Source organism: Dendrobium catenatum, unplaced genomic scaffold (genome assembly GCF_001605985.2).
Source record: "Dendrobium catenatum unplaced genomic scaffold, ASM160598v2 fragScaff_scaffold_1056, whole genome shotgun sequence".
Lineage (NCBI taxonomy): Eukaryota > Viridiplantae > Streptophyta > Magnoliopsida > Asparagales > Orchidaceae > Dendrobium > Dendrobium catenatum.
In genome coordinates, this window is record NW_021319518.1 from 610520 (window position 1) to 715295 (window position 104776).

Below are 104776 nucleotides of genomic sequence, written 5' to 3' on the forward strand. Positions count from 1 at the left end.
CGGGAGATAAAGCAGGGAGGCAAAGAGATAGTAAAAAGGATTCTGGAAACACAATAAATCAACATGTGTAGGAGGAAATCAAAGCAGAGGATAATCCATAGAGAAATGGAACCCCCTAAAAACTACGAGGATTTCCATCTCCCTACTTCAACACACACCCTTGTCTTGATAAAAATGTAAAAGATAGCCTTGAATCAGACAAACAGCTACTGCTAACTGCTCCTCGCGATGTGGGAGCTTTCCTTGGCTCTCCTCAGCACGCGTCATCCTGTTTCAAGTAATGAAATGACAGATTACTTCCAGAGATAATTTTGCATGGATAATTAAATGGGCAATAGTTTGTCTTCATTTGGGCTGAGTGAGAGTTCGAGCATGAGAGTCTGCAGGAGTTAAATTTTTTTTTTTTTTTTTCCAATCAACAGGCCACTGCCCCTCCCGCTACACCCCAATAGATTAGACAAGAAATCTTTTCTGTGCAGACCTAAACATAGTTTATCGGTTCGGAGATCAACCAGAATGCAGCCACGGTCAGCATCCCGCTTCAACAGGAGCCGCGATATCACGAACACCGAAGTATGATGTGGCATATTCTGATTGGTCTCTGAAATATGACATTTAGCGTCCGCACAAATAATTTCTCCGCAATAGACAGTGTGCTAAAAGACAATGGTGCATATTAAGTTTACCTGCATATCTGAGGTCCAGAGGGTGAGGTTGTCGCGGAGGAGCTGCATGATGAGCGTGCTGTCCTTGTATGATTCTTCGCCAAGGGTGTCCAGTTCGGCGATGGCTTCATCAAATGCCTAAGCAGTACATTGCAAAGCATCAGCACATACAATTAACCAAGCGCTGTTCCCAGGAAAAGGCCGCTTTTATTAATGAATAAATCTCAGAGCTGTACATAATTGAAACAAACTAGCAAACTTGCAAGAGAACAATTAGATAAATAAATAAAATCAACGAAGAATGAAAGTTTTTGTATCGTTGAAATGAAACAAAGAAAAATTGGCTTGCAAGAGAGCTGAATAAGAGTTTGTTCGGGTAATTAATTCTAAAACAGAGCGACTAATTTCAGAAGCTGACCGCCATTTTCCCCAATTATTAGTTTAAGGCATCGTTTGGTTTTCCCAACCTTTTTTTGTTCTTAAAGGGAGGTATTACAACGGAGAAGCAGAATTTTTTTTTTCTTCTCAGATCGACGAAAATAAGTGTAGCAAAAGGTATTTTGAAAAAATCACATAAACAAACAGTAAAATAATAATTTTTTTTCAACCGATTAAAATCGAAATAAAAACTTACGGCCAACCAAACGAGGCCTAAGACTTCAGCAAATACCATCCATATTAAGCTAAATTGGCACCTCTAAATGTTACTGTGCAATGACCAAAGTGGAATTGAATAGCTATAGGGGTTTAACAAAGGCCAAAAATTATTTTTCCATAAGCTAAAGCTAATGGAGGAGCAACCAATCACTAGTATACTGTAAATTAGTCTTTGCTTTTCAATAATTTGATGTGTAACTAAACCCAATGATGTTATATGTCCTAAAAAAATTATTAAATCAAGAAGTAGCGGAGAACGGGACGAACGATGATAATTTTTCCATCTGTTCATACAATTTAAAACCTAAAATTAAGGTTGATGATGTGAATAAATAGATAATACCAAGATAGTATTGCAACGCCTTCTTCATTAAAGGTAAAAGAGCAGAAGGACAATAGGCAAGTAATATTGTAGTCAAAATTCAAAAAGAGAAAACAAAAAATAAGTTATTTTTTAACATCGTAATTTGCAAATCGTACCTGCTTCGCTAGCGTGCATGCCCGATCAGGGGAATTCAAGATCTCGTAGTAAAACACCGAGAAGTTAAGAGCAAGCCCCAGCCTAATCGGATGAGTAGGCGCCAGTTCCGCCCCGGCAATATCCTGCAGATCAGATCCTAATGAAACCAAAATCGGCAGAGCTAACGATGTAATTCAAATAAAGGGAATATCCACGCACGACAGACTGAATCTAACAAAATATGACCCTGTAGATGTCAAACATCTAATTCTAACAAGTTGCAATACATATCAGATCCGAAAATAACCAGAGGGGAGATAAACAGCAGGGAAGCGGTTGCCGACCTGGGCGGACTTGTACGCCGTAAGGGTGTTCTCGGCGGCTTCCTTGCGTTCAGATCCAGTCTTAAACTCGGCGAGGTAGCGGTGGTAGTCCCCTTTCATCTTGAGGTAAAACACCTTGGAGTCGCTGGCAGAAGCGGAGGGGATGAGGTGTGAGTCGAGTAACCTAAGAATCCCGCTGCATATGGCGTTGAGTTCCGTCTCGATCTTACCCCTGTACTCCTTGATCGTCGCGACGTGGTCCTCGTTCCCGCGGCTTTCCTCCTTCTGCTCGATGGACGATACGATCCTCCACGAGGCTCGGCGGGCGCCGATCACGTTTTTGTAGGCTACGGAAAGTAGGTTTCGCTCCTCCACAGTGAGCTCCTCCTTATCGGCGGCTGCCGCGACCTTTTCCGTGAACTCAACCATTTCTTCGTACCTTTCCGCCTGCTCTGCAAGCTTCGCCAGGTAGACGTACTCTTCCCTGGTTCCCGCCATCGCCGTAGTTGCAACGAAGACGCTTGATGCGTATAAGGAGAAGGAATCGGAGGGGAGAAGCTGCGGCGACGAGAGGAAATGGAAGCGTGAAAAGAGAGGGAGACGGTTTTAAAGGGATTTATTTTGCACAGCGGACCTCGCGGTCGAGGGAGAAGCAGTGGGGATGGAAGACCCGCAACCGTCCACGCCTAGTGCTGGTGCTGAGCTGTAACTGATCCTCAACATCAATCTCTATCGTTACGGTATAAATACTTTTTTTTTAAGGTATAAAAACTAAATACTTAATAATTATGAAAAAAAAACAGAATTACTATAAAGTCAAAAAATTTTATAAAAACCTATATTTTTGTTCGTAAATTTATTTGGGTGTATATTATTTTCGTACGCAAAATAAATATATGAATAAATACGAAAAAATGTATAGAGATTGCCCTACCAAACAATTTATTTTAATCTCGATGCCCTACCACACATTTTTTTCGTACCAAACAATTTTTGATGATGCAAATGATGTATTTAAAATAAATAATAAATAAACAACTATGCAACGAGATTAATGCCCTACCAAACAATTTTTGATGTGTATATCATATTTAATATCTAAAATATATTAAAATTTGTTGTGTGCTGAATATTTACGGTGGTAGAGAGTGATATAGTTTAGTGTCTTAATTTTGTACGAAGATCCAACTCATAAATAGATAATAAAATATGGTTATAACGTTTATAAAAGACTACAAGTTTTACATGAAAACCTCCGAAAAGTGAAAAAAAAAAAATTATAGAGCCCGGTCCAAGTTGAATGGGTCCACTAGTGTTTGAAATTGATTAAAAATGAGACACTTCCTTAAGAGGAAGGCCTTGGCTCAATGCATCAAATATACATTACATGGTAGGAGTTGGAAGAATCAGTGCTGATAGGTTCGTTTGGGCGGTAGGACCATAGTCGGCAAGCGATGTAGGACGGAAGGAACATAATTGGATGATGATGATCGGAAGGACCGTAGTTGGGCAATAGAGCTAAAAAAGAATGTAGTCAGGAGACGCTAATCGGAAGGACCGTATTTGTGCGTGATGGTCAAAAGGATCGTAGTCGGCGGGCGACAAAGGTTAGAAAGGACCATAGTTTGGTGAAGCTGGTCAAAAAGACCGTAGTTGGCGAGCGACAGAGGCTATAAAGGACCGTAATTGACGATGGTGGCCAGAAGGACCGTAATTGGCGTGAGACGGATTGGAAAGACCGTAGTCCATGGTCAACGAACAGGCGGAGGTTCAACGGTGGTCGGAAAGAACTTAGGTGGTGGTCGACAAACATGCGAAAGTCCGACGATGGTTGGGAAGAACTTCTGCGGCGGTTGACGAACGAGCGGAAGTCTGGCAGTGGTCATCAAACAAGCAGAAGTTTGGGCATTGTATGGAAAAACTCTGGTGGTGGTCGACGAACTGGCGGAAGTCCGACAGTGGTCGATGAATAGATGAAAGTATGTCGGTGGTTGGAAAAAACTCCAATGGTTGTCGATGAATGGGCAAAAGTGCAGTGATGGTCGAGAAGAACTTTTGTGATGGTCGACGAACGAGTAGAAGTTTGGTGGTGGTCGACGAACAGGCAGAAGTCTGATGGTTGTCGGGAAAAACTCCGGTGGTCGCCAACGAATGGGCGGAAGTCTAGCAGTGGTCGACGAATGGGCTGAAATCCAGCAATGGCCGACGAACAGACTGAAGTTAGGCACCGATCAACGAACATACAAAAATTTGGCGGTGGTCGGAAAGAACTCTAACGGTGGTTGACAAAGGACCATAAGTTTATTGGTGGCTCTTCCTTCTTTTTTCCTTTACTTTCTCTCTCTCTCTCTCTCTCTCTCTCTCTCTCTCTCTCTCTCTCTCTCTCCCCCCCCCCCCCCCCCCCCCCCCCCCCCCCCAAAAGAATGAGGGCCTATTTATAATTTTTTGATTGTGACTTGCCTTGTAAATATGGGGAGGATCAATGTCAATATGTGAGTGGTTTGAATGGATGATCGATATTGATTACTTTGATCGTGGGTCGTTTATTGATAATTTCAATGCCTTAATGATATCAAAATTCGACAATCTTGGCCTCATTGGATCATCTTGCCAAGTTGCTCGATTTGACTATAAGCATGTCACGTTTGGAATTTGTTTTGTAATCCAAATTATGCTTTGAACCCTCCATATATGCTTTGGATTCTTGATTTGGACTCATTTGGAATTGGATTTGACTGATTTTGGTGTAATTGGGTTTGTCTTTTCAAGAAGTTCAGCTCGACTAAAAGTTTGCTGAAATCGAAGTTTGGAATGCTCAAATTTAATTTTGAAAGCTTTCAACTCAATTTTACCTTAAGATTTGTGCCAGATTAAGATAAATTCTGGATCATATATAAAAAATTATATCAATATTAACTTATATAAAGTAAATTGTTCAATTTTTGCTATATTTGATGTGATTTAGATATTAAGAAATTATCAAAGTAAATATAAAAATTTAAATGCTACATATATAAATAAATAAGAATTTTGTGGTGAGTATGTAAATAAATAAGAATTTGAGTGGTTTATTTAGGGTAGTTTCAAAAAATAATAAATTGGAGTAGGTTCTACTTGACTCATATAGAATTGACCAAATATTTTAATTTTTCATTTTGAGTCTTGCTATATTTACTTTGACTTTACTCACATCCTATAGTGCGACTAAATTTATAATAATTATGAAAAATTAATGAATAAAATTTAAAAATTTTACAATAATTATTAAAGTACTATGGGCTTATAAACTTGATTAAGAATTATGATAAACTGTGCGCAATTACACAAATTACAATATCAATTCAATATTATAAGTTAATGCTTATGCATAACATATCTTCTCAAAAAATTAAATAACAATGCAGATAAAAATTTTAAAAATAAAAAACCCGCTTAAATAATAAAATTCATTGAATAATTATAAATTTTTTTTATTTGAAAGCATAAGCTTATATGCATGTTGCAATTAATGTTGGAAATATTATAAAATGAAATAATCTTCTTCTAATACGTGATCTTATATCAAACCTATCGAGAATAATTTATCATAAGCTTGTCACATGAAAATTTAAAGGAGTTTTCCGCCTTTTATTTGTGAAACAAAGTTTCCAAAGTAAATCAGGTAGTTTTCTATATAGCAGAGGAAATGGAGATGTAACTTAAACTGCAAGAAGGTTGTGATCGGGGTGACCGACAGCCAGCATTAGTTGACAGCAGGGGCGGCGAAGGGTTGCGGTCGTTGGTGGTGGCCAACAGAGGGCAATGGTCAGCAGCGGTGGTGGTCGACGGGGGGTGGCAGCGGAGGCATCTAGCTACAGTGGAGGTAACGAGCTGGGGGTGGCCTGCTGTGACGGGCGAATGTGGCGGCCAGCTAGGACGATGAACGGATGTGCGTTTCCAATGTATTTGAAAATCGCTCAAATCTAAAAAATTTCAAATACACTCAAAATGCACTACATGGATATTTGAAATGCACTCCTTTTACACTCTACATTTACTTCAAATCAAACACCACAATTTCTAAAACTTCTGCATTTATATTACTTTACACCCTAACTGCATGCACTAAACAGCCCCTAAATATTTTATAATTTGTAGGGCATTAAATCACAACTCTTTAAGTAGTTTGGCTTACCAAAAAAATATGATGCGAGTGGCCTCAATTATGTGGTAATATTTGCGTTTAGCCCCCTTGTTTTGTAACGGGGTGTAGTGACACCAAAATTGATGAAGAATGCCATGGTGTTCTTTGTGAGTGATGTAATTATATTTACCACCTCCACCAGTTTATAATGTTTGTATGGTATGAAGTTTCAACTATGTTTCAAAACTTGATAAATTGTCTGATCAGCAGAGTCCTGCATTGGGTACTCATACCCTGGGTGGGTATGGGTACGCCCATGACCTTGTGGGTGGGTATGGATGGGTACTCAACATCGAGGGATAAATCAATTTATATTGTTAATCACCGTATATCTTATATTACTTCAATCCTCATTATGTAATGTGCAACACTTAACCAAGCTATCTGCGACTACGGTAAATTCTAATATGCGGCTTGAAAGTTTGCAATTATAACAAAAGGCAACAAGCCTTAATACCATCAGTTAGTGGTAGATTGCGTTCAACAAACATGGAAAGTGGGTGGGTATAGGTGGGTACAACATCCCGAAAATTACCATGGGTGGATGTGGGTGGGCTAAGCCTGCCTAAGTAAAGCATGGGTACCTAATGGGTATCCAACCAGGACCCCATATAGGACTTTGCTGATCAGTTCAAATTTAGCAAATATTGAAAATATTGAGCAAAAATGAGGATGGTCATCAATAAAAAAATATCTAATACTTGTAAACTTCTATAAAATAACCCTGGGAAAGGGCCCCATATGTTAAAATATATCAATTATAAAGGTTTATATTTATTGGAATGAGTAGTAGAGAAGGGTAGGCCGTGACTTTTTGTTAAAGTTGCAAAAGTTGCATGTGCTAATAAGGGGAATGTGAAGATTATTTTGCTATTTGGCAATAGCTGAGTGGGTGAAGTTGTTGGAATGGCCTAGCTGTCAATGCCATAGGTAGTTGTAAAGAGCTTGTTCTATAGATCTTTTTGTTGTTCCTCTTAGATTTATTTAGAACTTTTATTATTTTCTAGAGTAGTTTTTAGTACTATATTTTTTTGAATTATTAATTTTTATACTATAAAAGTAATATAAAAATTATCTCAAACTACAGCTTCGTTTGTAATAACATTCATATTGTTTCTTAAATCAACTTTTTAGTTCAAAAATTAAAATGTTTGTACTAAAAAATTGCTTTAGAAGCAATAAGAAAATTGTTCCGAATGAAACCACGACTTTTTTAATGTTTCTTAAAATAGAGTTTAGTGAGACGGATTTTTTAATGCTTCTTAAAACAACTTTTTAGTAAAAAATTAAAATTATTATACTAAAAAGCTACTTTAAAAATCAATAAAAAAAATCGTCCCAAATGAAGCCTAAATCTCATTTTTAATGTAAAGAAGGGAGGTTCAGTGCCTCTAGAGGCAATTGCTTCAAAAAAAAAACCACCATATCTTTTCTCACAATCAAGAACGAGAAGCAATTTATCAATAGCGTATTTGTATCTATATAAACCCAAAGATAAGTCAAAATAATAAGTGGAGGTAAAAAATGGGCTCTCACAAATAGCCTCACAAGCTACCTAATTCTAACATATAAACCACTCAAATATAGTTAAAAGAGTCAAATAGCATATAGATGTGATATGCTTAATCATCTTAAATTTATCTCCAAATTTCAAATGTGATTGTTAAAATAGTACATAAACTTTGGAAAATAACAAGATCCAACTAATAAAAAAAGAGAAAAAAATAAGCTAATAAAGTTCATAAAATTAATAACTATAGTACTCTTTAAGAAAAACAAATTTAGGTGATTTAACTAATGGAGTTCATATCTATGAATTAAACGAAAATTCATATATACATATACATAATTAACAACCATATAGCATTCAGGAGAGATGAATGAAAAAGAAATCCACATAATTCCATAAATAAGATTTATCGTCAGGTTTCTAAGAATGCCAAATTATCAAAACACAAAACAAGCAGACATAACAAAGGAAAGATAACGAATCAAAACCATCAGATAAGCATTCAAACTACAAATCAAAAATAAAACAAAGAAAGTACCTCCTAATGTAAATATTGCTCATCCATCAAAATCGTTTAGGCAGAAAGAGACGGCTTTGACGCAGCAGAGAGCTTCGATCTGCGCTTTGCTAAGCTCTCGCTCCTGCGCTCTCTCTGCTCCTTGAGTCTACTAGCAAGAAGCTTCTGGTACTCTGCGGCTTCAGCCTTGGCCTTAACGATTCTCTTCTTCTTCTCAGCAATTCTAGCACGCTTCCTTTGCAGCGTGAGGGGAGTCACAAGTCTTTGGATCTTGGGTGCTTTGCTGCACTTCTTACCTGCAAAGATTAGCACAAAATACAAAAAAAAAATGTCAGGTATGTTTTGTAGGGAGTATGGGTTTGATAAACCAATAATCAATTTCATATTAAACCATAAAGTCTAAAACTATAGAAGAAAGTCAAATCATTTTGTATTTGTGCATTTTCATTATCTAAGATGAGATTAAACGTAATGCTTTCATGTGCATTTGTTGTCGTTCTTCCTGAACCGACCAAACTAGCCCAACCAGGGCCGGTTCACATTTATAGGAGGCGGCGGTCCTTAGAAAGCCGCCCAAGCATGTGGGGCCCCCCTAGGGCAGCAAATAGAGAGAGGGAATGGGGCGGCTAAAGCATAGGGAAGCTATTTTGAATTTGGATTATTCTAGGAAGCTTTTTATTGGCTTTTATTAGGAAGATGCGTATTTAAAGAGGATGAGAGAATAGGATTAGGACATGCTTGATTATTGTGTTCTCTTGGAGTTCTCTTTGGTGTCTTGGGCTCTAGACTCATCATCTAGAGATTTGGAGAGAACGATCCTCCTCTCGAATTGAGGATTAATTGTATCTTGGCTTTGTGCTTGCTTTGTTTAGATTCCTATAATACAATCTACTATTTGTGGATTGTTTTCATTCGAGATCTTGAAGTTTTCTTGTTGTTTTCACCAATTATTGTTAGGGCTGCTCGCGAACTCAAGTATTTCTCATTAGAGTTACTTGAGAACTTACGGGGCAGAAAGATACAGATCAAAACAAATTATTCTCTTGGTCCAGAATTAAAAAAAAAAATTGAAATCAGCATCATGAATTAGAATGTTAGACAGTGTATATATTTTGGGTTTCATCTATTAATCTACCGGAAATCTACTATCAATTATTTTCATTTTTCATTGGAATTAAATTCATTCTGAATCGTGAATATTATATTTGATTCAATGTTACCTTAAATAATATAATATTAATTAGAATGATCTAACAATGTCATTAACTTGTTTTAGTATCATTTATTTTAACCATCAGATAAACTAACAGCTAAATGTGAATAAATTTAGCCAATATCTACATGTCAATACAATAAAATTTAACTGACGTCTACAAAATTACTACTTCGAAATAGGGTTAATTGCACTAATCTACTTATAAACATATATATTTTATCTACAAACAATTAATTTGGCCCACCTGACTTCGTGGTGAAGGTCCTTCTGTAAGTATTGACATACTTGCGGACATCATCTTCCTTGGACAGATTGAAGAGCTTGCGAATCTTAGAGGCCCTCTTTGGTCCTCTCATTCTAGGTTTCTCGATGTCAGTCAGCCCGGGAAGATCATTTTCACCTTTCTTCACAATAACCAGGTTAAGAACAGAAAGGTCGGGACTCACAATACAACCGCGAACAGATTTCCTCCTACGCTCTCCATTGCGCCTGCCATATCCACGGAAACAAGGGGTTCCTGACAAAAATACCAATTTTGAAAACACAGGCATCATAGCAGCAAGAAAGAAGAGTATTGAAAGCCAACTCTTCTTATCTAAAGAAAGTATCACATCGCTAAATGCAGGAAATATAAATGCTAGTTATAGAATAGAGTCCTATATTGGGTACCCATACTCACACCCACCCACGTACCCACTCATACCCAATGGGTATATTGGGTATGGGTGTGTATGGATACGCCCATGACCTTGTGGGTGGGTACTCCATATTGGGGGATAAATCGAATTACATTGCTAATCACCGTATATCTTATATTACTGCAATCCTCGCTACATAGTGTGCAACACTTAACCACGTTGCGACTACGATAAATTTTGATATGCGTCTTGAAAGTTTGCAATTAGAGCAAAGGGTAACAAACCTCAAGGCCATCAATCAATGGAAGGATGCGTTCAAAAAATATGAAAAGTTTGTGGGTATAGGTGGGTATGGATGGTGGGTATATGTGGGTATGGCATCCCGTAAGTCACCATGGGTGGGTATAGGTGGGTATGGATGGTGGGTATAGGTGGGTATGGCATCCCGTAAGTCACCATGGGTGGGTGTGGCTGGGCGAAGCCCGTCCGAGTAAAGCATGAGTACCCAACGAGTAAAGTATGGGTACCCAACTAGGACCCCATGTAGGGCTTTGTTATAGAACGAAAAACAACCACACCTCTACTAAGTAGCAGACGAACACGTCCAGGAGTTAGAACTCCCTGCTTCATGGGAAAGCCCTGCTTGTCGCATCCTCCCATGATCTTAAAAACATAACCCTTGAATTCCTGTAGAGCAGGGAAATTAGGAATAACATTCCCATCAGTCCTTACTGAAAATTGATAGCAATGAGAACTTGGCTTCTATTTAATTCCAAGTGTCATACCTCTCCAAGGGCATCTCCACTGACTTCTTGTGAGATTCTCTTATCATAAAAAGCTCGACTGTATGATTAAAAAACAAAGCACCATATCAGAAGCTTCTTAGCAATAAGCAAACAAAAACTTCCCGAGATAAACCAAATAAGAGAAAGATCCAAATATAAATGCAGTGCTCTCTCAAACTTACAGTAAAAAAGTTACAAGCGAATATCCGTAAGAAAAGAACATCGATTAGAATACTAGCTAAAACTAACGATAGATAGGGTTTTTAAAACTAACGAACATCTATTATAACATCTAAAAATATACAATTTCAATTTTTTCTGTGAAAATTAAATCAACTTGAGGGCTTTTAAGGCATTTGTAGATAAAAACAATTTTGGCTTAAAATGATATTTAACCAAAACCAAAAACAGAATTAAGTAAATTCATCAATTTCCAAAATATGATATTTCTAACTTCAAGCAAACAAATGGACCTTTACATAATATATAACTCATATAAACAGAAAAAAAAATGACCAAGTTACCTCTGGGGAAATCAAGTAGGCATCTTTAAATTTAAAAAACAACAAATTGAACCCCCTAAAGAAAAACTCAAGTTTTATTAAAGACAATGATGGCATCACATGTATGAGATAAGCTGAGGGATGCATAATCGCAAAATACTGAAGAACGTGCTATTAAGTTGATTATGTAATGAAAAACATTAGTAGTGCAGGAATTGAGTTATTGCAACAAAGAGAAATAGGCTAATCAAATAAAAATCAACATCGTCATTCATCCTCCTCGTCCACTTCCTCCTCCTCCTCCTACTTAATACTCAAGATTGGCTTTATAAATCATTAAATAGTAGTGCATGCATATCCCTTAAGCATCTCCAAAAATAATACAAATCAATCTAGATTTAGAATTATAGGAACTCTTTATTCATTGCACTACTACTAATGCAAATCAATGTTCTATTTCACGTCTTTAACAACTTCAATATACCTCTGACAAGAGTTTTTTAGTAAGCACAAATCAATTCTCAAGAAACTTAATCATGCACCTTCTCATAATTTTAAATGAAATAAGGGAGAAGAGAAGAAGAGGAGTGGAGAGGTTGGAGAGGTCGGCCAAGGCTAGGAGAAGAGGCCTCTTTAATTTCAACTTTTGGTTTATGTGGGTGGAGGGGCAATAAATTAAAATCTAAATTTTACAAGGGAAAGGAGGGAATAATTATGAAATTTGAATCTCCTTTAATGGGTGAATAAGTGAGGCGGCCCACCTTGAAGAAAGGGTGTTGATTGATAGCCTTAATAGGGAGAATTAATTAAAAGAGAGGGAATAGAGGGGCCCGCCAAAGGAGGGAAGGAAAGGGTGTCCACATTCGATGTATGTGGATCCTTACATTAATTGTTGATTGGGGAATTAAATCTGAATTAGTTTCATATTTGTGGTAATTGGGAAACTTCCTAAAATATGAAATATTAATTAGGAAAGAATTCAAAATTCAAATTTCTATGAATTCGAAGTAGAATACTTTCCAAATCAATAGTGGGCTAATTTAGGAAAGTGATGATTGTAGAGGAATAAGGGGGGTCGGCGGCTAGGGCTTGAGAAAGAGGGCTTAGGGCCGGCGACTAGGGGTGGAGGAGGAGGGAAAGGAGTTTTGGCCGGTGGCTTTTGGGTGAAGTTTGGCTGGCGGTAATGGGGATTAGGCCGACGAGTTGGGTGGAGGGGAGTAGTGGCTGGTGGTGATGGGAAGAGGGGAAGAAGGCTTGGCCGGCGATTTTGGGTGGGGTTTGCCAACGGTAGGTGAGAAGAAAGGGAAATGGGAAACCGAGAGCTCAGACTCTTCTGGCAGGTGTCGGGTATTGCTTTGGCCCTCTCCTAAAGTTCTCTTCTCTCAAGAGCTCACAAATAAACGAAGAACAAGAGCTAAAATTTCATTCATCAATCATCTTCCAATACAATAGGGAATGCCCTCATATATAGGCCTCAATACAACAAAAGACAAAAACTAAAATGCCCTCTAGACTACACCACAAGCTAATCCCTCTCAGGGGTACAACGTACAATAGTAAAAACTAAAACAAAAATAAACGAAATGCATAAGATGCATAAAAAATAAAGACTCCTAATCGTAGCCGTCGATCTACGATGTCTCCTCTGATAGACACGCCAGAATCTCCTGCTGATGTCCTCATAAATATGAGATTCTAATAAACCCCTATATATTAAATTCTTAGAGAAAGAAATCATGAAAAAAGCTTAAAACAAACAAACAACAATAACATCAAGCCTTTTATCCAACTACGTGGGCTCGATTACATGAATCTTTTTTCTCCATTCCATCCTCTTAAAGAGTTAAATTTTCCTTTAAATCTAATAAAGAAGTGTCATTTCTAATATTTTCTAACCAAATTTTTTTAAATCTACCTCTACCTTTCTTAACATAGGTACTCAAATCTAATATATATATATATATAAGATGGTCATCGAAATGTTGTTGTTTTATGTGACCAACCCATCTAAGGATGACTCTCTCTAATCTTATCTTCCACTAGAGCTACTCCAACCTTAAAACAAACAAATCATAAATATAAAACGCAAATATGAATGGATAATCTCCTTAAAGAAATTAATTCTAGTAGATTAAATGAATAGATAATCTCCTTAAAGAACCGAATTCTGATAGCTTAAATAGTTGTAATGAATTATGCACATTTCAAATTAACTAATTAGACAATTTTAAATTTATGTCGAGACATTTTTATTAATAATTTCTTATTATTGTTACCACAATCTCTCTCCATTTGATTTTTTTTACGGATCAATATATCAATAAACTAAGAACCAGATACAATAAATATAATCTAATCATTCATCATAGAAATAATATCAACAAATAATTCTTTAACACTTTCATTTTCAAATTGCTCAATTTATTTATCAACTGCAATAGATATTATTGATTTAATTTAACATTCAAACATATGTTCATCTATATTAGAAGTTCCATTTCAAACATGATATCATGCCTAATTTTGCTTTTAGGCTCTAATTCTAACACTTAACAAACATGGGCTCAAATTCTTAAGCATGACCTATTGTACATGCAAATTTAGATTCAAAAACACTAGATATAGATTTAGATTGTAATTGCATATCGTAAATATTTTCAAAAGAATATTCAAAAACTAAAATCTCATCAATAAGATCACATACATAATTATTGTGTAGGTGTGTGTAGGTTTAGAGAAGATGGCATAGATTTTAACTTTAGGAACATGAACCACATATATGATTATACTAATAGAACTCTTAAATTCAGAGAATTCGAGTGGGAAAAGACTTCATTTTATTATATGAATCTATCCCTATTTATAGATCTATACAAGGTGTCTAAATAAAGAAATAAATAAAAATATTTTTTTAAATAAGATATTATTTCATATAAGAAACAAATAACAATATAATCATGCATAATTACCTTAATATAGAAGGAGATTGGCATGATCCAGGTGAGCCTCCCACGGATCGTCATGCTAGCCGTGAGATGAAGGACTAAGGGATGGCTCAGATTCAACAATGTAATCCAAGTGAGCCTCCCATGGATACCCATGCTAGCCTTATGATCAAGGGCCAAGGGACGGCTGAGATTTAACACTCCCCTCAAGCTGGGAAATACAGATCTGTCATTCCCAGCTTGGTAAATGGTAATCATTCCCATAAAGGTAAAGTTATCAAGTCCTTTGGTAAGAATGTTTGGTTTCATCCTTTTCCTGCACCCCATGCATCTTAGTTTCACCTTCAATAAACTCTCACTGTTCTTTCTTTAGAAGCAACATCTCTACATCACAATCATACAAAATTTTATTCATTCTTGTACTTTGATCTAAAGAATCAACAATGACATCATAAAACCTCATATCATTTGGCCACAATACTTTTATCTTTGAAATACAATTGCGTCATCCAAGCCTTCCCTATGCTTCCATGGCCCAAAAGTATCTTGTACGACCTCAGCACGCTTCCATGTTGATTTTGTTTCGATGATATCTTTAACATGGTTATGATCTTTAACCAAATCTTTCATTGTAAACTTTTGAGAAGAGGGGAATATCAATTTTTTGTCTGCCTTAGCATGCTTAAGTCTTTTTTGCTTCTTAGTGCCAGCAATTTGCTTATTTTTTGAGAAGCTTACTCTGACTTTTCTTTGAGATCCATTTATACATGCTTCATTTGAAAGCTTTTTGTCAAAATTACTCCAAGCTTTTTTCTTACTATAAACTCCATAATGATCATTACTAATTGACAATTGCAATGAAACATTTCTTCCTCCTTTGCGAGAACTTAGATATGACCTTCTATCAAGCTTTGATATACCTGAATCCAAGCTATGCTCAGTATCAACTCTAGATTTACCATTATGATGCTGAAATTCAATCCTTCTATTTGCAGTGCTATGGAATCACCATTCCCATTCTAAAAAGATCCATTATTCGTCACTAGTTTGATGGATCCGTCTACAACAACATATTTTTCAAGATGAGAAATTTCAACTTCCTGGTGTGCATATCCGTGAGGCGAGTTGTCTGAAATGAAAAGCTAAAATAATTTATGTTCAGCTTCCTGATTTTCACCAGAAGCATTCATTTCATTCTGTATCGAAGTGTCAGGTTTCCCCTGAAATACAACAGTAACAATTTTGTTGTAATCACTTAACAGAGCACCATTGCCATAAAATAATCCAACCAAATAAAGCTTTAGCTTCAAGGAACAGTTAACAAGCACTTTCTCAACAAGCTGTCTAACAGTATCCCAAAATACAAGCACTTCTCAATGTCTAACTTTTGTGGAATCTTCTCAATAACGCGATAAAAACAGTTATATACTGTCTAACAGTAACGGCTAGAAGAAAATATTTTACACTAACAATTTTGTATCCTATGGTGTTTCAGATTCGCGTGTTAATATTAAATTTCAATTCCTTCACCCTATCCTATTCCTTTGAAAAAAAGAACCAGAGCTGCTCCCAAAGAAAATGATGGGGAAAATATTTCTATTTACCCTGCTCTTATAAACTGATAAGGAATAGCAAGTTTCGCACAAATAAAATAAGAAATAACCATTAAACAAGGATACAATAGTTGTGACTCAAAACTTGGCCAACTATAAATAATACAAGCATAGAAAAGATTTTTTTAACCATAACTTAAAAGCCTTAATTTCTATGAATTTCATTTACCTAACTTACAAGCCTTTATTTTTATGAATTCCAAATTCTACTAATTTGATTGAATATAAATGCATCATTGCACCCGACCCCATTCGCATGTGACTCAACTCCATCCCAACAAGTGACCCTTTTGAGTCCATAAAATTAGTTCTTTGCAAGCCCCGCTAGGATTGAGAACAGAAAAGAGTAGTTGGTTATATTTGCACAAATTAATAGGTTACCATCTTGATTTGTTACAGAAATTTATAAGTTTCTCAAGCTAACTTGCGGAAGAAATTCTTCTATTCCAAGCAGTATATTTCCTCAAGGTCAGCCTTTAAAGGATCAGCACTTGTTCCAAAATTTTATTAATTAGTTGCAGCATTTTTAAATGAAATTTACAGAGTAAGCCTGTTATATTAATCGAACTTTGAAGGAAGGAGATTTTATCAGCTAATTTATTGGAGTATCATTCTTCAAATTATACAGCAAAGAAAACAGAAAAAAAATGATTTTCATGCATATTCGTTAACACTAACCAAACTATTCCAAGTTAATAGAATACTAGTTTACCCTGCATTCTTTAAAGGCATGTATTTCAAATGCATACAACCAAAAAAGCCCAAAGAAAAAACTTCATATCGTGAAAAATTTTAATATTTCTGATTTGTGAAATGAAAGAGATTTTTTTTTAAATCAAGTATTGCCTACCCTCAAAAAACCTCAATATAAACTGTTCCTGAAAATTCAAGCTTCACTCCTCAAGACTATTTTAATTTGCACGCCCCCAACACAAATATCATTCCACTTCAAGATGATCTGCAAAATTATCATAGTCCAGGTGGAAAAGAAAAGGTTCCCAAATCTATACAGGAGGCCAATTTCACATTTATTGTTCAACGCTCAAGTCCTTAATTCTTTAGAAATGTTCTAACAAAATAGCCGCTGGGGAACTCACAATTAAAGACATGGGAGCAAGCTAAAATGGCAAACACAAAAAAAAAATTAAGAGACAATGCAGAAATATGCACTGCCTAAGAGGAAAATATCAGCTTGGCATTCGAAGCAAGAGATATATGCTGGCCAAACGGAAGAAACTTAAAACAAAGTGATACAACAAAGAGATTATCACTGTCAACCAGACATTTCAAGAGCTCATATGCGTGAGGCCTTCAAACTTGTCAAGATCTCTGTAAAGACTAAAGGTAAATAACAACAAGATTACATAAAGTGTCACCAGGGAAGAATTTTCCCAATTATTGTCCATAAAAGCATAATTATTCACAGGCAAAGAAATCACAACACAAAATCAACAATATGATAGATTTTAACAATTATTTGGACTACCAATATGCAGAACCATGCAAAAAAATAGTGTTAAAATGAACAAGTAATAAAGCTTTATAATATATGTTTTATAAACATCTATAACTAAGCTCATAAATCTATTATGCATGCATATTATGAACAATGAATACCAAACAATCACTCTCCAAACACTGAATGTACTTGCACTTAAAAGTTAAATCAAAATACATTAAGGTACTACAGGCGAAAATTCCCAAAAAAAAACTATTAAAGAGTTCCCTAAAATTGAAAAAGCTAAAATCAAATGAACAAATTTTTACCATTATTTAGGCTTATATAATACGTGATCAGAAAAAAATTAGTATTGGAATACAAAGGTAATGACATTTTAAGGAAAAAAAATATCAATTATGCTTATTGATCATACAATTCATAAGGAAACATATATTGTTGATATTACACAAGATCAGAACTCCCTTATGTGTATTATGAAAAATTTTGTCAAACAATCACCCACTAAACAACAGAATGAAGCTGCACTTCAAAGTTAGATCAATATCCATCAAGATACCAGTTAAGTGAAAATGCCAAAAATCCGCTTGTTAGTTTCCCCACATATACAAAAAATATGAAATTAGATATCCTCTATAAAAGAGTGAGCTAGAATATGTCAAGGACAATATGACAGTAAGAATATTGGCATTTATCAGACATGTACCGTACTTCAAACAGTAAAGGAAGTATAATAGAAACAGAAATCATAGGATAAATATATGTAGAATCCAGGGATTTAAACAAAGGTACTCTTTCATTCCAATTTGCACCTCAGGATTCTAGTCTGCATTGGTTCCTTGATCAACAAGCCACCCATACCCAGGTTAACAACAAATTGGATATTCTTGTTTCTCTCAGAATAATTGGCCCTTTTTGGTCAGGTCTTAAGATAAGCTAAATGAAAACTTTAAGCTGAGTTAATTTGTTTGACAAAATTTAAGCTACTCTGGGTTGGGATGAGCTAAGAAAATTGTTTAATTGGGTTCTTTGAATTATTAAATGAAAAAGATAATTAGGGAGATTTAAGTTGAGATAAGCTAGGATGAAGGTCGGCTTAGCTTAATCGCGCCTATGTCCAGTGCAAGATAAGCAGCGCTTATCATGCACTATTAACCAAGGATGTCAATTTAGCCGTTTGGCACCTACGCGATCCTTGTAAAAATCGAAATGAAATGCCCTATCGAGCCCTCCTCAAACGAATTGCAGAAATTGCGTTTCTCAGAAGGAAAAAAAAATCCTCAGAAAAGGAAGTGGGAGTTCTAGCTTCAAAAAACAATTCAAGGAAAACGAAAGCAAAAAAAATACGGAAACAGACAAATTAATCAGACGAAGCATCAACAAAAACACAAAACCCACGACCTACAGAGCATAAACCTATTTATAAGTCAAAAAACTTACAGTTTCTGATCGTCATCAATCTCGAGCTTCTTCTGGCAGCCGGTGGTGGGATTCGCAATGTTGAACTGCAACACATAAAACAACAAGGGTTCACAATCTCCACACAGCTCCAAAAATGTCAATGGACAAAATAAAAATACTGAATTCTTTCTGCTTCTTTGTAAATCTCGAATGGGAAACAAAGTACCTTCATATTGGTTCAATAATTCGAAGAATCGGCGCAGCGAGAGTGTGGAACGAGAGGGAACGAAGCAGCCGCCGGTTAGGGTTAGAAGAAAAGTGGAAAACCTATTCTATTTAAAAAGCTTTGCGAGTTATAAATATAAGAGATGGGAGCCGTAGGATTAGAGATTGTGTGAGCTGAGTGATCTCTCTTTGGCAATTGATGGACAAATTTTTAAGTGTGAACGTAATTATTTAAAAAAAAAAAATCTTTATTTTTTATCTCAAGAAAGTCATCCCCCCGTCTCGGCCTTCTGAGATAAATTTATTAGTCTTTTAAATATCAGATGCCTCTTTTTAATAAATTCAAATGTTGAGATTGTAGCCTTCTTACTATTTTTTATTAAGGTAATTTTTTAATATAAAAACTTTTAATTCAATATTTTATATTAAAAAATTATCTTAAAAAATAGTAAAAAATTTATCACAAATAAAGCCTAAGAATAGTGGGCCTGATTACTACCCAAATTTCAAATAATTTGTTTAGCGTTTATCTATTTGTAGTAGTACACATAGGTTTCATTTGGGAAAACTTTTTTGCTACCTTCTAAACCGGCTTTCTAATACAAAATTTCTAATTCATAAATTTTTTGTACTAAAAAGTTATTTTAGAAATCAGCAAAAAAATTGTCTCGAACGAGGCCATAGACTTTGGGAGATGATTTAGATGTAGAACGTTTCTGAAGGTGTTGGAGTTACCACGAAGAGTTTATTAGGGGTCCTCGCAATTTTTCTTTTTATACCATAGAAAACTATGCTAACAAAGGTGGTGGACTTATCAATGTTGGTGTCAAATGCAATAGTCTAATCTTTTTGTGTAAAAATAATAATATTAGTGTCGACAATGGAAATCAACATTGATGGAAACAATAGACATCAATGATGTTGGTCATGGCATGCATCAACATTATTGTGATTGTCGTGCATCAACTTTAATGATGACGACAAATGTCAACTTTGATGGAGAAGGTAATCATTACCTTATTTGAAATTGCAAGCACTAGTGTTGTTGGAGATCAGTAGCATACAAAAAAAAAAATCTGAGAGGACCTAAATTTATTTTGACTAACTTTCTATCAAGTTTTTTATCCGGGTATGAAAAAGTTAATTTTTGCATGTTCCTTTGATTAGAAATAGTGCTTGTTGCTATAGAAGATTTCTCAAATACTCGAATGAGAATCACACACCTTTTTTCAGAAAAATAAATGAAATCTTCTGAAGCTTTGATTCAATCCAAAAATTCGATGCTCACTTCAGTCGAAGTCAGGCTCTTACACACAATGTTAGAAATTTTTAGAGAAATAAGATAAACAAAACAGAAGAAATTATAGTGGAACAAAGGAATCAAAAGTCATTTTTTTTTTTTTACTTCTTCATAAACAAAACTGAATAGTTTTAGACAAAACTGAATAGTTTTAGACAAAACTAAAAAAATGGGCTTGACGGCGTGACTTATCATTAACAGACCTAGAAAAGTCAACCATCATTTTTTCACTTGATATGTCATCGAAAAATTATCTTGATCAAGCTTGAATCTCGAGAAAAAATTCAAGTTGGAAACTTCAAAAATTAATTCTGGGATCATCTGAACTTCGATTTCAACAAACTTACTATCGAACTGATCCTCGCGGAAATACGAATCCAAAGATACCAAATTCGACTCAATCCGAGCCCAAATGGGTCCAAATCAAGGACCCAGAGCGCTGTTGGAAGGTTCGAACCACAATTTGAGTTACCAAACGGTTTCCAAACTTAACATACTTATAGTCGAATTGAGCGGCTCGACGAGATGAATCCAACGAGCCCAAGATCGCGAAATTCCGACATCACTAAGGCCTTCAAATATCTGACGAACGGTTTATGATCAAGGGATTCAATATCAGTCGTCCATTTGAACCACTCCCGATTCGCCCCTGGTCTCTCACCTATTTACGGACCATGTCACTCCAAAAATAGACCCCTCATTTCTCATGAGAGGGGCCCCCAAGCCAAGGCCCAAGCAAGAAGAAGAGAAGAAGAAGAAGAAGAAGAGAAGGATAGGAGAGAAGAAATCCTCCTCGACCACCGCCGTCGAAATTCTCTACCCGACGCCGGAATTCTGCCCGACGCCAGAGTTCTGCCCGACGTTCAAGCAACGACGGAGTTCTGCCCTACGTTCTAGCGACATTGTAGTTTCACCCGAACTCCAAGCGACGACAGAATTTCGCCTGACCTCCAAGTGACGCCGGAATTCAGCCAGACCTCCATATGACGCCAGAATTCCGCCAGACCACCAAGTGACGCCAAATTCTGCCCGACCTCCATCGCCAGACGACTACGATCTTCCTGACTTAGGTCGTCCACCGACTACAGTCCTTCCGACCTTCGTCGCTCACAGACTACGGTCTTTCTAACTGACGTCGCTAACCGACAACAATCCTTCAAACTTACATCGCCCGCCGACTACAGTTCTTCCAATCTCCATCGCCCGCAAACTACGGTCCCCTTGACTTACGTCGCCCGTCGACTACAGTTCTTCCTACCTCCATCGCACGCCAACTACGGTCCCCTTGACTTACGTTGCTCGCCGACTACAGTACTTCCGACCTTCGTCACCCGTAGACTATGGTCCTTCAAACTTACGTCGCCCGTCGACTACAGTCCTTCCGACTTCCATTGCCTGCCGACTACAGTCCTTCTGACTTACATCGCACACCGACTACAGTCCTTCAGAACAAGCAAACACATCAACATTGATGCTTTGTATTCTCACCATGTAATGTACTCTATAAGATGTACATCAAGCTAAGACCTTCCCTTGGGAAGGACCTCATTTGTAATCAACTACAATACTAGTGGATTCATTCGAAATGGGCTAAGCCCCGTGGTTTTCCCCCCTTTTCAAGGGTTTACACGTAAAAATATTGGTGTCTCATAAATACTAGATCATCTCTCTTATCTGATTGCGTGTCAGATTTTCGTATAACGCTAAGACACTAAACTTTATATTTTTCTACCACCGCAATACTCCTGAACGCAACATCACTAATACAACCGATGATATGAATCCATATGATGAATTCATCCTCCTGTAAACCGTCATGAAACTCTGGGATGCCAATCTCTAAACCAGCCTCCCATCTCCAGTTTTCATCGTGGGGAGGAATGGTTGCCATGGCAGCTCCGTTGGTAGTGGTTAGTGGCTAAACATGTTGAAAATGCTTCTGCAAATTTTGCAATTGCTGGATCAGATCAGCTTGAACTTGCTGACGCAATTGCACAAACTCATCACGACGGTAGTGGTGGTGGGGGCCAATGGCGGGTAATTACAATGCCTACGAAAGCAAGTAACCGGCAATTGCAGTGGATGGGGGCTGTGGTGGTAGTCAACTATGGACAATGGTGAACCACGATAGCAGCAATTGGTGGACGGCGGCGACGGGCGGCCTACAGTAGGTGGTGACAAAATTGTTTGGTTGGGTGAGTTTACTTTTACTCAACAATGAACAAAAATACCTTACATTGAATTTTTTTTTATCAATCAAACACTAATAATTCAAAACTCCTACAAAATTATATTTTACACCTATTTTATTTAAAATCAAACCTCAAATAAATTTACTACCGTTAATCATATTGAAATGAAACGCTAATATAAAACTATAATGTAAAATAAAGTTATATTCATCTAAATCCATTCAACCAAGTGTATTCTATTTCTTAAGCTTGCTTAAGCCCGCATAAGGTTCTTCAGAGTTTTTTAAAAACGGCCTAATAAATCTTATTTATAAAATTCATTAAAAAAAAATTGGTGACTATTTGGTAAACATAAGGGTTTTTAGAATATTGATATTTGATTTGAAGCAAAATAAATGTAGGGTAAAATTTTAGTACATTTAAAAATTCACCCTCTAATTCACTTTTTGTGTATTTGAAATTTTTCATATTTATGCAAGTTTGAAATGCCCAAAAAATCATTGCAATTGCCACCGCTCGTCATCGCCTCGTGCCTACTATCGCCCACCGTCGACCACCACCATCGCCCGATGCCGCACCACACTGCCACCCTCCACTTACATCGTATGCCACTACCGGCCACTAATTGTGACGCCTCCAATATAACATTTGGATTGATATGTTCCGACCTGATTGGAAAAAAGTAAATATTTGAACTTTTGCGTTTTAACATATTTACATGTGTTTTGAAGCATTTTAATACTTAAAAAAGATGGTATGTACTCTAAAATAAGTCCTCATAGTCTAAAGTGAATTTTGCCCAAATCTAAAAAAAATCCTACTACTTAAGCGTCTCAATGTTGGGTGTTCGAGCGCCGCGGCGCTGCATCACCACCCACCCCCGCCAACAATCGCTTCCACCATCACCAAACACCACCATCACCAGTAGCCACCAACCACCACCACTGGTCACCGACGACTAAGGGTGTAAACGAGTTGAATCAAGTAGTTGCATTATCGATAAGTTCATTTAGCTCATACTTAGCTAGATCCCGAGCTCGACTTAATTATTCAAGCTTTTTTAAAGAACTCGAAGTCGAGTTGATTGAAAAGCTCGAACTCTTGCTCATTTAGTATACGAGCTCGAGTTTTAAAGAACTCGAAGTCGAGTTGATTGAAAAGCTCGAACTCTTGCTCATTTAGTATACGAGCTCGATTACAAGCTCGAGCTTGAACTGGAAACTCAATAAACTCTACTCTCGAGGTTGTTAGCGAGACGAGTTCACGACAACCAAACTCACTTACACCCCTACCACCCGCCACCACCGCTATCAATATTGGCCACCTACCACCATGCTCTTTGCAATTTATGTTGCATTCATTTTACTTCAAGCCAAACAAAATAATAATTATCACATACATTCATTTTACACTTATTCAAACAACTCCAACCTATTCTATTTACACAACATTTCTTTTTCCAGCCAACAAAATAATCCCTTAATCAAAGCTTGCTCTATTCCAGCCTTTTCTTTTTTGAGAATAATGGATAATCAGCCTTATTCAAACAACTCTAACCTATTAATATGTGCCAACATACCCGTCCTTTTGCTAAAATAGTATCAAAACATCAAATTAAAATTTTAATCAGCATGGATTTCATTGCCATTTAATTCATTTTAAAATAAACACAATATATACGAGTGAAAAATATTGCACTACTTTTAAAACAAATTCAAATATTTTAAAATCATAAAAAAAAATTTATGAGAATATTTGATATGAAATATGTTTAAATGCAATTAATTAAAACCAGTTAAAATTCATTAAATAAATCAGTTTATAGAAGAAAAAAAATTAAAAATTGCCAATAGTATCTTGAAAGTGCAAAATCTAAATTTTGCCAACTTATTCCACATAATATTTAGCTAATGCAGCCGGCAAATTTACCAAAATAAATTGTGGCCAAAATATCTAACTAAATTTTTTGTCAAGATAAATATCATATCACAACTACTCAAATAATTAAAATTTTAATTAATTTTTAATAATTTATACTTATCTCAAAATAAATTCAACAAAGTTTAAAATTCATCAAATTTTCATTATCATATCAACATCCAAAATCTTTTCAAAATCCAAAGTTTCACAAAAAAATATGATAAAAGATGAAGAAAACTAGAGTCTACAGAGATTTATTAGGCAAAGGATTTCGATCAAAGCTTACATCTTTGAAGAAGACCCCAACTCTTCAGTTTCTGGAGGGTATGGCATTTCTGTAGAAGAATGGAGGAAACAACCTGCTATATCTGTTGGCTTCTTTTTCTACAGAAGAATTTCCCTTTACGATCCTCTGTGCGTTTTAATCTGTAGCATGCATTCTAACATGCAATTTTTTTTATGTATTTCGATGGCAAAGCATACCTTAAATGTATTTTGAATTATTTAGATCACACAAAGAATGGAAAATGAAGAGGTATGCACTATAAATTGATGCAGTTCAGAATTTTGAATAACTTAGGCTTCGTTAGGAACAACTTTTTTCTAGCTTTCTAAAACAGTTTTTTAGTACAAAAATTTTTTGAATTAGAAAATTTTATACTTAAAAACTGTTTCTTAAAGAAGCAGTACGAAAGTTGTCCCAAACGAAACCTTAACTTTCATCAAACATTTAGATCATAGATCAGTGTGTTGGTAGTTATTCAAGTCTCCCCACACAGCCTCTTCCACTTCTTCCCAGGATTTGGCCGTTCTCAGTTCCTTCCACAAACTGAAAATGGCTCCAAGGACGTTCTCCTTGTGTAGAATACAATAGCACCTGTACAAGCAGCAACATGAATAAACGCTGAGATAAACTGATAATTTTCTTAACAGGATGAAATAGTCATAGAGAGCTGCACAATCCAGGAAACAAAACTATCCTGAAGCAAGAAATATTCGGAGATAGTATCTCAGACCTAAGTGTTTAATTCAACAAACGAGGAGTGCATTTGAACATTATGGTTTCATTTGGGACGGTTTTTTTTGTTACTTTTTAAAGCAGCTGTTTAGTATAAAATTTTTAATTTTTGTATTAAAAAGTGCTTTAAGAAGCAATAAAAACTGTCCCAAATGAAGCCTATATCAGGTTGCATTGTAACTTACATGGCACGGTACGAAAGCCTTTTGAACTTGTCATTTTCTGCTAGTCCAGAAGAAAGCCCATCATCATTCAGCTTTTTTGGATTTAAAGGAAGATTGTAACTTTCCAAAAGTCTATCCAGAAAGCACATTTCTCCACGGAAAACATCCAAGTATATTGGAATCATATCATACAATGGATCCCCTAACAATATAGAACATGATCAGGATTCTGCATAATGTAACAGCATAACAAGGATAAAAAATATAGAGAAAAAAAAAATAGTGTGCATCTAAGCTTTATGTTCTATAGAATTTTAATTTATTCACATTAACAAAATCTGTCATCCATCATCATTAGGAGTAGCCTAATCCCAATTATTTAGGACCAGCTTTATAAAACCACATTTCCGTTCATTATTTTGTTCAGTAATAGAAGAGGTATTAAACATCCTATAATATCATATGATGAGGACTATCATACTCCAACAGTACAATATACCATTTTCTATTTTGCCAAGTACCATAATAGCAGCTTTATTTCTTGTTTTAGTTTTGATAGTACATTTTTTACTTTTAACCATTATAACCATGGTAGTAAGAGGAGGGGTGATACAAATAGCAGCAGTTCTTTTACAATACAGAAAATTATACTTTGGCTATTGCTCTTTTCTTTGTTGCCTGTTTTCCTATTTTCTATTTTATGCAGCTGCTACATCAAACTTGAATCAGAGCTCGGCTCAGGACATTCATGGGGGAAGGCTGCAAACAACAAGCACCATATGGTGATCGGAGCTTGGGCGCCCTGTGGGCAGCTCAATTAAACATTTCACAGCAACTAGAATGCCTTACTGCTAAGTTCTTTCGAATATCGACTAAGGTACAAAGAGATATCCAAGTCCTGAAAGGAATCGAACACATGAACTCGGGGACGCGAAAAGCGGTCACGGCAACCACACCTTTACCACGAATGGAAAACCGGCATCGAAAACCAACAAGTGCAACTTATGTTTCAAACTCTAGAAGATTACTAACCCCAACAACTCAGTTTATGTTTCAAACTGAAGAGAAGATCAACAACTAAAATTCTATAGAAGGCGACTACCAACACTACTATGACCCACCGCATCACTGTTTTGTCCAGCACAAACCGCAAGGTGAATTTCATGTTAAACTGGACATACCCTACTTCGATGGCCAATTACACATTGAGGGTTCGGGAGGGTTGAAAGGATTTGGGTCGGACCTGAGCCCGACCCATTGACCCATTTTGACACCCCTAATCTTACACATGATTAGTTACCATCATAATATCTCGACATAAATACAATTTACAAAAAATGCTTTGTCACCAAAGTATTGGGGTGACTCGAGTACTTTCTTAGAATTAAGTTTGCCTTTAGTAAAAAGGGAATGTCCCTCTCTCAAAGAAAATATGTTCCTTAGGTGCAAGCCTGCTGATGCACCTATGAATACTAAAAATATAACAAATTATGATTTATGTTTCAATAATCCATCACAATATTGTAGGTTAATTGGTAAATTAGTTTATTTAACTATTACTAGACTTGACATGTCATTCTTCATTGGCGTTGTTGGTGGAATATTATCTTCCTCAACGGACGAGAATATTTTGTGATCAAGCACGACATGAAAAATAATATATTACTCCAAAGGATAAAAATATTATTTCACTATGGACTTAATAACAAAAATTATATTTTTATATTTTAACTAGAGATTTTTATTGCTTGACATATTTGATCAACAGAGTTTATTTTATTATAGGATACTAGTTCTTCATAAGGGCTTGCCCTATGGCTATTTACATCATAAGCATTTATTTCTTAGAAACACTTTTGAATAAAATAATAATTTAATTTATATTATTTTATCAAAACATTGGCTAACAATTTTGCATGATTTGATTTTTAAAAATTATTAACAAAGATTTAATTTTTTGGTAATTTAAAAGGAGATTTGATGAGGATCAAACCTGCAAAAAAGAGAACAAAACAAGCAGCAAGAGATAGAACAATAACACTGTGTTCTGTATAATATTTCGTAAAAACTGTCTTCCTTCTCTACAGTTTGTGTAATATATGCTAGTCCCTCTTCCTATACTCCAAAGAGGACTGAAACTAAAAATGTGTAAAATGGTATTGCATAACTAATTAAAGAAACTATGATAGTGGGCACATGCTTAATAACGGTTAGAAGAAAATTAGCTAATAAGAAATAAGTTACTCCTCAGACTTGTGTTAAGTAACGATGCACCGCATCATTCGCCCCCACCGCGAGAAGAATCGATGCACACCTATTCGAGATTAAGTGAACTATCATCTGGGGGAATATAAGCAAAGATATCAACAACATTAAACGTGTGGGATGTAGTGAATTCTGGAGAAAGATCTACAACGTAAGCATTGTCGTTGATCCTTTTGCTGATAGGAAATGGGTCCCATTTCCTCCTATTGAGTTTGGAGTGATTGCCTGGCGGTAGTCGTTCCTTACGCAAACGAACGAATACCAAGTCTCCTAGATTAAAGATTTGCTCTCTTCTATGTACAACCGCAGCCGTTTTATAATGTTGAGATGATTCCTGAAGCTTGAGTCGTACATTAGATATCAAATTGGTAAACTGATCAGCTAGCATGGAAGCAGCTTTGCTTTGACTTTTGGGAAGAACTGCAATGTCAAGAACAGTGTTAGGCATTTTTGTATAAACAATGTTGAACGAACACATACCCGTGGAACGATTTGTTATGGAATTGAACGCAAATTTAGCTTGACCAAGTATATCATCCCATAATTTAGGATGCTCCTGGACAAGGCAACGAAGTAGATTACCAAGTGTTCAGTTAACTACCTCGGTTTGGCCATCCACTTGAGGGTGATAAGCCAAGCTTAATTGAACTTGTGTATTTAAACATTTCCAAAGCTCTCGCCAAAAATGGCATATGAACTTTACATCCCGATTTGAAGTGAGGTATATGGGAATACCGTGAAGACGTACAACTTCCTTAAAAAAGTTTTGCAATATTGAGAGCATCAAACGTCTTCTAGCACGCGATGAAATGCGTCATTTTTGAAAATCAATCCACCACAACCATAATAGAATCATTATCGCGCTTCGTTCGTGGAAGTCCCAATACGAAATCCAAGCTCAAATCTTTCCCAGATTGAGTCGAGAATAGGCAGTGGTTGATATAGACCAGTATTCTATCTTCCGCCCTTGTAACTTTGGCATATAAAGCATCTCTGTACATATTTGGTAACATCACTTCTCAAGTGAGGCCAAAAGAAACGTTTTTGCAACTGTGCAATGGTGTTATCCCGCCCAACATGTGCTGACAATCCTCCAGCATGAGCCTCTTGTATTATAAGCTGCCTCCAAGACGATTTAGTCACACACAACAACCCGTTTTTGAAGAGAAAACCTTGTCGTATGCAATACCCGGCTACAGGTTCTCTGTTCTTGCACTTAGACCAAATATCATGGAAGTATTCATCTTCAGGATACAAGTCTTAGAGATACTCCAGCCTAGAAAACTCTGTTTGCAGTTGGGTTAGAAGTATTGCCCGCCAGCTCAAAGCATCGATTTTGTGTCCCACTCTTGTGTTTTAATACAAAACTAAATTTTTGTAAGAATATGATCCAGCGAGCATGCATCCTGTTAATGTTCTTTTGTGTATTGATATATTGGAGGGCCTTATGATCGCTACAAAGAACGAAATCTTGATGTAACAAATAGTGTTCCCACTGCTTCAATGCTCGAATAACAACATACAACTCCAGCTCATAAACAGTCCATTTATGCCTGGATGGGCTCAACTTTTCGTTGAAAAAATCCACAGGTTTGTTGTCTTGGGAAAACACTGCACCAATTCCCACCATGGAGGCATCTGTGTCCACTGTGAACGGCTTATCAAAATCAGGTAATGCTAGGACGGGTGCTGTAGATAAGGTAGCTTTAATAGATTCAAAGCTTCTCTTGCTGCTCATCGGATCATGAAAACTGCTGCTGTTTTAAGACATCAGTAATTGGTGACATAACCACACTAAATCCTTTGATAAAACGCCGATAAAAATTCGCCAGCCCATGAAAACTGCGAACATCAAAGAAGCTACGGGGCGTCGGCCATTCCACTATGGCAGCAATTTTTCGTGGATCCACCTTTACTCCTTCCGCCGAGATTAAGAAACCAAGAAAGGATACCTGTGTGGTTGCAAATTCACACTTGATTATGTTTAAATAAAGCTTGTTTTGCTGCAAGGTCTCAAAGATTGCTATTAAGTGTTGTATATGGTCTTTCAATGTTGTACTGAAGACTAATATATCATTGAAATACACAACGCAACATTTATTAAGAAATGGCTTCAATACTTCATTCATCAATCTAATAAATGTTGTTGGTGCATTGCACAAGCCAAATGGCATGACTTTACACTCGTATAATCCTTGGCGAGTTTTAAATGCTGTCTTCCACTCGTCACCAGGTCGAATCCTGATTTGGTGATAGCCGCTCCGCAAGTCTAATTTGGAGAAGATTTGTGCTCCTGACAAATTCCCTAACATATCTTCCATCCTTCGCATTGGAAAACAAAACTTAACTGTAATCTTGTTTATGGAGCGACTGTCTATGCATATCCTCTAGCTACCATCTTTCTTTGGTACCAATAGTGCCGACACGGCATAGGGGCTAAGGCTCTATTGTATTAGTTGCTTATCTAGTAATTCATCAACAATTTGCTGTAGAATCTTGTGCTCATTTGGACTCATCCGATAATGCGACAAATTTGGTAATGAAGCTCCGGGCGTTAATTTGATTTGATGTTGAATTGCTCTAACTGGGGGCAGCTCGGCTGGCAACTCAGGGGGTGTAATATCAGCAAATTGTTGTAGTAACTTACTAATACCAACGTGCAAGGTATCTACCTCTGTTGTGAAATTCTGTTCCTTGATAACTAAGGACATGATGCAAGCGGATTCTTTCCAAGCATTAAGCAGAGCCTCTCGGGTAACAACAAATAAGGCTGTTTTGGCATTCGATGTATTGGCCTCTTGGTCAGGAGAACGGGGCAACAATCTCAATCTCTTACCCTTCCAATCAAAGGTGTAAGTGTTCGCTCTGCAGTCATAAATTGCCCCAACATCGAATAGCCAAGGCCTTCCGAGTATCAAATGGCATACATCCATATCCACAACGTCACATAAAATTTCACTTGCATAGTGACGACCGATTGAAAATGATACTTTGCACATGTCGATCACCGCAATCTTCATCCCCTTTTTAACCCAACTGATTTTATATGGGCTAGGATTATTGGTCGTCTTGAATTGTAATGCCTGAACCACATCGCGAGAAATAACATTCTCAGTGCACCCACTATCAATCAGCAAATCACAGACCTTTCCTTTGATCGTACATTTGGTTTTGAACAGAGCATTACGCTGGGTCTTGGCCGGTCTCCGTAGAGCTAAAATCAATTTTTGTAACACACAAATTAGAGGATCCCCCTCATCTCCAACCACGTCTTCTACTTCTTCTTCAAATTCATTATTGTTGTTGCCCAACTCTTCCTCTTCTTCACCATCCAGCAACTGTATATATGCCCAAGTTGGGCATTCATTCGACTTATGCCCCAGTTGAAAGCATATGAAGCATTTGATGCTTGAAGGCTTGACATAAGGATTTTCCTTCATAGGAGCCTTTCCTTTATGAGTGTCCTTTAGTTCAACTATTTTCTTTCCAACTGCAGCAGGTGAATTAGTAGCTATCGGAGTGAAACTTTCTTGCTATTTGCTGTTGCGGCTTGCGTAGAATTCTTGCTGAAATCTGCTGAATGATCAAATGTTCTCCTACCTTGCCGACTATGGGCCTGTCGTGGAAATTGAGTCTCCACCTTCAGGGCTTAGTTTACTTCTTGCGACAGCGACCATGCAGTATTTAATTCAAGTCGATCTTGAATTGCATCTCTCAAGCCCCCAATATACCTTGCGACCAATTGATTATCATATTCATTGAGATTGTTTCTCGCACTCAGTCGATAAAACTCTTCCGTATACTCGTTTACCGATCTCGAGCCTTGCGAACAGTGTTGGTACTGCATATATAACATTTGTTCAAAATCAGTGGGTAAAAAATGGCCCCTTAATAGTTGCTTCATTCGATGCCAACTCTGCACAGACCCCTTTCCATCCCGCCTCCGAGATTGGATTATTTGGTGCCACCGCGCACTAGCGCCGCCTTTCAGCCTGCAAGCCACATATTTAACTTGCTTCTCCGGCCCAATCTCCATATATTCAAAAAATGTTTCAACAACCCCTCTCCCAATCCAGGTAATCTTCGATATGCAATTTTCCGTCAAAAAAGGGTATATCCAATTTTACACGGAATTCACCTTGATATATGTCCCTAACATTCGTGCGACGTTTACGATTAAACACTTGCTCCTCTTTCGAGTCCGTCAACTCCACTGGTCTGAATTGTTTAAGTTCCTCTTCAGAGTCTGAATCCAATTGCGCCCAAGCATCTTGTTGCCGCTCTCTGCCCGTCACGAGCCCCCGTCTCGCTGCCGGTATAGTCACCGGAGCTACCGTTCGAGCATTTTGATTCCGATCTAGACGAGCGTTAATCAACCTCAATTCTCAACGCATTTCTCCAAAAAATTGGTCCAAACTAGCGGAGATCTCCTGTGTTTGTCTCGCCAACTGGTGGTGCTCTGTCCACAGAGCTTCAAGGCTATGATCCTCTCCAGAAGCCACCCGGTTGCTTGCGTCTCCCATCCTGAGCTCTGATACCAATATGATGAGGATCAAACCTGCAAGAAAGAGATAACAAAACAAACAGCAAGAGATAGAACAGTAACGCTGTGTTATGTATAATATTTCGTAAAAACTATCTTCCTCTACAGTTTCTGTAATATATGCTAGTCCCTCTTCTTATAATCCAAAGAGTACTGAAACTAAAAAGGTGTAAAATGGCACTACATAACTAATTAAAGAAACTATGATAGTGGGCACATGCTTAATAACAGTTAAAAGAAAAGTAGCTAATAAGAGATAAGATACTCCTTAGGCTTGTGTTAAGTAACGATGCATAGCATCAAGATTGGAACAACTTAAAATCAATTTTAGAATGGAAGTTAAAGGAGGAAGAGGTGGGGAGCACTTGATTCTAAGAAACTCATACCTCTCAAACTATACTATGTTGAGCTATATATTTTTAAAATTAGATTTAAATTAAATTTGATCAATTTAATTTAGAGAGTTAGGGCTTACATTCCAACAACACGGGTTGGAAAAAATGTTCAGGAAGGTGATGACTTACAATGTAACTGAAAAGAACATTGGACTCGAACCCAAAATATATGGTGAGAACTACCGATTGGTGGTAACTCCGTATTACAATCCGAGAGCTTTGAAGAACTGTACGAATTGGATTATGTACTGTACACACAAATTTGGTGTTGTACGAACTAATCATAATGTACGAGCTTGATTCTACAATGTTTAAGCTTTCTTAATAGACTTTGTAGAGGTCTTTGGCAATCATAGGGTTGAGGCTTCTATGAGAAAGCGTTAAAGAAAGGGCTTTGAGCAAGGGAGAGAAAGGGTGAGATTGTGAGAGAGAAAGAGGACCATTCTGAGTTTTAAATTAGTGTGAGAGAGAATTCCACATGGTTGCTTCGTCCAACTTGCATCTAAGTTCCTCTATATGTCATTATTCATCTTGAGCAAAGCTTTGGGAAGAAAACCCCTTTGGTGTCAAAAGGCCACCTGCTACTTTGCCGCATCAGAGAAGGTGAAAGTGATTCGAGCTACTCCGCCATACCGAGGAAGGTGAAAATGATTCAGGCTACTCCGCCTCATAAGGAGGGTGAAAGTGATCCAGGCTACTCCACCTCACCAGGAGGGTGAAAGTGATTCTGGTTCTCCGCCGCGTCGGGTTGGTATAAGTATTTTATAAAGGCCTATTTGCCTAGCCGTAGGGGTTGAAGGAGATTCACTAAGAGTTTAGTTCAGTAGTAGAAGAGGATGACTTCGAGGAGTGGACATAGGTCAAGTTGACCAAACCACTATAAAAATCTGATTTCTTTGTTCTTTTTCTTTCCACATTTTATGTTTTGTGCTTTACTTTTTTGCATATTTACTTTACGCGATCTAGTTTGAGTTTGATGATTATTGCAATGTGTGGTTGATTGAGTTTAATATTTTTTTGAAAAAGAAATTAAAAAACAGAAAACAAAAAGAATAAACATATTTATTTTTCAATAAAAATCTGAAAACAAGAATTTAACATTTGTTTTACTATTTGCTTCTGCTATATGATCTGAAATTTGTTTTTGTTTAATTCAAAAATAAAAGTTTTAAAAACACCAATTCACCCCCTCTTGATGTTTCATTGAATAGTTCAATTAGTTTCACAATCATCTATTGAACTTTCACTCTGACCTATATCTAACAAAATGTAAGGGACTTACAAATTTAGAACCCCACCAAGAGATTAGTCAGCCAGACTTTGGACTTACAATCTTACATGGAAAGGACTGTCAACTAATCCACCAAAATATTTTTAAACCAGGAAATATAAACTAACAATGAAATCTGAAACTAAGGCTGAACACAGACTTTATATTGTTCTCCAAATCATGTAAATAGATTTATCACATTCTAAACAGTTTTTTAGCTTGTTAATCACATTTTCTGTTCCCTTATTGTCCATGCAATCAGAATAAAGTAACATTGAGGAAATATAACGAAGAGCGACAAACCTATTGACAGATCACTGAAATCAAGAATGTGAGAAGGGTGCCACCTCAAATTTGTCACTCCATTACAACCATGCAAAGTACTATTAACCATCACAACCGCGTCTTTTCTATCACAAGGATCATTGACTCCATTAATTGTCGAAACTCTGTCAGCTTGACCACAAGCATCATCTGAACCGTTAACTCTCAAACTTGCATGTGAAGAACACTCATCAGAACATTCAGCAGGAGAACACTGCTGCATATGAATATTATCATCCATAATATCTGAATGTATCCAGGTCGGAGAAGAAATGCACTTAAGGGATCCATCAACATCCTATGGCATAAAGGTGGAAGTTTAGACTAAATTTGATCTGTGGTCATAAATTGTTACGTGGAAAGAAAGTAAACTCAGAAACTTACCTTTCTTATGTCAAGCAAACTTGAAAGATCATGCGGTAAATACTTTTCAACTTCATCTATCAAAAATCCTGGAATAGGATTACCCCTGAACAAAAGAGAAATATTATTTTAGTAAATAAAATAATAAGAGTTAAGACACCATTTACTTTCATCATTCAATCTGCAAAAAGCTTTATGGCATTGTGTAGAACAGTATTTAGGGGAAAAAAGCATGTGAAATCTTCCAACGGAGAATCAAAATCCGTTTTATAATGTGGTTGCCGCTTATGGTCACATATGGATGAACTTGCAAATATAACAGCATCAAATTATACAAAATGGACTTAGTTTGAACTGTGCATCACCATAACACAAATGTACTAAAAAGAGTACAAAGACATTGTGCAAACACACCAAAAAAATATAAAAGCACGTAATACAACATGAAAGCACATGTTCAAATGCATCTAAAAAGCATACAAATACACTATGCATATGCAACAAAAACATGTAATTGTGTTGTATAGGCTAATAAAAAAGTATGCAAATGCATCATGAAATGTGTAAGTGCGCTTTATAAATACATTGAAAAGTGTGTGCGACATATTAAATCACCAAGAATAACTTTACTCACGTGTGCTCTAGCAAATGCTTCAACTCCTAAATTGGAGATACAAGAATGAGGCATGTGCTAAAAAAAAAACACTTAAATTTGAATCATCTTGAGAAGTGGGCAAGCACACTACACAAACACACGAAAAATCATGCAAGTGTTCAAGCGTGTCATTTGACTTCACTTAGAAACATGCAAGCATGTCGTGCACATCAAAAACCATGCAGGACCACCAAAATTGAATTATTCATGTGTTGTAGTGAACAAGCTAAACACTCGAACATGACATTTGAGAATACTGCATTGATTCAAAATAAATTAAATTCAAACCTACCTCACTCAGAAAAGCATGCAACCGACTTAAGATAATTGTGCAATCCATCTAAAAAATTTGCAAACCCTCTTTTTCATGACGCTCTCAACCGGGCCCCCCTATCTAAACATAAGATCTTAATCTCATATTTAAAATGATTTCAAAATTATGCTCGTGGTCCAATACAAGACACTCAAATCATTATAGACTGAGAATTAAAGGCTTAGCTACAAGCATCCTTGAAGATATTTTGTTTTATGTTAGCATTAGACATTTAATGCCTTTTAGAAAGAAAATTCATTTAAAATGCAAACCTCTAACGTCGCTCTGCTTATATTGCAACTCATAAAGCTAATTTGTGAACTTGATCCTCTGCTAGCATGAAGACAAAGTGGACAAGATTCAAAGCAACAAAATAAAAATGTACAAAACTCTGATGATAATCTTGTTGATTAAAATTCTCAACCAGGTGAGATCGTGCCAACAAAATTTACCCAAATTCCAAAACTAATATTGTGGGGCCCAAGTACCCCTACAAAAAATATAAAAAAATCTATACAAATCTTCAATTAAAATCTACTACCTAAAAATTTAAAACAAAAAAGTGATCAATCTTCGGCAACAGCTTGACAAGAGTGATGAATTTAAGATTAACCTCAACTCACAAAGAGTCAATGTCATATCAAACGTAACACTATGTTCACTCACAAATGATCTATCGCCAGTAAGGAAGTAACATTTACCATTTAATTGGTGATATTACAACTAAATGGCATCATAAGTAAATGGTTATAACTTGAGCCCCTCACGAAGTAGTTTCATCGCAAAATGACACACTTAAAAAATGGTCACAAGACTCACAACCAAAGTCTATAAATTCTCCAATGGCTTAAAAACCTTCAGTAGTGAATTGTGGAATGCACTTGATAAGACACAAAGTCCTCTATCAACTAATATTAACTTTTTTTATCTAATATTGACTTAAATTCATCACCTTGACAAAAATTCACCCCAAGGCTGTAAGGTCCCCTTGAACGACACAACTCATAGCTACCAACAAGGATCCTTTAGTCAGGCTGGATCGACTACCTCCGCTAACTAAGTAGACCAGGGTCTATGATAACTCAGAACAAGTAAACCATGAGATCTTAATCGAGTTTGTCATCATTCCCTACCATCTACTTTAAGCTATTTACGGTTCACTGTCTATGATAACTTAGGCTACGATTCACAGTCTTTATTTTTTATGCTTTTAGGTATTTTTGCTATTTACGGTTGTACCCTTTCTTTTGAGTTTACTTGAGTTGTAGCACAAGGGGCATTTGAATCATTGTTGTTTGTATTTCTCTAGGCCTATATATTGTGGCTTCTTCTATTGTAAGAGGGATGATGATTTGATGAATAAAATTCTAGCTTATTTTCTTGGTGATCTCTTTGTGAGTTCATGTGAGTGGTGAAGCCTAGGATAGGCCATCGGAGTACCCAACAGCTCGTCAACGGGGGAGCTCTTGGTTCATTATTTTATTTGTATTTTTATTCTTCATCCTCCCTCCTTCCCCCATACCGCCGGCAATCCTTCCCTGTCTCTCAAACCGAGAACATCACCCCTTTTTTCTCTCATTACCCGCCGTCTTCCCCACCCCTCTCAAGCCGCCAACCACTTCCCCATCACGATGGCCTCCCCTCCATTCTTCCTCCCACCGGCCAAAATCCCTTCTTCCAATCCCATCGCCGGCCACCCCTTTTCTTCCCCTCTTAATATTGAATTTAATCACCATTAAGACCTACCTAATTTAACCTACATAATTTTAGAAAATTTTCATCCAATTTCAATTTAAATACTTTCCTAAATTAGCCAAGTCAAATTAGGAAAGTTTTTTCAATTCAAATCTAATTTAATATTAAATTAGATGAGAATTCTTTATCCTTTTCCTAAATGGGATTAATGCATTAAGAAGCATTAATTTCCCTCCCCATCTCCCTCTTCCTCTAAGCATGGCGACGGCCCCCCTTATTTTGAATCCCTCCAATTTCGTTTCTCTCCACATTGACATCACCTAAATTTGGATTTGAAATTCAAATTCATAATTCATAATTACCTCCCACTAATTAACCCCAAAATTTGAATTTAATTTCAGATTTATTCTTTCCTATCTTCCACCCCAAACCTTAACCTCCTCAAGAGCTCACCCACCAAACTGTGCCCCTCTCTCTCCGTGGCCACCCCTCCCACTTATCTCTTTTCCCCTTGGAAACCCTACACTTCTTATGTCTTTATAAGCCAAAAGAAGAAGACAAGATCCTCCCTCCTCCTCATTGGTGTATGGCCGATCTTGAGATTGCCTACAATGCACAGGGAAAAATCGACATCCTCCGTTCTTCTTTCTATGAATCGGATTGGGAGTATGACGACTCGGTGAAAAGCTACGTCAACAGCATCATTTATTGCCTTGCCAAGACAATCGAGATTCAACAACCCATAGCACCTTGGCTTCTCCTTGGAGGATCCACTACTCCACCGCCGGCTACCTTTCCAAAAACAAAGTTCCTAGGTTCCTTCTTCCTAGTGGTGGTCTCTCTTCAAGTGTGGAACATCTTCTTCCACTAATCCCACGAGTGATTGAGTGAGGAGGTCCTCAAGGTGAAATATCTCATTATTAAATTACTAATTTTGTTATTGCGCTCATAACTTATTATTGTCTTTGAAATTTGAATGAATTTTCTTGTTAATCTACGTGCATCTCTTTGCCTAAGCAAGTTGAAAGTTACAAACTCCTAAAATCTTTCCTTGTTGTGAATGATAACTTTATACTGGAAAGCTTTTAACAATTGCTCTTATTAATTTCTCGTAAACTCCTGGTAGTTTCACATCATGAACGTTTTAAATTAAACAAAAAATTGGATTTAGTTTGAAGCATATGTTGTATCTGGGAGAAGAAACCTAGTAAGACAAAAACGTTTGCATCTTATTATATTATAAGCTAGCCGCACAAAGCCATCTTACCAAGGGAAAAAGTTTAAAAAGGTTCTAGACATAAATTAAAAGTTATTTTCCGTCTGTACGGGCATTAAAACATGCATGAGAAAGATGAGACTACATATCAAATCAACATTTCAAGATCAGCAAAATTTTCAAAGGCACGGAGCTTAAAAAAAGAAAGAAAAAGAGATCATTATAAAACATTAAGATGTTAAATAATGTTTACTACCCAGGGAGAGAACGCACCATTGAGCTAATTGATTCTTTATGTTATTCTTCCTTCTATCTAACGCTGCAATCACAGGTTCCCATTTTCGACAAGTATCAAAATCTTTACAATCTACATCTATCAGATCAGCCTCTGCAGGCAACTTGTAACTTCCAACTGAACATTCTTGAAAGTTTCTTACCACAGATATCTCCTTGACATCAGTTTGAATGTTTGGTAATGGTAAAAGGTGAAGATGACGGAGTTGCTCACCTAGAAATGAAGCTAAATGGAATGCTTCATTTTTGGACAACAAATCTCTCCTACAAAAGGAATAAAATGATGAAAATTAGCTTTTTAAGAACTTTTATAGACATATCTAAAGTTAGCAAATTACAAATTAGATTGATCGCAGAAATAAGACTTTGAATTAAAAAGTCTATATTATTTACTATAAAGATAACTACACTCACAAATTAGCAAAAATATCTCCTCTGCATCGTCTACATACTATGAAAGGCCACATCCTGGAGCACATAACAGCTCCACTGTTATGGTTTTCCAACTCAAATTGATTCTTGCTCCATATTCCAAATGGAAATTCCTCTGTAGTGTTATCTCTAATAACAAAACTACTATTAGCAATGATGTCAGGTACTCCTCTTCCATCCCATGAAAATGTTCTATAACCACTACCGTCAGCAACCACAAATCCACTTGCAATGATATCCGGAACATGATTCATCAAAGGTGACTTCTTTTTGGCAAGAAGACTATAGAACTCAAGCTGCAGATATGATAAAAGCACCATTGTAACAAGCGAAGCTCAAAGAAAAGCAAAAAAGAAGGCTTCATTGGAGTTAGAATAAACCTCTGTACCAAGACCAAAGACAGAAGAGGCCAGACCTCCCTCAACAAAAATTTTTATCACATTGTCAGAAACAAGAAATACCTAGACAAATGAACCGCATAAGTTGATAAATCCCAATGATAAAAACTACAAAAAAAAATTTCTTCGCCAAAACTATTGAAGAATGTATACAAGCTGCCATAGCGGCAATCCTCAAATAACAGGGAAAGTGATTGTGATATCAGCATTATTATGCAATGATAAGGGCATTCAAGTATTCAAAAAGCTGTTTTAATTCTCAATATTATCAAAAGCGCGAGGCATCCTAAAAATTTATATAATTTCCCAATACTCATGATGGTAGGCACTCCCCAACCAAAGTGAGGCGATAATTGAAATAGCTAATCCATTCAATAAAACTATTTTAACTATAAGGGATAATTTTAAAGAATTTGAAATGATGATAGAAAATATGTCCGTTAAACAAGTAAATAGAGTTACTATCATAGGATTAAAAAGAAGAAAAGGTAGACTTAAGGCTAAACGTTAGAAATTGTTCAAAATAATTTGCAATCAAGTTTAACACCTTTAAAGCTAATCAACTATCACAAATGAAAAATGAGGACCCATAAAGCTGACCCAAAAAATTGGAATAAGGCAACGATACTGATGATGGCTCATGTTAATTATTTATTCTCAATTTGTCATATGTCCATTAAGGACCCAAACCACTCTCAATATCTACACGATAATTTATAGAGGATGCCATGATTTGACATATTTTATTTTGTTGCTCATGCTCCAAGATGCAACCAAAACATATATGATTCCTCTCATTTTTAAAACCATTCACACCAATTTAAAAGGAAATTTCTTCACGAGTTGTTGATTGAATTACAGAAAAAACGACAACAGGACATCTAAATGATATCAAATCAATAACAGAATCAGTAACAGCTTTTGCACGATAACGCTATGCCAATGACATGAGATATAATATGCTTACAGGATTACTGCCTGTACCAACAGGAAACTTTTCATCTTCCATCGGTAAAGGCAAATTGTAATGGGCACAAATGTTCATCAGGCAAGAAGACCACTTTTCCACATTCAAGTTTAAGCAAGCACCCTAAGAAAAGCAAGATTGATTAGAACAACTGCAGTAGCGATCATAAACTAAGATCCTTGCTGACATCAAGACAGAAAGACCTTAAATCATAAGGCTATCTTTCATTTGACAAGATCCTTCTTAAGAAGAAATTGTGCAGCATACCTTCCATACTAATTCTCGTATAGCTGGTTTTAAAACCCAGAGCTTGTGGAGCCATGCCCTCATCTCCCTTTCTCCTAAGATGTTGCTTGGGCTACAAATTGTATTATAATGATCTATTTCTTTATCCAAAAACATAGATAAGAAGTCTATATCATAAGAAAACTCTTGATTACAATTCTTGAAAGCATCTGAAAGACCGCTGATATAATTACAGCTGTTAAGACGTCCATGCTGCTCTTTAACTGGTTCCAAAACTTTGAGCCTTTTCTCTCTCCGTGACATGTCAGGATAATTCAATAAATTCATGTCAAACAATGCATCACTTTTTGGATGTTCATTAACCCCACCTTGAACAGCTAATAATCCAGCACGACAAACTCCCTTATGAACATGGCCTGGAGCCATATCCAGGCACACAAATTCAAAATTTGATGTATTTGCAAAATTTTGTGTAACAGCAATTGTTGTCTCTAAATTTAGCACGCAATGCCACCATCCACTTGGAACAAATATTGTCTCTCCTGGCAACTGGGTACACTCCAGTGGTTTATCTTGGTCACCAAGAAGAGGGTAAAAATCAAGCCACCACTGCACAAATAATACACAACAGATACTTAGATTTGCATAAATTATATTTCAAACAAGACAGGGATCAGTTACCTGCAATGATGATGGACTTTCAATATTTACATCACCATCATCCTCATTAACATGAACTGTAACACCTAAAGGTACCCTACCAGGAGGATAAAGTGCCCACCTATAAAGAAATCCAAAAAGAATTACTATCCTAGTTTTTTGAGATGTTTTCTCAAAAAACAAGAACCCCACGCAACATCAAAAAAATAAACAATAACCTTGCCATTGATCGTTATTTGTTATATCAGATCATCAATAAAAATTTACTCATAATACATATTATGCGTAAAATAGAAAAAATCTTCTCTCAACACATTATAAGGCAAGGCCAATATTTTTTAGGGAAATAATTTATTCCCTTACAGCCGTATTCAAAAAATTCAAGGCAAGGAACAACATGTCTTAATAGGGACACCAGTTGACAAAATAGGAATGTGCGCATAAGTACACAGTTTATGGATAAGGCAGCAATCATAATTTGTATTCATTGATAAATCCATCTGATTAGCAAGTCTACCTTTTCCTCCCACACAAAAGGGTGTTCCAAGCACTCGTCAAACCTGGATCAACATGCCAAGATGCACCAGATCTCTCTGGTCCAATTATTAGCCACCTGAAAGGGGGTCGCTGATCATAATCCAGCACATCAAAAAAGTCTTCTTGAAACAGACTTGGTACACAATAATCTTGTAACAATGCTGGTGCAGCTTCTCCAAACTGCAAAAATATCAACTTAGACTTTTAAAACAATTTTTAGGAACCATTCAAGATTAAGGTAGAAAATATTTAGTCACCTTATCATCAAAAATATAAAGGGGGTCTTCATCATGCTGGCAATTCATGTATGAAACATAATCCTTAAGTTTCATAGTAATTTTCTTAGAGCTTCTTTGAGATATCCTGAAAGTTACATCACCATAATTTGACAATAACTGATCCAATGTCCACTTATTTCTTGCTGGCCAAGTTTTAGCCACTTCAGTAAGCAAGACCTGGAAAGCAAGCGTAAACATCATAGTTTATTAAAACTTCTGAAATGATCTGGTAAGAGTGAGGAAATGCCTATAGAGAGAAGGTTAATATTAAAACTACGTGCAAAATAACTGGCATGGAAAGGGTGTCCAATTAAAGCTAAAAACAAAAACAAAAAATCTAAGTTGAAGAAGAAGCATAAGGCTAAGAGAATGAAACAGTTATAAACAAAACAACATGGAATATAACATGGTAAACAAGTTCCTACAACAACATCAAGCCTTCACCATAAAGCATTGCAGGTCTCACCACCATCTTATACAATTTTCCCTTAAGTTTGAGGGGAACTTTTCTATCGCACAAGCCTTAAGCATTCCTCCACTTCAACCACCAACTTGAATTCTGCTGATAATATCCCCATCTATTTCACCATCACTTTAAACAATAGATCCAATATATCTAAAGCGTGTACTCATATTAATGACTTGATCGCCCAAAGTCACAATTCCCTCACTAGGTCTATTGTTGCTAAAATTACACTTTATATATTCAATTTTAGATCTACTATAGAGAAAACCTTTAGACTCTAAGGTTGACCTCCATAATTCAAGTTTACCTTCAACTCCCTCTCTAGTCTTATCGACAACAAGAATATCATCAGCAAAAAAGATACACCAAGGTACATCCTCTTGCAAATGTCTAGTGAGAACATCCATGACTAAAGCAAAAAGATATGGACTTAAGGCTGATCATTGATGTAATCCAACCGAAATAGGAAAATACAAACAAGTTCCTAAGACAATAAAATAAATTCGTAAAGAACAAATACAAGGATTGTAGAATGCAACACTCAAGTTTATGATGGTAGTAGCCACTGCAGTCTCTGGGGCAGCAGCATATACTGATATACACGAAACCTACTGAAGAAATAGAAAGAAAACACATTTTGCAACGACCCTAGAACACATTTTCGTAAAAAATACATACTGAAATCATCCAGACTAAAACCTGATAGCATTAAGGGAAGAAAATTTGCAGGGAAAGGTCCTTTATCAACCACTCCTACCCCACCTCTCCAACCCCCAAAAAACAGCAAACATAGGGTACATTTTGTTAGAGCTAACAGAGCCCCAAATAAAGAAAGAGGAAGATAAAATATGCAAGATAACGATAACCATTCAATGAATGCAGCGTTAACAGTACAAATAGGAAGCATTTGTTTTACAGTATTCAGCTATGAACCCTCAAAATTAAAAAGAGGGGACATCCCTAAATGTTTGGAAGTGTTTAAAAGAAGCTAAATGTCTGTACCGGTTTCTTCTCATCAATTCTATAGTTACATTCTTCCAATATATGGTTATTTCTTCTTTCCACATCTTTATCATCTGAAGGAAATCCATCTAATGTGGTAAAGCATCGATACCACCTTTTGTAAAGAAACAATGAGCTGAAACCTGATAGAACAAGGTAGAATAAACATCCTAGTGGTTAGTTGATAAAAGCACATACGGCTAATATGAAACAAAAAAGGGATGAATATAGATAACCTTATACCATCAAACTGTAGAGGCCGCCTGTGACAATCGCCAATCTTCATGCACAGATTTTGTCTGGACCAACATCATTAGTTAAGCTTTAAGAAGATAATTTAAAAAACACAACGTTAAATGTATCAGCCAATGAATGATCGTCTTCACATGATGCTAATAAAATGAACAGAATCTATGGGTACGTCTAGAATTGAAGTCAATTGCACAGATCCTGCTTCTATTTAATTGAAGCAAGGTTCATTTTACATACCGATATAAAGTTGTCCTCTTCCAAGAACCTCTATATTCAAACTGACCCCCATCTCTAAGACATAAATTCATCCAAAGTGGCTCTTCATTGCAGAATATATAAAGAACACTGAAGCAGTTGAAGAAAACATTAGAGGTACTTCCGTCAAGATTAAAATAGATAAGCAAGAAGGACAACCAAGCATAAAATTATACATATAAAAATCATTTCTCAAATTAGGAAGATTCACTTTCAGCTGTTTATGATAAACTGTTATGAAAAGCTTCAGTAAAAGAAGCAATATTCATGCTAACGGTTTATAATTCCTTATTTACATGTTAGATAATCTAAGCCAGGATATAAATGTGATATGAGGGCTGCGTGACATCCCAAACAAAATAAGCTTAGCAAAATTACATCCCATCTTGTAGGTGCTGTTCTAAATACCAAAAATTTCGCTTCTCACTACAATCACTATACTTAGAAGAATATAAGCAAACATGATTCTTAGATTATAATCTTAAAAAGTTAAAACTCCCTCCTAAAGTTAAAATTCACTAGTCATTTCACTTATCATTGGCACCATTTTCACAGGCATCACACACCGGTGATAAAAACTAACCACTGCACTTACTGCACATAAAAAATTACGTAGGATGTTTTAAAGTCCAAAGTAGTTACGCAAATCTATTATGATAAGCATAAGACCATGCAACAAACTCGCACGTCACAAATTATCAATGTTTAACAGTTATTTGCTACTTTCGAAGAAAATAAAAAAATGAATGAAATCACTTCAGATGAAAACTCCATGGCTTCTGACAGAAAAAGTGCTTCAAAACCATGATAATAATGAAATCACTTGACAACAACACTCTCCATGAAACTTATATTTTGATTATTATTATTATTATTATTATTATTATTATTATTATTATTAGTATTTACTTAAATACATTTTTTTGTAAAACCTTGTCGCTCGTGTAAATTTATGTCGTGTTGTGACCTCACGTGTGTGAAAATTCTTAGTTTTTGCACGTGAAAACCCCAGCCAATATGGTTATCGATCTTAGTCGTTTCGATTATTCTGAAAGTATCAGTGTTATCTGTTTTGTGAAAGAAAATCATCTGGGAATTTCAAATTTTAGTAGACGCAATTTGGACAACTTTTTTTTTGCACGTCTTATTTTTTACGTTTGTTACTTCATCGCGTTTGCATTAATCGACTTCAAACAAGTTATAGAGGTCAACATAAGTCCTTGTGTTCCATTGACCTTATAGATCTAGTCGGGAAGAACAAAAACTATATGAAGATCCCGCATTCATTGAATCTTTGATACGACCAACAAAAACAAGATTATACAAAGGCACCACATATGTTGTATCTTAGATCTGGCGGGGAATAACAAGAAGGCCTTAGCATGCCCGACAATGCCCTCTACAGGGAGAACAAGTCGAGAGACTATCAAAATGTTGACTAATAAGATATTTTAAACTATGTGAAATGACCTCAATCACTTTCGAAAATTAGAATTAAATCATAAAAATTAATTAATTTTTAATAACAATAAAAGGTGTTGATAAATTTAAGATTAGTTCGAATGTTTATAAAGAGTATGAAGCTAAAAAAATATCAAATAAAATTCATGTGATATTGCACACAAATATAAAAAAATGCACAGTACTTATTAGGTTGACTAGGTTTTCAAATTGAGATCACTTAGTCCAAGCTAACTAGCACCTAATCAGCCCAAAGGTCATAGTGAAATATTGTCATGTGGGTCGCATTGAGATCCTAAGCCTTGTACTAATAGAGAAAAATCTTCTAAATCTATAACTATTGATGGGCTTGATTGTTAAAAAATCTAAAAAAAGATAATCTCTAAGGGGTTGTTTGGTATTGGATTGGATTTAACTTAAGTGGGATTTAGTAAATCCCCTAAATCCGGATTTAGTAAATCTGCAGGGTGTTAAATCTCAAAATTTGTTTGGTGTGACATATGTTAAATCCTGATAAATCCTGAGAAATTGTTTGTCAACATAATCCAGGACTTAAAACGCTTGGTTCATTAATAAATTAAAGTTAATATGTTTTAAATTTAATTTGCTAGTTAATTATGATTTACTTATCAATTTTAATTTTAATTACATTTAATAAGTTTAGGGTTAATTAATATAATTAAAATTAGCTTAATTATTATTAATTATCAAATTAGTTATTTAGGTGCTAATTATCAAATTATAAACTAGCTTAACTAAACCCAAATTAATTAAATATTTAAGTATTAAAATATTTTAATAACAATTATAGTTTAAATAAATATAATAACCAACAAATTATAAATATGAATTAAATTAATTTAATGATAATTATACTTCTATTATCATATTAATTAAACTAATTAAATTATTATCTAATTAAAAAGTTAAGAACTAATCCTATAATACTTTTCTCTTATTGTTTTTTTTTTAGCTCTCTTCCTATTTTTTCGAGGCTTCGTTGGTACGAGATGCAACTTCGAACGAGTCACCTGCCAGTGCCTGTCTAGGGTTTGCTTTTCCTCTTATGCATTTCTTCGTTGTTATTCTGCTTCACGTGAAGTTGAGTTCTACAAGTATTGAAGCATCTTTGCCTCCTCCGAAGACATTGTTCCTGTCGGATCGAAAGTTGCAATAGAAGTTCGTCACGAAGGTAACGATATTTCTCCCCTTTCGCGTGCTTTATCCGCTAAAAATGAGTCCGTAAATCCGCCGAACAATGGGATTTCCTAAATCCCATATTTACGCCAAAAATTTTTAAATCCGGGATTTACACGCCATTTGGATTTACGACGCCTTCAGAAATTGTTTGGCAGGATTTAACATAAATCCGGCGTAAATCCGATACCAAACAGCCCCTAAATTGTTTAGTTCAAATATTATTCATAAAGTTCTGAATGATTATGCATAGTAAGTCATTCATAATATGGGCATTCCAATAGATATAAGCCCCATCTCTCTTTAATTTATCAAGCTAGCATAAAATTCCATTAAGCTTATCAAATGAAAATTATACTCAGACAACTCATAAATAGAGTAAAACCCTAAAATAATTAAATCAAGGCATTTCAATGAATGCAAGCCCTACCTCAACCTATCAGCGGCTTCTACGCCCAATCAAATCCCAACCATGTCTATGATCTAACTCTAACCAAAACACACAACCGGCGGCTGAATTATTCTAGCAAGTAATCCGAGAAAAAGTGAGAGAAACTAATGCCTAATGGTATAGAAGGAGAATACCTGCTAACGCAAGACAGACGACCGAGATCAAAAGACGATAGGTGCTCGAGAATGGCGCATATCAGCTCGTCTGGAAGGACGCGGAGGTGTCCGAGGGCATCAGGCCGCCGATCTCGCGGCAGCGGCGTTTGTTCCATGCGGCGACTGTGATTCGGAGAAGAGAAGCGGCGATTCGAATCGAGAAGAAAAACTATCGTTAATTAAAAGGATTTTACGAACATGCAACAAGGCTGTCCGCGTTGCTACCACGCGGAGATGGCGCGATAATTAACTTGGCGGTGACATTGCGGACAAGCAGTGAAAGTACCGCGTACCGGCTTGGCGGCTTCAGGAAAGATTGAGACCAGCCAATACTTGTGAAGAGAGCAAGATCTTCATGTTTCTTCTGTTTTCATTTTATCTTTTTTTTTAATATTAATTTACATACATATAGGGTGATATTCATGTAATATTAAAGTTTTAGGTGTTAGATATGTAAATAAGATGTTATAAAGTGGTATGTATGTAAATTTCCCTTTTTTGTTATATTGAGGGGTTTTTTATAGGTACATTGATTGTTAATATTCTTCTGGCTATTATAAATGGGATTTTAATGCAAAAATATTATGAAAAATTTTAATGTATAAGATATTTAAATTGTTTTTGTTAGATATTAAATCATATTGATGATTTATAAAAATTTTGATAGATAATTAAAAATATAATTAATCAATTTTTTTTGGCAATGGCTGCTTACTTCCAATCATATACATCGTGCATAGCATTTTGCCACCACCTACTCAAACGCTCTTAGTTTCCAAACTTCTTCAAATCCCAAATTTATCTCATAATGTCATTGTGATTTCTAAACTTAAGGTTGATAATATGGTTCAATCTTCTTTAACGTATTGAGTTGCAACATCAAGCATTTGATGACCAACAAAGTCCTCCTCTATGGCATCTTGTGTTAGATTGTGTTAAATCAATCATTCATAACATATTACATATAATAGTCTCTGCTTTTAATTGAGTTATGTTTCTTTGATTTGGGCTCAAATTGTATTGATTTTAGTGTCGTTGAGATCGTCTCCCTGAGATGATCAATTTGATTATAAGTTATCGAAATTGGAGTCGGGTGATCATGAATTTAATTTTTGAAGCTTCTTATTCTTATCCACATCGAGATTTGTGCTCGATCAAGATGAGTTTTTTTACGACATATCAAGTATAATACAATATAATTCAATTACAACAATTATAACATAACGATGTAAAATATATAGAGGACAAAATTTAAATTATAAGCCTTATATTAAACAAAAGTAATTATAATATTTTAGAGTAACATGATGAGTGTTTTTAAAATGATTGTAATACAATAAGCAATATTTTTGATAAAATTAAATATAATAAAGACATTTATAACAGATCTATATTACTATAAATGTTCAAATTTGATCAATTTTAGATCGCCATGGAGTGAGAATATATAAACAGATCTATATCACTATTAAAAGAGCTCTTAAAGATCATTATATTAAAACAATTTCGATCAAACATGTTTCAAGCTATGATTGTAGCTCGTGCTCTTATTTCTAATGCCATTATGAATTTAGGGTTTAGGGTGTAAATGTATATTATTTATGGAGAAAAATAAATTTATCAAATATATTGCACCAACAAATTTCAACGAAGACTAATGACTTGCTAAATAAGGAGATGAAATATTATTTCATAATAATTTCTCATGAATCATAATTATAGAATAAAAAAAAGGTTGAGAATAAAAGAGATCAATTTACATATTGCTCAAACGGTTGCTCATATAATATTATAACTTCTCTTTAAAATTTTAAAATATTTTATCAAGCAAAAATTTTAAATATATTTTCTCATAAATTAAAAAAAAATGAACATATTTATTTAATTTGAAAAATTATTGGACGTACATACTCAAATTTCGCCCCTATAAATATATTACAAGGTCAGTGCTACCGCGATCTCAGAAGCGAAGCGGAGATGGACGAAGACGAACACGAGGTCTACGGTGGAGAAATACCTGATGTGGCGGAGATGGAGGGAGACATGGAGGCTCTGAATGCTGACGTCGATATGGCAAGGGCCGACGCCGACGCCGAAGCCATAAAGGTTTCTGACATTATTGCTTCCCCGATCGAAATCTAACCCTAGCTTTTGGCCATTCCTGATCCGTGGCTAATGATTGCTATGGACTCGTCTTGTTATTCATGGAGTTGCAGGAGCTTGAAGAGATGAAGAAGCGTTTGAAGGAGATGGAGGAAGAAGCTGCCGCCCTCCGTGAAATGCACGCCAAGGTGGAGAAGGAGATGGGAGCTGCACAAGGTTGGGCTCCTCGTTTATTATTATCATTATGTTTAATATTCTTTCACGATGAACATCATCTCTTGTTAACTTAGTCATATGACTCATTTTTATGCTCTGTTGCAATTTTGAATAAGTATGATGCTTGAAGCTTAAGGAACAAGAGTCTATTTGTTTTGAGGACATTATAATGATATAATCGTTTGATTGCAGCCTTAAAAAGATGGATGCTCATATCATCATTATAGGTATGGTTGTAGTTGGAGAACTCCTTCCCTTTGTCATCCATTGATGATCAATTTTGTTCCCTCATCCATTGATGTATCAATTTTGTGGGAACATATCAAGATTGGGCGGCAACCCGAGCTCCAGTCGTGAAATGATATTACGCTAACTTCCCGGGCATAATTGTCTTTCCTTCCATTATATTTCTTCATATCCAAGGAACCCTTGCAAGCAATTCATTTTCAAAAACTTTCTACATATATTAGAAATTTCACAAGAAAAATTCAAGTGAATCTCAACTCAACATATAGTCCTTAATCAGACTCTTACTTCCTGAGTGTGATTAGTACCATGACTATGAAAGGGTAATAATGGCCTAAAGATAGATCATTTTTATTCTTGATTAAGGAAACACATGACGACTGTCAAATTCCAATCAAGGTTCAATTTATCTCATGGGATTTGATTTCACCTCTTTCATCGCAAGTTATAGTGATCAAGTAATAATCTGATGAAAAGCTTATGATAGGTCAAAATTTTTTGTGGATTTATCTAGCCCCCCCTACCATTATGTAAGTTCTTGAGGTTGTGTCACATGTTGATAACCTAATATAAGCCTATTTCCTTAGGTACTTCTCATAATCCCTCATTACAGACAATAATTAATAATTCTTTGAGTTAAGTTAAACTACTAAAGGAGAAATAAAAAAAGACACATACAAGGGAGAGACGAAGGATACCGAGTGTTGGACATGATCCTCATTTGAAAGTCTTCATGGGGGAAAGTGATATACATGGTGTACACTCAAAATCATGGGAAGAAATGCTAGTAAGGAAGCTTTGAAGCTTACATAGTATTAGATAGGGTCCTCATTAGAAAGCCTCAACGAGAGCAACTGGCAAATATGATCTCTACTCATATTAAAATCTTTGAAGGAGAAATACGCTCAGAAGGTACAAGATATTTACTCTTATAGAAACCTTAGAAGAAAAAAGTCTTAGAAGACATAATCTTCACATGTTTAATTATCTTAGAAGGTACATTATTTTCTTTATCTAAAATCCTCATAAGGTGCGTGTTCTCCATTTATTTAAAGATATTATGACATGTTGATTCAAAGTCTCAAGGAGCATATGGTGTTGTACAAAGTTTTTATTAAATAGTTTCTATAGAGGCCTATCACTGCAACTCGTAAAAAAGGGAACATAGACTACCAAACTTCGATTTGAGTTGGCCAATTTTTCCTTTAAGAGGCTCTTCCAAGGCATCAACTTTCCTTGCCGCCATAGGTCCCAAAAAAGTGCTATGATATCAATTTGATAGGAAGTGGATACAATTTTATCGAAATCAGCGAACGACAACAAGAAATTAGAAAAAAAACACATCAGAACTCTTTTTATTGCAATATATTGAAAGAAAATAGCAAGATAAAGTTGAATCTTCAATTAGAGAGGAAGATCTGACTCTCCCAAGTCTCTAGCCTACGGCTAGAGCCCTCACAACCTAAGAAATTCTAATTTCAGCAAACTACGACATAATGCTAAAATCACTCTATTGTTAGCCTTAAATAGGTTCCCATAATTCCCTACCAATTGAGCCCCCTTTGCCTAAATAATTTCCTCTTATATTTTGAATTCAAATTAGATATATTGACCTAAATAATTCCATATAAATTGTAATTAAAATATTCCTAAATAATTCCCCTTTGATTAAGAATCTTTCGATATAGCTCCCTCTTGATAAAGAAACTTCCTAATTCCCTCTCAGTCAAATCAGCCGGTCCATCAAAACATTGTTTGATCTTCATCTTTAATGCATTTCATTTGAATTAAATCATTATTTCATCTATCCTTTGCTTGACTAACTTATACATACATCATTCGCTCTCCTTAGTATCTAATATATTATATAAATCACTAAAAGTTAAATTCTTTGCATCACATATTGCTTTCTTAGACTCCCTACGAGCATCTCTATATGTATCCCAATTTTTCAAGGTTTTATATTTAAACCAATTTTTATAATAAAACATCTTATTTTTTATATTTTTCTTGCACATTTTTATTTCATCATAAACTATTTGTATTATTAAGAGTTTTTCATTGTGATGTAGATATTCAACTTTGTTTTAAGTGGAAGATTGGAGCTTTGACACATGAATTATTAATGGCGAGCACCCAATCCTCATATATAATCTTTCCAAATGAAGGCAATTAGCTCTATTTCTAGAGAAATATTGAAGCTTCATCGCTGGGATTATGAACCTCAAACAGCCCTTCCTCTGATCTCATTGTTTAAAGTAGGTCAATCATCCTTATTCTCATAAGAAGATTAGAGTTTGTCTTAGGGATTTTGAACCTCATACACTCCTACTTAGATCCTGTCCATTGAACATGGATAAATGACCTTATTTTTAGAGGAAGACTGGAGCCTCAGTGTATTTGAATATTCGACACAATAATTCAAATTGTTCAATGACGACAATCTACCCCATTTTTAGAGGAAGATTGGAGCCTTGTATTTGGTTTGCGAACCTTAGTTGTTGCTCCTAATTATGCCTCATTCAGGGCAATTTTGACCTCTTTTTAGCAGAAAACTGATGTATAGGTGAAAATCTTTGATATTTCTTAAGCTCCTTTTAAGGTGCTCTTATAGAATTTGGAGTTGGAAGGAAAGTCAATTTTTAGATTTTTTGTTGTGAGGCTTTGTTCTCAAGGGTACATCTCTTGTTGTGGAGGTTAACATCTCATTGTTGATGGCTAATTGTCTTTTTCACGAACTACCTCTAGTAGAAATCCTCAAGTTAAACAAAGCTCACTTAAAACTTGGCCTTAAGCATAGAGTAAAGTCGTGTCCACTTTGATGAGTGTAGGGTTCACCTTGGCAAACAAATTTTAGTATTAGGAAGGTTAATGCTTACTGCATTGGATATAATGTTGCACTAAAAGTGGGACTTATGGGCTTATATCCCATAGATGCATGTGGGACTTATAGGGTTATAGCCTATCCCAAGTGTGCATGCAGAATTTATGGGGTTATGACTTAGCTCGAAGATGGACGTGGGACTTGTGGGGTTATGAGCCATTCATAGATAACACAGCCAAAAATAGTGAAATGTTTGTTAATTGGGTCCAAATCAATTATTATATTGGTTTCAAATGAGGGTTGGGATTTTCACCTCTTAATAAACGAGATAGTGAGTCTCTTAACCTCGTTTTATTGACTATGTAGCCCATTTGAATACTTAATAAAAATTGTCTTGAAGGCCTTATGCAAAAATGGAGCCAAATATCTTCGTTAATGCCATGCTTTGGTTTAGATAGACCGGTTGCTTGGGCTTATTCCAAGGGATAGGAATTATCATTCTGATATTAAAGGGCCTACCTACATGCTAAACGTGAAACCTTTCGATTAAAGGAGCACCCTAACGATGGCTCTTACAACCTCACTTTATAGTTAAGTCGTCTCAAGCTGGATATATGGATTAAGTTTGAATTAATTTTCTTGGGTAGGCCCTTGTGAGTTTATTTTGAAATGGGCTAGCATCACAGACTTAATGAGGCCGTAATTTTGTATTAGAGCCACAAACTTGGCCTAATGTTGGGTCTTACATCCTATAGATGGTTTAAAGATGGGATTTACAAGCTTGTAATAGGGAAAGCCTAATAGTGGGACATACAACTTTGATAAGTAGAGAAGGCCCATGAATGAGATACCCTACGGAGAGGGTGAGTATTAAAGACGGAGTTTACAATTTTAAGAGAGAAAATACAAGATAGGACTAACTTATGGAGGTAGTGAAAACCCAATGGTTTAAATGTTTTGCAAAGACATCCTTTTAACAAGGATTTGAACCATTGAATTCCTCCAATAAATTCTTTAAAATTGATACCTGTGCAGAATGATAATGTATGTTTAGATGAGTTGAACAATGCAAAAACTTAAATTGAGGTTTAGAATGTATGTACATTCAATATAGTATCTAAGCAACATGGATTGGATATATGTACTATCAGAACTTGTGAGAGTTCTAGTTTTGTCCCGCTTCCAATGCTTGAATGTATGCTATTATAAAAAAATAAAGTTGTTGGCCTTCACTTACAAGTTTAAGCTTTTGAATTAAAAATAAGCTTGATTATTGATGTATTTAGCCCAACTTCGATTCTCCTTTGGTCCACAATCTCTTATAAGCATTAGAGTGATAGTTTGGCTAGAAATGAGTTGTTTATGTGAATTATGACTCCCATAGGTCTTTGTTATCTTCTACCAAGATTGAGTAAGGTTTAAGAGTTGATGGTTCTCATTATATCTCTGCATGATTGAGTGAGCTCTTGGTACTTGATTTTCAAATTTGTTAATAAACTTTGATACGAGAGTTTAAGTATAATCTCATATTGGGTGTTTGAAAGTTATGTTGTTGTAGATATGCAAAGCAGTTAGCTCTTATCTAAAGCATAAATTCTTGGGTTAAAAATGGGTTTGACCACTAGTGTATTTGACCCAACTTTAACATATACACCTAGTTACAATGCCTAGACCCAAGATTTGGTGTATATATATATATAGCATTATCATGATTTATTTGTCTGTTTTTCATGTCGTTTTCTCTTTTTTATTTGTGTAATCTTTGGTGAAGAGTTTGGTGAGGTTCCTACTCAGTCCTACTCGACTTGGCTAGAGATTTTTGAATTTTGAGAAGATGAGTGTTATAGTGCATGTTAGAGAAATAACTTATAGAAATTTCATACATTTTTCTTAGGATTTGTTTGTTTTAAGTCCATCCTTTACATATACTTGTTTTCAAAATTAGTAATATTAGTCATTGGCATTTGGGGTGTAGTGAAATATCCTATACCAACCATGCCTTAGAGGTTGTGTGGAGGTGGTGTGAAGTATCGTTGCTCATTTCTAGGATCTAAATGCTTTGTCCCAAAGGCTGTGTATGGACCATAGCTAATCTCAGTGCTAAGGCATTGAAACATAGGGGTCTCACCACCACATCAATCTCAAATGGCGTGCGTGTGGGTGGTATGACTGGGACTTTACTGAATCATTTGGACCATTTAAGACCACTGATTGCAAGTTGCATGCTTAGATTGTTTGAACAAATATTGAGTCCTAGCGGTCCTGGGGAGTTAGTACTACATCAAGCCTTTATCCTACTACGTAGGGTCGGCTACATGAATCATTTTTCTCTATTGTGTCAGGTTAAGAGACAAATTTTCATTTAGATCTAATAATGAAAGGTCATTTCTAATATTTTATAGCCAAGTTTTTTTAGGTCTACCTCAACCTTTCTTAATATAGGTTAAATCTAATACATCTACTGTCCTAACCGGGTCATCGAAAGGCCTCCGTTTTATATGACCAAACCATCTAAGACGTCTCTCTCTAATCTTATCTGCCATTGGAGCTACTCCAACCTTTTCATGTATATGCTAAAGGCGACTCTCTTTTAGTCTAATTTTTTATTTTTAAATAGATTTTGGCAGTCTTGTTAGTTTCCATAGCTTATTGTATTGCCTTAATTCTAGCTATAGTTTTGCATGCTTCTCTTAGCATGCTTCATGTATATTTGTCATAACTATGTGGTGATTCTTTTATTCGAGGAAAATTGATTGATGTTTTTTGTACATCTTCTGGAGATTAAAATTTGGGAGATTTATAATCTAAGAGGTGAAAACTTTATCTAGGAAATTTTATACCTAAGGGAGTTAATGTTACTACCTCTTGCATTGCTTGTTCTCAACTTCTCATCCGACTTCAAGGTTATTCAGGTAGTTATCAATGTCAAATTGCATGTTTTGTGGAAGTGCCTGGAGCTGTGATCCTTTGGTAAGCAAACATTCTACTAACATCTTTAGATGACTTCCTGAATAGTTCAAATATTGGTTAACATTTTGATTGAGTGAAAGCCAAATCAAGTTCTGATCTTTTTAGACAACTCATGGAAGAATAAGAAGTTTCTATATCATCAGAACTTGACAATAAGAACATTCTTTCAGTTCAATTTCTACCTTTCACTCTTTTTTAATATTTTATCTTTCCGAACCAATAGTCCCTGTTAATGGCTTTGCTGAAGCTCATTTTAGTTCTTTTACTATTATGTTGTTTCTCTTTGTGTTTAGGTTTTCGTTGTTATTGTTATATTATGTATTCACCATTTTGTTTATGCTAGATGCATAATTTTTCAAATACAACATAATATGATTGCAATACAACATAATATGATTGCATCCTCTTGTTTTCTCCCACTCATAATTTTATTCTCCTATTTGACTAACTTTTTCTCTTCGATCATGTTGATAGATCCTACAAATGTGGCGGTTTCCCAATCAAATAGGGAGGAGGTGGATTGCCGATCAGTTTTTGTTGGTAATGTATGTCTGATTATCCCATTAGCTTTGTACCATAAAACTTATTCTAATAGAAGTTATGAATGCAATTTGTTTCCAAGACATGCTTAATTTTTCATATGAGGGCCAATCTATGTATCGCTTTCATCTGTGGAGGACAAAGTTAGATCTGTTGATTGGGGCTTTTAAGCTAGCACCAAAAGCTGTTATGTGCTATTGATATTTTGGTTAGATGACCTCATTATATTTTCCTTTTCAGATGTAATTTAAATTGGATTGCTTTGCTATGTGCTGTTTGGAGCAGGGATGGAACCAATCTCTCTTTTGAGGACGAGCAAACTTATTAAATAAATAACTAAATATTAAAAAAATGTATAAGACGCAATTCAAAATGAAATATGTTAAAGAAGGATCTGATAACATGATTAGGGTTACCTTCTAGGATTTTGGGGTTAGTTTGAAGCCTTAATACTTACGGATTCCAGAAATATGTCAGCTTATTAAGAGTCTTATCCTCAATTACCATGGGTTCTGCCTCTAGTCATGCTCATCTGGTAAATCCTTTGCTTATCATTATTATTTTTATTACTATTTTTTATTCTACCTCATATTCATTTGGCTTGTCTTGTCGTGGCTTGTATATATACCATTTCTTTCCACTTCCCCTCTCTCTCTCTCTCTCTCTCTCTCTCTCTCTCTCTCTCTCTTTATATATATATATATATATATATATATATATATATATATATGAAACTAGAAATGGCGACTAGTTGGTTCATCTGAACCAACATTAGCAATATGCAGAATTCAATCGAACCAACATTAGTAATACTACATATTCCTTGGGGCATGCAATAACATGATAATAATATTAGAGCATGTGCTTAGGCTAAAATGTTTAGACAGCTTTAATGCAAGGAATTGTTGTTTCCTTGATTTGACGCGGGAATCATTCAGCCTGCAATTGTGTGGTGACTTCCTTGTGATAAGAATTCTAAATGATAATTTGACTTTTAATTGGACACAATGGTGAAAAAGGATTCATGTAGCCGACCCCACATAGTGGGACAAAGGCTTGATGTTGTTGTTGTTGCTGCTGCTTTTTTGAATTATTGGAGCTTGAGGTCTACTTTGTCCTAGTACAATCTTGCCATTTTGAAAGTCGAATATGTTATATTAGCATCAAAGTTTACATTTATTTGAAAGGTATCCTTAATGAGCGTAATCTTTTCCATATGCAAGGAAATGTGGAGGCTACTATGATGCGCTGGCACTCCGCTTAAAGAGGGTATGCAATGTTGGACACGGACATGCGTACAGACACTGCATGGACACGTGTCCGACACGACATTGGAGTGTCACAATTTAAAAAATTAAAATTAAAATTGGACGCGCATGTCGGACATGCGTGTCCGGTTATTAAATAATAAAAAGCTAATGTACATGCTCGGTACCGTTAGGTATCGCTAGGTACATGTTCGGTACCGCTAGGTACATGTTCGGTACTGTTAGGTACATGCTCGGTACCGCTAGGTATCGCTAGGTACATGCTCGGTACTGCTCAATATCGCTCGGTACATGCTCGGTACCGCTCGGTATATTTCCTAGGTATCGCTCAGTATCTTTCCATAAGGTTGAACCCTGCCAGGGGGCAAGCTCCCCCTTGGACCCCCGGCAGACCGGTATATTATTGTATTCATGTTGTCTTATTATTGAGATATTTTGATTTCACTTCATATCAATTTAACTTGATGTATTCCTATGCATGATTGGTTTGTTACAATCTTATCTAGATAAAAAACAATGAATGATCAAGATATAAATGAAATTATAATTTCTATGTTGAAGAATAGACATTTTGTTCTAATCATCTTTATATTATAAGCTAAACAATTTATCATGAAATTGATTTATTATTGCTTGTCATTTTTAATATAATGTCACCTTAATTTCTATATATTATATTAAAAATTTATTATGCCGTGTCCACGCCGCACCCGTGTCCTATATTTTTAAAAATTGCCGTGTCCCGTGTCCGTGTCGCGTCATGTCCGTGTCGGTGCATCATAGGTGGAGGGTCTATAGATGGGTGAGTGCACAATTGAAATGCCAAAATTCAATAAAATTGAAGCAATTTCAATAACTGTCTGAACAAGGCCCAGCATATATTTTTTTAATTATTTTAATTATTTTTATTTTTTTTAAACAAGGCCCAGCATATGTGCTTCTATATCACTATATGGATCTTATACTTATTTTAAATTTCAGTATTGAGATTGGGTGCCCAACAGCAAGGGAATAATATTTATTAAAAAAAAAGGGTTAGATTATTTTGACCAAATTTGTTGTTGGATTTCAAATTAATTTATTTTGAGATGAGTGTAACATAAATTTTGATTGATTATTCATGTATTATTATTTTCATTTCTAAGTAAATTTAGTTATTTTTAAATTCATAATGATTAATATTTTAATCAGAATATCCTTTGTCAAGTTTTTTTTTTTTGCATATTTATTTTATGCAGAGTTAGCATAATTGCAGATTCCTATTTTATTTATTCCTCTTGGAACACAGATTCTTTACATACTGGACTGATATGATTGAAATAGATATTTCTTTTAAAGTTCTGATTATTTCATCCTGTTGAGGCTCCAAAGAATTTTATATCATATGGAGTATTTTTAGTTTTATAATATACATTCTGTGATATGTGTGCTTGACAAGGATAAAAATAGATGACATGAAGTCATTGAATTTAGTTTAGGTAAGCAGGCCTTATCCATTAATCAGAAAATTGAATGTATAAATGTTGAGATTCTGCATCAGCACGAATAATTTTGCCTTTGTTTATTATTGGCTTTCTTTATAATGTAAACATATCCCTCAATTTTTCAAGTAGAGTGGTGAACAAACCATATGATTCGTTGATAAGCCTTGCTATTTATTTACTCTCACTTTTGTTGTAGTATTCATGCTATGCATAGTGAGCATTTTCCTGCATGCAATAAGTTTTGGAGTGGCGTTCTCATTGATACGTTCATGTGATTTCTGTTCTTTTTATTTATGCATATCTTCAGATGGACTCAGGCTTTTACCTCACGTCTCCTAATGGCAGGGTAACTCTTCAATGTTGGAGTTCTCTGATATGTTATCCTTCAGATGTCAGGATGCTTTAGCTTAGAATTTGATCTTAGCCAATTAATGAATGGGAAAAAAAAATACTGCTCGCATATGATGCTTTAGACTCAAACGGGAAAAAAAAAGAAAAAAAAAAGGACAAGAAGAAAAGAATGGGATATTAGTGTCGAAAATAGTGAGCGTAAGAGAAAATTGAGAAAAATCCTTAGTTGCTTGTGAATTGAAGGTGGGAGAAAGGAAATGAAAAAAAAAAAACAAGTAAAAAAAAAAGAAAAAAAAAGAAAAGTGATTGAAAAAAAAAAGACAAGTAAAAAAAAAAAAAAGAAAAAAAAGTGATGATTCTTACTGCTTCACAAATGCGTAGTTGTTAAAAAAAGCATGTATGGGGTAAATAAGAAGCATCCTGAAACTGCATGCATCCATGATTGACTGGGTGCTGCAGGAAGACCGAAGTTCTATGCTCTTGGCGTGATTGAAATTTATTATGGCTCAAGAAGAACTGTTAGAGCTTCAAGCTGGCTATTCTTGGGAGTGGGTTGCTTCTGACCATGAAAATTTTCCAACCGTTGGTGAGAGGTCCTTGGTCTCTTGCTTGAATTTCCTTGCAGTGCTCTTCTATTTAGCATATTTACTTTGAAAGTTTTGCTTGATATTTTTTTTATCATGAATCCAAAGTTAGAAATGATTTTACTGGTATTTGGCAGTCTATTTTTCATCGCAACTCTGAATTATCAAGAAGCAATCTACTGTAGAATTACTGTTTGTTTTACTCACTTTTGTTTCGTTCCCAAAGTATACTTAAGAAATATAAATTAGTATTTTGATTAACAGCGTCACCATTTTTTACCCTTGTTTCCAAATTATAATATTTTTTCTTTGCCTAATAAGGCTCAGTGCTCGCCTGCTTATTATTTTTATTTTCTTGTGGATGTTCATAGTTATTTATGATGATTTATGTTTTTGGATTTAAAAGCCATATCAAACTATTTACTTGTTAGGTTATTTGTATGATGTCATTAGAACATAAATCACTTCACTTGAAAGATATCCAGAGTGACAGTTGTTGACACTGATATTGGCAGTTGCATATGGGATGCGAATGCCTTTTTTTTTTTCTGGCTATGCTATTTAACCAGTTTAAGATTTGTGTAAAGTTGAACAGCTCCATGGTAAATATTTTTCAGTCGTACAGTTGGTTTGGAACTGGGTAATTTTCTTCTAAATGGGAGACTTTAATGCCATGCCCACATACCGTTGCTTTTCATCATGAAATAACATGCTATTCAGATTATTTATTTGTTCCTGTCTTTCACTCTCCTCTTAGATTGGTCGATTATCTTATTTGTAGGAAAGAAAGAAATAAAAGAAAATATATATTTGTAATTAATGGTTGAAGAATTAATAGTTTGCATCAGTTAGTTGACCGCATATAGTTCAGATAAGGCAAAATGACAATGATAATGTTTATTAATTAATATGTTCAAGGTTTTTGTTAGACTGGCCCCTAGTGGACCGGTCCAGTCTGGTCCTCTTCTAAGGAAGAAATTATTTTGTGCAGACGTCGGACGCAACTCTACGTCCGGATTCCATACTTAGTGCCGAGCAATACCAAGCCGCGGTTTAGTAAAAAGATGACGTGGTGCATTTTTATTGGTCTCGTCATTTGGTGTCCGCACAGAATAATTTTTCCTTCTAAGGGGCCAGTTCATGTCTACAGTAGCAGGGGAGGCGGCAAGAGGGAGAGAGAGAGAGAGATAGGGTGGGGTCCACTTGATTTCAAATTCAAATTTGGAGCCAAAGGAGGGGGCGACAAGGGCCTTTAGGCCTTTTTGTCTTATTGTTTTAATTGTATTTTTTTCCTTTAAATTATTTTAATTTTATTTTTTTAAATTGTTTTAATTGTATGCCTTAAGTATGAGAGGGAGATTAGGGTTAGGGTTATGTTTGGATTTTTGTGTTCTTGTGAGGTTCTTTTTGGTGTCTTGGGCTCTAGACTCATTTAGAGATTGGGAGAGACGATTCTCCTCTCGAATCGAGGATCAATTGTATCTTTGTTTTCATGTTTCCATTAGTTCTCTCTTTTGCAATCCAATTACAATTGAGAGTTTTCCACCAAATTTTGTGTGATTCTATTGTTGTTTTTCTCTATTCTTGTTAGGGTTTACTTGAAATATTCAAGTATTTCCTATCAAATTTGTATCAGAGCAAGTTATTGGATGGTGAAGTTATCAGAGGATCTTCATTTAATGGTGAAGAAGTTATTGAAAAATTAAATCCAAATGGTGGCATTAGAGGCGAAGGAACCAATGGGAAGAACTACAAAGTCTTATTTTTGTAGGAGGGAAAAAGATTTAGAAATCATTGAGGAGAAAGGGGGAAGGTGGGGAGAGATGTGGAAATACGGAGCAAGGAGTAAAATGTGTGTTTGGGGGAGAAAGGAGGGAAACTATGATAGGAGAGGTGTTGATTTTAGAGAAAGGAGGGAAGAAAGTGAAGAGGGGTTTGAAGATGAGCATGTAAGGGAAGATCAGGAGACGTGGGGAGAGCAAAGCACTTGGGAGAGGGGAAAATATGGAGGAAAACGAGGAAATGTGGGAGAGCCAAAGGTGAGGAAGCTGAGGATGCCAATTTTTGAAGGGGAGGAAGCTTATGGATGGATCTATAAGGTGGAGATGTACTTCGTCGTTAATGGGTTGACGGATGAGGAGAAATGATAGCAGCAGACCTATGTTTGGAAGGGAAGACATTGTTATGGTTCCAATGGAGGGACCAAAAGAGGCTTATACGGAGCTGGAGAGCATTCAAGAACTATCTATTAGAACATTTTCAAATAGACGGGGGAGGGAGCTTCTATGAGCAATTTTTGCACTAGTGCAGGAAGGATCAGTGGAAGACTATTGGTAGTGGTTCAAACACCTAGCTAGTCAGATAGAGTGATTATCAGAGACTGCATTGTAGGGAAACTTTATGAAGGGGCTGAAGGTAGAGATTAGAGCGGCGGCGAAATTCATGATGCTTCGTGAGTTGGGAGAGGCCATGAAATTGGAACAACTGGTGGAGAATTAGAAGGATCTAGAGAAGGGAGCCAGGAAAAGTAGCTCGGGAGGCACTTACAGAATGATGACCACATCCACTTAGCACCCAAGGGTCCTGTAATAGGAGGATTTTGTAAGACCATCAAGGAAAGCAGTAAGGGAGGGAGCGAGGGAAATTTCAAGAGGCTGATAGAGAAGATGATGCAGGAGAAGAGGGCAAAGAGATTGTGTTTCAGGTGTGATGAGAAGTATACCCCAGGGCATAGGTGTAGGAATCGTACTCTTCAGGTTCTCACTGTCTGTGATGACGAGGAAACTGAGTGAGGCGAGAGAGAAGTAGAGGAGGAGATAGAGGAGAAAATGTTTTTGGATCTGGGCCATATGTCAGAGGTTTCCTTGAACTCGGTGGTAGGATTCACCACGAATCATATCATGAAGGTGAAAGGGGAGATAAGGGATAGGGAGGTGGTGGTTCTTATTGTCAGCGGGGCTACTCATAATTTCATTTCCACTCAGGTCGTCGACCAACTGGGAGTGAAATTGGTGGACACCGGTTGTTATGGGGTGATGATGGGTACAGAAAAGGCAAAGAAAGGCAAAGGTATCTATAGAGGAGTGATGTTGACCATCCAGGGGATTCAGGTGAGGGAGGAATTTCTCTCACTGGAGTTGAGAAGTACAAATGTCATCCCAGGGATGAAGTGGTTGTAGACCTTGGGGCACACCAAGGTCAATTGGGGAGCACTCACGATGGAGCTGAGGGTGGATGGAAGAAAGGTTGTGATCATGAGAGATGCAGGGCTATCCAAAGCTATGGTGTCACTCAAAATCATGCTGAGGAATATCCAAGAGGTGGGGGAAGGCTATTTGATGAAGCTGCATACATTGGAGGGAGGGGACATACCCCTCTCCATATAGCCGTTGATCCTACAATTCTAGGAGGTATTTCAGCCACCTCAGGGATTGCCTCCACCAAGGGAGCAGGAGCATGCAATCACCTTGAGGGAAGGTGTATCACCCATCAGCGTTAGACCTTATCGCTATCCTCAATTTCAAAAAGATGAGATTGAGAAGTTGATTAGAGAAATGCTGGAGGCGGGGTTTATCATGCCCAATGTTAGTCCTTTTTTCAGTCTAGTATTACTAGTTAAGAACAATGATTGCAGGTGGATGTTTTGTGTGAAATACAAGGCGATGAACAAAGAGACTGTGACATACAAGTTTTCTATACCAGTGATTGATGAACTCTTGGATGAATTGAGTGGGCTAGTGATCTTCACCAATATATATCTGAAGTCAGGATATCATCAGATCAGAATGAAGGAGGATGTGCCTAAGACTTCTTTCAGAATTCATGAGGGACATTATGAGTTCCTGGTGATGCCCTTTGGCCTCACTATGCCCCTGCCACATTCCAATCTCTCATGAACAAAGTCTTCAGACCATACCTTAGGCGATTTGTCTTGGTGTTTTTTTAATGATATCCTAGTGTACAATAGGACATAGGAGGAGCATTGGGAGCACTTGAGTGTGCTAGATGTGTTGCAAGAGCATCAGCTAAGGGATAACCTGAAGAAGTGCTATTTTGCCCAGATTAGTGTGGAGTATTTGAGCCATATTGTGTCTAAAGAGAGGGTGGCAGCAGATTAGTAAAAAATTGAAGCTATGTTAAGAGAGCAAGTGCCTAAGAATCTGAGGGAGCTGAGAGGATTCTTAGGGATGACAGGGTACTACAAGAGGTTTGTGAAAGTGTACAACACCATAACATGGCCACTAACAGAACAATTGAAGAAGAACGGATTCCTATGGGGGGAGGCATCCATAACAGCTTTTGAGAGTCTGAAAAAGGCTATTATGACTATACCAGTTTTAGCACTATTAGACTTCACTCAAGTGTACATAGTAGAGAGATGCTTCAGGATATGGGTTGGAGACAGTGCGACAGATGCCTTGCCCAGGTGTATGGGGGAGTTGCTGGCGACAAGAGTGTCGATTCCATTGATGTTAGATTGGGAAGCCATCAAGGAGGAGAGTGCTCGAGATGAGGAGTTGGGGAAGATCAAAGCTGATTTACTGAGGGAAGAGAGTAGCCATCCGGTGTATTCTTTGGTAGGGGAGAGACTTCTGTATTAGGGGAGGTTTGTGATGCCTCGGACATCAGTCCGCATTCCACACTTGCTCCAAGAGTTCCATTGGAGCATTGTTGGGGGACATTCAGGGGTGCAGAGGACCTACAGGAGACTAGCTTCAGAGTTATACTGAATGGGTATGCATAAGGATGTGGAGGAGATGGTGGCCAGGTGTAAAGTCTTTCATAGGAACAAATACATATCAATGTCTCCAGGAAGATTATTACAACCACTTGCTTTACCAGGTCAGGTATTTAAGGAGGTTTCCATGGATTTCATAGATTGGTTACCAAGATCAGAGGGCTTCATAGTGATACTGGTGGTGGTGGACCGCTTGAGCAAAATATGCTCATTTCATTCCCCTACGACATCCATACATTGTAGTGACAGTGGCATCAGTCTTCATCAGAGAGGTTGCCAGACTGCATGGAGTACCAGAGGCTACAATATCTAAAGGCTACAATATCTAACATGGATAATGTGTTCCTCAGCCATTTTTGGAGGGAGTTGTTTAGACTATACAGGGGACAATATTAAAGAGGAGCATCGCCTACCACCCACAGACGGATGACCAAACAGAAGTGGTCAACAGGAGTTTGGAAACTTACTTAAGATGATTTGTGTCAGTGACACCCAAGTTATGGGTCAGATGCTAGCATGGGCTGAGTATTGGTACAACACCTCTTTTCATTCTGATTCTCAGATGACCCCATTTAAGTTGTTGTACGGAAGGGATTCATCTCACTTATTGCACTATTGGCGTCAACACTCCAGTTTCTTCAGTGGAGGGGTACTTGGAAGAGAGAGAGAATATTGGAAGAGTTGAAGAGGCATCTGTTGAGAGATCAACAAAATATGAAGAAGCAGGCAAATGTGCATATGAAGGATATCCAGCTTGAGGTTAGGGGGAGAGAGTGTTCTTAAAGCTCCGACCTTAGAGGCAAAGATCAGTAGCCAACAGGAGAAATGAGAAGCTTGCCCCAAGCTATTTTGGGCCATAGAGGATTGGAGTTGTGGCTTGTTGACTAAAACTACCTCCAGCGGCGACAATACACCCGGTGTTTCATGTATCTCAGTTGAGGAGGGCAATTGGAGATTTTGCAGCAAGCTCTGAGTTACTGGTGACACTAACTGAGGATTTATAGGTGATGTTGGAACCCTTGGAGCTGATGGGGGTTCCCCATAGAGAAGATGGAGCTAAGTGTTGATCAAGTGGAAGAACCTTTCGGACTACTACGTCACATGAGAGCTATATGAGAGGGTGAAACATCAGTTTCTTTGTTTTCACCTTGAGGACAAGATGATTCTTTGAGAGAGCGGTAGTGTTAGACCGGCCTCTAGTGGACCGGTCCAGCCGGCCCCTTCTAAGGGGCTGGTTCACATCAACAATAGGAGGGGTGGTGGCAAGAGAGAGAGAGAGAGAGAGAGAGAGAGAGAGAGATGGGGTGGGGTCCACTTGATTTCAAATTTAAATTTGGAGCCAAAGGAGGGGCGACGAGGGCCTTTTGATTTTTTTGTCTTATTGCTTTAATTGTATTTTTTTTTCCTTACAGGTTAAAGTCCTTTTATTATTGTTTTACTTGTATGCCTTAAATATGGGAGGGAGATTATGGTTAGGGTTATGTTTGGATTATTTTGTTCTTGTGAGGGTTCTTCATGGCGTCTCCGACTCTAGACTTATCTAGAGATTGAGACAGACGATCCTCCTCTCGAATCAAGGATGAATTGTATCTTTGTTTTCATGTTTCCGTTAGTTCTCTTTTTTGCAATCCAATTACAATTTGGAGAGTTTTCCACCAGATTTTGTGTGATTTTATTGCTGTTTTTCTCTATTATTGTTAGTTTTTACTTGAAATATTCAAATATTTTCTATCAGTTACCTATAACTTTGTTACTTCTCTAGGCGCCATTACTTGAGTTTAATTTAAAATTTTAATTATTTTTTTCTTCCTTTTTTTGTTTATCTAGTAACATAGTGTTTCCGGCTAAATTTTAGCCTTCTCCAGATACTACAAATATGCTTTGACTTTTGCTCTTTTGGTGTGAATTGAAAAATTCACTCTTAATGAAACTGGTCTATACCTTTGACTCCCAGTGCCAGTAATCTGCCTTATAATACCAGTGATTATACAAACATTGCAGGTTGATTATGCATGCACACCTGAGGAGGTTCAGCAACATTTTCAATCCTGTGGAACTGTAAATAGGGTTACCATTCTCACAGACAAATTTGGCCAACCAAAAGGTTTTGCTTACGTTGAATTTGTGGAATTGGAGGCTATTCAAGAAGCTCTCAATCTGAATGAATCTGATCTGCATGGACGCCAACTGAAGGTCTATTTTTCTGTTTCCTTTCCCTAAATAGTTATGAGGCAAGTTATTAGGTCCGGTCACCGGACCTAAAAATAGGTCCAGACATTCAATTAAAACTTGCCACGTGGACTACGCTTTGACTGCACTTTACCTGCGCTTTACCTACGTTTTACCTGCGCTTTTGACGTGTTTGACTTAAAATTTCGCGGATACTGTGTACATTCCACATGTCATTATTTTATTGGTGTCCGGACCTATCTTTACGTCCGGTGACCGGACCTAATAACTTGCCTTATTATAGAAAAAAATTTGCCCATAATTTTGCCAGAAAAATCATATTTTGAGCAGGTGTTGCCAAAGAGGACCAATGTTCCTGGATTCAAGCAGTATCGCCCAAGGCGTTTCAATCCTTACTTGGGATATAGGGTCAGGAGGCCGTATGTGCCATCATATCTTTACTCTCCATATGGATACGGGTCAGTATACTCAGTATTCATTAAAAACTAAAAAATGATCATGATTAATCTCAAAATTGTTATATTTTCTCTGCTTTGAATACAATAAATCTTATGCGTTTGAAATTTATCCTGCTGATCAGGATTTGTTTCCATATTTATTTGTACCATTTGCTTGTCTTGCTATTAAGAGTTAACTGACGGTTTTCTTTGACCGGCACTAATTTCTTTCCAGGAAGTTTCCCAGGTTCAGGAGGCCAATGCGCTACAGACCTTATGCCTGAAAAGAGTATATTATATTTTTTGAATTAGTATTGAGTGGGGAACATATGCCAACTTAAAATTTATTTCATGTTAAACTTTGTAGAATTTTATTAAGCACATTTAAAATATGGCACATTATCAGTATAATTCAGACGAATTTTTTTTATTTTTATTTAGTTAGGTTTCATTTGGGATTACTTTTTTATTGTTTTTTAAAATAGTTTATTAGTACATAAATTAAAATTTTGTATTAAAAAGTTATTTTAAAAAGCAACAAAAAAAACCTTCTGAAATGAAGTTTATATTGAAAAATGGTGTAAATTAATTTTTCGTTTCGATAGATTATTATTTAACTGCAAATGGTATTTATGGCAAATTGTTTTTTAATTCTGTTTTTTCACGATTATAATATTTATTGACTATTTGATGCGGGTTTAAAGTTGTTTAGGCCTCTTATGTGATTTTCGCGAGCCATTTAATACGGCTTTTATGCCAATCTGTCTTTAATTTCAGTTATTAATATATTAATTTTTTTAATTAATTATTTCTATTTTTTCGAACATTTTGCTCTTGATACTCTCATTAATGTCACATCAAAATTTTTTATCAATGAATTTTTATGACCTAACAGTTAGAACTGAATAATATGATTGGATTAATTATAATTTTTAAAAAGTTTTTTAAGCTCTTTATAATATCATTCTACAATAAATTTTAGAAGCAATTTCGCATAAATATGTATACAACTATTTAATTATTTTCCTTATTATTTAAATTTTGTACTTATAAGTTTAAGTATATAGAATTATTTTATTTATAAAAAACATAAGATATTTTACTCTAAAAGTTATTAATAAATATGTTAACAATTAATAAAAAATATAAGCACAAAACTGATTACAAAATCATATTTTTAATTTTAAAAATTTTCCACTTCATTATCATTTTAAAATTAATTAATATTTCAGCATGCATATTTTAATAATGTTAAAATACATTTGACATACACATCAATTCTTATTATATAACTTTACAAGGTCAATATAAATTACAAAAAAAAAAAAAAACATGAGATGATTTACTCTTATTGCAGCAATAAATAAAAGTATAAAACAAAGGAAAAAAAAAAAAAGAAAGAGTGAAATTCTTCCTCTACGATTTTGTATTTATTTAGCACCTTTTGGTTCCTAAGACGAATTATCACATGATTTAGCAACCCCAACCCAACATTTCAGTCCAATATCACAACAACTAACTCCATTATCACAAGCTTTATATTACCGTATAGGTGAGCCAAAATAAGTCCATTATTATCTAATAAACACATCTTCAAAAGAAGGGACCCACAAATAGGGTAAATTATTACGTCCGGTGTTCGGATTCGTCCGGATACCAATCCAGAAGCGCCACATCACCAAAATACACCGGGGCCAGATGTATTTGGATGAGGTGACTCGTCTGGATTGGATGTCCGGACCTCCGGTGACCGGACACAATAATTCGCCCACAAATAGACACATCACCTACCTTAGATGGAGGTGGGTCCCATTGTTCATAGTCCAAGCAAAGAGGAGTACGCAGCAGCAGCAGAAACGGCCTGGTTGGAGTCAATCCTTCGCTTCCTGAGACGTTCAGCGATGATGAAGGCGAGCTCGAGCGACTGGGAGGCGTTCAGCCTTGGGTCGCAGTGGGTGTGGTACCTCGAGCTCAGGTCGTCAAAAGTTACCGTTCGGGAACCGCCGATGCATTCCGTCACGTTCTGCCCTGTCATCTCCAAGTGCACGCCGCCTGGGTGGCTTCCTTCCTGTTCATGCACGTCGAAGAAGGCTCGCACCTCCGCCTGCCAGACACATCAGCCCAAAACCATCAACACGTTTACTCCGTTTCCCTCTCATAGAAAGTGGTTGGCACGGCTCGGTACCACTTGTTCCAACTGCCACGACTCCCCTCTAAATATCTTTAGACCAGAGCGGTGGTAGTTGGAATGATTGGTGCGAACCATCAATTAGCCAATTACTTAGAAAGAAATAGTTTAAATTCATAAACTTTTATCTTTAGACTAATATCGATGATGATGGCTATTTTAATTTAATTGAACAGGGCTAACGTACTATTTATAGAAATATCAGTTAAAGATGTCAATCAATCAAATAATTGACATATTTTAATAGCATAAAATTAGATAAATCAAATAATTGATATCTACCAATAATATATCATCACATGGATGAAATATTCTGTGCGGACACCGAACGTCGTCCAAAACCCAATGAAAATGTGTCATGTCACCCGCTACTAGGTAGGGTGGCTCAGTATTGAGCTTGGTGCTACTGGTATTGGATGACATGGCTGCACTTGATTCGTCTCTGAACGATAAGATGTGTCCGATGTCCGCACGGAATAATTTCTCCATCACATGACAGATACTAATAAACCAACAAATCCTAATAAATGTCAATAATTTGGACAGGTATGACAGGTTGAAGAATACCTAATAAACAAGCGTCGAATAAACAAATACCACAAAAAAAAAAAAAGTAAACGATCAATAAAGAAAGTATACAACAAATGCAATTATTGGGATGAAGCTAATGATGATGATTAGAGTTTTTAAATTTAGATCCACAATAGACGTTTGGGAAGTTGAGCGTTAACCGCATATTAGATTAGAGAGGGTTAGGTACAACATGTTTGAACGGGGGACCAAAATTGATGAGAAGACTCTCAACCAATTTGTCCCCACCGCTCAGCATATTCCAGATTCCACTCATAAGAATCAAACGGTAGCTAATATGGACAGAGACATATAAACAGCGAGCGAAAAATTAGGTGTTGAATATATTTTCATAAAAAATAGTTTAAGATTGATCACAAAATTGTTAAATTTCCTTCCATTCAGACATAAGAAATTCAATTAAAATTCAATTTTTTGTCAAAGGCAACTTATTTTGCAACTTGAGGATTCAAAGGTTCAATGGACTTACTCGGATAGCATCAAAAGGGCGAGTTTTGAGGCCGCAGGGGGCCTTGATGGTGTTCCCGTGCATGGGATCACTAACCCAAGTAACAATCTGGCCGGCGGAGCGGACGGCCCTGATGAGGTGGGGAAGCTTCACCCTCATGTTCTCTGCACCCATCCTCGTAATTATGGTGATCCTCCCGGGCTTGTTGCGCGGGTTCAGGATCTCAATGATCTTGACAAGATCGCTTGGGTTCATCTTGTCGCTGACCTTGATTCCGAGGGGATTAGCGACACCACGGAGGAACTCGACGTGGGCACCGTCAAGCTGCCGGGTTCGCTCGCCGACCCACAGCATGTGGGCCGAGCAGTCGTAGTAGAGCCCTGAGGTAGAGTCCTCGCGGGTGAGTGCCTGCTCGTAGGGAAGCAGCAGGCACTCGTGCGAAGTCCAGAAGTCGGTCGTCTGCATAATTGGGTGGTCCACCGTCAATCCGGCGGCCGCCATGAATCCCAGCGCCTCGTCCACTCGGTGAGCGAGTTCCAAGTACCTGGTTCAGACAAATCACCAAACACCATGACGCCAAGAGCCATGCCCCAATTTTACTACAACTGGGAAGGCGAGGATTTGAGATTGTACCTGTCGCCTTGCTCGCTGTGCTCGGTGAAGTCGAGATTCCATTGGGTGACGCGTTGCATGGCTGCGTAACCGCCGGTGGCGAAGGCGCGGAGAAGATTGAGGGTGGCTGCCGATTGGCAGTAGGCCCTGATCATTCTTTGGGGATCCGGAACCCTGGATTTCTCATCGAACGCGTCGCCGTTCACGTTATCCCCCCTGTAACTCGGCAGCTTGACCCCATCCTTCTCCTCAAACGGATCTGATCTCGGCTTTGCGAACTGCCCCGCCATTCTCCCAACCTGATACGTACACAGATCCAGCGGTTAGAGACTGTAGCCAACAGATCGGGCGGTAGAAAGGAGCAGGAACTTCATCCAGATCCAGATCTACGGATATGCTTAAGGAAATAATTTTACCTTGATGACCGGCATCTGGCCGCCGAACATGAGAACGACGCCCATCTGAAGGACGATGCGAAAGGTATCTCTGATGTTGTTGGCGTTGAACTCCTTGAAGCTCTCGGCGCAATCGCCGCCCTGGAGGAGGAAGGCCTTGCCGAGGGCAGCATCTCCGAGTCGTTCCTCCAGGTTTCGGGCCTCGCCAGCGAATACAATCGGCGGGAAGTTCTCGATAGTGCGTAGAACCGAGTCCAGTTCTTCCTTTTTAGGATACACCGGAAGCTGCAGCGCCTTCTTAGACGTCCAGCTGTCCGGGGTCCACTTCCCAGGCCTCGTCACCAGCGAGGGCTTGTCGGTGAAGACAGGGTTCTTGGTTGGCTCCGCCGCGTGCACGGCGGAGATTGATCGGGTAGCCGAAAAAGGCTTGGATGGTAAGATCGCCTGTTGCTGTAAATTAGAGGAGCCAGCGATTGTGGTGGCTGAGGCTGAAGGGAGGTGGTGGCGTTTCAAGAGGGGGTTGGTGGAAAGGGTTGAACCACCTGCGAGTGCCATTTTCTTGTTCTGTCCTTCACGTTTCTCTCAAGATTTCTTATTTTCCCAATGCGGGATAGAGAGAGCGAGAAGGACTGCAGAGGTTTTTGCCCTGAGCAGGATCCGGCTAAGCGCATAGATCTTTTATAAGAAGGAGATAGAAGAGCGGCGTCGTTAATTCGGGGGTTGGTGAGCTTCATTACATCACGTGGTAGTTGGAGGAAGGAGGTGATGGCAAATTTGGAAAATATTTGAATTATTTTGCTTTTTTTTTAACCAGCTGCACCTAACAGGCTTGGATCGTGTCAATAAAGTTTTTTTTTTTTAAACCATTAAACAAGCAAAAGAATATTCTTTGTGCTGCGCACATTGAAGTGAAATGAGTACATTTTAATAAACAAATTTATAACAAAAATGTTGAATTAGTTAAAAACTTAAAATTTAAAATTTAATTTAATTTTGATATAAATTAAAATTAAATTAAATTTAGTTAATTTTAAATGCACTATAAAATTTTTATCATTAAATTTATCACTGTCACCAACCAACCATCGTCTGTCACCGCAAGCTATAGCTTATTGCTTGTTGGTTGCTAGTTGTGGCCACCAGTATTACTGTCGGCTACAGGTTGTCCATCGCTACTGTTGGCTATGAATAACCATCAACTGCATTATTAATGAGTTTATATTGTATTCATTTTACTTTTTTAAGCGAATCAAAAGACCCCTTAAAGTTTAAATGGTGTAGCATGATAAGAGGTGTATTTCATGGAGTTGAATGATTAGATTTGTTGCGTCCTGGAGTATTTGCGACGGTAGAGAAATATTTAGTTTAACGTCTTAGCATTGTACGAAGATCCATCACACAAACAGATAAGTAAGAGGGTGTAACATTCATAAGAGACACCAAAGTTTTTACGTGGAAAACCCCTAAAAAGGGGGAAAAACCATGGGGCCTGGCCCAGTTTGAATGAATTCACTAGTATTTGCAGTCGATTACAAATGAGGCCCTTCCTTGGGAGAAGGCCTTGGATTGATGTAGCAAATCTACATCATATAGATTGCATTACATGGTAGGAATTACATATCCATGTTTGTCTGGTCAGAAGGACCGTAGTCGGCAGGAGACCGGGGTCAGAAAGACCATTGTCTGTTGATGGAGGTCGGAAGGACCATAGTAGGCGACGAAGGCCTGAAGGACCGTAGTCGGTAGGAGACTGGGGTCTGAAAGACCGTTGTCTAGTTATGTTGGTCGGACGGATCGTAGTAGGTGACAGAGGTCAGAAGGACCGTAGGCGGTAGGAGACAAGGAGTCAGGTGTTAGACCCAGTGTCACTTGGAAGATCGGGTGTTGATGGTCTGGCCTTGACTAAGACGTCGGTTCTGAACATCAGGCCTTAAGTTCCTGCGGTGGTCCGGCGGTGGTCCGGCGAGGTTCCTGCGGTGGCCCGGCGGTGGTCCGGCGGCTGTCGAGGAGGAGCTCCTTCCTTCTCTTCTTCCTTCTCTTCTCTTCTTCTCTCTCTTGCTTGGGGTCCCCTCTCATGAGAAATGAGGGCTCTATTTATAGATTTTTTGGAGTGGCACGGACCGTAAATAGGCGTTAGATCAGGGGCGAATAGGGAGTGGTCGAATGGACGGCCGATATCGAATCCTTTGATCATGCACCGTTCATTGGGAATTTGAAGGCCTTAATGATGTCGGAATTCTGCGATCTTGGGCTCGTTGGATTTGTCTCGTCGAGCCGTTCGATTCGAGTATAAGCTCGTCAAAATCGAAGACCGTTTGGTAACTCAAATTGCAGTTTGAATCTTCCAACCGCGCTTTGAGCCCTTGATTCGGACTCATTTGGGCTCGGATTGGGTTGATCTTGGTGTCGTTGGGTTCGTATTTCCGAGACGCTCAGTTTGACTGTAAGCTCGCTGAAATCAAAGTTCGGGTGCGCCCAAAATTAATTTTTGAAGTTTCCAACTAGCTTTTGTCTCGAGATTCGTGTCCGATCAAGCTAATTTTGTGATGCCGTATCAAGATTTATAAATTAGTCAAATAAAATTTTATAAGTTATAAAATTTAAAAAATTGAATTGATTGAATTATATTTTTGAATTGACTTAAATCGAATTAAATTATAATTTAATTTGTTTGATTTAATTTTGAATTAATGAAATTAGTTTTTTCAAACTTAAATAACATATGTCAAGATAAATATCAAATAATATTTCCTAATATTTATAAATTTGATACAGATAATAAATAAGAATATCTTTATGATTATTGTTTATTTAATGTTCATGAAATTTTCATTTATTGATTGATGACATTAGTGTAATTCTTATTTTGGCTTAATCAATTTTATAAAATAAAAATCGAACAAAAAAAAAGTGAAAATGATAAGTAATAATCATATTAATGCTTAAACAATTGCAGCAACCAACCAAATACGGTCATTATTTTTTTTTTAATTTTCAATGAGCACTTAAGAGTATTTTTGTGTAATAACCTAAAATTTGAAAATGAATTATTGTGAAAATTTTGGCCTTGCAAACAATACAGCATGGCATTTGTGGAGCGCTGCCATGCCAAGCTCATGGATTTTCTAGGATTTGATGGAGCGTTGCGACATTGGGTTTGAAATTTATTTTTTAAAATAAAATATCTAAAAGTATTATTCTAAAAACCCTCGCCACACCATCTCCCTCCCCAATTCCATCCCTAGCTAGGGAACTTTTATTACATCCAGTGAACGTATGCTCCTCTACGTTCAGTTTTAGACCAAAACAGCGCAATACCGAGTTTTTTTAAAAAACTCGGTACAACTCTGTACTCGGTATTGCGCTGTTTTGGTCTAAAACCGAACGTAGAGGAGCTTACGTTCACTGGATAAAATAAAAGTTCCTAGCTAGGTGAGTGAAGAGATAGAAGAGGAGAGAAAGAAAGAGAGAGAATGAAGAAAGAGGGGAGAGAAAATGCGGATCAAGCTAGTATTTTTGGTCGCTTATTGTGAAAAATGCTCTTACTGTGGTACACAGTCTTAATCATAACTATGTTTTCAAGGGTTTTGTATTTTATCTATTTTTCCCTTTTTGAAATCCATAAAAATGCAGAATATCTCATTTTAGTGAAATTTCATCGTGTAACTTTTGGTATGCAGTATATATCATTATTATAAGCATTTTTATTACTTTATATTGAAATTCTACTTATTGATTTTGAATATATATTTTAATTGAAATGAATAGAGTAATACCGAGTATAAAATTATCAAGTGTTAGTATTGTAAAACTATGATATATGTTAAGCATCGGGAGTTATAAGAGTCTATTTTCTTATATGCTAGTACATAGAGTCATAAGAATCTGAATTCTAGTATATGTTTATGATGAATGGTATAAAGGTTTGAGAAAATTCTTTTACTTTATATTCTAATATATGAAATTCTTATTTATTTACTTTCAGTGTACATTTATTTTATTTTAGTTATCTATAATTAATATTATGCTCAGTATGATAAATTTTTAATGAATTTTCTTTACTTTTAGTTAGATGTGTAATAACTAATAAGTGAATTATTAAAAATTTATATAAATGAGAGTGAATTGTTAAGCTGTGTTGGCTTACACCTATTTTGCAATATATTTCAGGTCCGGGGAAAGGGAAAGTGCCAATTGAGTAGCTGAGGATTCATAATCTATCCTATCTGAGTTTGTAGAGGTATATATATATATATATATAATTTCGGTACAACCTTTACTAGTTTTTTATATGCTATGCTCTGGTTTGTAGCCATGTAATATATTATATAATTTTTATTTATACATCTTAATTAATGAAATGAAAATAAATTTGTGGATGAGTATTTTTTCACTTATCGGAAGTCAATTAGAAGTCTATGTTCTGTTTAAAATTGAAAAATTCTAGAGTCCTCAAAACTTTTATCTTATGTAACAAGCAACGCAACACAATATGGCCAGTTCTATTTGTGGCTCATATTGGATTGGGTTCTGACAAGTATAGTGTATTTGGGCATGAAATATATGTTATGCATTCATTTATAATTTTTTTGGTATGACATCCATTTTGGCATAATACATGCATATTAGATAGATTAACATGATATACTTATTAAATATACTATGTATATGATGATGCTTATTATTATAATTTACACAATATGAATTTTGTGTAAAAATAAGAAAGGCTAGTTAGAAACATGTTTTTCTGTACAGGATGGTGAGCCGACAGACATTTTTTTAAATAAAATTTATGGTGTAATCCTAAGTGATATGAAATATGATATATAAAGAGATTGACTAATATGATATGATATGCTTATGACCAGAAAGTGATGACTTATTACATTAAAGTCACCTGACTATGATATATGATTTGAGATTTATTTCTGGCAATATGACTGATATTATGAGATTGATTCTGGTAGAGTTGTTATACAAGACGATATAAGAAAAAATATCACATGTAGCCAAATTTCCTACCTTACTTACATATGCATATGCCATAATCATGCATAACTAATTGTATGAGTAGTGACATGACATAATATATTATGTGTGTGATACTAGAGATGATTGATACACTTATCTAATACAACTAACAAGATAAATAAAATTAATATGTATGACTTATGATATATATGAATTAGATGATATGCATGATGTATTACATTTGATGGTGAACATGATATACGTGCATTGATACTTTACAAGATGTTTAGGACAAATGTAGTGATACTAATATGTACATGAATTGACATATAGATTTAAATAAAGTATAATGTTTTATTCATGACATACCCATTATGTTGTATTTGACGTGGGCATAAGAATGACATAATAAACTAATCTTAGATAGCACTACTAAAAATTGAATTTGAATTATATTGATTTTTCTTGATCGTAGGAAATAACTTTGTTCATCTTGATTGCCACATATTCTTATAATTACATGTTTATACTGATATGTATTGAATGATTATATATATACTACTTTTATTATCATGCATTAATTGTAGTCGTAAGTTCTTAGTAACCTACTGAGTTGTTAACTCACTCTATGATTTCACTACTGTGGATAGAGAGTTGTTTCGAGATATAAGCGAGTGACACTAGAAGCTTGGTGTTGCCTAAGGAAGATGCCCTCTCATGAGCGAGTCTGGAGAGCTTCAGAATGTTGGGGTTTTAATGAGATGAGTGATGATCTGCTTTTCTGATGAGGTGCCTCCTGGTAGCCAAGTGTAGGGTGAGTTCTTTGAGCAAATGAGTATGAATGGCTCTCTCTCCTTCGGAAAATTCTAAGGACCGTGGATGAGTACTCAAAAGGCATATATTCCTAAGATAAAATATCCTCATCACAACCTAGTCACTACCTATGAGGATATTTGTGAAGGCAATTTAGGGATGTACATTAATTATTTCTTTTTGATTTGAGCTTATGAGGCGCCTCCTCAATTGTGAAGCATCCCATAGAAAAAGCGCTAGCCTCATTGGCAACACTAAGGCTTAAGCCTCGAAACGTTTTCTGTGTCTTATATCAAAGTTTTAAATCATTGCAAATCTAATGTCAAATTCATCTTTGATATTAACTCTTTTGCTCCAAAATTTATCAGAATCACATATTGCTTTTGTTCTATCATTAGTTTAGGTGTTTTATCTAGTTGCAATTTTGTTAAATTTCAACAATTTCCCTCCTCTTTTTCATGTTCATTATCACCTCAGATTTATAGGTTTTCGAATGTCACAGAAAGGCTAAAAAAAGATACACATAGATATTATTACAATGTTACATGTTAATTCTAGACCCATGGCTCCTCTTGAGTGGTCCCAAGAGAATGTATCCAACTATTCTGTGAGCTATTTGTATGTGTGTGTATATATATAAAGAGAGATAGAGAGAGAGATTGTCATGCATAATCTATTTTGTTGCATAATTTATTGAAGTAAATTAAAATATATTGAGATTTATATTTAATGTTTAATTGATGGTATAAAAAATGCTCCGTGTTTATATTTTAACACTTAGGTGCGAGTAAAAAAAAAAAAAAAACTTAGGTGTGAGTATGGTTATCTTTTACTTTTGTTAACATTAATATATCAAATAAATGCTCCACAAATGTCATGTTCTCTCAAATTATGTGAAAAAAAGTTAATTGTAGATATAAATTTTAAAACTTATAATATTATTATCAATTAAATTGATACCAATTTTTAATGTAGTCAAAGTTGTTGACTATAGCTGAGTTAAATTTATTTTACAAAATAAATAAATAAAAAATAAAAAAAACCACACGGAAACGCCGTGCCACCAACTGATCAATGACCGAGGAGAAGAATGATAATAAATGATTTTTTTAAATCTCACAGGAGTTCTGAAATAATTTTTTTAGCTCAAAAGTTTAACAAGAGATTAATAAATGATTAATAAAAAAAAGTATATGTAGTTGCCAATTTTCTTCCTTAGGGTCGCAATGGCGACGCTTCCCCGCGCGAATTCGAGTCCCGCCTTCTCCGGCAATAGCAGTGCTTTGCACTCTCAGAGCATAAGAATACGCAAGCCAATCTCCTGCTCTCCCTCTTCTGCCCACCAACTGTTCGATGAAAATCGCTACAGAGATTATTCCGGGAAGGCCGCCCTTATCCGCAGCCTCTCTCGTCAAGGAGAGCCCCTTGAGGCGCTGGACCTCTTCCGTGAATTGGCAAGTGATAACCCGCAAAAGCCCGCCGCGCTTCCCCTTGCCGCGGTTCTTCGATGCTGCACCTCTCTGCAAGCTCTTAAGTCCGGGCAAGAGGTGCACGGCTTTTTGGTTCGCAATGGCGGGGAGGAGGCATCCGCTTGCCGCACTCAAAGCGCCTTGGTTTGTTTTTACTGTAAATGCGGACTTCTCTCGATTGCACGCAAGGTGTTTGATCTTATGCCCATGAGAGATGTAGTTTCTTGGACCATCATGCTCATGGGCTATGCTAATGGGAGAGGCCATAAGGATGAACTAATGTGTTTATTCCTTGAGATGTTGTGGAGCGGGATCGCGCCAAATTGCCATACTCTCACTGTTATGCTCGGCCGTGCTTCGCTGCCGGAAGGGAAGCAGTTACAAGCTTACATTGCAAAGAGAGGTTGGAATTATGATGCGTTTACAGGAAGTTCGCTTATAGATTTGTATGCTAAGAACGGGAATTTGGATGCTGCCCAGTTGGTGTTTGATAGGATTAAATGCAAGGATATTGTCTGCTACAATAGCTTAATATTGGGTTACGGTCGAAACGGATTTGCTCGGAACCTCTTCATCATTTTCGACAAAATGTGTATGGTTGGTTTAGTTCCAAACAATTCTACCATGGTGGGACTGTTAAACAGCTGCGCTCATTTGGGGCTACTGAGCCTCTCCAGGCAGTTCCATGGTCAAGCTGCGGCAAGGGGTTTTGGCCCAGATGAAGTGCTGCAAGGCATAATCATCGACATGTACGCAAAATGTGGTGATTTGGAATCTGCTCGTGTTGCATTTGATAGAATGGAAGACGTGAAAAACATTGCAGGATGGAACTCAATGATTTGTGGGTATGGGAAGCATGGAAATGCCATGGAGGCTTTTGAGGTTTTTAATTCAATGCAGAATGCTTCATTTCCTCCTGAACACATCACATTTACATGCTTGTTATCAGCTTGCAGTCATTCTGGTTTGGTGGATGAGGGATGGAAGCTTTTCAATTCTATGGAGGAAGTTTACAGGGTTTGTCCTAGTAAGGAGCACTATGCCTGCATGGTAGATCTTTTAGCCAGAGCAGGGAGGGTAAGAGAGGCCTATGAGTTTATAAGCAGAAGTAATTTGGAGTTTGATGGTTCAGTTTGGGGAGCACTGCTTGCTGCTTGTAAGGTCTGGGGAGATGCTGATATTGGAAAGATTTCTGCCAGAAAATTGTTTGAAATTGAGCCTGAAAGCTCTGGATCTTATGTTGGATTGGCTAGTATTTTTGCGGCGAATGAACGATGGGATGATGCTGTACTGGTTAGGAGATTAATGGATGGTAATGGGGTCAAGAAAGATCCTGGTCATAGTTTGATTAATCTTAGAGGAGCTGTGCAGAAATTTAGGACTGGAGAAGGAGATATGATGAATTGCCAGGATATGGAAGAGTTAATGCTTATGTGCAGGAGATTGAACTCCAACATTCTTAGTTATGATTATGATGAGATATTAGTTGGTTTTGAAGGTTAAGAAAGACTGGACTAATATACTTATGGTTCTTTTGTTTAATGTTTCAACTACAGTGGCATCATCCATGCCACATTTGTTCATTCTAGACACTGAACATATTGAAGATACCAACGAGATAAGGATACAAGCACAAAAGTTGATTCACTAAGGACTTCCAGGATCTATATGTATCAGGTATTTTGTCCCTGCTTGGTCAATCCATTAGGCAAAAGTTTTCAAGAGATTTTTTTTTTTTTTTTAAATGAGCCTTACATAGAGAAATGCCATAATATTTAAAAAATAAATGAGAGGAAGAACAGTTTAAAAGAACCATTTATCTTTCTATGTATTTTTGTGATCATTAAGACGATAACAACAACAACAACATCAAGCCTTTATTCCACTACGTGGGGTAGTGATCATTAAGACAATACTACTAAATAGAACATATGAAAAACGTCAGATTGCATTGGTATTGAATCTATTTCTACAGCAAATGAAATAGCCCAAATTCAAAATTATGATACATGTCTAAATTCCACTGGAGAAACCTAGCTATGAATAAAGCTATAGTTCTTTACTAGGATATATATTTTGTCAAACTATTACATAGCATAAGACACAAATTTCTCGACAAAATTGAAAAAAAAAAAAAGAAACAAATCCTGTTCAAGAAAAAAATTGCGCACAAAATGACCATTATGAAGTTCAAATGAGCTTATCACCAGAAGTAGAGTGTCTACTCTTGCCATGCTTGCTGGTTTCAGTAACCTTGCTCTTGGGTAATGAGCCAGAGCCATGGCTCAATCGTTTTGTCAACTTCCTTTTAGAGCTCCCTGCTGCATCTCCTAGAGCTGCCTTAGTTACTTTCTCACTCACAACCTCCCGCACTTTGTGAGGCTTGATAGGCTGCTTATTCAGATAAGTAACATGCGGCAGAAGGCTCAAAACTGCCTTTCTGAGCTGATTATCTCCTATGTTGGCCAGTATTGGATTGCCAAGTAGATTAAGAGCCAAAAGGGAGTTATAGTTTGCTACAAGTTGGCCTAGTCCCTTGACTGTTATTATCTTGTTGAAGCTGAGGTCCAGCACTGTAAGCTTTAGGAGACGGTGAAGGCCTTCCACATTACTAATCTTATTACCCCCAAGGTACAGCTCCTTGATTAGAGTGCAACTCGATAGTCCTGAATGGATAGATTGATCAATCAAGTAGCTTGCTATGCATTTTCATTTATCAGATTCTACAAACAGAAAAAAGAAGCCATTTATTATTGGAATTACAATATGTGCTTACCATGACTAATTTTTGCGATCCGATTGTAACTTAGATTGAGAACCCTCAACCTTTCGAGGTTTCCAAGCCCTTCGATATTTGATATACTATTCCGAGATAAGTCAAGAGTGTGAAGACTCTTAGGGAGACTTCCAGGAGTAATGTTAACTGCAAAGACAGAAAGGAGTGAAATATTTATATGCGCGTAAGGAATTGTTAGCAGGGTAATCATCTTATTGATCACACCCAGATTTAGGGGGTGTTTGGTATCGGATTGGATTCAACTTTAGTAAGATTTAGTAAATTCTGTAAATCCGGATTTAGTAAATCCTAGGCTGATAAATCTTGAAAAGTGTTTGGCATGATAAATATTAAATCCTGGTAAATCCAGAGAAGTTGTTTGGCAACATATTAGAGGATTTAAAACATTTGGAGATTTAAAATTGAAGGAGTAATATTAAGTAACATTAATACACGTGTTATAAATTTGAGTTGATCCTATGCCAAATAATAAATCATTTATTTAATTAATTTGCTTAATAACAAATAATTTAAATTATATTAATTAAGATGATCTAGGGTTTGCTTTTCATCTTCTGTTTTTCGTTGTTCCTGTTCGGCTTCATCGCTTTGCAGGAGGTGTAGAGATTGCACTAGTCGCGCTTCTTTGTTGCTGCTTGACTTCGATCCTTCGGAAGTTAGAACATTTCGATCGGAAGCAACGACGGGAGCTCGCTCTCTGTGAAGGTAACTTTCTTCCTTTCGTGCGCTTCTTCGGCCAAATCCCGTAAATCCGCCGAAGAATGGTATTAGGATTTACCCAAATTTACCGGGATTTATGCTGTAAATCCATAAATCCCCGATTTACGGATTCGCAGGATTTACAGACGCTCAGAATGCGTTTGGCTGGATTTATGTTAAATCCTACTTAAAACTACAACCAAATCAAATACCAAACACCCCCTTAAGGTACATACCTATGCAGTTGCCAGATAGATTGACAGTTCGAAGGCAGGCAAAGGCTGAAATGGATGGAATAACCTTCAATCCACTGCCGGGGATATGCGCCACCGTTGAGAAAGTATTTAAAGATTGGATAATATTGTTTGCTTGTGCCACCTCCTCCGCCACACGACGATTAGTGTTAGAACAAGGTTTTTCAGAGGATTCTACAGTCTCCAAGTTCTGTAGATCGGCAGTTTGTTCATTTTCCAAGCCATCACAATCCTCTTCAACAGTAACTGGAATGAATGAACAATCATTAAGGCCATTTACCCAGGCATTAAATCTCTCCACACGAGAAGGCTCTAGAGAGAATGCAGGCCATTGGTTCTCAGGCACTACTGTTTTCTTCCACTTGTTAGATTTTTGGTAAAGTTCATGGTCATCAGACGTATACCAGCCCTTTAGATTTGGAGCACCGAGCACTGAAACTAGCTTTCGAGAAGCTTGAGGCTTGTGGAGATTACTGTGGCTCCGAAGGAAGAGTTTCCACCATACCTTCTTGCTACGAGAGGGAAGAACCTGGCTTGAAGGCCATCTCTTTAGCTTCAAACCATCAGCACTGCAAGAAGTCCTAGCAGATAATGGACTACTATAATTTTCACTAATCATTTCTACTCTGCCATTTCCTGACAAGTTCTGGAGGCTACTGTAAGAACTTGACCTCCATTGTTTAGCATGCCTGGTCTCAATGTTTGAACATGAGCGCTCAAGCACTGGTGGCCCTAAGGAAGCTGTCGGCTCCATCCCTGGGTCACTAACATGCCCACTAGCCATCATTGCCTCAGCAACAATCTCTTTATTTGTCTCCATCTTCTCAAAAACATAATTGTTTAAGTCATTGTTGGATCCATGGGAGGAAAGTTCCCCTTTGGGTTGGAGATCTAAGTCAGAGTAATCTCTCTTCATTGATTGAATCTCACTATGCTCATCACCCCCCTCATAATCTGCCTCTCCTGTAGTAGTGATAGAAGTTGCTTTCTCTACGGAGGGGAATGAGTTTGAGAAAGTTAAATGGTGCTCTTTAAGGCCATTCTCAGGAGAAGTGCTGAAAAGATCAGTAGGCTTAACCCGAAGGTCACACTTGCTGCTTCCCTTCTTACAACCATCCGCAGCTTTGGAAATTACCTAGATAAGAAGGTTGCCAAATTAGCTCACAGCTTGAAAAGGAATGAGAAAAGTAAAATAAAAAACGAAATTATTACTCACCTTGGATTTCTTCTTTTTTACAACCGAGAAGGAAGGCAAACAGGCAAACTTTGCCATGAAGTGATATTTACAAAGGAAAGGAATGTGAAACAATTGCAGGAATTGAAGAATTACAAACCTTGGCTTCTCCTACTGATACAAAGATCTCCCCCCAATTCTACAGAACTAACAAGATAAAGAAGGAAACTATATAATAACCCCAATAGTTCTATATGTAAATTGTCCAGGACCGATTATACTAAAAATTCCTTAAAATTGGATATATCCGTTCAGAATTCTACAGAAATTCCCAAAGAAAGAATACTGGGGCAGAAAAAGTAAAAGAGGAAGAAATCCTGCTCCCTCGATTTTCTCAGTACTGTTCTTGGAAATTCCTCTCCAATGATAGAAATGTAGACGCGATATCAAGTTTGCTTCTTCATGAATCCGTCCTGAAAATTAAACCCGCAAAGCCAAACGACATGAACCCGTCAGTAGAAAGATCGCAACGTTGCGCGAGGGAGAGCGAGAAGTCGAAGAGCTTCAGGCAAGTTTAGTTTGGGACTTGGGAGGTTGAGAAAAAAGTTTCTAATGGTAACGAGGATGAAGAGCTTAGAAATAGGCTAGGTCAGGAGACCTTGTCTGACACGCAGTTGGCCGCGCTCGTCCTCCCTCTGGCGCGGGCAAAACAAGTTCAACGTAATTTGGATTTGTTAAAATATTATTTCTGGTTGTATTTTACTAAAACAAAGTTGATTTTTTATTCACTTTCGCCAAACCTATTTTGATCAGTTCTCACTAGGGGTGGAAACGAATCGAGTTGAGCTCGAGTCGAGCTTGACTATCAAAGACCAAGCTCGAGCTCGAGCTCCACTCGTCTTCTAGTCGAGCGGCTCATCGAGTTCTGCTGTCGAGATCGAGATCCATCGCTGGTTGTAGCGTTCGTCCTCCCGTGGCCCTACGTTGTCGTCACGTCTACCGTCGAGATCGTCGTACCAAGCAGTTTGAGCGTAATCGTGGTCGCCCTGAGGTCCGTCTGTTGTCGAGATCGCTCGTCGTTGTATCTGTCGTCGAGTCCATCATCCTGAGCTCGTCCCGTCGCGTCTTTCGTCAAGCTCGAAAATTCTCGCTGTGAGATCGTCGCCGAGCTCGTCCCATCGTCTGCACCCCTAGTTCTCACACATGCAACTCATATGTTGTAAAATTTGGCTATCAATTAAGAGATTTTAAATTTAAATTTATGGATATAATGTGTGTATAAATTTATCTTAATTGGTCTAAACATCCTCTCCCAAAACAAAAATCAGCCCTTGCATGCCTTGAATTTTTTTTCTCGAGCAGATTAGAGGATTCGAGTGCAAGATCACCGAAAGAAATTTCTTCTATCGACCAACAGCCGCAACACGATCTCGCTTTGAAATTTGTTGGTTTTACTTTTTACTATGATATTAACCTATATGGAAGAGGTAGAGAGAATCCACAAAGGATGTATAACTTTATTCGAGGTTGTATGTTAGTCCACTACTTGATAATGTTAACTTATATATAAGAGGTCGAAAGAATCCACAAAGCATGAATGACTTATTCGAGGTTGTATGTCAGAGCGTTGTTCGATAACGTTAACCTATATGGAAGATGTCGAGAGAATCCACCATGGATGTATGACTTATCCGAAGTTGTATGCAAGAGCACTGCTCTATGACATTAACATATATGGAAGAGGTCGAGAGAATCTATCAAAGATATATGACTTACCCGATATTATATGTCAAAACATCACTCGATGACGTTAACCTATATGAAAGAGGTTGAGAGAATCCACCAATAATGTATGACATATCCGAGGTTGTATGTTAGAGCACTGCTCGATGATATTAACCTATATATAAGAGGTCGAATTAAATCCCCCTATGATCACTTTTTACTTGATTAGGAGGGACCGAACGTCGTGTGTATCCCGAATCAAAGGTGAAAAATGATTTTTTTTTAGACGGTTACTGCCTTTTTGATGTCGATATTAAGACCTTGCCCAAGGAGTAGAAGTCAAATTAGGTAATGTATAAAGTTTGAAAATTATTGGAAGTATTGTTCCATCTACTATAAGCTTTATAATCCCAAGATATCTTCTTGGATATTGAAAGAGTTGATGGAATCTTCTTGACCATGACTGTAAACAAGGTTGCCCCGATCCGCATTTAATTCCCATGAAATTGATGCATGCAGCATTAGCTGATGCAAGGATGTTAACACGAACGACTTTTTGAGATTGGAGCACAAATTGCCCGCCAGTCGAAAACCATGTTCCCATAGACGTAGCCAAACTGTTGCGTCATGTAAAGAAATATATAGTTTAACGTCTTAGCTTTATAAGAAAATCCAACAAATAATCAGATAAAAGAGAAGGTGCGACATTCATAAGAGATAAAGATTTTTACGTGAAAACCCTTGAAAAGGGAAAAACCATGGGGCCTAGCCCAGTTTGAATAAATCCACTGGTTTTTGTATTTGATTATAAATGAGGTTCTTCATTGGAGGGAAGGCCTTAGCTTGATGTAACAAATATACATCATATAGAATGCATTAAATGATGTGACTTGAAAGAGTCACTATTGATATATTTATTTAGTCGGTAGAACTATAGTCGGTGGTCGATGGAGGTCGAAAGGATCGTAATCTGGTGATGATGGTCGGAGGGACCGTAGTCAGTGGGCGATAATGGTTAGAAAAGATCGTTGCATAGTGACAGAGGTTGGAAGGTACACAATCTGGCTATGGAAGTTGGAAAGACCATAATCAGCGGGTGACAGTGATTAGAAAGGCCGTTGTCTGGTGACGGATGTCGGAAGGACCGTAGTTAGTGGGCCATAGTGATCAAAAAGATTGTTATCTGACGATGAAGGTTGGAAGGACTGTAGTCGGCAGGTGACAGTAGTCAGAAAGACTGTTGTCTAGTGAAGGAGTTTGAATGGGTCGTAGTCGGCTAGCGAAGAAGGTCAGAAGTCCTATGATGGGCGGAAGTCCAATGTCAAGTAGAAGTTTAACGATGGACTAAAGTTTAGCAACATATAGAAGTCTGACGATAGGCGTAAGTCCAACATCATATAGAAATCTGACGACATGCAGAAGTCTGGCGTCAGGTAGAAGTCGGATGAAAGTTCGGCGACATGTAGAAGTTCGACGACTAGTGGAAGTCTGGCGCCGTGTAGAAATATGACGACAGGCGGAAGTCTGACGTCAGGTAAAAGTCCGACGAAGGGCAAAAGTCCGACAACGGGTGAATGTACGACGTCGGGTAGAAATCCGACGACAAATAAAAGTCTGGTGTCGGGCGGAAGTTCAGCGTTGAGTAGAAGTTCGACAAAAGTCTGGCGACATGCATAAGTCTGGTATCTGTTTGTGGCCGAGAGAAAATCCTATGTAAGTTGGTGGTCGGGCAGAAATCTGACATCAGTCGGTTGCCGGGCAAAAATCCGGCGTTGGTTAGCAACATGGAGGAAGTCATCGTCGGTCGGATGTTGGGTGGAATTCCGACAGTGATCGAGGAGGAGTCTGGTGGCAAGAGAACTCAAGTTTCTCTTCTTCATTCTCTTCCTTGCTTGACCCCTTCTTCCTTCTTGCTCCCCCCACATTTCATGAGGAATGATGAGTCTATTTATAGTTTTCTGAGAGTGACATGACCATTAAAAAAGAGGAAGATCATGGGTAAATTGAGACAGGTATGAATGGACGTCCGATGTTAAATCCCTTGATTATGGACTATTTACCGAGCATTTGAATGTCTTAATGATATCAACATTTAACAATCTTGGGCTTGCTGTATTCATCTCATCGAGCTCGATTCTACTATAAGTATGTCACGTTTGGAAATTGTTTGGTAATCCAACTTATGGATTGAACCTTCCAAATGCACTTTGAGTCTTTGATTTGGACTCATTTGGGCTAGTATTGAGTTTAATTTGGTGTCGTTGGGTTTGTATTTTTGAGACGTTTAGTTCAACTATAAGTTTAGTAAAACCAGAGTTCAAATGGTCTCCAATTTAATTTTTGAAGTTTTCAACTTGATTTTGCTCGTGCCCGTAAATTTTTAATGATATATCAACTATATTAAAAATTCCATATATTTGAAATTTCTGCACAGTTAATTCATCCTCACAAAATTTTCTTGATAGGGCACGAATCTCGATGCAAAATCAAGTTGGAAACTTCTATAATTAAAAGTGGGACCATTCGAACTTTGATTTTAGCGAACTTGCAGTCGAACTGAACGTCTCGAAAATACGAACCTAACGACACTAAATTCGACTAAATCCGAGCCCAAATGGATCCAAATAACGGGTCCGAAGAGCTATTGGAGGAACTACAATTTAGATTACAAACGGTTTTCAAACATGACATGCTTATAGTCGAATCAAGCGGCTCGACGAGTCGAATCCAACGAGCCCAAGATCACTGAATTCCGACATCACTAAGACATTCAAATGTCCATCAAACAATCCATGATCAAGGGATTCAACATCGGTCGTCCATCCAACCACTCCCCATTTACCTTGATCTCTCACCTATTTATGATCCATGCCACTCTAGAATTCTATAAAAAGACCCCTCATTTCTTTTGAAAGGGGATCGAAAGAAGGAAGAAGAGAAGGAAGAGAAGGAAGAAGCGCATCCTCGACCATCGCCGGACTTCCGCCAGACTACCACTTTAGGCCATCACCTTCACCGAATCACCGCTTGACGTCGTTTCTCCGCCGGACCATCATTTGAGGCCCTCACCTCCGCTGGATCATCGCCTGACGTCATTGCTCCGCTGGACAACCACTTGAGGTCATGAGCTCCACCAGACCACCACTTAAGGCCCTCACCTCTGTCGGACCACCGCCTTACATCGTTGCTATGCCGGACCACCACTTCAGGCCCTCACCTCCGCCGGACCACCGCATGACATCATTGCTCCGCCATACCACCATTTGAGGCCCTCACCTCCGCCGGACCACAACCTGACGTTGTTGCTATGCCGGACCACCACTTGAGACCCTCACCTCCGACGGACCACCGCCTGACATCGTGCTCTGTCGGACAACCGCTTGAAGCCCTCACCTCTGCTAGACCACCGCCTGACGTCGTTGCTCCACTGGATCACTACTTGAGGCCCTCAACTCTGCCGGTCCATCTCCTGACATTGTTGCTCCGCCGGACCACCACTTGAGGCTAGGACTTCTGCCGGACCACCACTTGAGGCCCGAACTTCTACTGGGCCACCACCTGACACCCAGAGTTCTACTAGAGTACCGCCATACAACAACGATCTTTTTGACCCCGATCTCTTGCCAACTACGATCTTTCGGACCTCTGTCTCCTGTTGACTACGGTCCTTCCGTTCTCCGTTGCCTACTATGGTCCTTCCGACCTCCATCACCAGACAACGATCTTTTTGACCCCGGTCTCCTGCCAACTACGGTCTTTCTGGTCTCGATCTCTTGCATACTACGATCGTTCCGACCTTCATCGCCAGACAATGGTCTTTCTGACTCCTGTCTCCTATCGCCTATGGTCCTTCCGACCTCCGTCGCCTACTACGGTCCTTCCGACCTACATTGCCAGACAACAGTCTTTCTGACCCCTGTCTTCTGCCGCCTATAGGCCTTCCGACCTTCGTCGCCTACTATGATCCTTCTGACCTACATCGCCAGATAGACAACGGTCTTTCTGACCTCAGTCTCATGCATACTACGGTCTTTCCGACCTACATCGTCAGACAACGGTCTTTCTGACCCTGATCTCTTATGAACACTACACACTCTCTCTTATATGCTTGTGCGCTGGATCTTTGTACAATGCTAAGACGTTAAACTATATATTTCTCTACCGCCGCGAATACTCCAGGACACATCAATTTTCAACAATGAAATTGACCAAGCGCGCAAGTTACAATTGTTTTTCTTATTGAAAGTACTATACGATAAATATAAAAAGTTAAAAAAATGATAATACTTAGTCATGAAATAAGTTTTTGTCACTCTAAACTTAGAGTTGAATATTTACATGATATGAATGACCTAAAAAAAAAAAAAACTTCTAAAAGTTCTGAAAGATTCAGAAGTCAAAACATTTATGCTTGGCTATAATGCAATGTGAAACTAGTATTAAAAAGGTCTAATTAACAGATAATCTAAAGAAATTGTTGTTACATTACCTATTCAAAGCTTAATCGATATGGCAAAATGCAAAAGAATTTAAGCTCAATAGTACGTTTTTTTTCTGAGGCATCATTTTTTTTTACTGTTTTATAAAATTATTGCAGAAAAATAATTTTTAAAAATAATTGTACAGTATAAATTCAAAAAGAAAGTTGCTAAATAAAAATTATAAATTTATAATTGTAATTTGAAAAAAAAAAAATAACGGTTCTAAATAAAGTTTAAATTACTGAACCTTATACCTAGTAAACTCTAATGATAGCTCACGCAAAAAACATTTGAATTTAGTTCCTATATTATCAGGATGATTCTCAATGCGAGGAGAGATTATTACGTGTGGTGTTCTGACCGTCCAGAGGTAAATTTAGATGTACCACATTACCCGAATGCATTGGGCCCTGGGTAACGTGGAGTGTCCGGATTCGCCTCCGAACGAATCTGGACGCCGCACATAATAATTTTCCCAATGCGAGACAAAGCAAGAGGTGATTTTTTTTTTAAAAAAAATCAATGCCTTCAAAATGAAATCAGAGATTCATGCTTCGTTTGTGACGGCTTTTTTATTGTTTCTTAAAACAGAATTTTAGTATAAAAATTAAAAAAATTTGTACTAAAATTCTGTTTTAAAAATCAATAAAAAGTTGTCATAAAGAAAGCCTCAACATCTTCGAAATATCACAAAAAGACTTAGTGTAAGATTCAAATATGTCTGAGTCTTTTGACATCAAAGCATTGGAAACTGACATCTGAAAGTGATGAATTTTCTTTTTAGTTTTTTAATTTTGAATGAATTTCATCATAGGATCATATAAGTTGCATATAGAAGTCTCTAACTCAAAAAATTTTAGATGATAATGAAAACTCTCAACTAGGGGTGTAAGTGAGCCGAGCCGGCTCGAACTCGACTCGTTAACGATCTCAAGAGCAGAGCTTATCGAGCTCGAGCCTACAATCGAGCTCGTATGATAAGCGAGCTCTAGTTCGAGCTCAACCGACTCGACTCGAAAGCTTATCAAGATACTCGACATAATTAAACATATATAATTATATATATTATTTTTATAATATTATTTATATATATAATAATATGCATCACTTTTCAAACGTGCTCGATCTTGAGCTCGAGCTTGATATTTTCTAAACGAGTCGATTTCGAGCCCACTAATCGAGTCTCGAGCTCGAGCTCATTAAGGATTAAACTAGCCAGGTTTGATAAGACAAATACTCGACTCGACTCGACTCGTTTACACCCCTACTCTCAACTATATACTATAATTAGGGGCGAGATGGGCCTCATTTTTTAGGGCGGATAAAATAGGGAGAATCAACTTGACTTGACCTAATTAATCAAGCCAATTTTGTTGTTTTCATGCAATGGTAGAATGAGGTGACCTAGTGGTAGTCATCTTGCCCTTCATCACCAGCAACCAAAGTGCTATGCATCCCTAGACTCCCTTGTGCTTACGACTTTTTTGTTTTGTTGAAGATAATGATAGGTAAGTATATGGTTGGCTGAACTTTTTTGCCTTTTTTGATGTAGTAATGCGGAAGGCACATTTTCAAGAATTTTTTGTCTACAACAAGAGTAGAGCTAGCATTTGAATTGTACTCTTTCGAAGTTATTACATCTTAATAAATTAAATATTTTCAAAGTTATTACAGCTCGAACATTTCATTCTTATTATAATTATAAAAAGATGTTATATAAGATAATAATTGTTACGTGTTAGAAAATTTCAGTCGTCGGTTGAGTGTGTATTTCACATTTTAGCGGTGTATAAAAATTCAACAAGTACAGAGTAAAATAAAAATAGTAGGACTAGAGAGTTTTTTAACATGAAAAATTCATAAAGGTAAAAAACTATGGGGTTTGGCCTAGTTGTAAAATTAACTATATAGTAAGTGATACAAAGATTCTCCCTTCTTTATTGTTTAAGAAGAGAGAGAGAGTCCAAAGATCAAGCGTTCACAGAGAGGAAGTTTATACCCAATAATAAGATTTAATTTTTATAATAGAGATTATAGAAATAGATGTCCATATGTAGATAACTATACACAAAAAACAAAATCTGGAAATGGTGGTGATTTCTGATTCATGTCTTCGATGGCGATAGTTGGTGGTGATCGTCGACGGTGGTGGCTGAAATTTGCAAGATATTTCTTTCTATAGCTCTCTTTCTCCATCTTCCTCCTCCCCTCATCTGAAGAATGAATGCCTATTTATAGTTTTTTTTTGGACTAACATGTTCCATAAATAGAAAAAAATAATTTAGGGCAAAGTTGGAGTGCTTCATCAGATGGTATGTATTGATTCATTCAATTAAAGAATTTTCGTCAAACATTTAAATGACTAAATGATGCCAGAATTAAGTTATATTGGGCTTGTTAGATTTGTCTCGTGGAGTTGCTCGATTTGACTATAAACATGCAATATTTGGAGATTATTTGTTTACCAAATTAATGCTTTGAAGCTTTCAAATATGCTTCAGTCATTTGGTTCAAGCCCATTTGGTCTCGGATTAGACCAATTTTGATATCATTGGGTTTGTCTTGTCAAAATGTTCAGTTTGATCATAAGGATGTTGAGATTGGAGTTTGGGTGATCCCAAATTTAATTTTGAAAATTTGTAATTCAAATATGTTCTGAGATTAGTGCATGATCAAGATGATTTTTGGTAACATATCAATAATAAGATGTTTAATATTGTTGGTGACAGTTAATATTATTAATAAAAAAATTAAATTATTGTTAATATTCTTCTATTGAAATTTTCTTGCATGCTTTGGCAATTAATATTTCCATTGAAATTATTCTATGATATTACATCTGTTTCAATCTGTTCATAACAATTAATAGTTTACAACGTCAGATTGTGAAACTTAAGAAAAAAGTCGGATGTTCTTAAAAAAAAATATATATTTATACAGCTATTTCCATCAAATATAAACCATCTTACTTTATATAATTACATGATGTTAAGCAATTTCTGTACGTTATTTACTAATTAAAAAAGAAAAATATAAAAAATACAATTTCTGGTGGAGTTGCTACGTCTCCTTTGAAGTATTTTCTTTGGAGCATCACAATGTTGACTTGTTGGTGAATATTGATATATCATCAAAAAATTATGTTGAGCCCCACAAATCTCGATGGAAAATCAAGTTGAAAATTCAAAAATTAAATCAGAGATCATCTGAACTTTAACTTCAGCAAACTTACAGTCAAACTGAATGTCTAGAAAATACGAACCCAACAACACCAAATTCGACTAATCCAAACCAAAATGGGTCCAAATCGATGACCCGAAGCACATTCAAAAGGTTCAAAGCACAAATTGGATTACCAAACGGTTTTCAAATGTGACATGCTTATAGTCAAATCGAGCGGCTTGACGAGTTGAATCCAACAAGCCCAAGATTGTCAAATTCTGATATCATTAAGACATTCAAATGCCTAATAAACGGTCTATGATCAACGGATTCAACATCGGCCGTCTATTCAAACCACTCACAATTTACCCTTGATCTTCATCCTATTTACTAGCCATGACACTATCAGAAAACTATAAATAGACCCCTTATTCTTTATTGATGGGGGGAGGAGGAAGGGTGCCCAATTAAGAAGAGAAGGAAGAGTTCTCTTGACACCAGACTCCGCCTCGACCACCTCTCGGCCACTAACCCAACGTTGGACTTCTGCCCGTCGTCGGATGTTCGTCGGACTTCTACTCAACGCCAGACTTATGCCCGTCGCGGGACTTTCGTCGGATTTCTACCCAATGTTGGACTTCTGCCTGTCGATGGACTTTCATCGGACTTCTACCCAATGCCAGAATTCTACTCGACGCCGAACTTCAGCCTTGTCTTCAGATTTCTACCCGATGTCGAACTTTAGCCCATTGTCGGACATTTTCCCGTCGCCGGACTTTCATCGAACTTCTACCTGACGTGGGATTTTCGCCTGTCACCAGATTTCTACCTAACACCAGAATACTACCCTACGCCAGACTTATACCTTTCATCGGGCTCTACCCGACATCGAACTTCTACTTAACACCTGACTTCTGCCCGTCGCCAATTTTTCGTCGAACTTCTACTCGACGCACGACTTCTACCTGACGCCATTTTTTTGTCTGTCGCCGGATTTCCACCTGGTGCCATACTTCCACCCGTTGCCAGACTTCTACCAATCGCAAGACTTTCGTCGTACTTCTACCCAATGCCTAACTTCCGCCCATTGCCAAACAACGGTTGGTTCTGGCCATTGTTGCCCGCTGACTACAGTCCCTCCGACCACTGTCACCAGACAACGGTCTTTCCGACCTCCTCCGCTCGCCGACTATGATTCTATCAACCAACCAAACAAATCAATATTAATTCTTCCTATTTTCACCATGTAACATACTCTATATGATGTATATTTGTTACAGCAAGCTAAGACTTTCTCTCAAAAGGGCCTCATTTGTGATAAAATTAATAATATTATATTTTAATAAATATTATAATATTTTTTTTATAATATAAACTTTTTTTAAAAAAATTATTCACGTGCAATAAAATTAGTTTTTTCAAAGTACTTTTTATGAGGCAATAAAGTCGAATTCCCAAGCTTCAATTCTTGTCCGCAACTTCAATTGATATATATCATAGCTATCTAACTGATCATATTTTATTAAATACTAAATATCACCCTTTTTTATTGCATTATATTGATAAAACAAACGTTTTTTCCTCTTGGATTAAACACTAGATTTTATGCTAAAATTAATATCTTCATTATTTTGTAAAATTGAATTAAAATATCTAAACTTATCCTATCTGAGGAATTTAAATTGATCGTAAAATAATACTTGTTGATACTAATAAATTTCATTCATCAAAATTAATCAACTTCCATTAATTGAAAGTATTTCAATTTCGATAATTTTGTTATTATTATTAATATGAACTAAATTTATTTATTTATTAATATGAACTAAATTTATATATTAAGAATTTGACTTTTAATAGGACACAATGGAGAAAAAGGATTCATGTAGCCGACCCCACGTATTGGAATAAAGGCATGATGTTGTTGTTGTTGTTGTTGTATTGATATATATAGGTTCTACTTTAATTTTCATATAGCAATCATAATTTATTTGGCTGTTATTTTTTAATTTTTTGCAGCAATAACAATTAAATTGATTTCCCCACAATAACTTTATGACCAACTATATAAATTATTATAGACATCTGAAAGAATCTCTTAGTTAAATAATTTGTACATAAGTTAGGATATTAAAGTTGAAAATTTATCTGGTCGCAAGGCTGATTAGTCATTTGAAATTTGTCGAGTGTTAAAATGTTTTTCTAGGGAGAGAAATCATTGGTCTCTCATATAGAACAATTCAATTTGAATTTTCTTATGGAATTAAAAATCATGATAATATGGCTCATAGTATATATAAAATTATTTTTTCATATATAATTTTATAAGTGCAATTTGATCAAGTGACCTTTTATTTATATTTCTATTATTACATATGAACCATATGTCACTTGTTCAAAGCCGGTTTTGCCACCAAAATAAGTGGCGTTCTCTTTGGAGAAACCATCCCAGGTGCAGACCCCATTTCAATATCTTCTTTGGTCATTCCATTGGGAAATTCCCAATCAAATTCATGGAGTAGATTTGCCAAACACAGCTCAATATTAGCCAGGCCAAGTGCCAATCCAGGGCAGATCCTTCTTCCTCCACCAAATGGTATGAGCTCAAAGTCGCTCCCTTTAAAATTAACAAGGCTGTTCTCGAATCTCTCAGGCATAAAAAGCTCAGGATCTTTCCAGTACTTAGGATCCCTTCCAATAGACCATACGTTAACATATACCATCGTCTTTGCCAGAATATCATAACCATTTATCTTGGTATCTTTCATGGACTCTCGGGGTGGTAGCAATGGGATGGGCGGATTAAGCCTCAATGTCTCCTTTATTACTAACTTGAGATAATGAAGATGTTGTAGGTCGTTCACTCGCACTTTTTCTTTGCCAGCAACCACTCGCCAAACCTCCTCTTGTGCCCTTTTTAAGGCACATTCATTTCTTATTAGATTTGCCATCGCCCATTCAATAGTTGCTGCAGATGTATCTGTTCCTGCTATAATTAGATCCTATAAAAGAGAGGTAATTATCATTTTATTAAAAAATTATATATATATATACTAATTTTGGATTGACTTAAAAAATCAGATAAGTTAATTTGAAATAAAATATGCAACTCATTTTAGTATGTTGGTTGAGAGCTTTGGCTACTAACCAAGATGCTTTGGATTCGAGTATTGCATATGTGATGTGTGTGTGAGTTTGGCCAAAAAAAGTATAAATATTTGATATTTAAGCTTATAGGGTCCCTAAAAGTTTTAAAATACTATGATTTTTAGACAATTGCCCCCAGCATAATCAAACGATGAATCAAATACAAAGAAAAATAATAAGAAAAAAAATTCAAAAATATCCTTACAACTAAAATTTATTTGAACCCCGCCAGGGGGCACTTCCCACTTGGACCCCCGACATATCTACGAAGCGTACAACGATCAATGATATGAACAAATAAGGGTCAAGCCAACTTCAAGGTAAGAAAAAAATAATCTCTATACTATTTGCCCCCTGAAAATTAAGCTGAATCCGCCCCTATTTGATACGTACATAGCAAGATATAAAGTGATATGTATGTAAAAAGAAAGAAAGAAAAAAAAAAGATTACCATGAGAATGGCTTTGATTTGATCAATAGATAGAGAGGCGCCATCCTTTGTATTTTGAAGATTAAGAAGGGTATCAAGAAAATACATTTCACGTCTCCCATCTCTTTTAATGACCAGTAGCCTTTCCTTGATACTCTCCTCAAGAAAGAAATCCATTTTTTTAAAAACCTTGTCCAGGTTCCCTCGCCAGCCAGTCAACAAATCAATCCAACCCAGTGACGGAAATAAATCTGCTGCTCCAAACTCGTTCAATAGTATAACCAACTCTCTAAGCATATTCTGTAGCGGACTTGTCCCACACTCTCCATCAGCTGAAATCCTCTTCCCAAAAACCTCTCGAAATATAACATTATTGAAGAAACAAATTAAGATTTCGCTCATATTTATCGGCTCGCCACCAGAAGAAGCTGTTGATATGGTCTTTAGGAGTATTTCGACTTCTTCTCTGCGAATGGACTCGAAAGATAGAACTTTATTGGGACTAAAAACTTCTTGCGTACCAAGCCGCCTGAGTTGTTTCCAGTTATCGTCATAATGGGAGAAAGCTATATCTTTGCCTCCATAGGATAAGCGTTTGAGGGAAGCCGTTTGCTTGCGATTACAAAATATGTGATCTTGGGATTTGAGTATTTCAGAAGCGTTATCGGCATCGGAAATGAGAATCGTGGGGATTTGTCCCAGGTGGAGTTGAATGAGTGGGCCATATTTTTGGGAGAGAAGGTGGAGAGATATGTGGGGTATTTTTCCGATGCTGAGGAGGTTTCCGATGATAGGGAGCGGTGGAGGGCCGGGGGGGAGGTTTAGGGTTGTTCTGCGGCGACGATGGAAGGTAAAGAGGAGGAAGATCAACGGAAGGAAGACGAATAGGCATAGGCTGGCCAGCGTTTCTTTAATCAGGTTGCTGACCATTCTTGCTCGACTTTCTTATTCAATTTCTCAATGTTGCTAACATATTTATAGGATGACTACTGTGTTGTTATATGGAACCCTCTTTCTAAAATAATTTTGGAGGCAACCTAGTAGAAGTAGGTCATGTAGGGGTGTCATTTCAGATCAAAGGGTCAGGTTTGAGTCCAACTCGAATTGATCTGGGCTTAAACGAGTTGATCAGAACCAGACCTGTTGTTGCAAACGGGTCAAGTTTGTCCGCCCGAACCCAACCCATTGGGTTATTGGGTTGACTCGACCTGACTCGCGAACCTGAGTGCCGTGGGCTGAGTCCAAAACACAAGTCTACGTCAGACGCGAGTTCGCAACTGCGTGTACGATTGCGGGGAAGATGCCAAGGCAGACAGCGACGCAGTGTCGAGCCGTGTGTGGGGAAGGCGCCAGGGCGGCGCTGCAGCTGGTGCGGGACCACCGGGACGGCGCAAGTTCGGTCGTGCGGGACAACGAAAACGGCAGCTCGCGGTATGCTAGTCTGCTACTCCGTGCGCGAGTGTGACCGATTGACACGAGACGGCTAGAACCAGGACGGAGGCAGGCCAAAGCGACCGAGTGATGCGAGGCTCGACGCGACTGGATCCGGGTCAATTTTGGTTGACCCACTAATTTCCGGGTCAACCCGAACCTGACCCGTTTTTCAAATGGGTCGGAAATCCGAACCCGGACCCGACCCATTTTTCAAACGGGTTGACCCAAACTTGAATTTTTTCAAGTCGGATTTTGGATCATGTCAAAAATTGACACCCCTAGGTCAGGTTATTCGAATTAATTCTAGGAGATAAATTGGAAAAGGATAGGTGGGCAACCAAACTCTTAATATCAAGCGAGTGCGGTTAAAAATAACAACTCTACAAGCGAACAAAAATATGGAGTTTAAGAGGTAAAATGATAGATAGATCAACACATAAATATCGAGTGATTGAGATTGATAATGATAAATAGAAAACAATCATTTAATATTAAGAGATTATTAGGAAGTAACATAGACCCATGGAAATAAGTAATTTAAAAAAAAATATTTGCATATAATACACTAAACATTTTTTTTTATTTTTTTATTTTTTTTATTTTTTATTTTATTTTTTTTTTATTTTATTTTTATATAATACACTAAACATGAACCTAATGTAAAATTTAAAATATAAGAATCAAGAATTATGATTCTTTTCGTCATTATCATAAATAGTTAGTATAAAATTAATCACGACAAGAGAACATTTAAAAATAATTGAAATACAGAATTCTTCTAATCTCATACAAAGTTAGGCTTTATTTGTGAGAACATTTAAAAAATAAATTTGGAGATAACCAAATAAGCCAGATTGTTAGAATAAATTCTAGGATATTGGAAAATAAAAGGTGGGCAAGAAAACATTTAATATCAAGCAAGTATTATTGAAAATGATGGCTATACAAGTGAACATAAAATGGAATTTAAGAGGCAAAATGATAGGTATACCAACAAATAAATATTAGCATATTAAGATAAATAATGATTGTTGCATCATGTAATATTCGTGACTGTAGAGAGATATAGAGTTCAGTGTTGAAGCTTTCTATGAAGATGTAGTATACAGGCAAATAAGATAGAGGGGTGCAAGCGACATAAGTGACACCAAAATTTTTATGTAAAAAATCCTGAAAAGAGGAAAAACTAGGGGTGTTGATATTTGACACGACCCGAAAATCTGACTTGAACCCGACCCGAAAATTTCGGGTTATGGTCAACCCAAACCCGAAATGGGTCGGGTTCGGGTTGATCCTTTGACCCGAAATTGACCTGAAAACCTATTTTTGACCCGACGACCTGAGATTGACCCATTTCTAACCCGAAAAGTGGAGATTGACCCATTTTTGAACCCGAAAACTAGTATTTTTTTATGGTCTCGGGCAGGGGTGTCAATTTCGGGTCACAGGTAGGGTTTGGGTCGAACCCGGAACTGACCCGGGTTCAAACGGGTCAACCCTAACCGACCCGGGTAGACAAACGGGTTGGAAAACCGAACCCGGACCCGACCCGGCGGGTTGCCGGGTTGACCCGACCCGACCCGGTTTGGGTGGCCGGCGCTGGAACGGCGGCGGCGCCGGACGACGGGGGACGCCAGAGCGGACAGCGATGGCAGCGGGCGCGCGGCGCCGGGCCATATTTTCCGGGTCTAACCCGAACTGACCCGTTTTTCAAATGGGTCGGAAATCCGAACCCGGACCCGACCCATTTTTCAAACGGGTTGAACCAAACTCGAATTTTTTCAAGTCGGATTTTGGATCATGTCAAAAATTGACACCCCTAGGTCAGGTTATTCGAATTAATTCTAGAAGATAAATTGGAAAAGGATAGGTGGGCAACCAAACTCTTAATATCAAGCGAGTGCGGTTAAAATAACAACTCTACAAGCGAACAAAAATATGGAGTTTAAGAGGTAAATGATAGATAGATCAACACATAAATATCGAGTGATTGAGATTGATAATGATAAATAGAAAACAATCATTTAATATTAAGAGATTATAGGAAGTAACATAGACCATGGAAATAAGTAATTTAAAAAAAAATATTTGCATATAATACACTAAACATTTTTTATTTTTTATTTTTTTATTTTTTTTTATTTTTTTTTATTTTATTTTTATATAATACACTACCATGAACCTAATGTAAAATTTAAAATATAAGAATCAAGAATTATGATTCTTTTCGTCATTATCATAAATAGTTAGTATAAAATTAATCACGACAAGAGAACATTTAAAAATAATTGAAATACAGAATTCTTCTAATCTCATACAAAGTTAAGGCTTTATTTGTTAGAACATTTAAAAAATAATTTTGGAGATAACCAAATAAGCCAGATTGTTAGAATAAATTCTAGGATATTGGAAAATAAAAGGTGGGCAAGAAAACATTTAATATCAAGCAAGTATTTTTTAAAATGATGGCTATACAAGTGAACAAAAAATGGAATTTAAGAGGCAAAATGATAGGTATACCAACAAATAAATATTAGCATATTAAGATAAATAATGATTGTTGCATCCTGTAATATTCGCAGCTGTAGAGAGATATGGAGTTTGCGTCGAAGTTTTTCTATGAAGATCTAGTACACATGCAAATAAGAGAGACGGGTGCAAGCAACATAAGTGACACCAAAATTTTTATATGAAAAATCCTGAAAAGAGGAAATACTAGTGGTGTCAATATTTGACACGACCCGAAAACCAGACTCAAACCCTACCCGAAAATTTCGGGTTAGGGTCAACCCGAAAATTTCGGGTTAGGGTCAACCCGAAAATTTCGGGTTAGGGTCAACCCGAACCCAAAATGGGTCGGGTTCGGGTTTAAACAACTTCACCCGTTTCAAAAATCAGGTCGGGTTCGGGTTGACCCTTTGACCCAAAATTGACCTGAAAACCCGTTTTTGACCCGACAAACCGAGATTGACCCATTTCTGACCCGATTTTACCCGAAAGTGGAGATTGACCCGATTTTTGGACCCTAAAACTAGTATTTTTTTCATGGTCTTGGGTCATTTGGGTCGTGTCGGGTTGACTTTGTAACATCAGTTTTTGCTCCAGGTTCGTCCGGACGAAGTTGATGTCCGGGACGATCGGTACAGGTTGTTCAAGGAAAACAGTTTTGTTGCATGGTTCGTCGGGACGAAAGTTGGTTCGTCTGGACGAAAATTCTCCAAAGGACAAGTCGCCGGGGACGTTATTAATCTCGTCTGGACGAAATTCGTCCAGAGCCACTTCGTCCGGGACGAAGTTTCGATCGTCCGGGACGATCAGTCTGGATATATATAGAAATGAGATATTTTGAAGAGAGAGAAAAGCCCAGGAGAGAGAAAAACAAAGGAAAAAGTGGAAAAGTGGATTTTTGGGCGACGCCGGGCCGTTTTTGTCCGTTGCAGTAGTTCAAGAAATTGGTGTACGCAAGGTAAGGCACATTCCTCCTTTCTCAATTTTCAGAACGGTGAAGTTTGAACGACTTTTCTGTCCGGATTTCGTTTTTGTTAGCGAATTTCGTCCGTATTTTCCGATTGGTTCAGTTTTTACCGCGTAACTTTTGATATGTTTCTGAGGTGCCGAGTGTGCACATTTTGATTATTTTCTGGAGAATTTTGATTGACCCACTAATTTCCGGGTCAACCCGAACCTGACCCGTTTTTCAAATGGGTCGGAAATCCGAACCCGGACCCGACCCATTTTTCAAACGGGTTGAACCAAACTCGAATTTTTTCAAGTCGGATTTTGGATCATGTCAAAAATTGACACCCCTAGGTCAGGTTATTCGAATTAATTCTAGGAGATAAATTGGAAAAGGATAGGTGGGCAACCAAACTCTTAATATCAAGCGAGTGCGGTTAAAAATAACAACTCTACAAGCGAACAAAAAATGGAGTTAAGAGGTAAAATGATAGATAGATCAACACATAAATATCGAGTGATTGAGATTGATAATGATAAATAGAAAACAATCATTTAATATTAAGAGATTATTAGGAAGTAACATAGACCCATGGATAATAATTTTTTAAAAAAATATTTGCATATAATACACTAAACATGAACCTAATGTAAAATTTAAAATATAAGAATCAAGAATTATGATTCTTTTCGTCATTATCATAAATAGTTAGTATAAAATTAATCACGACAAGAGAACATTTAAAAATAATTGAAATACAGAATTCTTCTAATCTCATACAAAGTTAAGGCTTATTTGTGAGAACATTTAAAAAATAAATTTGGAGATAACCAAATAAGCCAGATTGTTAGAAAAAATTCTAGGATATTGGAAAATAAAAGGTGGGCAAGAAAACATTTAATATCAAGCAAGTATTATTGAAAATGATGGCTATACAAGTGAACATAAAATGGAATTTAAGAGGCAAAATGATAGGTATACCAACAAATAAATATTAGCATATTAAGATAAATAATGATTGTTGCATCATGTAATATTCGTGACTGTAGAGAGATATAGAGTTCAGTGTTGAAGCTTTCTATGAAAGATGTAGTATACAGGCAAATAAGATAGAGGGTGCAAGCGACATAATAGACACAAAATTTTTATGTGAAAAATCCTGAAAAGAGGAAAAACTAGGGTGTTGATATTTGACACGACCCGAAAATCTGACTTGAACCCGACCCGAAAATTTCGGGTTATGGTCAACCCAAACCCGAAATGGGTCGGGTTCGGGTTGATCCTTTGACCCGAAATTGACCTGAAAACCTATTTTTGACCCGACGACCTGAGATTGACCCATTTCTAACCCGAAAAGTGGAGATTGACCATTTTTGAACCGAAAACTAGTATTTTTTTATGGTCTCGGGCAGGGGTGTCAATTTCGGGTCACGGGTAGGGTTCGGGTCGAACCCGGAACTGACCCGGGTTCAAACGGGTCAACCCTAACCCGACCCGGGTAGACAAACGGGTTGGAAAACCGAACCCGGACCCGACCCGGCGGGTTGCCGGGTTTGACCGACCCGACCCGGTTTGGGTGGCCGGCGCTGAAACGGCGGCGGCGGACGCGGGGACGCGAGCGCGGCGGGCGGACGCGAGCGGGACAGCGCTGGCACGCGCGGGCCGCGTCGGGCGCGGCCATTTCCGGGTCAACCCGAACCTGACCCGTTTTTCAAATGGGTCGGAAATCCGAACCCGGACCCGACCCATTTTTCAAACGGGTTGACCCAAACTCGAATTTTTTCAAGTCGGATTTTGGATCATGTCAAAAATTGACACCCCTAGGTCAGGTTATTCGAATTAATTCTAGAAGATAAATTGGAAAAGGATAGGTGGGCAACCAAACTCTTAATATCAACGAGTGCGGTTAAAAATAACAACTCTACAAGCGAACAAAAATATGGAGTTTAAGAGGTAAATGATAGATAGATCAACACATAAATATCGAGTGATTGAGATTGATAATGATAAATAGAAAAAACATCATTTAATATTAAGAGATTATAGGAAGTAACATAGACCATGGAAATAAGTAATTTAAAAAAAAATATTGCTATAATACACTAAACATTTTTTTTATTTTTTTATTTTTTATTTTTTTTTATTTTTTTTTATTTTTTTTTTTATAATACACTACATGAACTAATGTAAAATTTAAAATATAGAATCAAGAATTATGATTCTTTTCGTCATTATCATAAATAGTTAGTATAAAATTAATCACGACAAGAGAACATTTAAAAATAATTGAAATACAGAATTCTTCTAATCTCATACAAAGTTAAGGCTTTATTTGTTAGAACATTTAAAAATAATTTTGGAGTAACCAAATAACAGATTGTTAGAATAAATTCTAAGATATTGGATAAAAGGTGGGCAAGAAAACATTTAATATAAGCAAGTATTTTTTAAAATGATGGCTATACAAGTGAACAAAAAATGGAATTTAAGAGGCAAAATGATAGGTATACCAACAAATAATATTAGCATATTAAGATAATAATGATTGTTGCATCCTGTAATATTCGCAGCTGTAGAGAGATATGGAGTTTAGCGTCGAAGTTTTCTATGAAGATCTAGTACACATGCAAATAAGAGAGACGGGTGCAAGCAACATAAGTGACACCAAAATTTTTATATGAAAAATCCTGAAAAGAGGAAATACTAGTGGTGTCAATATTTGACAGACCCGAAAACCAGATCTCAAACCCTACCCGAAAATTCGGGTTAGGGTCAACCTGAAAATTTCGGTTGG

At 36.9% G+C, this 104776-nt stretch overlaps 9 protein-coding genes across 14 annotated transcripts; 2 read left to right on the forward strand and 7 right to left on the reverse strand.

Moving 5' to 3' along the window:
* Positions 1-641: 641 nt before the first annotated feature.
* LOC114580478 (14-3-3-like protein GF14 omega) lies at positions 642-2757 on the reverse strand. Its single transcript, XM_028698097.1, has 3 exons — positions 2127-2757; positions 1803-1925; positions 642-803 (listed from the first exon to the last, which is right to left on the reverse strand). The coding sequence occupies exons 1-3, from the start codon at positions 2601-2603 to the stop codon at positions 657-659; spliced, it is 747 nt and encodes a 248-aa protein (XP_028553930.1). The 5' UTR covers positions 2604-2757; the 3' UTR covers positions 642-656.
* Positions 2758-8165: 5408 nt separating this feature from the next.
* Positions 8166-19234, reverse strand: LOC110109180 (40S ribosomal protein S6). The gene is made up of 6 exons (XM_020840119.2): positions 19102-19234; positions 18915-18979; positions 10955-11012; positions 10748-10856; positions 9776-10048; positions 8166-8611 (listed from the first exon to the last, which is right to left on the reverse strand). Exons 1-6 carry the CDS (start codon positions 19105-19107, stop codon positions 8373-8375), a joined length of 750 nt encoding a protein of 249 aa, XP_020695778.1. The 5' UTR covers positions 19108-19234; the 3' UTR covers positions 8166-8372.
* A 5496-nt stretch (positions 19235-24730) lies between these two features.
* On the reverse strand, positions 24731-48129 carry LOC110109167 (F-box protein At1g78280). Of its 5 annotated transcripts, none has more exons than XM_028698098.1 (16): positions 47764-48129; positions 44503-44610; positions 44257-44312; positions 44014-44156; positions 42525-42722; positions 42248-42468; positions 41752-41851; positions 41092-41679; positions 40825-40947; positions 39840-39920; positions 39442-39755; positions 39007-39291; positions 34876-34960; positions 34471-34789; positions 25716-25896; positions 24731-25389 (listed from the first exon to the last, which is right to left on the reverse strand). In XM_028698098.1, the coding sequence occupies exons 1-16, from the start codon at positions 47898-47900 to the stop codon at positions 25248-25250; spliced, it is 3081 nt and encodes a 1026-aa protein (XP_028553931.1). In that variant the 5' UTR covers positions 47901-48129; the 3' UTR covers positions 24731-25247. The 5 variants fall into 5 exon arrangements, with proteins under 5 accessions (XP_028553931.1, XP_020695764.1, XP_020695765.1 ...); XM_020840105.2 differs by having other exon boundaries at positions 42248-42447; positions 47764-48128; XM_020840106.2 differs by lacking the exon at positions 39840-39920 and having other exon boundaries at positions 42248-42447.
* LOC110109168 lies at positions 25904-34462 on the reverse strand. The gene is made up of 2 exons (XM_020840108.2): positions 28561-34462; positions 25904-28379 (listed from the first exon to the last, which is right to left on the reverse strand). Exon 1 carries the CDS (start codon positions 31397-31399, stop codon positions 30404-30406), a length of 996 nt encoding a protein of 331 aa, XP_020695767.2. The 5' UTR covers positions 31400-34462; the 3' UTR covers positions 25904-28379; positions 28561-30403.
* A 1600-nt stretch (positions 48130-49729) lies between the features above and the next one.
* Positions 49730-68186, forward strand: LOC110109172 (polyadenylate-binding protein 2). 2 transcript variants are annotated; one of them, XM_020840112.2, is made up of 6 exons: positions 49730-49890; positions 50001-50103; positions 56618-56688; positions 67110-67301; positions 67629-67756; positions 67971-68171. In XM_020840112.2, the coding sequence occupies exons 1-6, from the start codon at positions 49762-49764 to the stop codon at positions 68017-68019; spliced, it is 672 nt and encodes a 223-aa protein (XP_020695771.1). In that variant the 5' UTR covers positions 49730-49761; the 3' UTR covers positions 68020-68171. The 2 variants fall into 2 exon arrangements, with proteins under 2 accessions (XP_020695771.1, XP_020695772.1); XM_020840113.2 differs by lacking the exon at positions 49730-49890 and adding an exon at positions 59781-60372 and having other exon boundaries at positions 50033-50103; positions 67971-68186.
* Positions 68187-69126: 940 nt separating this feature from the next.
* On the reverse strand, positions 69127-72755 carry LOC110109170 (phospho-2-dehydro-3-deoxyheptonate aldolase 2, chloroplastic). Its single transcript, XM_020840110.2, has 4 exons — positions 71991-72755; positions 71596-71873; positions 70984-71506; positions 69127-69839 (listed from the first exon to the last, which is right to left on the reverse strand). Exons 1-4 carry the CDS (start codon positions 72522-72524, stop codon positions 69552-69554), a joined length of 1623 nt encoding a protein of 540 aa, XP_020695769.1. The 5' UTR covers positions 72525-72755; the 3' UTR covers positions 69127-69551.
* A 6224-nt stretch (positions 72756-78979) lies between these two features.
* On the forward strand, positions 78980-80725 carry LOC110109161 (pentatricopeptide repeat-containing protein DOT4, chloroplastic). Its single transcript, XM_020840099.1, has one exon. It carries the CDS (start codon positions 78980-78982, stop codon positions 80723-80725), a length of 1746 nt encoding a protein of 581 aa, XP_020695758.1.
* Positions 80726-81168: 443 nt separating this feature from the next.
* LOC110109182 lies at positions 81169-84838 on the reverse strand. Its single transcript, XM_020840121.2, has 4 exons — positions 84189-84838; positions 82955-84107; positions 81999-82145; positions 81169-81888 (listed from the first exon to the last, which is right to left on the reverse strand). The coding sequence occupies exons 1-4, from the start codon at positions 84243-84245 to the stop codon at positions 81413-81415; spliced, it is 1833 nt and encodes a 610-aa protein (XP_020695780.1). The 5' UTR covers positions 84246-84838; the 3' UTR covers positions 81169-81412.
* Positions 84839-95901: 11063 nt separating this feature from the next.
* On the reverse strand, positions 95902-98021 carry LOC110109162 (cytochrome P450 71A1-like). Its single transcript, XM_020840100.2, has 2 exons — positions 97113-98021; positions 95902-96516 (listed from the first exon to the last, which is right to left on the reverse strand). The coding sequence occupies exons 1-2, from the start codon at positions 98019-98021 to the stop codon at positions 95902-95904; spliced, it is 1524 nt and encodes a 507-aa protein (XP_020695759.1).
* Positions 98022-104776: the final 6755 nt, after the last annotated feature.

Bases quoted from the DNA above. Each gene is read 5' to 3' on its own strand.
- LOC110109180 (XM_020840119.2), bottom strand. The intron at 11,013-18,914 runs GTAAGTTTTTTG...TTAATCATACAG, and splicing joins ATTGATGACGATCAGAAACT to TCGAGCTTTTTATGATAAGA. The intron at 8,612-9,775 runs GTGGGCCAAATT...TAATCTTTGCAG, and splicing joins GACCTTCACCACGAAGTCAG to GTAAGAAGTGCAGCAAAGCA.
- LOC114580478 (XM_028698097.1), bottom strand. From the start codon at position 2,603: ATGGCGGGAACCAGGGAAGAGTACGTCTACCTGGCGAAGCTTGCAGAG. The intron at 1,926-2,126 runs GTCGGCAACCGC...TCTGATCTGCAG, and splicing joins CGGCGTACAAGTCCGCCCAG to GATATTGCCGGGGCGGAACT. The intron at 804-1,802 runs GTACGATTTGCA...TGTACTGCTTAG, and splicing joins CATGCACGCTAGCGAAGCAG to GCATTTGATGAAGCCATCGC.
- LOC110109172 (XM_020840112.2), top strand. From the start codon at position 49,762: ATGGACGAAGACGAACACGAGGTCTACGGTGGAGAAATACCTGATGTG. The intron at 50,104-56,617 runs GTTGGGCTCCTC...TCATGTTGATAG, and splicing joins GGAGATGGGAGCTGCACAAG to ATCCTACAAATGTGGCGGTT. The intron at 56,689-67,109 runs GTATGTCTGATT...CAAACATTGCAG, and splicing joins GATCAGTTTTTGTTGGTAAT to GTTGATTATGCATGCACACC.
- LOC110109162 (XM_020840100.2), bottom strand. From the start codon at position 98,021: ATGGTCAGCAACCTGATTAAAGAAACGCTGGCCAGCCTATGCCTATTC. The intron at 96,517-97,112 runs GTAATCTTTTTT...TCTCTTTTATAG, and splicing joins AAATCAAAGCCATTCTCATG to GATCTAATTATAGCAGGAAC.
- LOC110109182 (XM_020840121.2), bottom strand. From the start codon at position 84,245: ATGGCAAAGTTTGCCTGTTTGCCTTCCTTCTCGGTTGTAAAAAAGAAG. The intron at 82,146-82,954 runs GTATGTACCTTA...CTGTCTTTGCAG, and splicing joins TCTATCTGGCAACTGCATAG to TTAACATTACTCCTGGAAGT. The intron at 81,889-81,998 runs GTAAGCACATAT...CTATCCATTCAG, and splicing joins GATCGCAAAAATTAGTCATG to GACTATCGAGTTGCACTCTA.
- LOC110109170 (XM_020840110.2), bottom strand. From the start codon at position 72,524: ATGGCACTCGCAGGTGGTTCAACCCTTTCCACCAACCCCCTCTTGAAA. The intron at 71,874-71,990 runs GTAAAATTATTT...TGTACGTATCAG, and splicing joins GCCAGATGCCGGTCATCAAG to GTTGGGAGAATGGCGGGGCA. The intron at 71,507-71,595 runs GTACAATCTCAA...TGTCTGAACCAG, and splicing joins CACAGCGAGCAAGGCGACAG to GTACTTGGAACTCGCTCACC.
- LOC110109161 (XM_020840099.1), top strand. From the start codon at position 78,980: ATGGCGACGCTTCCCCGCGCGAATTCGAGTCCCGCCTTCTCCGGCAAT.
- LOC110109168 (XM_020840108.2), bottom strand. From the start codon at position 31,399: ATGAAGGAAAATCCTTATGTCAAGCCTTCAAGCATCAAATGCTTCATA.
- LOC110109167 (XM_028698098.1), bottom strand. From the start codon at position 47,900: ATGGAACAAACGCCGCTGCCGCGAGATCGGCGGCCTGATGCCCTCGGA. The intron at 41,852-42,247 runs GTAGACTTGCTA...ATTTCTTTATAG, and splicing joins CTTTTGTGTGGGAGGAAAAG to GTGGGCACTTTATCCTCCTG. The intron at 25,897-34,470 runs GTTTGTCGCTCT...CTATATTGTTAG, and splicing joins TTTCAGTGATCTGTCAATAG to GGGATCCATTGTATGATATG.